We start from the raw sequence: 112,533 nt of genomic DNA on the forward strand, positions 1-112,533 counted from the left end.
ACCGTCCATTTGTTCATCACACGGGCTTGTACCCGTGCAAGACATTGATGACTGCATAGAGGGGCGCCCCTCCTGCATCCAATTAGATCTGAAGACCGTGCTACTGATCTCGTTATAGAGGACTGCCTGGTCATGCATGATATACATATTTAGACTGGATCCCCTATTTTATCTCCTGTAATGGATCTACTGGATCCCGACCACTGTACCACGCGCGAGAAATACTCAAAGGGGTATAACGGGGGGAGTCTCCCACTTATTTACGCACACTCCTGGAGATGGTACGGCTAACGGATGAGCCTCAGGTATTCCGAGAATGCAGATTTTGGTAGATTCTGCACCATAAAAAAGAAAATTGTTTTCTGTTTTGGAGATCCAGACCATTTCGAAAAAACTGCGCGGACAGTTTCTCCCATATCAAGTCGACAGGAGATACGGAGACCTTCATGGAGCAAACGGGCACTGCCTTGTTAGGTTAAACAAGACTAGGGAAGGCCTACTACCCGGTCTGAAGGTAAACCGTACGCATGGATCGCATGGTACGACCGGACACCCCGGTTGTCTTGAATTCCCCGGTCATTACGATCTTGGGATAAGATGACAGGAATGCCCCATCTCCTCAGAGCACGTACCTGGTGCACAGGGTTTGGAGATGGTGGGCCCTCCGTCTATACTCTATAGATCCCTCACGGGAGCCGTCTTGTTTTGGATTCGCACTAACCCACCTTTTCATCTACTGTCAAGGAGATTTACGAGACTCTAGGGAGGTACCTGGTGTGCCTCGACTCCCACATCAATGTCGGGTCACATCCTGCCGCTTGAGTAGAGCTCAGGAGGGTAGCAGACTCAGATAGGGCTGCCGATTTTCTCTAACAGGACACCACATGTTCGGACGGCTGAAGCTAGACCCTTCCTTTTTTCGCTGTATCTGCTCTCTGGAGTCGCCTGTCGTGAACTAAGGTACTTTACGCCTTGCCTGCGCATTGGAGAACGCGATGTTGTATGCGGGACTCCAAGATAAGAAGGGAGGTATCCCTCTATAGGGAGACTTTGGCTTCAATTTCAAACTCACATTCCTGGGTCCCTTGACCTAGGGTCTACTCTGGGAGTTACGTGCCTGGACAGTCAGGGGTACAGGGACCTAAGGGTCTGACTATATTTTACCCTATCTTGTAGGTGGCGTGTATACCAGGAACCCCTACACAAATTTTGACAGGTCGGGCATGGAACAGGATCGTACTATGGGTAATCGGATTATCTCACTCACTCACTACAGCTTCGTGGTTTACAGGTCCCAATCACCATTGGATCCGTACATCTTTCATTCCTAGCCGAGGACATATCTGGATGGAAATCTCCACTCCGCTTTACGCTTCCCATCCCTTTTGAATATTTCTGGAATTCACTACTCCCTGAATAGTCGATCACCGTTTCTCCACACAAGTTCAGTTCGGAACCCTGAATAGACGCCTTTTTGGAGTCTTTACTCTATCTCGAATGAGACATCTCACCGGGTAGACCAGGAGGGAACGAAAGATCCTACTCGATTCTATTGCGATATTGGTGGTGGACTTAGACGCATTCCTTGAGATTGGAGATGAAGAGTTGAGACAGGGTGGCAGTTTTTATCGCGTCCCTAAGTCCGCAAATGACCTTCGATTTTTACTGCTAGAGGAAAATGGCTGATAGGTCAGCTTGCCAGCTCGTGGACCGACTGATAGGAAACAGGTCGCAACGCCACGTACAATGGATCTTTCAGCGGATGGTGTTTTTTTCCGTGTTTGAGATGCTTTGTCGGCTGGCATCTTCTTTGATCAGTCTACTGTCGTTTATCGCAGTTGGAAAGTCCAATTAGGATTACTCTGATATCTCCTGGAATAGGTACCAGCGACACAATCAGCGTTGGATTGGTGGACTGAGCGTTGAAACAGCAAATACGAAGCCTCCTGTCATGTTATAAAATTGTAGATTATGCTAGCTTTAGTGTACCTATAATCTTAATTTTATTAATGACAGGAGGCGAGTATTTCCCACCCATTCTTATCCCTCCCTTGTTTAATTTCATAGTTTAGATTATCAGGTACGTATGCAACTCTGCTTGTTTGTCTCTGCTACCTGTCTATTGTTTCTATATCTGTTTTTCATAGTAGGGCTGGGATATCTGCACATTTAGGTAATTTTGGTTGCTACATTGGGTACCTGCATGTTTGTTCAGAGTACATTTAATTGGATAATCAACCTGTTCGATTCTGTTTTTCTCTCGTTTCAGTTTACAGTCCATCAACACTATCTGATGTGGCAGTTCTTCTCGGAGGATGGACTTCATTGTATCTAGGACTTCGTTTCTCCCCATTATGTTTTTCTGCCTTTTGTTCTGTTTTGTCGCAGCTTGAAAGAGGAAATGATGCATGGGGAGGGGAGTTTTATAGTACCTAACTTTTTTCTGATTGGTTGTTTTTCTGTGCTGCTGTGGAGTTCTAGTAAAGAGAGACTTAAGTAAATACTCGCCTCCTGTCATTAATAAAATTAAGATTATAGGTACACTAAAGCTAGCTTAATCTACAATTGTAATAAAGGGAATAACACTCTCTGCCTAGGTATGTCTCTGCTTTTTATATAGGCCTTCCATGGATCCCAAGACTTTAATGAAAGAAGAAGAAGGTCTAATTATTGATGTTAAGTCATCCATTATAAAGTTTTCTTCAAGTTTTAAGTGGACATCTCTGATAGATGGTGAATCTGTTTTTAGCCAACTGGCGGCTAAACATCTACTTGCTGTCAAGGCAATAAAGTGTAACAGTTTCTGCATATGTCTAGGTAGACCAGTTATAGATTTGGATAATAAAAGTATCCAAGGATTTAGCGCAATGTTTTCTTCTAGTATTGTTAACACCAGGTTTTTTTATTTCTTTACAAAAACTTTCAATTTGTGGGCACTCCCACCTCATATGGAGATATGTCCCTTGTTGTCCACAAGCCCTCCAACAAAGATCAGTCGGATTTTTACCAATTTTATACAGAAAGACAGGGGTTGCGTGCCATTTAAACAGGATTTTAAACATCTGCTCTCAGGGCCGGCCTTAGGGGTGTGCGAAGGGCGGCCGCACAGGGCACCGTGGACAAGGGGGCGCCATGTGGCCGACACAGCTTGCACATGGCCGGGTGACAGCAGAGTAGGGGAGCTAAAATAGGTACCCGGGTGGAGGATTTCATTATTCTCCACCCGGGTATATAAAATTTATTATTTTTTTAATTAAAAATAAATCATGGCAGCGGGGGCGGAGCTTAATGAGCGGGGCTTATCGCGAAGTGGAGGCGGGTCTAATACCTACCCCTGGAAACTGCTGCACGAGAAGAGGGAAGAAGGAAGGAGTCCCTGCTGCCCCAACAACCAACTGCATCTAGTCCTCTTCCAGCCATAATGTGTGTGTGTGTGTGTGTGTGTGTGTGTGACTGCCTGCCTCTGTGTGTGTGTGTGTGACTGCCTGCCTCTGTGTGTGTGTGTGTGAGAGACTGTCTGCCTGCGTGACTGCCTGCGACTGCCTGCCGGTGTGTGTTTGTCTGCCTGTGTGTGTGTCTGTCTGCCTGTGTGTGTGTGTGTGTGTGTGTCTGTCTGCCTGTGTGTGTGTGTGTGTGTGTGTCTGTCTGCCTGTGTGTGTGTGACTGTCTGCCTGTGTGTGTGTGTGTGACTGTCTGCCTGTGTGTGTGTGTGTGACTGTCTGCCTGTGTGTGTGTGTGTGACTGTCTGCCTGTGTGTGTGTGTGTGACTGTCTGCCTGTGTGTGTGTGTGTGACTGTAACTGTGGGTGACTCCAATTGTGTGTGTCGCTGTAGCTGTGCCGTTGTGTGTGCCTGTATGTGTGACTATCTGCCTTTAACTGAGTGTGTGCCAATAAGCGTGCGTGAGTGTCTGCATTCCTGTAACCGAGTGTGTATGACGGTCTGCCGATTACTGAGCGTGTCTGAGTGTCTGCATGTAACGGTTTGTGTGACTGTCTGCCTGTGCATGTTACTGTATACAGGCAACTTGTTGGGGGAGGGGAGGCACCGTGAAGACTATTCGTACAGGGCGCCTAATGGCCTAAGGCTGCTCTTGATAGAGCCCGCATATATAAATTTAAAAACACTTTCACAGTAATTTCCCATAAAAATACTGTTCACCTTTAACTGGTATTCTAACTGAATAAAAAACAAAAAGAAAAATTAAAAGAAACAAAAGTGACAGAGCCTTGGAAAAAAGTGTAAATAGTATATAGATATTTAAATAATTATAGAGCATTATAAATTTTGTAAACACACTGTAAAAATTTTTTTTTAAATTGTGTACCGATTTTGAAAGGATTTGCCGGCAATGTTATCTCTATAACTGTCGAATAATACATGGTACTGGTCCCGACTCCACTCCAGCACAACCTGTAACAGATAGATACATTTGTTTATGTCCCATACTATTTCATAAACATTGCATAACAAATAGCATTTCCTGTATTAATGGCGAAGACAAAGAACATCTACAATCAGAGTTCCTTAGCAGGGAAATGTTACTGAGAAATTTGACTAATACCTTATATAATGCAAACACATGTTGTTTACATAGCCATAACAACATCTTTGCTAAGTGACGTAAGGATGTTAAAGATTTACTCCAAGCACCATGACCACTACAGCAATTTGAAGTGGTCATGGTGCCTGGAGCCTGTATTAGAGGATTTCTCTGCAATAAAAGCTGCACATTTAAAGTTTAATCTCTTTGCTGCTAGAAGTGTAGCTGTGCCTCCAGCAGTGTCCTTGGGAAATTATTACCCAGCCCAGAAGAAGAGTTCCAGGATGACTAATATCACTTGTGCACTCTAGACGTCTGACATCAGTACGCACAGCATTTTCATGACAGTCATAACGGAGGCAAGACCCTACCCCCATGTCGTCATTCCTCCCATAGCAAGGGAGCATCGGGCTGCAGAAGCTGGCCTCACTGTTTTTTGTTGAAGTAACTTTATGGGGAATTCTAAGAACCATAGTAACTTTGCACCACTGCAAATGTTGTGTTGCAGTAAGCACTCAGCACCTGTACATACACTACGTAACTAGGGTGCTGGGCATCCTCTCCTGATATTGCTGCAAACAGTCTGGTTTACAAAAAACAGTTTGAAAGTACACTTTTACAGCATGCTGTAGTGGTTATGGTGGGGTCCTACAGCCTCACCAAATGCATCCGGTGCTGCATTAGCCATGCTTTGTTCTATGGAGACATCTGGCTTCTATTGCTGGAAAAGAGAAGATGCGGTGCAGATGCCTAGGGCACCCAGCTAAGTTGTCAAACTATACTCAAGTAGTTTGACATATTACCGTGGCATAGCTCCAGCAGGATGCAGTGGTTATGTTGTTTGGAGTGTCATTTTACTAAATTATGTAATTAACAGGTTGCGTAATAAAAATAATTAAACATTTTAGAGTCAATTCACTAGACAGCAAATAGAAATGCCTGGAGAAATCTCTAATGAAAAGAACACCACTTACTGCAGACAGTAAATACACTACTAGAGGCTGTTCATTCATTCAGGAACAGTGATGAATTTACAAAATAACTAAAAATGTTAGGTCTATAAAGGAGTGTTTTTTGTTTTGTTTTAAGATCAACATAATTCTCGGTTTCATTTATAAACCCAATTATTTTTAGTTTTATTGTAGCGGGTAAAATGAAAGCTGCAAATTCCATATTAGAATAATACTGAAATAAGAAAGATAAACTAGTAACAAAAGAGAACGGTAATTGAAATCTCTATACCAACCCTACCTATGATAGTTTTATCATATCTTTGCATTCACAGGTATTTCTGAAGAAATATTGCATTGTTAATATATTAACAGTTAATATACAGCATTCTGTTCAGCAAAGTATAACAGAATTCTGAAACTTCCTACATTTGTTTTAACCGTTTCTTCCGTTTATTTGCTGATGATACTTTTGGAGATTAGCTCACACGAGAACTTAAAACAGCCATTTATTTTTCACTAACAAGATATTATAAGTTTCCTGATAGAACACAGGATGCATATCTGTAAACAAATGATTACAGTCACGAGTATAGTGATTAAACTTTGTTTTTAAAGGGAACGTGGTTGGTAGGGATGAGGGTTACAGAATCAGAAAGGGAGGGAGGGTACAAAGTAGGGTAAATACCGGTACAGTTCCAATGGTATCATCTCATAACATACATCTGTACATCAGGCTTTTATGTAAGGTTAAGACAGGCATCGGGGCATACCAGGGGGTTTGGGACCGTCGTCGGCCGCGTCGGTCTCCCGGATGCATGAGCTGTGTGGGTTGGGGAGGGTCAGTCCAAGGGGGAGGGTAGGTCGTGGGGGGATCTGTTAATAGGTAGGTGTTTATAGGGGGTACGGATGCATCGACCGGTTTTCCGGGTCCCCAACCCCATCGGCCCAGGGTGATGTGCCAAATGTTGGGTGGTGAGGGCGTGGTAGTTTCCGGGGTCTCTTCGAAACAGTGAAGCTGCTTGGATGGGGTGGTAGCGGGTCAGTTCAGTTTAGGTGGTTGGATTACGGGTACCGTCTACCAGGGCAGGGTGGTGTCTCCATAGAGGCACGGGTCCCAGATCTTGTGGTATTGTTTGGTGGTCTCGTGTATCTGGGCTGTAAGGCTATCCATGTTAGCGCACTCCTGTATCTTGTGCACAATGATCGTGTGTGTGGGGATGTGTAGTGTGGCCCATACCTCTGCAATTGCTCGGCGTGTAGCCAATTCTATTCTCGCGATTAGTTTGTTCTCTGCTCTGGAGAATGAGTCTATGGGTTTGGACAGTAAGAGCATCCATGGGTCCATTGGGCATGTTCTATCGAACAGTCTAGCGATCAGGGTGGTAATGCTGTGCCATAAGGGCTGCAGTTTGGGGCAGGTCCACCAACAGTGGAGGAAGGTCCCCACTTCACCACATCCCTTCCAACATAGGTTGGATGGGGTTACGGCCATAATGGCTAGTTTGTGGGGTGTAAGGTACCACCTAAATAGCATTTTGTAGGCCTGTTCCTTTTGCATTACGCAGATGGATATAGTGGCTGTGGCATTCCAGATGTCTGACCAGTCGGTGGGGTCGTCTGGTGGGCCCAAGTCTTTTCCCCAGGCCTTTATGTATGGGAGTGTAACTTGTGTTGAATGTGTCGCCAGGGTGGAGTATAAGTTTGAGATTTGGCCCTTTCGTGTCGGGTGTATCATGCAATCTTTTTCAAACTGCGTGAGTGGGGCCGTGCCCGCCTCTTTTATGATGGGTGTGGACACAAAGCTTCTGAGTTGGATATATCTAAAGTGGTCGAATGTGGTTAGTGTATTGTGGTCTGGTAGATCTTCATAGGCTATGATTGTATTGTTAGAGTACAAGTGTCCCAGTCTGGATATGTTTCGCCTTTCAAAGTTGGCAAAGTGTGCAGGGGTCAGTCCTGGGGGGGGGGGGGGGGGGGGGAAGAGTTTATTTCTCCAGATGGGGGTATTTGGGGACAGGAAGGAGGACAGGTCAAACCTGTCTCTCACCTTGTCCCATAGATCTAGTGAGTATGTGATTGCTGGGGCCGTTGGTGGGGGCAGTGGTCTCTGTGACCTGGGTAGCCGCATATATAGTGAGGGATGGTCCCACCCAAAAATCATGTGCTCACGGTCCACCCATCATTTCTGGTTTGGCGGTAGGTGCCATTGTTGTATTTGGGCGAGGTGTGTCGCTGTAAGGTAGTGTGTAAAGCTGGGGAGGCCCAGTCCCCCGGCCTGTTTGGGGACGTAGAGAGTAGCTTTTTGCACCCTCGGTTTGCGTCCGTTCCACACAAAGGAGTCCACCGCCCCCTGGAGGGCCCTGAGGTCCTGCCTGCGAAACGGTATCGGGAGGGTCTGAAACACATATAGAAATCTGGGGAGGAGATTAATTTTAATGTTCTGTTTTTGTTGCATTTAATTTATATCCGCTCAATGTGGAGTAGGTCTGTATTAGAGTTAGTGTGGCTTCTATGGATGTTTCAGGATTTGTCAGCGTTAGCAGAACGTCGTCCGCATATGCTGCCACTGTGAACTCTTCCCCTCGTATCCGTATCCCTTCTATCCCCGGGTCCTCTCGTAGCGCTTGTAGTAGGGGTTCGAGGGAAATCGCAAACAGCAGGGGTGAGAGGGGGCATCCCTGCCGCGTGCCATTGGTAATTGTAAATTATGCAGCCCTAGCCACACCCCCCCTGGCTATGATTGACAGAGCCTGCATGGAAAAAAGAAAAAATGGTTTCACTTTCAAACAGATGTAATTTACCTTAAATAATTGTATCTCAATCTCTAAATTGAACTTTAATCACATACAGGAGGCTCTTGCCGGGTCTAGCAAGCTATTAACATAGCAGGGGATAAGAAAATCTTAATTAAACAGAACTTGCAATAAAGAAAGCCTAAATAGGGCTCTCTTTACAGGAAGTGTTTATGGAAGGCTGTGCAAGTCACATGCAGGGAGGTGTGACTAGGGTTCATAAACCAAGGGATTTAACTCCTAAATGGCAGAGGATTGAGCAGTGAGGCTGCAGGGGCATGTTCTATACACCAAAACTGCTTCATTAAGCTAAAGTTGTTCAGGTGACTATAGTGTCCCTTTAATTTACACAGAGTTTTACTCCGTGAAACAACACTGGATGTCCTCAAGCTGTACATGAAGACATCCAGCGACTTCAAGTTTTCCTTTAATGACCACTGTGCTCATTGTGCCATTAGCCCAGTGTGCCCAGAAAGTGTACCCTTAGATCCACAACTCACAATGCATAGCAACTGTGGTACTTTGTCACAGTGAGCAAAGTCATGTAGACTTTCTCCCCAACGCTACTTGTAAAATTTGCCAGACAGCAAGCTGCATCTCGCCTAAAGTAGTGACAGCCATTTACCAAGTAGTGATAAAAAGTAGCAACAACAATGGAAAAAAGCCCTAAATCAGATTACCAGTATTGCGTGATATAAATGACATATTAATGTGCAGAAAGAGTTTCACAATGAGCAATGTTGGATAAATCAGAAACTGCAGAGGTTTCATGTGAAAAAAACTTAGCTTTTCAAACAGCTTAAAGAAACACGTTACAGTTTACATACAGTCCTTCAGCTAGCTGAATAGCTTTAAGTGTGTAGATACTCTTTTTCTTCCCCCCATTTTATAGCTCAGTAAAAATCTTTACTTTATAAATCGATAATGTAACATCTACCCGGCTGTCAGACAGCTGGGCAGGTTGTCTTCTGTTATTTTTTAGCTCCACTGAGCTAAATGAAGTTGCAGGGGCAAAAGAGGCAGTCTGGTAGGCAGGCAGTATTGAAGAGCTGTGTACAGTAACACAACTCTTATCGTGCACACACACAAGCGCTTAAACCATGCCTCCCAACCATCCCGATTTTGCCGGTACAGTCACGATTTTTTAGGTCCTGTCTCGATGTCCCAACTTTGTTCCCTGGTGTCCGGGTTTTTGGGGACTCCACAGAACTACCGGTATCCCCAAAAAGTGTAGCACAAGTGGATCATTAGACATACTAGCACTACTTAGGGCACTAAAATGGAGCCAGTGACAAAATTGCATCAGTGGCCTGCCCCTTTTACTTGCAATGCCAAAGTTAGGGGGTATGGCTTACACTCCTGAAACTTCTCAACAAGCTGTAGTACAGCAGACTTTGGTAACGAAAAGCTACGGCCCAACTCACAGCTACATCAGAAAGGCTTCTCAGACAAAGTCTGTGTAGAGGGGGAAAGGGGTTATCTACTAAATGGTAAAATATTTCCCTTAATGCAGCATTCCTATAATTCTTCTGCCAAAGCTGTTAAACTGGTCACGTGTTTGTAAACCACACTAAATGGCTTTCTAGAAACGGAATGTAAACAATAATGGCATTTATCCAGTGTTTTGCAACATGCATTTGAACGGTTAACTCTGTGTGGTGAAAGGTCATTGCTATTTCCCTTCAAAACCAGAATCCTGTTTGACTTGCTCACCAATACTTTACATGCACTGTGTACACAGCACTAAATTGCTGCTCATATTTAACACAAAGCACCGTGAACAGCCAGGTCCCAGTCACATTACCTACTGGCAATGAGTAAGCAGTGTTAATTTTGTCTACTAACAACTATTAGTCAGATTTAGTCAACTAAAATTTTGGAGATTTAGTCACCTGACACTAAAACAATTCAGATGACTAAAATACGACTAAAACTAAAATTGATTTTTAGTCAAAAGACTATGACCAAAACTAAATAGAAATTTGCTGCCAAAATGAACATTGCTGGATAAGACTCATGGGGGAGGGAGGAGAGGAAATTAGTCACGGGGGGGTCTGCGGGATAGAGAGAGGGACACGGGGGGGTCTGCGGGATAGAGAGAGGGACACGGGGGGGTCTGCGGGATAGAGAGGGACACGGGGGGTCTGCGGGATAGAGAGAGGGACACGGGGGGGTCTGCGGGATAGAGAGAGGGACACGGGGGGGTCTGCGGGATAGAGAGAGGGACACGGGGGGAGTCTGCGGGATAGAGAGAGGGACACGGGGGGGTCTGCGGGATAGAGAGAGGGACACGGGGGGGTCTGCGGGATAGAGAGAGGGACACGGGGGGGTCTGCGGGATAGAGAGAGGGACACGGGGGGGTCTGCGGGATAGAGAGAGGGACACGGGGGGGTCTGCGGGATAGAGAGAGGGACACGGGGGGGTCTGCGGGATAGAGAGAGGGACACGGGGGGGTCTGCGGGATAGAGAGAGGGACACGGGGGGGTCTGCGGGATAGAGAGAGGGACACGGGGGGTCTGCGGGATAGAGAGAGGGACACGGGGGGTCTGCGGGATAGAGAGAGGGACACGGGGGGGTCTGCGGGATAGAGAGAGGGACACGGGGGGGTCTGCGGGATAGAGAGAGGGACACGGGGGGGTCTGCGGGATAGAGAGAGGGACACGGGGGGGTCTGCGGGATAGAGAGAGGGACACGGGGGGGTCTGCGGGATAGAGAGAGGGACACGGGGGGGTCTGCGGGATAGAGAGAGGGACACGGGGGGGTCTGCGGGATAGAGAGAGGGACACGGGGGGGTCTGCGGGATAGAGAGAGGGACACGGGGGGGTCTGCGGGATAGAGAGAGGGACACGGGGGGGTCTGCGGGATAGAGAGAGAGAGACACGGGGGAGTCTGCGGGATAGAGAGAGAGAGACACGGGGGAGTCTGCGGGATAGAGAGAGAGACACGGGGGAGTCTGCGGGATAGAGAGAGAGAGACACGGGGGAGTCTGCGGGATAGAGAGAGAGAGACACGGGGGAGTCTGCGGGATAGAGAGAGAGACACGGGGGAGTCTGCGGGATAGAGAGAGAGACACGGGGGAGTCTGCGGGATAGAGAGAGAGACACGGGGGAGTCTGCGGGATAGAGAGAGAGACACGGGGGAGTCTGCGGGATAGAGAGAGAGACACGGGGGAGTCTGCGGGATAGAGAGAGAGACACGGGGGAGTCTGCGGGATAGAGAGAGAGACACGGGGGAGTCTGCGGGATAGAGAGAGAGACACGGGGGAGTCTGCGGGATAGAGAGAGAGACACGGGGGAGTCTGCGGGATAGAGAGAGAGACACGGGGGAGTCTGCGGGATAGAGAGAGAGACACGGGGGAGTCTGCGGGATAGAGAGAGAGACACGGGGGAGTCTGCGGGATAGAGAGAGAGACACGGGGGAGTCTGCGGGATAGAGAGAGACACACACGAGGGGGCTGCGGGATAGAGAGAGACACACACGAAGGGGGCTGTGGGATAGAGAGAGAGACACACACACCAGAGGGCTGTGGGATAGAGAGAGAGAGACACACACACCAGGGGGCTGTGGGATAGAGACACACATGAGGGGGCTCCGGGATAGAGAGAGAGACACACATGAGGGGGCTCCGGGATAGAGAGAGAGACACACATGAGGGGGCTCCGGGATAGAGAGAGAGACACACAAGGGGGCTGCGGGATAGAGAGAGAGACACACGAGGGGGCTGCGGGATATCAATGACTGTACAACACAGAGAACTTAAAGCATAAGTAAACACATAATCAACTAATGTTTCCTCTCCAAAAGTACACCAAATCATTTTTTTTCTTTTTGGTAATTTACTTTAATAGCTTCTACAAGGAATAAAGACAAGAACAACCGAATTGCAAAATTTAGGTGAATAATACTAATCTGGACACTTTCTCAAGCTCAGTTACAGCCAGTGCTTGATTATTTTGGCAATTATTTTTTAATGCACTACAGAGTAAGGAATACAAACATGTTCCTTACGCTATAGTGCTCTAAAAAAATTTTTCATGTGTGACCCCCCATGTGCAATAAATAAAAAGTATTTTCTGACCTTTCAACACTTCGCATTGTGCCCCATCTTCTTGGCTGAAATCATCAAGATTGATAATCTCCCCCAATCCAACGCTTCCGCATTGGAAAGCATTGACAGGCAAATCACTGTGCTGCGCCAATCAAATGTTCTCTACTAAGAAAAGCACCCCTAGTAGGACAGCAACTAGGAGTCTTTAACTGGGCAATGAAAACATTGAAAATTCTTACAAAACACACATTGCAGGGTGAAAATGGCAGGGGCACTGCTCCTACACCATGTCGCTAAGATGAAGTGATTTGGGTTCATTTAGCATCCATTTGATTTTTAGTAGATCATATCCCATAAAGTATTTTCTCATATTAATTTGCAGTTATTTTAACCTCAAGACATATATTGTTTACTTATCTACAAGTTGAGGATATGCAATGATGAGCAGTGCAACCATGAGACTGAAGGTATTTCCCCTAACACATACTTCAGTGTTCTATATATCCTTTACTGTATATTACAGTAATAATGAACCCAATATTAAAAAATCCAGATATAGTTCCCAGCCATTCCAACTACTGTAAAATGTAACAAACACAAGCAGATCTGGACATTCATGTCTGAAACTGCCCAGGATTGAAGGGCGGTATATTCCCACGCCGCAGCCACAGTCCATAGATCAGTCTCTCTCCTATTTACTTAAAAAGTTTACTCCAAGCACCAAGATTGTATTCCTAGCACTATAGTTCCATTGCCCCTTCCCCCAATGTCCATCGGCACTGGGTCAGAGCTCCGCCTCCTCCAACAGGGGGCTAATGCGCATGCACGGCGAGCGCATAAGGCCCTCCCCATAGCTACCTCAACGCTTTTCTATAGGGATTTAATGGACGCTGGATTTTTTCATGCAGAGGATGAGACGTCTAGCATCAGTTCGGCAACTAAAAGTCTGGTCAAATTCCGATAGAGCCTCTAGTGGCTGTCTGGTAGACCTCCACTAGAGGCTTAGTGCTGCAATGTAAACATTGCAGTTTCATTAAAACTGCAATGGTTTACATTTAAGGACTACAGGGGACAGGGACAGTGCACCCAGACCACTTCAATGAGCACTGAATGGTCTAGGTGCCTATAGTGTCCCTTTAATGCAGGCATTAGAGCATAACGTTCTAAACGAGATTGAGTCTGGTAAGAAGCAATGTTGCACTCACATATACAATATATATATATATATATATATATATATATATATATATAAATATAAAAACTGTAGCGTTAGTGTGCAATGCACAACAGAGATTGCTTTAACTTGGGAAAGATCCTGTTGAAGGAATTTCTCAGAACTTAATTTGTGTGTGTATAAGACAACAGATCCAAGCCTGCACTTATTGGCTGAGGCAAATAAACATGGTTTTGCTTTGCACTAATCCAGCTTCTCTTGGTGGTTAAGTCCTAATGTGGCAGGTGCCTTCATACTCTATAAATGTTGATATTATTCAAACCGGCTAATTATATAGCCTGGCAATAACAAATACAACCCCTTGGAGAAGTGGTCTGTCCTAAGAACATAATGGGCAAATTAGGGTTTTAACAAGGAACTCTGTGACATAATACTAAACGTGGAGTAATGAACAGATCACATTCAACTGGTTTTTGTGGCAATTGCTTCACTTTTGAACTTGCACAACTGCTGCAAAATAGTGCAGCATTTATTCCTACATGCAACGATATCAGCTAATATTACATAACTTTAACTAAATTAACTAATATTACATAACTTTAACTAAACCAGGGTTTATTGATTTCTGCAACACAGCTTATGACAGGCACAAAAAGCATGGTACTGTGGTGTAACTAACACAGTGACTTGGTATAATGTACCCTGTTCATTATATATATTTAATCCTGGTAGTTTGCTACAACCATACAATGTCGTACAGTGTGTATGTGCTGGTAGCTTGCTAGAATACATGTTGTATTCTACTTATTTCTTAATAGCATGCTGCAATTCGTGTAATATTGTACAAACGGTCTACGGTAGCTTTCCAATTCCCATGTAATACGGTACGCATCGCCTTGATGATATACGTTTGTTATAGTATATCCCATGTCAATATCAGGTGTTGGAAGTTTTGTATACCTCATGCCCTATGGTACAGCTCATGTATCGGGTAGTTAGGGCACACAATAATAAGAGGGTTGGTTTTTTTGGTAGTTTAGTGTAAGGAAAGTAAAAGGTTAACAGCATAAGCTATATCCTTGTAGGAGTTAATTTAGTATTTAAGCAAACCTGAAGGCAGGAAAGTGTTAACTGCAGAGGACATAGCTAGAAGTTACAGTGATGAATTGCCAGAGAGCTCTTTGTAACTTGAGGTAAAGCTGCCTAGTTTCTGGCAACATTGCAAAAAGATTGTGTTTGTGAATACAGTACTGCACTCGGAATAAAATACTACAGTGGGAAAATGCTCCAGATACAGGATAAGCTTTTCAAATGATTACACAATCAATCAAATATATAAATATTTTGATATAGTTTTATACATTTTTTTTTATATTGTAATATTTAGTAAAAAAACAAACATTTTTTTACCGTTTTATAAAAAAAAAATAAAAAAAATTAAATATTTAAAAAAATAAATTAAAAAAAAAAAAAACTGCGAAAATATTACATCAAGGCCAAAACACACTAAAGTAAGAAATTACCCTTGGTTTCTCTAGTAGAATTAAGAGTGTTTCATTTATAATAATAATAAAAAACACAACACACACACACTGCACAACAATAAACTATATAATTCACACTGCTCCAGACAGATGTTTCAGTAACATTGTGTGCAAGACTGAATCATTCTAACCAGTATTCAGCACAATATATATATATATATATATATATATATATATATATATATATATATATATATATATATATATATATATATATGTCCTAGCACTTCACACATGGAAGCAAATTATATATGTATTGGATTGCAAAGATCTAGCATGTCTGTGGACAACTCCCATCATCCTCAGCTAATGCAATGGTGATGAGAGTTGCAGTTCAAGCAGCAGCTGGTGAGGAAGGGATCTGTTACAGCTGGTGGGGGAAACCCTGCAGCTGTGATACCACAACACCTACAATGCTCAGCCAGCCTAAAGGAGTTTGCAGCAGCTGGTGATCTACCTTTCGGCCACCCTTTTTATCTGACAGACAGGAGAAGTAGGGTAAAGGTTACAGACCTCTCCAAACTGCAGGGCGGAGACGATCATCAGGACCATGCCCCCGAAGCAGAGATAGAGCCCATACCTGTGGGACAGGCAGGTATAGGTCTGTCTCTGCACAAGCTTCAGCAGGGAGTTGAACAGCATGGCACGCCGGGCTGCATCCCTCGCCCACCTCTAGCCACCACTGCTGCTACTCCAGCAGCCTGCCTTTGCCAACCAGCCAGCCAAGAGCCGGGTCACGTGAAGCCCACAGAGAGGCTGGCAGTAAGCGCATCCCGGAACTAGACCGGAGCAGCAGAGCGCCGATCGCCCGCAGCAGCCAATCAGCGAAGGAAGGCTCTTTCCACACCTAGTCAAAACGAATGGAAGGCCGATGCCAAAAAAAAACACGATTTCTGTTAGAAGTTCTTGTCCTTTGTAACACTGCTGGAGGAAATGTTACCAGGCACTACAATAACAGTACCTGTTTAGCTCAGACATTTGGATATTATGTTTGTGTTACTTCATGCAGTAATGCCTTGTGCTCCATTAGAAGTGGTTACAGGGGAGGGTACATTTGAGGAAGGGCCCTTGAAGTAGTTTAACAGGGTTATTCACTAAAGTAAGAATTCAAAGAGAATTTAAAATTGAAGGCAAAAGTAGCGGAAATAGAAGCATAGCTGGCTTAATTTTTTAAGGAGAGAGAAGGCGCGCACACAGTCTGACGTGTACATGGCCTTTTTAGGGCCATACATGATAGGAAGTCCCTCTGGTGGCCGTCTGAGTGACGGCCACTGAAGGTATTCCTATTAATCAATGTAAACACTGTATTTTCTCTGAAAATACAGTGTTTACATTAGATTGCCTGCAGGGAGCTATAGATCTCACCTGAACAACTACATTAAGCTGTAGTTGTTCAGGTGACTATAGTGTCCCTTTAATGTTAATTGGTGATGTAATGTGTTCTTCAGCTCTTGTCTTCATTTTTGCATGCTGTTTACTTGTGAAATATGTCAAATATCCCCTTTCTATAACTGTAAAGCACTTTGGAATGTTTTCGCCCTTTATGAATTCTAGTAATAATATTAATTTTACTATTGCCCACTAGAGGGCAAATTTTGCATAGCATGCACTGAACACATACAGTGTTGTTCAATAAAATGTGAATTGTTCTGAACTAACCAGGGAACTCCAAATTTTCGCAAATTAAATCCGACTGGAAAAAAAACGAAGCAAAAAATAGCTCCAAATCAACCGTAGTAAAAACTTGGCTATTTTTGCACTAATCAATTGGGTAATAATAACATTTATTACTATTCAGCTGCCGATTTGGTTAACTCAGAGAGCGTGCGCTGAAAAGCGCTTTGAGTCCCACTGGGAGAAAGGCGCTATATAAATACTAGTTATTATTATTAGTTTTAGTATTTGGATTTAATTTGTGAAAATACAGTTTACTGAATAATCCTGTCTCTTGAATTTAGCGAGTTAAGAATTTTTCCAGATTGTCTTTTTTGTCCAAACAAAATTCTTCTATTCTAGTACCAGGACTTGTTAGCTTAAAGTCACAGTGATAGATTGTACAGGGTGAGGCAAATTTCAGAGTAGGGTTTGAGGAGTCAATAATTCTTTTTTTTATTAATGAACCAATTTTTTATGATATTGCATACAATGAATGCTTAATGTATGGAGATTTCTTTGACTAGGTACGGAAGATGACAATCAATTAAATGAGCTACATTTGCTGCCTCGAAAAGTCTGCAACGGACGGTGCATTTGGTAGGGTGAAATTTATGTTGATTTTCTGTATCACAAGACTTTAGTTCCGTTTATTGTGTTCCTTTAAAACCAAGTTCCTACACTGATTATGTTTTACCACTAGTGGCCTCCCTTGCCTCTAGTTCTGGAAACTCAACTGTAAAGGTTTGATTACTTCAGCTACAAAAGGCTACACCCAACTCACCCCGTGGCCTTTACATTCAGGGCCGGCGCGTCCATAAGGCGGCACAGGCGGCCGCCTTAGGGCGCACTGGCTCCGGGGGCGCAATATTTCAGTGACCGGCAGGAGGGAAGCTCTCCCTCCTGCCAGGCCACCTTCTGGACCCCCGGCACGGCGTGCGGCAGTGCTGTGATCAGACGCGGTGAGTGAGCTCTAATCTCACCGCTCTGCTCCCTCGCGCACTGTCTGCTGATGCCGCGGGAGCCGGAATATGACGTCATATTCCGGCTCCCGCGACATCAACAGACAGCGCGCGAGGGAGCAGAGCGGTGAGATTAGAGCTCCCTCGCCGCGTCTGATCACAGCACTGCCGCACGCTGCCCAGCAGCCCCACTGGACCCCAGGGAATGATTCCTCATCCACACCAGCTCTCTAGGTAGGGAGGCTGGTTGGAAATTTTTTATTTATTAAAATAATTAGTGAGTGTATGTGATGTGTCTGTGTGTGAGTGTCTGTGAGTTAGTGTATGTGTGTCTGTGAGTGAGTGAGTGTATGTGTGTCTGTGTGTGAGTGTGTGTGTCTGTGTGTGAGTGTATGTGTGTCTGTGAGTGAGTGTATGTGTGTATGTGTGAGTGAGTAAGTGTGTATGTGTGTCTGTGAGTGACTGTCTGTGTGTCTGTGAGTGACTGTGTGTGAGTGTATGTGTGTCTGTGTGTGAGTGTATGTGTGTCTGTGAGTGACTGTGTGTCTGTGAGTGTGTGCATGAGTGAGTGTGTGTGTGAGTGTATGTGTGTGTGTCTGTGAGTGATTGTATGAGTGTGTGTGTGTGTGTATATGAGTGTCAGTGTATGTGTGTGTCTGTCAGTGTGTGTTTGTGAGTGTCTGTCAAATCAGTGAGAGTATCTTTGTCATTGACTCTGTGTGTGACTATCAGTGTGTCTGTCAATGAGTGTCAATCAGTGTGTGTGTGTGTCAATGAATGAGTGTGTGTCAGATCAGTGAGTCTGTGTGTTTGTCATTGAGTGTGTGTGACTGTCAGTGTGTATACAACACTGAGTGTAGCGTGGCGGAGCGCAGTACAGGAGCTTCTGTTTCCTGTACCCGGCCAGACTGACTGGAGGTGCTCACTGAGAGAGCACTCCCTGTCAGTCCGGCCAGGTACAGAAAATTGAAGCTTCTGTAGGGGATATCCTCCACTCGGCAATGCTACAAGAAAAGCAGGATTCACACCAGGAAGGGGAGTGCGACCACTAAGGGGGTGGGGGGTGCACCAAGGGACAGGGAGGGGAGGGGAGAGAAACACCAAGGGACAGGGAAAAGAGGGGAGAGGTAAGAAGAACACTAAGGGACAGGGAAGGGAGGGGACTGGTTAAGAGACACATAGGTGAAGATGTTATTTGGGTGGGGGGGGGCGGGGGCGGAAAAATACATCTTCGCCTATGTACCCAAAAATCCTTGCACCGGCCCTGTTTACATTGAAGTTGTTGATTTGCCTGAATGTGTACTTACCTTCTTGGCTTCAAACCTGCTCCATACCAACCTGCTCCAGACTTACCTTCTTGGCTTCAAACCTGCTCCATACCAACATGCTCCAGACTTACCTTATTGGCTTCAAACCTACTCCATACCAACCTGCTCCATACCAACCTGCTCCAGACTTGCCTTAACAACTCTGCATTCCTGCTTTACTTACTAACCTGCTCCATACCAGCCTGAACAACTCTGCATTCCTGCTTGACTTCCAATCTGCACAGTATCAACCTGAACTTTACAACTATCCATCTTTATCCTGCCATCCTGATTTACACCTGCTTAATCCATACAACCTCTCTGCTCTATACCTGCCTGTATAGCACCACTCTGGACTTTGCCTCAAAGTAATATTACATGGTGTTATTTTCCTGCATAAACAATACTCCTTCCAACGTGGGGCTTACTAACTAAAGTTCCTGTAATCCTGCAACCTTATTGTTCTGTTCTATTTTATTTGTCCTAGTTTAACCTATACTTTTATCTTGCTGAAATGCTTTCTGCGTGAAGAATGTCTTCCGTTTCATTTTTTATTTATTTATTTATTTTTTTAAATGCAGATTTAAATTTTAAAAAAATGGCACTTTTATAAATTAACCTTATTACATCCCCCTTACTGTCAATCAGACAAACTGTCCTGTTACTTCCTGGTTATTAAGCTCAGTGGAGCTAAATTCAAGAGGCAGCCATTTGCCTAGAGCACCTGACTCGCAAAGAATGAGCTGCATTTGGCTGCACATGTTCACTAGCCTTGGCTGAGATCACCAATTCCGATAATCTCAGCCAATTACGCAGAGCTTCCATTTGAAAAAGTAAGTAAAATGCCTTTTTTACTCCATGCAGGTGGGGACGGTCACCCTTAAACGTCCAACAGAGCACTATAGCATTAGGAATACATTTGTATTCCTTACGCTATATAGTTTCTATGAGCTGTAGTGGTTCTGGTGCCTACAATGTCCCTTTGATAGGTGAAATATGTATGAACTCTGAACATGAGAAGTATCTGACACTGTTTACAGTGTTTAAATGAACACTCCCACCCCAACTGAAACTTCAGCTTCTTTCGATTCATTGTCTTACCTTCAGGATTGAAACTGATTTTCAATATTTTATCCAATTACGTAATTTTCAAAAAATTGACAGTTCCACTTTAAAGAACACTGTTTGTTAATCCTGCATTATCAATATACATATAAACTTCTTTTTGTTTTGAAGATTGGAGAATAAAAGGAAGGAATTTGTCGCTTCATACGTTTGTTTTGGGCATGATCATAATGCTTCTGTTTGTAACAGTTCAAAATAATAATTGCAAAGTATGAAATATGACTGCCCATATTAAAGAAAGAAATAGAAACACAATGCCACCTAGTGGAGGAATAAGAAACAGTTTCAATGCTTTAAAATAATTGCTTAAGAAGGGAGAGTTTGCAACAAAGATAAGTGTATACAAACGTTGCTTATCTTCACTTATTGGTATTGAAGCCAATATTTTAATGTGATATCCAAATGCACATGAATACTTCGATCTCTCAATTAATTTTCTTAATTTGCCCCTATTTCCATGATTATATTCTTGCACATCAAGCCCATACCAGTGATTCCTAATGAATGTCATACTGAGTCTTGAAACTATTGCATATAACAGCGGTTCCCAAACTGTGTGGCGCGTGATGTGCACACAGGGGTGCCGCAGAATCAACATTACTGCTGAACAGGAGCCCGGTCGGGTGCCACAGTCCCAGGGCTGGCCTTAGGGGTGTTCAAGCTGTGCGGCCGCACATGGTGCCATGGCTTACCACAGCTCACACATGGCCGGTGTCAGGGGAGCAAAAACAGGTACCCAGGTGGAGGATTTCATTATTCTCCACCCCGGTCTAGGAAAAAAAAAATCGAGGCGGCGGGGCTTATCACGAGGTGGTGGTGGGGCTAATACCTTCGCGAAGCCCCTGGTAACTGCTGCACAGGAACTGCATCCACTCCCCCTTCCAGCCATAATGGAAAGAGGTGTGTGTGTGTCTGTAACTGTCTGTCTGTGTGTGTCTGCCTGCCTGCCTGCCTGTGTGTTCGACTGCCTGTGTGTGTGTGTGTGTGTGTGTGTGACTGTCTGTCTGTGTGACTGCCTGCGTGTGTGTGTGTGTGTGTGACTGCCTGTGTGTGTGACTGTCTGACTGCCTGTGTGTGTGACTGTCTGTCTGTGTGACTGCCTGTGTGTGTGTGTGACTGCCTGCATGTGTGGAACTGTCTGTCTCTCAGGGGAGAGTGCTCCCTCGCGCGCCCGCCAGCCCGTCCGCCGGGTGATACCAGGGCCAGCCTCAGGGGGCCCTGAGGTGGCCGGCTCCTGGGCCCCCCAGGAGAAGAGGCTGGCCACACTGGCATACATACCAGGTCACAGGGCGGCTGGGCCCCCTGGTGGGCCGGGCCCGATCGCAGCTGCGACCCCGGTATGTACGCCACTGCTCACTCCCACAGCAGCAGGACTCCAAGCCACCCTCCTGGCACATAAGGTAAGCTGGAGGGAACAGGAGGGTGGCTGGAGGTATTTTACAAAATCACTTGTATGAGTGTGTGTGTGAGTTTGAGTGTGTATGGGTTTGAGTGTGTGTGGGAGAATGTGTGTATGAGTTTGAGTGTGTGAGTATGAATGTTTGTATGAGTGTGTATGTGGGAGAATGTGTGTGTGTGTCAGGGTGTGCATTAATGTGTATATATATATGTCAGTGTGCTTCTATGTCTGCGCACACATCTGTGTATGTGCATCTGTGTGTCAGGGTGTGTGTTTTTATGTCAGTGTGTATCTGTGATATGGTGTGGGAATATATCAATGTTTGTTTGTGTCAGGGTGCACATGTGTATATTTCGGTGTGTATCTATGTGTGTGTATGTGTCGGTGTCTATATGAATTTGTGTATACGTGTCAGTGTATTTATATGCATCTGTGTGTTGATGTGCATGAATATCTGTGTAAGTGTGAATGTATGTATGTGGTAGTGTATGTACATACATCCAAGCAGTCAAACACCAGCACAACATACAGGCCCACTCCGGTAATCTAACACAAATATTACATACAAACACACCCCTGCATTAAAACTAAAAACATATATAAAAACACACCTCTTCACTCAAACACAAATACTTCACACAAATGTACATTTGCATTTAAAAGTGAACATTACTTTCAGACACACCCCTGCAATCAAACGCAAACATTACATTCAAACACACACCTGTATTAAAACACACTAACTATATACAAGCACCCCTTCAAAAACCAACACTGTACATTACTATAGGGTCAGTAAATTCTGCAGCACTGTACAGATATAGAACATAGAAATGTTGACTTGGGGTGCCTTGTAAAAATACTGATATATTAAAGGCGCCTTGAACCTAAAAAGTTTGGGAACCACTGGCATATAATGTAAATTGTAAGATATCTAACACAACTTTTGGTTAACTTATACAGCAACTTTTACTCTCACAACAGTTGTGTGCGTTTATCTTTAAAAGCTGTCAGTGTGATAAATAGAGTACACACAATTGGCAATTATTTTACATGTAAGTTGAAATTTGTCTTTTAAAATTGTCATCAAGTGTCTAAACATAGTATAAACTGAGATTACTTGTGATTTACGATGGCCTATTTAGCTAAATACATACCTGAAGTCTGAGTGCCAAGTTTAAAACGTCCACAATAAATTACAGCACTGTAGGGAAAATACACCTCTTGAAATCAATGAACACAGGCTGGTAAACATCATAGCAATTTGAGTTCACGTCAACTGAAGATCTATCTTTAGTGCACCCTGAACTAAGCAAACAATACTTTAATAACAATATACCTGACTCATAACAGGCCTAGGCAGCTATCACGAACAGTAGCAAGCCACATCACACAGCACCGAATTGTACTTCTGGTACTCCATCCGAGGGGACTGTAAATCCATCCTCCAATGGCCAAATACAATACCAGAATTGGCATCCTTGGACGGTAAAAGTGTATAAATCTTTATTAAAGCAAATTTCTCATGAAAAAAAATGTCTCCCATTTTCTCTCCCTTCCTTTGTCCTCTTTTGGCTATCCTGGCTTTATATAATAATATAAAAATTATAAAGTTCCGTAGGAGGGACGAAACGCATAGACTAACGCACACTTTGTCGGCTGTTTCCTCATTTCCTCTCCATCTCACTGTCTGGTTGCCAAAAGTTTCCCTGTGGATTACTGCAGTCTTTTTTGAAGGTTCCGACCGCGGTGTTGTGAAGAAGGGTATCTCTCACGGGCAGCTCTTATCTGCATATATCTCTCTACGTCCCTGTGTCCAGTTTCCATCATCTGTGTAATTGTAGCGTTACTTACCTTGTCCGGGGGCCGGCCGAGGTCCTCTGTTCCCGGTGCGCTCGGCACGCCGATGACGGCGGGCGCTGAACGCAGAATGTGTCCCACCTAGCTCTGAGAGCGCGCCGCGCGTCACGAGCACGCTCTTAAAGGGGAAGTGGGAGCCGAAAATCAAAACGGTCTCCCATTGGCCCCTGTCACCCCACACTCCCCATACTCTCACATATTGGGGGCGTGGATATGACAGGGGCCAATCAAGAATATTTGCCTCCTTTCTCTCCTATTACTTCTCTTTGCTTTTCCCTCTCACACGTTTTTTCTCTATTCCTTCACACTTACCTTATTTGAAACATCACTTGTTTATTTATATGGAGAGAGCGAATAAGCCACTACTGTCCTTAAATATCCAATTGGAGTGTTGCATAACATACATGCGGCAAGATATTGAGGAAAGCTCCTCTTGCGACAGTATAGAAGCTTATATGTTTGGGACGTAGCAGTCAGGTGGGCCTCTCCCCTAGAGACGATAACTCACCAAAATCTATGGCTTTCTAATAAATTCATAAAGACATGACTCAACATATTGACGTGGTAACCTCACAAACACATAATTAAAGACCGGGGTGGTCACTCTGCTACCTTATGTCTATGTGATCATGTGCCTACCACGACTACTATATTTCTGTATTTGTTCTACTGTTGATTTGCTATTGTAGCTATGCAGAATTCCATGTATGGCTTGCTTTTTTTTCTGTCATGACAAAAATAAAGAATTACACAAAAAAAAAAAGCCCTATGTGACATATTTAGAAGACATTGCTCTCTTTAGTTCTTTGATCTGTTCCTACCAAGTTCTGACTAAATGCCAAACTAACCTTAAAATCCACAGGATGGATTTTTAATTATTACGCTACATTGTCTTCCAGACTTCCAATCTTAGTTTGCTCAATGTGTACAGGTTAATATTTACATTCTTATCTGTTTTTTAACAAAGAACACTTACATCAATGGAATTTTCTTTATCAGGACACTTAAAATATCTTTAAGCGTTTTTTGAGGATTTATGTGTTTTACAACACGCAGAATACTGCAGAATGGTTTAGCTGGTTTATTTGAATTAAGACAGCAAAACTAAGCTCTAAAGCACGTTCATCAATAAATTATGGTTCAATGCTTAAAAAAGCACCATGTGTTTGTTCTAACCTATGTTAACAATCATCTATTTCTCCATATATAGATTATGTGAACGATATCCTAATTACTCTGAGTAACCGATCTCATTTGCTTCTGACACTGGTAGACCTAACTAGATTTTTACCTCTAGTGGGATATAAAGTAAATTTAGCAAAATTCTGTGCAATGATTTGGGTTTGCAAAACAACACCAGTCTTTAAGATATCTAGGAATCCAACTCACAGCTGATCCCAAAGCCTTGGGCCCCCTTAATTATAACTCTCTGATCCACACCCTCAAAGCGGAACTCGCCCGGTGGGACTCCAAATCGAGTTTTTGTATTGGGAGGGTACACGCTATTACAATTAATATTATGCTGAGACTTTGTTTTACTTCCAATCCCTGTCAGTGAGATTGAAGAGGAGAGAGTTAGATGGGATGCAGATGGCGATAAACCAGTTTGTCTGGTACGTAAGTGCCACAAGGTGGTGCGGAAGGTTCAACGTCGCCAAAAAGGACATGGGACTGCCACTCTAATTTATATATGTACTTCGTAATGACGCAATTAGCGCTGGTGTTGCTGTGGTATGCCCACCCTCGATATCCAGACATAGCAGGTAATAAACAACATAACAATGATAATGTACATTTTTCATACCAGGGTTTGGGAAGACAAATACAACAGGAATATGTCTTTTACCTGCATAAACCACAATATGCAAATTAATTAATCTTGCTTTTCAGTTAATGCACATAACTGTTGCAACCAACAGGTGGCGCTGCACATAACTGCTGCATACTCATTCACAACCAGCTGGTGGCACAGCACAGGCCCACAGTCTGATTCTGATCCGAGATTACACTAGACATTCCTCAAATAGAATTACAATACACACCCTGCACCTAGAGTGGGTACAGAGCGCCTTAAACATAAGAGTCATACAGGGACCTACATGAAATGTCAGTGTTATTCTACCAGTGATGCTAGGAAAACCAATACCCAAAAGGCAGCAACGAGGAGCCCCACATTCATTGAAATATTATGTGATGAGGAGCAAGGTACAAAAGGATCCATATCATTGGCTTTTTTAAAAGTATATCATGAAGATTATCCCCTTCTGAGGCCATTTCTGATCTTGAAGAATGAGCACCAAATTTAGAAATGGCAATACCAGCTAAGTCTTAAGCCATTCAAATCCATCTAGCAATCGTAGAGATAGCCAAACAAGGTTTGCAATAGGAATTTAGTAATTGAGAACATGGATTTAATCTCAGAGAAAGCACCCTTTGTTCATAAATCTTTCAACATTGAAACACACAGCGTTTAGGATTATGTGGAAAAGATGGATAGAAAAGATTGTGAAAGGGAAAGAAATTAATTTACATTCCTTGTATGAAGATATTTTGACCACAGAGGATGTTTAAAATGTAAACTCCTCATGAGTCTACAAACAAAAGGATGTTTACCAATATGGACCTGAATCACAAAAGCATGTTGTGCTGAAATGGCTAAACAATATATATACATAAAAGGGACACTATAATCACAAGAACAATTACAGCTTAAAGGGACACTGTAGTCACCCAGACTACTACAGCTCAATGAAGTGGTCTGGGTGTCAGGTCCCTCTAGGGCAGTGATGGCGAACCTATGGCACGTGTACCACAGGTGGCACGCCTGGCCCTCTCTGTGGGCACGCAGCCATGGGTTCACCATCAATGCAGAGTAGGCACCTGCCTGCCCGAAACGGCAGGCGCCTACTCTACTTCCGGGTCGGGAGGCAGGAGGAGGGATCTGTGATGCAGCTTCCCTGTCCTCCCGCGCGATGCTGTGTGGAGCGTTGCCGAGCGTTACCATGGCAATGCTCCACACAGCATCGCGCGGGACGACAGGGGAGATGATTCACAGATCCCTCCCCCTGCAGTGCTTACCACCACTGGACCACCAGGGATGGCTGTGCCGTCCCCCCCCCCCACTTCATTAAAGGTAAGAAGGAGGGGGGGGGGGGATACTGACACACAGCACCCCTACCCCTCCAGCAGTACCCCTTCCCCCCACAGCAGTACCCCTACCCCCCCAGCACCCCTATCCCCCCAGCAGTACCCCTACCACCCAGCAGTACCCCTACCCCCCACACACAGTACCCCTACCCCCCAGCAGTACCCCTTCCCCCCCACAGCAGTATCCCTACCCCCCACAACAGTACCCCTACCCCCAGCACCCCTATCCCCCCAGAATTACCCCTACCCCCCCAGCAGTACCCCTGCCCCCCGCCAGCACCCCTATCCCCCCTGCAGTACCCCTAGCCCCCCCAGAATTACCCCTATCACCCCCAGCAGTACCCCTACCCCCCAGCAGTACCCATACCCCCACCAGCAGTACCCCTTCCCCCCAGCAGTACCCCTACCCCCCAGCAGTACCCCTACCCCCCACACACAGCACCCCTACCCCCCACACACAGTACCCCTGACCCCCCAGCAGTACCCCTACCCCCCAGCAGTACCCCTACCCCCCCACAGCACCCTTACCCCCCACAGCACCTTTACCCCCCCACAGCACCCTTACCCCCGCCCAGCACCCCTACCCCCCACACAGCACCCCTCTCACACACACATTACCCCTCACACACACACACACACAGCACCCCCCCACACACACACAGCACCCCCCTCACACACACACAGCACCCCCCACACACTTACACAGCACCCCTCATACACACACACACAGCAACCCTCATACACACACACACAACACCCCCCCACACACACAGCACCCCCACACACACATGCACCCCACACACACACGCAATTGCCGTGTTGGCACTTTAAGGAAAAAAAATTGCCATGTATTGCGGTTTGGGCACTCGGGCTCAAAAAGGTTCGCCATCACTGCTCTAGGGTTAACCCTGCCTGATGTAAACATAGCAGTTTCTGAGAAACTGCTATGCTTACATCTGGGGTTAAGCCAGCCTCTAGTGGCTGTCTTCCGGACAGCCACTAGAGGTGCATCGGCAATGATTGAGGCATATTATGAAAAATGATTTCCTACGGACACTTTGAATGCGCGTGCGGAAGTGCCGCACATGCTCATTCGGCGCCGGGGACGTCAGACAAGGATGCTGACGTCGGCGGGGGAGGAGAGGTAAGGGAGCCCGGCAGGGGGGAAGGGTGAGTAGCTGAAGGGGTTTTAACCCCTTAAGCGCCGCGGGAGGGGGACCCTGAGGGTGGGGGCACCCTCAGGGTACTATAGTGTCAGGAAAACCAAGCGGTTTTCCTGACACTATAGTGTCCCTTTAATGTAGTTGTTCTGGTGAGTATAATGATTGCCTTCAGGCATTTTCATGCAAACACTGCCTTTTCAGGGAAAAGGCCATGTTTGCATCCCCCCCAGGGACACCTCCAAGTGACCACTCTTTAGATTGCCACTGGAGGGGCTTCCTGGCTCAGGGCTGCACAGTAGGCCGGACTGCCATTCAGCGTCCTCACGCTCTGCATGGAGACGCTGAGTTTTCCTCATAGAGATGCATTGATGCCATAACCATACCCTGCTCGACTGGATTCTCTCCACTTCTCCTGATAGAATCCAGGAGGCAGGTGTTCTTCCTAACAGTTTAAGTCAGGCTTCCCAAACTCTGGCCTTCCAGATGTTGCTAAACTACAACGCCCATGATTCTCAGCCTATCTATTTCATTCATAGAATATTGGGAGTTGTAGTTCAGTAATATCTGGAGGGCCGGAGTTTAAGTGATCACTGCTTAGTGTACTGCGTACCCAAAATAAAGGCTACTAAACCCTCTCCCAAGGTTAAAATCACCAGCTCCTTACATTTTTTTTAATTTTGAATCCTTTCTAAATGACATCAAGAACCTCCCATGGCACAGATTAAACCTTATCCCAGATCTAGACTGTGCAGTTTTTTTCAGTCTGAACTCCTACAAGTTTGGAATTTGCATGCCCCGCTGCATAAGGTGATAGTTAAATGGGGCACATATGAATTGGATCACAGCTGACCTCATCCAAATGTACCAGTTCCGGGATTCAATGTCATTAAAGTTCAAGCGTACTGGCTCTATGAACAATCACTGTGCATATAGACAATGGCAAAATATATGCACAAAACAAACAAAATTGCCAAGGCCCAATATTTCTGTGAAAAATAATATCTCAAACCCTAGAAACTTTTGGAAAATAATAAATTACAAACTCCCCCAATCCACTCCCAACCAGGGGCGGACTGACCGGTCGGGCACTTCGGACATGGTCCGAGGGCCCGGCCGGGAGGGGGGCCCGCCATCAGGGGGCCCGGCCGCCCCTTTAAATGCTGCAGCCGCCTGAGCGCTCTCTTAAGAGCGCTCAGGCGGCTGCAGCTTCTCACCTCCCCTCCCCGTAGCGTGGCCGAGCTGCTCTGCGTCCGCGGTGCCGGCCGGAGTGATAGGAAGGTGCACACACACTGAGTGTGCACCTTCCTGTCAGTCCGGCCGGGTACAGGAAACAGAAACTCCTGTTCCGCGGAACAGGAGTTTCTGTTTCCTGTACCCGGCCGGACTGACAGGAAGGTGCACACTCAGTGTGTGTGCACCTTCCTATCAATCCGGCCGGCCCCGCGGACGCAGAGCAGCTCGGCCACGCTACGGGGAGGGGGTAAAAAGAGAGAGGGAGGGAGGGGGGGAGTTAAAAGAGAGGGGGGGGGGGTAAAAGAGAGAGGGAGGGGGGGTTAAAAGAGAGAGGGGGGGTTTAAAAGAGGGAGGGGGGTTAAAAGAGAGAGGGGGGGTTAAAAGAGAGAGGGAGGGGAGGTTAAAAGAGAGAGGGGGGGTTAAAAGAGAGAGGGAGGGGGGGTTAAAAGAGGGAGGGGGTTGTTAAAAGAGAGAGGGAGGGGAGGTTAAAAGAGAGAGGGGGGGTTAAAAGAGAGAGGGAGGGGGGTAAAAAGAGAGAGGGAGGGGGGTAAGAAGAGAGGGGGTAAGAAGAGAGAGGGAGGTAAGAAGAGAGAGGGAGGGGGGTAAGAGGAGGGAGGGGGGTAAGAAGGGAGGGGGGTAAGAAGGGAGGGGGATAAGAAGAGAGGGGGTAAGAAGAGGGAGGGGGGTAAGAAGAGAGAGAGGGGGTAAGAAGGGAGGGGGGAGTAAGAAGGGGGTAAGAAGAGGGGGAGGGGGGAGTAAAAGAGGAAGGGGGGAGTAAGAAGAGGGGGGAGGGGGGTAAGAAGAGCGGGGAGGGGGTAAGAAGAGGGGGGAGTAAGAAGAGGGGGAGGGGGAGTAAGAAGAGGGGGAGAGTAAGGAGAGGGGGAGTAAGAAGGGGGGTAAGAAGAGAGTGGGAGTAAGAAGGGGGGGAGGGGGGTAAGAAGAGGGGAGAGTAAGAAGAGAGGGGGGAGTAAAGGGGGTAAGATGAGGGGAGGGGGGAGTAAAAAGAGGAAGGGGGAGTAAGAAGAGGGGGGAGGGGGGTAAGAAGAGCGGGGAGGGGGTAAGAAGAGCGGGGAGGGGGTAAGAAGAGGGGGGAGGGGGTAAGAAGAGGGGGGAGTAAGAAGAGGGGGAGAGTAAGGAGAGGGGGAGTAAGAAGGGGGGTAAGAAGAGAGTGGGAGTAAGAAGGGGGTAAGAAGAGGGGGAGGGGGGGTAAGAAGAGGGGGAGGGGGGAGTAAGAGGAGGGCAATTGCCCCCTCCCCTGTCCGCAGGCACCGTGCGGGCAGCCGGCAGGGGAGGGAGGAAGAGAGGACCCAGGAGCTCAGCCTGCAGCTCCTCTGGGTCCTTCTTGCGCGAGCACAGATCGTTGCCGCGGTTACCACGGCAACGTTACGGCTCTTGCGAGAGTAAACTCTAGCCCTGGAGCTACGGGCTAGAGTTCACTCTCAACACTGTGACCACCAGGTATTCCTGGTGGTCGCAGTGGTGAGAGTGAACTTTAGCCCCATAAACACACTGCCCCCACACACCATACACATTCACACACTGCCCCCTCATACACACACACACTGCCCCCACACACACCATACACATTTACACACATTGCCTCACACACACACATACACTGCCCACCCATACACACAGCCCCCCATACTAACATTGCCACACACATACACAGCCCCCTCGTACACACATTGCCCCACACACCCTACACATTCACACACTACACCCCCTCACACACACTGAACCTTTCACACACACTGCACCCCTTACACATTGCACCACTGCTCCTATACCCTTCTACAGCCTCATATCCCAGCAGACCCCAGGTAAGTTGTCAAACTGTTCTTAAACGGTTTGACTACTTACTCTGGGAGGGGGGCCCGGCCCTCCTGGCACCATAACGACTACACAGAGTAGTAGTGGTTATTGTGCATGGATTATTTCTTTAAATAATCTACGAGTGCCCCAGTAGCCAGCAAGCCAGCCAACCCACAGGCCAGCCAGCCCACAGGCTGGCCAGTAGACAGCCAGCCAGCCTACAGGCCACCAGTTAGGCTTAAAGCCAGCAAACCCACAGCCTGCCAACCGCAGCCAGCAAGCCACAGCCTGCCAGCCAGCAAGCCACAGCCTGCCAGCCGCAGCCAGCAAGCCCACAGCCTGCCGGCAGTAGCCAGCAAGCCCACAGCCTGCCAGCAAGCCCACAGCCTGCCAGCCGCAGCCAGTAAGCCCACAGCCTTCCAGCAAGCCCACAGCCTGCCAGCCGCAGCCAGCAAGCCCACAGCCTGCCGGCAGTAGCCAGAAAGCCCACAGCCTGCCAGCAAGCCCACAGCCTGCCAGCCGCAGCCAGTAAGCCCACAGCCTTCCAGCAAGCCCACAGACTGCCAGTCAGCAACAGTAATTAAGGTAAGAGGAGCCAACTTGGCCTAGGTATCAGCTATGTTGTGTTGCTATATTGTGAATAGGAACCAGAGTGTTGGAGAGACCCCCCTCCAGGCCCCATTAGACTCCATTGTAGTCTCTAATGGGACCTGGAGGAAATTCTTTCTAACACTCTCTAAAGGACACTGAGATAGCCTCTGCTAGAATGCTCCCCCCCTCCATGGCCCATTAGCCCTCAATTGTAGTCTCTACTGGGGCCTGGAGGCGACTGTTTCCAGCAGGGACACTGAGATGGCCTCTGTTAGAAAGACCCCCTTCCAAGCCTATTAGACTCCATTGTAGTCTCTAATAGGGCCTGGAGGGGATTCTTTCTAACACACTCTCTAAAGGACACTGAGATAGCCTCTGCTAGAAAGACCCCCCTCCATGGCCCATTGTAGTCTCTACTGGGGCCTTGAAGGGATTATTGCACTTTTGTTCCTTGTGTCTAAAGATTGTGTAGGGTGTGGCTGGAGGCGGTGCATGGAGGCGGGACATGGGTGGCGCTTGCTGCGGAGTATGGGTGGGGCCTGTAAGGGGCCCTTGATTTATTTTGCCCGGGGGCCCTGAGGGTTCTCAGTCCGCCCCTGCTCCCAACCCTCCACTGTCAAAGTGGATAACCAAACCCTGCAACTTCCCTTAGATGTAGCAAATACCTTTAACAATTATTTTGTCGGATGCTCCACTACCCTGATTGCCAAGCTAATAAATGACACGCATCCTGAACTACAAATGTGGATCAGGCCCCACTAAATGTGCAAAGACCCAATATAAACAAGTTCACTTTTAGACCTGTACCTATTAGTGTCATTAAGAAACACCTTATCAATCTAAAAATGAAAAACCAGTCTGGACCTTATCAAACCCCAGCAATGCTGTTGAAGGTCAGAGCACCGGCAATTGCTAAACCTGTCACAACCCTAATTAACGAATCCTTGGTGTCTGGATACATACCCAAACTTTGGAAGACTGCGAGAGTAGTGCCTATCCATAAAAGTGGTGACACTACTTTGGTTTCTAACTATCGCCCAATATCATTGCTCCCAGTAATGTAAAAAATCTTAGAAAAATGCGTCCATATGCAACTATGTTAGTATTACCAACAATCTAACTATCTGACCCCTGATCAATCGTTTTTTTTTCGCCTGAATCACTCCACTGCAACTGCCCTCTTAAAAGTTTGCAATGACTCCAAATTGGCATGGAACAAGAAGACCTAACTGGAGCTATTTTCCTTGATTTTGCAAAGGCCTTTGACACAGTAGACCACAACATTCTACTGCACAAACTAAAAAACTCAGGTATTGGTGATTGTCCGCTAACCTGGTTTCGATCATATGTATCAGATTGCTCACAATATGTGTCTATTTCTGACAGCGACTCCCTCCCTCTCGGCCCCCTACTATTCACATTTTTTAGAAATGATCTGCAAATCCTTAAATGTACACATGTACGCAGAAGACACAGTAATCTATGCAAGCAAATCCGATCTACCGCAGCTTGAGGCTGTGCTCCAACACCAGTTCACAGTGGTAGAAAAGTGGATTGCAAAAAACAAACTCTTCCTAAACACTGACAAAACTGTCACAATGATCTTTGGAACAGTATGTAAATTACACAAATTACACAATTTTCACCTTTCCATCAAAACAAAATCAAATAGCACACTGACCGCAGTCCAATCTTTCAAATACTTGGGTATGTTGTTAGACCCCAATCTATCTTTTGGCCTCCACATAGAAAAACTTGCATCTAAACTTTATCCAAAACTAGGTGCCCTGTGCAGAAACAAATCCTGTCTAAGCCCTAGAGTAAAGGAAAAGATTGTACAGCAAATGCTGATACCAATCATTGATTATGGGGATGTAGTATATGCACCTGCACAGCAAACCCACCTTAATAAACGTAATACATTGTATAACTCGTTCTGACACTTTGTGCTACAATATAATTACATGACCCACCATTGTGACATGCTAAAAGAACTAAACTGGCTGTCGCTGGAATCCAGACTCACCCTTCATCTTTCCAGCCTTGTGTTTAAGACATTTTCTGGGAAGCTCCCACCCTACCTAAGCAGAATGATCACCCTAGCTGTTCCCACCTCCTATAACCTCCAATCCAGTACCAGCACTTTATTTAGTCTACCTCAATACAAAAAGAAAGTGGCTCGATCCTCCTTTTCCTACAGAGCGCCGCAATTATGGAACGACCTCCCGCACACTTTCAAATCTTCCCCAGATCTAAAATCCATTAAGAGATCCCTCTCTACATACCTCACCTGTCGTGGTTGATTATATATTTCCTACCTGTTCTATGTTAAATTTTGTATATATTGTGTATTAATATTGTTTTTGTATTTTATTGTACCCTATTGTATCAATGCAATGCTTTGTGGACCCAGGACATACTTGAAAACAAGAGAAATCTCAATGTATCTTTCCTGGTGAAATATTTCATAACTTAAATAAATAATTCAATGCATCTCTATGAGGAGGTGCTTATTGGCCAAAATGGCGTTTGACATCGCCCCCATTCCCCTATGGGAAAGCATTGGATTGGCTTAAAATCTGCTGATGTCATCAAGGAGTTGGATCGGGGGCGGGGCCAGCGTTGGCGGACCTGTGCAGCGCTGGAAATAACGTGAGTTTAAACATTTTCTAAGGAGGGGCATGCCACCTAAATGATGGTCAGGAACATGTTTGTGTTCCTGACCTTATATTGTTCCTTTAATAGTTCTGTGTGCTTTCCCTTGTTCATAAGAAGCAGATAGAAATTTCATAGCTCTTGGAATAGAGGTATGTAGATCTAGATTCCATGCACCAGATTGACCAAATCTTCCAGGCTGTTCTGTAGGTGATTTTGTTACCTGGAGCCCAGCATTCTAATAAAAGCTCTTAAATATACAATGAAAATTGTATGTGAGAGTCTATTTCCCTGATATTAACCTAACCATAAGATTAAGTTTGTCCTTGATCAACAGGTGAATATCTCCTTTCGGGTCCCTTAAAACATTGTTCCATTGAAACAATATTCAACAAAATTCTATTGTCAACTCCTGTAGATGAAGAAACCACGGTTAGGCTTGCCAAAATGGTGTAATTAACACTATGATCCAGGGGCGGATCCAGAACCTAATTTCGGAAGGGACACTGGTAGATTATTTAAAGAAACAATCCAGGCACAATAACCACTACAACTCTCTGTAGTGGTTATGGTTCCAGGAGTGCTGTGGCAGCCTCCGGGGTAAGTAGTCAAACTGTTTAAGAACAGTTTGACAACTTACCCTGGATCTGCTGGAATAGGAGCTGTAGTAGGGGAACAAAAAAGAGAGAAATCTGTCCTATAGGATATAGATCGCAGCGTATGCAATAGGTAATGAACAGTTAAAAAACCGATACCCGGCTACTCTTTTCTCACTCACACTGCCCACTAGGATTGTATACCCTAGCAAAAAGTTCCATTTTAGGGACCGGTGGTTTGAGCTAAAGATTGGTCGGTGGTACTCTCCATGCTAATACATGGCCTTCCTACTCTCCAATTGAGATATCTTTGGGGACATACTGACTCTATGTAGGACATCGGTACTGTTTTATCTTAACAACTATACGTATACTACTACCGTTACCACGAGATATTTGATATCCCTTACTGTCATCTGCCTCATCTACTGTTGGGTTACTTGTCACTACACCGATCTTAGTTACCGTTGTGGTACTAATTACCAGCATATAGATTAATTGCGGCACTTACAGTACTTGCCAAGTTTTATGACATTAGGGCACCAATAGTAGTTACATGTATTATTTAGTTGTTTTTTGACACACTAATTTTTCCTTTTCGTGTGTGTCTTTGCACTCTCCTCTTTACCTTTTTCGTTAAATTGGTTCTCACCATATTTACCCCATTTTATTAAAGGGTATTTTAACTGTTCATTACCTATTGCATACGCTGCGATCTATATCCTATAGGACAGATTGCTCTCTTTTTTGTTCCAATTCACTATTAGGGTTACCCCCTGCTCTGTCCGTATTATCGATTGGCCACTCCTATTTCTCTTCATTCATTTTTTCCAAGGTTTTAATACCAATTGGCCTCTTTAAAACTAGATTGGGTAACCATACCAACACAAGAACAGTTATTGAATATTAAGCTCTGTACGGCAGCACCCAAATACAAATCTTTTAATGACTGACCTTCTGGACCGTCTAGGGGACCATAACCTAGGCCATGACGAAATAACTAACGTTTTTTCTACGAATCCACTTAACCTTAATGCTGCGATCACTGATGACATTAATACCGCCTTTTTTAACATTCAAAAAACATATCAGGACCAAATTCGAAGCCTCTGGGAATTAACCAGTCTGAAGCAATATTTGGAACAGAAATTGGTTCCCAGTGGACTTCGCCCAGAGATATTACTACCAGATAAAATCCAGACGGACGAGCAGTTAAGCGAATGGAACTCTATCCTACTTGACTGCCCGGCCAGACTAATGGATTTTCTGGTTAGACTGGAATCTATAAATTTTGAAATAATCAACTCCAAACTCAAAAATGACATTGTTGGAATAAAAAACTACAACACTGACGCTCTTTTCATACAAATGGAAAATAAATTACAACAGAACATCAATAATTTCAGACACCATCTAAAAATCAAAAAACACAATAAATTTCAGCGGGACTTCAAGGATTTCAAAAACGGCACAATCTTCAGGCCTTCTACCAAATACTCTAGAAGGCGCAATAACTATCAGGGTTCCTCCTCAGGTGAGACTGATTGGTCCGACCAGGATCAACCTCCACAAAGGAGACGGAGATCACCGTTTAACCGCAACAGTGACCGCTCAAGGGAACCTAGGTCCTCTTCAAACACCAGTAACAAAAGCATACTCAAAAACCCTGATAAGATAGTTTCGTTTCTGGACATCCCAGTATCCACTGATATTGCAAACTCTCAGACTTCTACCAATCCCTCCTCAAACTCTTTTTTAGAACAGGATCAACCGCGACAGCAACGGGGACGCCTGAGAGACAGGGATCGCTGGGGATACAAGAACCAGAACCGTACCCAGAGACAATAGCCTCTAACAAAATCATTAACCTATCAGACTTTCCATTAAATAAACACCACCTATCCCTATTGAATCGGGGACTATCCTTTGTACCCACACCTACCTGCAATAAGTTTACCTGGTCTAAGGACCTTAATCTGTTTGGACGGAAACTAGCCCTGAACATCTTTCACGCCAAAAAGGATCAAGTGATGGCTAACGAAATGGGTCTCTCAGCAGAGGACTACGAACTTTCCAGAACATTGGACACTCTCCTGGTCGAAAGTGATCTCTCAAGACCTCTCACGAGTTTCAAATCAGCAAGTTATTTTACACCAAACTTTGCTGACTCACCACATGTAGACCTTTTCGTCCAGATGTCACTGAAAAAGCTTGATTCCGCTCCGACCCACAATTCCGGTACTAGTAACCTCAGCTTTATGGAACGGCAGGCCCTAAAAGATCTCCAAAAACAGACAGAAATCATTATCAAACCAGCTGACAAAGGTGGAAACACTGTACTGATGAACCGCCCCGACTATATTGAGATGTGCATGTCACATCTTTCCGACCCACTATATTATAGGGCTCTCCCCTCAGACCCAACCAAGATGTTCGCGGATGAGTTAGAGAAACTCCTTAATGAGGCCCTGAGCAGTTCCATCATTAATAAAGATGAATTCCGGTTTCTCCTACCACACAAAAATCCCACCATAGCAACCTTCTAATGTCTACCAAAGGTACACAAGGGCTTGCATCCCCCTCCTGGCAGGCCCATTGTGTCGGGTTATAACTGCCTAACAGAATCTCCCAGTAAATTCATCGAGAGCATTCTTCACCCCATGGTGTTAAAACTACCATCCTTCTTACAGGATACGAAATCCACCCTGCTGATGCTACAGGACTTGACAGTCCCACCGTATACCCAGCTAGCCAGTCTCGATGTTGTTGCTTTATATACTAACATCCCTCATGACAAAGGCCTCAGGGCTTGCAGGTTCTTCTTGGAGAACACTGCCTACAGCAACCTTCAGACGGAGTTTATTCTAACTCTACTTGAATTCATATTAACTTACAATTACTTTGTCTTTAATGGCCAACACTACCTACAGATCTCTGGGACTGCCATGGGGACGGCTTGCGCACCTACCTATGCCAACTTATTTCTGGGATGGTGGGAGCAGTGTATTGTCTCCACACCCCGTTTTGACCACTTCCGTGAATTTGTTTTAAGTTGGCATAGGTATATAGATGACCTCCTAATCATGTGGGCAGGATCCGTCCCCATGTTTCAGGAATTTGTCAAGGACCTGAACGCAAATGACATCAACCTGAAGCTAACTTATGTTATAGACGAAAATGAGCTGGTCTTCTTGGACCTAAAGATCCTGTTGCTTATGGATGGTACTATTGAAACAGAACTATTCAGGAAGGCCACCTCCACAAATAGCCTTCTTCACTGGGACAGCCACCACCCGTTTAAATTGAAGGCCTCGATCCCATACGGCCAGTACCTGCGGGCTAGAAGGAACTGCTCAGTAGACCAAACGTTTCATAAAGAATGTCAAATCCTAAGATCTCGTTTTAAGGAACTAGGCTACCCCAATCGGGTTCTGAAAAAGGCCTTCCATCGGGTTTGCCTGTTGGACAGAGCATCAACCCTATTACCTACTATACGGAGACAAGAATCCAAGGCCCCACGGTGTATCGCTACCTACGATCAAGGTTGGGGACCAATGTCCAAAATTCTGCAAACCAACTGGCCAATACTTCTCCATAACCCTGTACTCTCCAAATTGTTACCAAAGTATCCCTCAATTACAGCACGCCGGCCTTGCAATCTGCAAGATCAACTTGTCCGGAGTCATCTAGCATCCCCTCTGCCAACCACAAACTGGCTCTCAGAGACTAAAGGAACATATAGATGCGGACATTGCAAGGCCTGCCAGTACATTCTACCCTCCAAGTCTACCACCTCCACTCAGACCAATTACACTGTGGAGACCAACGCTCTGGTAAACTGCAGTACTACCAGAATAATATACTTAATTACCTGTAGCTGCGGCACGCAGTACATTGGGAAAACTTTCCAACAATTTAGGCGGAGAATATTACAGCATGTAACATCCATTAACAACAGGGTAACTCCAACCCCGGTGGCTCGGCACATTCAAAACTTTCATGATGGCAAACCTGATAATCTCAAATTCCAAGCAATAGAGAAACTGCTCCCTAACCCTAGAAAGGGCGATTTCAATAAGGCGTTGTTACGCAAAGAGTCCCAGTGGATTTTTTCTTTCAAGACATTATCCCCTCTCGGCTTGAATGAGGAGTTCAACTACACCCCATTCATACACTAAGGTGGTGTATCTATGGGACTATGGCTCCGCCTTGGGGACCTACTTTTACAACAATCCACTAACTTATGCAATTGGAGGGCACCACTATGGATAACTAACCTACCCTTGTTCCCTCTCCCATCGGCATCTATTCCCGATTTGATACTAGACCATCGGGACTCTTTCTGTAAATTGTTGTATTCACCTATCTACATATTGCAGTATTTTTTCATCTTATTCCTAGATTCCAGCCGCACTGAGTGCAGAATTCTGACAATCCATCAACGGGTCCAGACCAGCAGAGTCTGTCTCGTATCATCACCTCTGGGTCTGACCACCAGACTGTATCGTGTGTCACACGAATTATAGTTGACAATTAACAAGGTCCTACCAGCTTATGCCACAATACCAACCAAACTGCCGGTCCAATATCTAATCCCCGAGTAACCTATAATCGTCAAGGCTTTATCAGGATCGTCACTCAACTGTACGATCACTAAGCCTTACCATCATGGACTTACGGCAATAAGCCTTTTGGGCATTCTATCAGTTATTGGTATTGATTGTTTATACTTAATTTAATTTATTTTATTTTCCTTTTTCGTCATACTCTCTTCTTTTGCGTTGACATATTGGGCATTGTACTATCCCCCATGGTCTCAGCGTAATTCTGACCAATTTGCACACCTCCCCAAAGGATAATGTTGATCATGACTTATCTACCGGAGACGTTTACCGTACAGACTCCCATTGCGAATTTCGCAATTAGCACTAGTTTGTGCTCCATGGACCACCGTATTTTGGCCCCTCCTTCTCTTATCTGCAGCAACCAATCAGATTTGTGAGCGGGCTTTTTAAACCTGACGAATCAGGGAAGACTTCTCCCCCTGATGAGCCTCTTTACACAGGCGAAACGCGCGTCGGGCTGAAGTGTGGCACCTATTATCGGTCTCGGGTCTGACACTAACCCGACCACCTCAAGGTTACCCTGACTCCTCGGACATTATTACGAAAATCTCTTGGTTGACCAAAACCTTGTACTCGAGCGATACTTTTATTATTATCCAGCATCCCGGCTTACTACCTCACACATACGGGATGCCTAATTAGGCTCCGGACGAACAGTAACCTTTAGTATCCACTAGGGTACTACTTTCTAATAACAAAATTAATTTTACCTTTGAAAAGGAACTATTAGGGCAAACATTTATTACATACCCTTCCTTCTTCCTTGTCTCCTACCACTTTACTATACCTGGTACCCACGAAGGCACCATTCTACCCTCCCTGTACTAAAACTTTCTGCTTATCATACAGATAGATATACATTTAATAGGGGGCTACTTGGTATCTTCTACTGATTATCAAAACACCAGCCAATTATAGTAAGGTAGTCGAGTAAGGATACTTTTTGTCTCGATTTTACTATCGGGTTACCACCTTGGTTTGTCCGACACCGGCAACCATAGGTCATAACAAGTTAGTCTAAGAAACACGACTAACCTGTGATACTAAAATTTATTTACCCATACAGTTCGCCTAACATCGGCAACCATGGGTAACAACCTCGACCTTTACCTTCATTGACCATAATTTTTATGGGTATGTATGCTTAACCCGGAGGGAGGCACACTGTAATCCGACATTCTTCTAGTCGGTATACGGCTCACCCCCTCCATAAAACCGATACCCGGCTACTCTTTTCTCACTCACACTGCCCACTAGGATTGTATACCCTAGCAAAAAGTTCCATTTTAGGGACCGGTGGTTTGAGCTAAAGATTGGTCGGTGGTACTCTCCATGCTAATACATGGCCTTCCTACTCTCCAATTGAGATATCTTTGGGGACATACTGACTCTATGTAGGACATCGGTACTGTTTTATCTTAACAACTATACGTATACTACTACCGTTACCACGAGATATTTGATATCCCTTACTGTCATCTGCCTCATCTACTGTTGGGTTACTTGTCACTACACCGATCTTAGTTACCGTTGTGGTACTAATTACCAGCATATAGATTAATTGCGGCACTTACAGTACTTGCCAAGTTTTATGACATTAGGGCACCAATAGTAGTTACATGTATTATTTAGTTGTTTTTTGACACACTAATTTTTCCTTTTCGTGTGTGTCTTTGCACTCTCCTCTTTACCTTTTTCGTTAAATTGGTTCTCACCATATTTACCCCATTTTATTAATGGGTATTTTAACTGTTCATTACCTATTGCATACGCTGCGATCTATATCCTATAGGACAGATTTCTCTCTTTTTTGTTCCAATTCACTATTAGGGTTACCCCCTGCTCTGTCCGTATTATCGATTGGCCACTCCTATTTCTCTTCTGTAGTAGGGGAAGGGGCAGTATATATATAGTGTGTATTTGTGTGTGAGGGGAGCAGTGTGTGTGTGGTGCAATGTGTGTGAGTGAGGGGTGCAGTGTGTGTATGGGTGCAATGTGTGTGTAGGTGGGGCAGTATGTGTATGGTAGGCAGTGTGTGTGAGGGGTGTAATGTGTGTGTGTTGTGTGTGTATGGGGGCAGTGTGTGTATGGGAGGCAGTGTGTGGATGGGGGCTGTGTATATGGGAGGCAGTGTGTGAGTGAGGGGTGCATTGTGTGTATGGGAGACACAGTGTGTTTGTGAGGGGTGCAGTGTATGTGTATATGTTGGACAGTGTGTGTATGTGTGAAGCATGCAGTGTGTGTATTGTGGTGCTGTGTGTATGGGGTGTAATGTGTGTGCATGGGAGACAGTGTGTATGTGAGGGGTGCAGTGTGTGTGCATGGGAGGCAGTTTGTGTGCGGGAGGCAGCGTGTGTGAGGGATGCAGTGTGTGTATGGGGCAGGGTGTTTGTATGTGGGACAGAGTGTGTATGTGTGAGGTTACAGTGTTTGTTTGGGGCAGTGTGTGTATGTGTATGGAGTTATTGTGTGTTGGGGGAGAGGGCTGATTTTTTAAAATTAATATCAAATTGGTTAATACCCCCCCTCCCTTCATACCTCTCCTCAGGGAGGGGGATATCGATTGTAAAGCCCTGGTGGTCCAGTGCAGAATCCCTGGTGGCCCAAGTGATGAGAGTGCCTGCAGCTCCTGGAGCTAGAATTTACTCTCGCAAGAACGGAGTGTTGCCATGGTAACCACAGCAATGCTCCGACCTCATTAAGGGAGACCTGGCGAAGCAGCAGGCTTGAGCTCCCGGGTCTCCTCTCCCTCCCCTGCCAGCTGCCAGCGAGGTGCCAACGGGTCGGTGAGGGAGCTGATTTCCCCTCTGGGCCGTAAAGGCACACAGCAGGGCTTGAGCTTGGATGGGCTGGCAAATATTTTCTCGTAGGTGGGCAATTGCCCCGTTCCCCCCGGATCTGTCTCTGCTATCATCCCTTGCTCGCATTCAATTGGAGATAACGCTCTTGGTATCAGAGCAAAAGGAGGGAATGCATAATTTCTTATTGTAGACATATCTTGAAATAAAGCTTCTACACTTCTGTAGACACTAGCTAGTGTCCAGCTAGTGTCCTCTGGGTCTGGACACTAGCTGGAAAACTTTGGGAACTGATCATTTAAATGAGGCGCCAGGGGTAATTGACTCTTTTGCAGGATTATGTGTTTATTCCTGCACAGGTTAATCCACAGTTCTGGTGCAGGACCCGTCACACGAATGTGATGGAGCTCCCGTGCTCTGACTGAATGCCTCGCCCAGTCTGCTTGCCAGCTGCTTCAGCCCCAGTTGCTCAGGAACTCTTGTGCCCGACCAGGTTGCAGCTCTTTTCTTCCAGACAGGTATTCACACCTCTGCCTGTACTGTGATTGGCTCCTGCTTTTATGAGGGCACTTGTGGTTCTCAGGCCTAGTTTTTCTTACTTTGTCCCATGCTACAGGCACCATGCAGCCAGCCAACAGATTTGAGGACTCTGTTGTTGCGATCCCTGAGAAAATTTTAAAACCCACAAAAAAGCCCTAAAGGCCCCCACCCCTGAGCGGTGGGTGGAGGCCCTAAATAAAGAGAGGGGGGGGACCTACTGTCCTCCCCCCCGGCCCCCACCCCTGAGCAGTGGGTGGGGGCCCTAGATAATAATGGTGGGGGGGAACTACCGTCCTCCCCCCCGGCCCCCACCCCTGAGCGGTGGGTGGGGGCCCTTAAAAAACAATAGGGGGGGACCTATTTCCCCCCCGGCCCCCACCCCTGAGCGGTGGGTGGGGGCCCTAAATAAAGAGAGGGGGGAGGACCTACTGTCCTCCCCCCGGCCCCCACCCCTGAGCAGTGGGTGAGGGCCCTACATAATAATGGTGGGGGGGACCTACCGTCCTCCCCCCCGGCCCCCACCCCTGAGCGGTGGGTGGGGGCCCTTAAAAAACAATAAGGGGGGGACCTATTTCCCCCCCCAGTCCCCACCCCTGAGCGGTGGGTGGGGGCCCTAAATAAAGAGAGGGGGGAGGACCTACTGTCCTCCCCCCGGCCCCCATCGCTGAGCAGTGGGTGGGGGCCCTACATAATAATGGTGGGGGGGGACCTACCGTCCTCCCGCCCGGCCCCCACCCCTGAGCGGTGGGTGGGGGCCCTAAATAAAGAGAGGGGGGACCTACTGTCCTCCCCCGGCCCCCACCCCTGAGCAGTGGGTGGGGGCCCTAGATAATAATGGTGGGGGGGACCTACCGTCCTCCCCTCCGGCCCCCACCCCTGAGCGGTGGGTGGGGGCCCTAAAAAAACAATAAGGGGGGGGACCTACTGTCCCCCCCAGCCCCCACCCCTGAGCGGTGGGTGGGGGCCCTAAAAAAACAATAAGGGGGGACCTACTGTCCCCCCCCCGGCCCCCAGCCCCCAGCCCTAAATGAAAATCCCCCCCCAAATCAAGGTGACTAAGCCCCTAGTGACAAGGTCCCAAGCCCCTAGTCACCCCCCTCCCCACCCAAATACAACCTATCCCCTACCTACCCCCCTCACCCTAAAAATAGTGAGGGGGGGAAAAAATAACTAACCTGTAAAAAAAAAAATTAAACTTACCATTTGACGTCTTCTTTTTTCTAAAATCTTCATTTTTCAGCCCCAAAAAGGCCAAATAAAAAGCCATCATACCAGACGAACTTAAAATAAAATAATAAACCAGAGCGCAAAAAAAAAACCCGACAAAAAAGAAAAAACCAGAGCACAAAAAAATTATCCATCTTCACCCATGGAGGGCTCCGCGCAGACTGAGCTACGCAGGGCGGGGGAAGGCTTATAAAGCATTGCCCCGCTCTGCAATTAGGCTAAGAACACTATGATTGGTGGGTTTAAGCCAATCAGAGTGCTCTTTGTCATTTTACACAGCGTGGGAAAGTTCTTTGGAATTTTCCCACGCTGTGTAAAATGACACAGAGCACTGTGATTGGATGGCTTGAAAACCATCCAATCACAGTGCTCTGTGTCATTTTACACAGCGTGGGAAAGTTCTTTGGAATTTGGGTAGTTTGATATACTGTAACTCCTAGATTTTACACGTAATGAACTAGTTCCCACTTATCACACTTAAAGGACCACTATAGGCACCCAGACCAATTCAGCTTGATGAAGTGGTCTGGGTGCCAGGTCCAGCTAGGTTTAACCCTTTTTTCTATAGACATAGCAGTTTCAGAGAAACTGCTATGTTTATAATAGGGTTAATCCAGCCTCTAGTGGCTGTCTCACTGACAGCCGCTAGACGCTTCCACGCTTCTCACTGTGATTTTCACAGTGAGAAGACGCCAGCGTCCATAGGAAAGCATTGTGAATGCTTTCCTATGGACAGGGCTGAATGCGCGCGCGGCTTGTGCCGCGCATGCGCATTCAGCCAAGGAGGAAGAGAGTCCCCGCCCGGCGCTGGAGAAAGAGGTCAATTTAACCCCTTCCACCTTCTAGAGCCTGGCGGGAGACGGGCCCTGAGGGTAGGGGGGACCTAGAGACCCTATAGAGCCAGGAAAACTAGTATGTTTTCTTGGCTCTATAGTGGTCCTTTAACAAATTGTTGACTTGGGGATTCAATTGATCTGCACGTTATGAGCACTTTTACACAATGAGTATTTGTTTGTTGTATGTTCTTGAATCTAATAAAGTATTCATTAAAACATTTTAACTATTGATAAAGATATTCCTCTCAGTTATTTATTCCAATTAAGGGTTTTAAAGATCATAACATTTTTATGTGCTTGTGTTTTTGTTGAGGGGTCATTTCCCTTTTGTGTCACTCAACTCCAAAATCCATGCCTTAATAAAAAAAATGGAAATTACATTTTTGCCATTTCATTGTATTTACCTATTTGTAATAACAAGAAATATGTTTAGATCATGGTTAGACCATAGAAAACCTCTTATGAGGAAGTGAAAGTTTGTTTTTTTTTTGCCTTACTGAGAAAACGAAAGAACCAGTAGGCACAAGATGTCAAACTAACTTTCGTTTCCTTGTCTGGCTTATGCAACAATATCCTTTAAAACCCATTACATAAATGCAGTTATTCTAACTCTTTCCTAATGTGAGCAATTCCCTGTTTCTCTTTACAACTAAACTTTTATTAGTAAGTTGAACTGTCACTTCTCTAATTTTGTCACAAGTCAACAGTTAAGTTGAAGTTAAAGTGGCAATCTAAGTACCATAAACACTACTATAAACATGGTCTGGGCCATGGGTGCCTGGAGGACCCAGGTAAGTGTCAAACCAATCAAAAACTGTTTGTTTCCCAACAGTGGAGCAGCATGAGGGGAGTCCTGGCACCATAACCAGGATTAGATTTACATTTACATCAGTAACATTTACCGTGGTAAAAAAACTGGGGTACTCTCAATTTCAGGGAGACATTATATTTTTACAGCCCTTTTCAGCAGTTTCTCCTCCATACCCCATGCCCCATGTGGCACAGAAATGCTGGTGGCAGAGATATGGCACAGAGAAGCTGGTGTCAGAGAGGTGGCACAAAGATGATTGTGGCAGAAAAATTGCACAGGGAGGCTAAGGGCAGAGAGATGACACAAAGAGGCAAAGTGCAGAGAGATTGCACAGAGTGGCTGGGGGCAGAGCAATGGCACAGAGATGCTGGTGGCAGAGAGGTGGCACAGTGAGGCTAAGGGCAGAGAGATGGCACAAAAAGGCAAAGTGCAGAGAGATTGCACAGAGTGGCAGAGCAATGGCACAGAGATGCTGGTGACAGAGAGGTGGCACAGGGAGGCTTAGGGCAGAGAGATGGCATAGAGTGGCTGGGGCAGGGAGATGGCACAGAGTGGTTGGGGCAGGGAGATGGCACAGTGAGTCTGGAGGCACAGAGATGGCACAGAGAGGCTGATGGCAAAGAGATGACAGAGTGAGGCTAAGGGCAGAGAGATTGCACACAGAGGCTGGGAGCAGAGAGCTGACACTGGCAGGTTGTTTGGGGGCACATGGCACTAGCAGACGTTTTGGAGCCACACGTGGCTCATTGGCATGATATACAAAGTTTAAGAATTTACTGTTCTTTGGCATGATATTCAGGATGTAAGCATTTACTGATTATTTGCATGATATACCAAGTTTATGTATTTATTGCTTCATTGGCACGATATACCTAGTTTATGCATTTATTGCTTTATTGGTATGGTATAACTAGTTTATGTATTTATTGCTTCATTGGCATGATATATCAAGTTTATATAGAATTATCCTGCCGCCCATGTGTTTTTGCCAACCAAGGCATATGTCAATGTGCATGTGTGTGCGCTCATTACTTGGGGGGAGGGGAAGGGGGGATGGAGTCCTGGTCCCAGGCAGCACAATCTCTTGGGCTGACCCTGTGGAGTTGGAAACATATGAAAAGTCGGTTACTAAAATGTTTGATTCCCACTACTGTTCAAACCCTATTGGACAAATGTACTAGAATTCTCCTCAAGGCTTTGACCTTGACTGTCAGGATGTGCCAAAGGGATTCAGGGAAATGGCTCTGTGCGTGGGATGCAGGCAATTATAAACAAGCAAGAAATCAAATTTCAGTAATACTGCATAGCAGTCCAGCCAGAAAATAAAGTAATCTTGAGATAATAAACAAAGTTACCAACACAATTCAGGAAACATTGAATGGATGCTGCGGAATACAAAATCCAAGATAAACTAGCAATCCTCCAAGGTCCAACTCCCAGAGAGAGACTCTCCCCAAAATTGAGAAGGCTTTATTAGTCTAAAGACAAACACAATCTCAAACGTTGCGAAACTGGCACTGACAGCATAGCCTTACTTGTCAGCTAATGTTTATATTAGCAACTGTCACATATTTACGTTCTCCACTTACTTATTGTTTATATACATATTTCCAAAAATGCTAAATGTAGAAAAATAACACAAATTATAGTTAGTTGAGATTTTGTGTTCCTTTATAGCCTCATAATATTCAAAATTTCACACAGTGGCGGATCCAGAGCCTAATCTCGGGAGGGGCACTTGTAGATTATTTAAATAAATAATCCAGGCACAATAACCACTACAGATCAGTGTAGTATTATGGTGCCAGGATCCCATCCCAGAGTAAGTAGTCAAACCGTTTAAGAACAGTTTGACAACTTACCTGGGGTCTGCTGGGATATAGGGCATAGGAGCAGTGGTATGTGTTAGGGGTGAAGTGTGTGTGAAAGGTGCAGTGTGTGTGTGTGTGTGTGTGTGTGTGTGTAAGCGGTGAAGTGTGTGTGCGAGTGCGTGAGGGCGGCAGTGTATGTCAGGGTTGCAGTGTGTGTGTGTTAGGGGGCAGTGTATGTGTGAGAGAGCTGCAGTGTGTGAGGGTGGCAGTGTGTGTGAGAGTTGCTGTGTGTGTGTGATTGGGGCAGTGTGTGTATGGGGGACAGTGTTTGTGGGGCAGTGAGTGTAGTGTGTATGGGGGCAGTGTGTGTGGGGCAGTGTGTGTATGGGTGTGCAGTGTGTGTATGGGGGGCAGTGTGTGTAGTGTGTGTATGGGGGGCAGTGTGTGTATGGGTGTGCAGTGTGTGCATGGGGGGCAGTGTTTGTGGGGCAGAGTGCGCATGGGTGTGCAGTGTGTGTATGGAGGGCAGTGTGTGTATGGGGCAGTGAGTGTATGGGTGTGCAGTGTGTGTATGTGGGCAGTGTTTGTGGGGCAGTGTGTGTATGGGTGTGCAGTTTGTGTATGGGGGCAGTGTGTGTATGGGGCAGTGTTTGTGGGGCAGTGTGTGTAGTGTGTGTATGGCGGCAGTGTTTTTGGGGCAGTGTGTGTATGGGGCAGTGTGTGTAGTGTGTATGGGTGGCAGTGTTTGTGGGGCAGTGTGTGTATGGGGGCAGTGTTTGTGGGGCAGTGTGTGCATGGGTGTGCAGTGTGTGTATGGGGCAGTGTGTGTATGGGGGCAGTGTTTGTGGGGCAGTGTGTGTATGGGGGCAGTGTTTGTGAGGCAGTGTGTGTATGGGGGGCAGTGTTTGTGGGGCAGTGTGTGTAGTGTGTGCATGGGGCAGTGTTTGTGGGACAGTGTGTATATGGGGCAGTGTTTGTGGGGCAGTGTGTGTAGTATGTGTATGGGGGCAGTGTTTGTGGGGCAGTGTGTGTATGGGGGCAGTGTGTGTATGGGTGGCAGTGTTTGTGGGGCAGTGTGTGTATGGGGGCAGTGTTTGTGGGGCAGTGTGTGTATGGGGGCCAGTGTTTGTATGGGTGTGCAGTGTGTGTATGGGGGGCAGTGTGTGTATGGGGGGCAGTGTGTGTATGGGTGTGCAGTGTGTGTATGGGGGCAGTGCTTGTGGGGCAGTGTGTGTATGGGGGCCAGTGTTTGTATGGGTGTGCAGTGTGTTTATGGGGGGCAGTGTGTGTATGGGGGGCAGTGTGTGTATGGGTGTGCAGTGTGTGTATGGGGGCAGTGTTTGTGGGGCAGTGTGTGTATGGGTGTGCAGTGTGTGTATGGGGGCAGTGTTTGTGAGGCAGTGTGTGTATGGGGGCAGTGTTTGTGGGACAGTGTGTGTATGGTGGCAGTGTTTGTGGGGCAGTGTGTGTAGTGTGTGTATGGGGGGCAGTGTTTGTGGGGCAGTGTGTGTATGGGTGGCAGTGTTTGTGGGGCAGTGTGTGTATGGGGGCAGTGTTTGTGGGGCAGTGTGTGTATGGGGGCCAGTGTTTGTATGGGGGAAGGAGGGTGGGGAGGCTTTTTAATAATCTTTTTTTAATTTAATAAAATAAATATACTTTATGTCTTTTCTTAGTCCCTGGTGGTCCGGTGGGGAACCCCTGGTGGTCCCAGTGGTGAGAGTGAACTCTGGCCCGCAGCTCCAGGGCTAGAGTTCACTCTCGCAAGATTTGGAGCGTTGCCATGGTAACCGCGGCAACGTTCCGTGCTCGAGAGAGTGGGACCCAGAGGAGCTGCAGGCTGTGCTCCCGGGTCCTCTCTCCCTCCCTCCCCTGCCGGCTGCCAGCATAGTGCCTGCGGACCAGGGAGGGAGATTTCTGATCTCCCCTCCGGTCTGTGAAGGCACATTGCACGGCTGGCACTTGGATAATGCCAGCCCTGCATTAGCCGGCAGGGGAGAATCTAGGGGAGGGGGGGTGGCAATTGCCCTGTTGCCCTCCTCTTGGATCCGCCACTTATTTCACACCTCTTTATCCTGCGTAATTGATGGGCTATTTTGGGTTTCTGCTAGTATACCTATAATAGAGGACAAAACATAGTGCAAATATTGCTACAAAATTATTTGAAACTTTCAGTGGTTAATATGCACTCACATATTCCAGAAAGGTTAAAGGACCACTCTAGACACCCAGACCACTTCAGCTTAATGAGGTGGTCTGGGTGCCAGGTCCCTCTAGGATTAACCCTTTTTTTAATAAACATAGCAGTTTCAGAGAAACTGCTATGTTTATACTGAGGGTTAATCCAGCCTCCAAAACCTCTAGTGGCTGTCTCATTGACAGCCGCTAGAGGCGCTTGCGTGCTTCTCACTGTGAAAATCACAGTGAGAGCACGCAAGCGTCCATAGGAAAGCATTGTAAATGCTTTCCTATGCGACCGGCTGAATGCGAGCGCGGCTCCTGCCGCGCATGCGCATTCAGCCGATGACGTCGCAAGGAAGAAGGAGAGGAGGAGTAGAGCTCCCCGCCCGGCGCTGGAGAAAGAGGTAAGTTTAACCCCTTCCTCCCCCCAGAGCCCGGCGGGAGTGGGTCCCTGAGGGTGGGGGCACCCTCAGGGCACTCTAGTGCCAGGAAAACGAGTTTGTTTTCCTGGCACTAGAGTGGTCCTTTAAGCGTATTATGGGTGCCTCCCCTCGATGGAAATTGTTTTTTTTTTTCTTTTAATTTTCCCTCCTCAAGTGATAGCCAGAAGATCCAAAAGATAGCAACCAAAAGGAATACTCCAAAGGCAATTTATTCACTTACAAAGGTTTAAGAGGGTGTACAAAATAAAAATCATAAAAACAATATAAGTAAAAGATGCTGGTCCTACGCGTTTCGTCCTTGTACAGAAAGGACTTCCTCAGGGACCTCTTTCAACAATAATCAAATAACAGGTACATAAAGTAAAACAGCATCCTAAAAAGCTAACAATCAAATCATCTTATATAGGGCTAGTCCCTTCAAGTCATTGGTGGAATAGTGGGTGTCTTCTCATCTTCCAGCTCCAATTCGTCAACCTTTTCCTCACTTCAGGTGTAACCGCTTTGCCGAAAATGAGATGCCGGGTTCGTTGAAACATTCTGCCACTTCCGCGTATGTCATACGTTACGCGTGCGTCACCTGGTAAAATTATTCATCACATGATCGTCATGCGTTCCACGCTCGAGGAGAGAAAACATGGCCGTGCGTTCCACAGTGTAATAACGGATTCAAATGTCAATTGATACCTGATAGTTATATACAAATAGCTGAAAGTAGAAGACTATTAAGAAACATATTTTAGTCTTATAAAAGAAGCATAATAGTAATGAAATGTCCTCTAAAAATTAACTTACTGAAACATTGTAACAATGAATGAAAACAACTCCCCATCTAAGTTGGTCATTCATAACATCTATTTTAAGTTTGCAAAAACTAATACTAATATTTAATTATTAATAAATTCATATATTGACAATAACAATTTATAAAGTATTGGCATAACCAGCTAAACCAATAAAGTGACTTAAATATGTTAATTATCTCTTGATTGCAAAACCATGAATGTGAAGTGACATGAATATTTCTTTATATATTCAATTACATATCCATATTGTGTAAGGTGGCATAAGTGATTGTACATTCAATTGATGTTCAATCTAAATTAAAGTGATATAGAATAAATATTATACATCCTAACTGCAGGACCAGTAGTAATATTGAAGTTTTGCAGGAAAGGCAATGTTTTTAGAGCAGGGTTAACACACGGCTAGTGGCTGTCAGGAAGATGGCCACCAGAGGTGTTTCTGCAGCTATAACAGAGTTAAACCGGCACTGTCATTTTATAAAGATAGAATCTTTATGAAAAACTCATATTAAATGCGTTGGAATTCCACTGAAAGTCAAGAGATATACTGAGGCTAAGTAGGGACTACTTTGTCTCAGTATATTTCCTCCGCCTGGATGGACTCTTGGTGGTGGTACCGCCATCTGGAAGTGTCAGAGCAGAAAGGCTTAGGATAGTGCCTTGGTCAGTGTATTGTCTGTTGGTTCGTTGGTCGGTCCAATTGTCCCTTTATAGTTTGTCAATATAGTTTTCCCAAGGTTCCCACGTCTTCATGGAGAACGTCTTCATGGAGCCTCGTATTTAGGCAGTCAGTTTGTCCATAAAGTTGCATTCTTTAATTTTGTTGAGCACCGTGGTTATGGGGGGGGGGGGGGTGGGTCGTAGCCAGGTTTGGGATAAGGCCCGTCTAGCTGCTAGGGTGATTTTGTTAAACAGCAGTTGTTCTGACCTAGACCAGTTGTCAAAGAGTTTTGCCAACAGGAACGCCCATGGGTTTAGTTCGACCGGTCTGTATAGTATCTGGGATGACAGTGTTTGGATGTCTCCACAGAATAATTCGTCTCTGGGGCAGGTCCTAGTCTTTTATACACAGTGCTACTCTATTCAGTTCAGTGATGAAGGAGTTATTTTTTTTATGCCGTGGTTATTGTTGGCATTATCATCATAAACATGTATTCCTGACCCTATAGTGCTAAACCCACCATTTAGTTGGCGTGCCCCCTCTTAGCCCCATATAAAAGTTTAAAACTCCCCTTATTTCCAGCGCAACGCAGGTCCAACGGCACTGGCTCCGGCCCCTTTGTGACATCAGCGAAATGGACGATTTTTAGCCATACGAAAAGCATTGGATTGGCTAAAATCGGCATGGGGGTGGGGCCAAAATGCCATTTTGGACAATCAGGACCTCCTCATATGAGGAAAATTCAGCGTCTCCATGCAGAGCGTGGGGACACTGAACGGCAGGGCTGCTTACTGTGCAGCCCTGAGCCAGGAAGCCCCTCCAGTGGCCATCTAAGGAGTGGTCACTTGGAAGTGTCCCTAGGGGCAATGTAAACATTGCCTTTTCCCTGAAAAGGCAGTGTTTACATGAAAATGCCTGAAGGGAGCTATTATACTCACCAGAACAACTACAATAAGCTGTAGTTGTTCTGGTGACTATAGTGTCCCTTTAATGTTGAATTCTTCGTGTTTGCAAGGATTACTGAAGGAGATCAGCTAACCTACAGGCAATGATACACTCTATACAAATTCGCAGAATAAGACCATTAGCACATGTCAATGCTTACTGGACTTTAGAGTGGTCACTAGACTGGCCAGGCTGAATGCAAAGGCCTTGGAGAGGCGAAAATTACAGACAGTGTAGTCAGGTGGGAGGCGAAGTCTAGAACACCAGAAATACTCAATATCGAATTAAAAAAACAAAAAAAGTCACAAATGTAAAAAACTAGCACTGCTATTTTTGGTATTTTTTTTCCACTTACAGGCTTCCTTGAGAAAGGCAGCAGGAGTGTTGCTGAAACGTTGGGCGATTGGTGACTCGTGTTCTGTCCTAGTAGGCTTGTTTAGTGGTGGTAATTATACTTGTATTCGTGCCTCTTTTTGTTAGTTTTAATTTCATTTATTTTTTTGTATATTTGTTTATTGGTATATCTAATAATGGATTTATAAGTATATTATACTTGTTAGTGTATTAGTGTGCATCCGTACCTTGTTGAATATATAAAGGTTTCTCACTTAAACATGTTTCCACATACATTGCAATATCATACTATTTCAGTCACAAACAGGGATTGCAAAATAGTTACATTTCACTTTGGATCTACTTTTATCTACTGTTTGCAGTATTTCACAACCAATTATACAGCTTTTAGAGAGTTCGGATTACATAGAAATGGAAACAGATAAGTTATCTGTAAGTGTATCTTTCATGATACATACAAGTTTGTTTAAAATTACTACAGAAAATTTCTTCTATACATTGCGCTATGAGCATTGATAGTAAATTTACTGATTTTATCATAAATGTATCACCTCCGCAATACATGAGTAACAGGGGAGAGCAGTAAAACCATCTGAGGAAGTAAAACCATTCCTTTGCTTTCCATCACAGCAACTACAGCTTGTGTACTTTAGTGACTGTAATTACTCACATGTTATCCCTGTCCTATTCCTGTCAATAGTTAAACTCAATTCTTCTCTGAAATTGATAACATGAACAGCAACAAGCAAGGCGATAAAAGTATTGTTGTCACAATATATCTCCCATGATACCAATCACACAGATTAGTGGATTAAGTGCAGTGTAGTGTCACTGTAAGGGTCCATTCAAGACTTCATATGACTGAAGGTAAAGGTAAGATGCAGGCAATGAATTCACAGCAAAATATGAGCTCTTTTATGAAGCATGGACATGTGAATTGCTTTATTGAAAAATTGACATGTGATTTAACTGAAAGCCGAACTCATAGAGTCAGTTTAGCAGTACGTCTATAAACGTGAATTCCAGAATGTCAATCATTTACTTTCCGTAGTGAAACAGTTGCCACATACTTTTATGCTGTGTGTAAGCCAGTCAGACAGGAGCACGTGACGCCTACTTCCCAAATGTCCTGATTTCGTCAGGGTTTCTTTAATCTGGTGTGCTGTTTGGGGAACCCCGAATGAAACACTAAAAACGAAATAAACTTACTTGTGATGTGCTTGGCCAAAGGTCAGTTCAGATATATAAATATTAAGGTTCTGCATGTCCAACAAGGTAAGTTAATATATAACAAGTCCAGACTCCAGATATGCCATGCTACTGATGAAATACACTAGGGTTTATCCATTAAACACCAATTTGTACGGCATTGACAAACTGATTTGCAAAATTAATGGAAATATAGCTGATTTGACTAAATTGACAGACTCAGCTATAGCTACAACTTGACCGTTTTGCCTAAAAATTGCAATACAGCTTTTAATTTACTGTGATTTGCTGTTTAGTGCATACAGTCTAATGCAGTATATCTTCTAACCTTGCCACCTGTGAATCAGACTGAAGGGTAGTGTCTGAGTGAGGGAATGTCATCTAGCATATACATGCATCATCACTTATCATCACAAAGGTTGGCTTGGTATATTACAGGTGGTGGATGTTGTGTGTTGTACGACGGTGGGTATGTAATGAGGTTGGTGGGTGTACATAACTGGTAGTGAGCATGGCTCAGGATGAGTGTATGTGACTAATCTATGGAACTATTAAAGTAGTTCAAAGAAAACGTTAAGCACCATAACCATTACAGCTAGCTGAAGTGGTTAAAGGGACACAATAGGCACCACTTTATCTCATTGAAGTGGTCTGGGTGCAGTGTCTCTGTCCTCCTTAGCCCTGCAATCTAAAACATAATATTTACATTGCAGTGCTAAGACTGCCTCTAGTGGCTGTCTATCAGACAGTCACCACAGGAGCTTCCTGCTGTTTCACAGAGTTTGACTCAGTGAAACAATGCTGGACGTCCTCACACTTTGCAGGAGAATGTCCAGTGCCCTCAAAATCCCTATAGAAAAGCATTGATTCAATGCTTTTCTATGTGGAAGGCCTAATCCATGGCACGTGCTGCACATGAGCATTAGGTTCCCCCTTGACGGAGATCGAGCCAGTGCTGAGAGACCTCTGGACTGGAATCAGGTTAAAGACAGAAAGGAGGGGGAGAGAGGAACACTTTTGTGTTAGGAATATAACTTTGTATTCCTAACACTATAGTGTTCCTTTAAAGTGAAAGGAGTGTCCTGGCACACTTCCACATTGTAAGTAGTCAACTGTAGTAGTTAAAAAAAGTTTAAACAATGCTTACGTTTTTTTTTGCATAAGAATGGCATTAAAAGGACCTGGTTGACCGCCTCAACTATTAGAAAGAATATGCTTTATTTTCCTAGATAATAATTTGTCAATTATTGGAAGTCTAATTTGACAGCTTCATATTATGAACAGTTACGTTCATAAAATTAATTGAAAAAAATAGAATTTAAATTAACAGTTTGCTTGAGCTTGATCCAGGGACAAACATCCACCTTTTTGCTAAGCATAGTAGCTAAGTTGCATTTTTATCATCTTGAATGTCCTGTCTGTTGGTTTAAAGGGACACCATAGTCACCAGAACAATTGCAGCTTATAATATTTGTTCTTGTGAGAAGAATCATTCCCTTCAGGCTTTTTGCAGTAAACACTGTCTTTTCAGAGAAAATGCAGTGTTTACATTACAGCCTAGTGATAACTTCACTGGCCACTTCTCAGATGGCTACTAAAGGTGCTTCCTGGGTTAGTGCTGCACAGTGTTTAGCACTGCAATTCAGGGTGTTCACCCTCTGCATGGTGAACACACTGAACTTTCCTTATAGAGATGCATTGATTCAATTAATCTCTATGAGGAGATGCTGACTGGCCAGCGCTGTGTTTGGCTTGTGCTGGCTCTGCCCCTGATCTGCCTCCTTGACAGTCTCAGCCAATCCTATGGGAAAGCATTGTGATTGGTTCAGAGAATCACTTCTAATTATGTCAGCCAAGCAGGCAGATCAGGGGCAGAGCCACCAGCAGCAGAACAAAAGTAAGATTGTACAATATTTAGGGAGGCAAGGGGGACCAAAGGGGCTAGATGGTGGGTTTAACACTAAGGGTCAGGAATACATGTTTGTGTTCCTGCCCTATAGTGTTAATTTAATGTCAAACTGTTTAGAACCGGTTAATCTGCCATTAGCACTCTCAGCTTATAAAAGCCAGCTAGTTGGATAAAACTGACACTGATAATGCAGACACGTTACAGGAACACTCAAAGCACCATAACCACGTTGGTTATGCTGCCAGAAGTGCCCTGGCTCCCCCCCCATGTAAGTAGTCAAACTGTCTAACAGTTTGACTTTTTACCTGGGGTCCACCAGACACTGTCCCTTACTTAGCTCATTAGCCGGAAGTGATCAGCCAGTGAGCAGGCCCTGCACTGCAAAGCTTAGCTCAGGACAGATAAATGCTCGTAGCAAAAAATACCTTCCAGCTCGCCATAGTAGAAGAGGTGAGGGTGGAAGCAGCGCCCAGCAGACCCTCAGCTTACGCCCTGGGGGGGTGCCAGGGAACTCTTAGTACTATAACCACTACAGCGTTCATTCGTACTAATCATAGTTTGATAGCCTCTAGACTGTAAGCTTGTTTGAGCAGGGTCCTCATCAACCTATTGTTCCTGTAACATTTTGTAATTGCTTCATTTAATGTTACATTTCTCCCTTTTATAATATCGGAGTCCAGAATAAGTTGGCGCTATATAAATGCTTAAAATAATAATAACATACCTGGTGAGTCGGAAATAAACTTTTTTCTACCTGATTTGAATATTTAGAAGGGAACCGCCACAACTCTGACCTTAAACATGCCACTGTAGTACCTATCTTGAAAAAAAACATCTCTTGACCCATCCTCCCCTTCTAACTATCGTCCCACATCCCGGCTCCCTTTTTGCTCAAAGCTTCTGGAAAGACTTGTCTTTACCCGTATTTCTCACTTCCTCAATTCCAACTCTCTCCTTGAACCTCTTTAATTTGGCTTCTGCCCTCTCCACTCTACTGAGACTGCTCTTATCAAAGTTATTAACGACCTAATCGCAGCTAAATCCAAAGGCCACTACTCCATACTAATTCTTCTTGACCTCTCTGCTGCCTTTGACACCATTGATCATGCTCTCCTTCTTCAAACTCTTCAATTACTCGGTCTCTGTGACTCTGTCCTCTCGTGGTTTTCCTCTTATCTCTCCCAACGCTTATTCAGTGTCTTCTTTTCTAATGATACCTACCTCCTCCCCTCATCCTGTCTCGGTTGGAGTCCCTCAAGGCCCTGTCCTTGGTCCCCTTCTATTTTCTCTTTATACTGCCTCTCTTGGCAAACTTATTACCTCATTCGGATTCCACTACCACCTGTACGCTGATGACACCCAGATATATCTCTCCTCCCCGGACCTCTCCCCTGCCGTCCTGCAACGTGTCACTGCTTGCCTTTCTTCCATCTCTGACTGGATGTCCTCCTGCTTTCTGAAACTCAGTCTCTCTAAAACTGAGCTTCTTGTCTTTCCTCCTCCTAATACTGACCCTCCTCTCTTGCTCTCCCTTCAAGTTAGTGGTATCCACATAAGTCCATCCTTGCAAGCGCGCTGTCCTCACCTTTGAGCCTCACATCCCGTATGTTGCAAATCCTGTAGATTCCATCTTAAAAACATAGCCCCAATCCGCCCTTTTCTTACACAAGATGCTACCAATGAGCTTGTCCATGCTCTAGCAATTTCCCGCATGGATTATTGTAACCCTCTCCTAATTGGTCTTCCCAAAAGCCGTATTGCCCCACTACAGTCTGTAATGAATGCTAGTCGGTCCTTTCACACCTCACCCCTCTGTCAGTCCTTACATTGGCTTCCTGTATCCTATAGGAGTCAATTTAAAGTGCTAACTCACACCTATAAAGCACTGAACAACTCTAGCCCCTCATATATCTCCTCACAGATCCATAGGTATGCCCCTTCTCGGTCTCTCTGCTCTGCCTGTGACCTTCTCCTGTCTAGACGCTTGCAGGACTTCTCGCAGGCAGCTCCTTTCCTATGGAATAGCCTGCCTACCGCCATCATACTCTCCCCTAGTCTTCAATAGTTTAGGAAGTGCCTTAAAACCCATCTCTTTAGGAAAGCTTATGGCCTCCCAGAGTAACCTCTACCTCACATACCTGTCTCTTGCTCTCTCCTAAATGGCAGCACTCTACTCTCTCCTCCAACTCTGCTTCACTCCCACCTTATTTGATTGCTATTTTCTGTCCTATTGTGTTTTATACCCCACCTCCTATAGACTGTAAGCTCGTTTAAGCACGGTTCTCTTCAACCTATCGTTCCTGTAAGTTTTCTTGTAATTGTCCTATTTATAGTTAAATCCCCCCTCTCATAATATTGTAAAGCGCTACGGAATCTGTCTATATAAATGGCAATAATAATAATAATAATAATAACATGGCCAGTCCCTGATACTTTGGTCGGCAAGGAATTATCCTAATGGGCCAATACCAGCCTGTAAAGCATTTAGATTGCCAGTCAGCATACCGTGCTAAAACCCACACAAAGGCCCCTGCACAAATCTTACACGTAGTCTCACTCCTACACCACTCCACTCACAGCTATCCCAGAATTCGTCCTGCTGCTTTTCATAAGCAAAACAACGGAACTCTGAGGCTGCATCTCACAAAATCTGTAAGTTTGAGATTAAGGGATCTGTAAAATTCAGACCCTCGGGCCCATTCTAGCCATCTCATGCATGCAGGGCCGCCATCAGGGGGTGACATTCTGGTTGTCACGGTCCTGACGGTCCTGGGGGGCCCGGACTGCTCTGGCAGTCCCGGCCCCCACTTTCCCTCTCTGCACACATAGATAACGAATATCGCTATTTATGTGTGCAGCCGCTGGCCCCCGGCTCCATGTTACCGCAGAGGGGGCCCAGCACACTGCCTCTACTCTTCCCCTCTCTTCTAATAACTCTTGCGAAAGTTATTGGAAGAAATGAACTAAATGTGAAGAAGCAGTGTGCTGGGCCCCCCTCTGCAGTAACAGGGAGCCGGGAGGCCACACCATGCCACCGGACCACCAGGGAATGGAATCTCCCCCCTCCCTGGAAACAGGTAAGAAGCAGGGAAGGGGGAATAACATTTAATTAATTTAATATAAAATTAATGTGAAAATGCCCCTTCCCCCCCCCCGATTGCACATTTACACACACACTGCATACACTAATACAACACACACTGCATACACTAATACAACACACACTCTGCATACAACAATACAACACACACACTGCATACACTAATACAACACACACTGCATACACTAATACAACACACACACTGCATACACTAATACTAAAATATGACCATATTTGTTTTAGATCACATTTCTGCATCCTTTTGATCCCACCCCCTAACCTCCCTTTCCAGCACCCTCTAAATGTTTTAGCGCTCTTTACACACCTCTATCATTTTCTGACCCCTCTCTACTTCAGATTCCTTTACCCATTTAGATGTTTTTCACAAATTTCAGACAACCGAATGGGTAAAATAATCTGAAGCACAGAGGGATCAGAAAATTAATTTGCTTCCAAGTCCCACTGCCCAATTCATATTGAAGTCGAAGGGCAAGCAAAGTCAGGGAAACAAACGCTAGTTCTGAGGCAGGCAATAAAACAACCAAGCACTGATTGAAAGCTGTGTGCTACTTATAAAGGGGTTTCTTAATCACATAACCTGGTCTCACCCGTAGGAGAGATTACCAAAGGTCAATATAAATAACTGTGGGACTCAGCGCCATCTTGGCTACACCATCGTCTTTGCTCTGCCTCCAACCCCCCACCGACCTGTTCCCCCACGGCCACCATCTTGTAAGGACGGAACTGGCTGCAGATCTTGTAGAAGATGCCGACCAGGGTGCAGGAGGCACAGGCACCATGGGCGCCACTGGCCTATCTCCAGGGCGGGTGAGTATGGGCGGTGTTTGTCATATTTACATCCCCAATCTGTCCACTTCAGACATTTCTCTTTAAACTCATTCTATCCTTTCCCTTGACTGTACAAGTTCATAGAAGAGAACTTCGATGAAAAATTAATGCACTTCGTTCCTGAAAATATATAAGAATACTCAAAATGTTAATATGAGCTGGATTATATATTTTTTTAAGCTTTTTGGGTGCAGATCAGTAAAACAGTTACTGGTCATGTATAGGAAACTAAAAGAAGCTTGGAAATCCCAGCTGTGGCTTTGGGGCGATTTATCAAAGTAAGGTTTCTGTTCTAAAACGCTAAAAATGAGGCAATCGTAATGGAAACCAGTGAAACCAGCGGACTCCTTCCATTGGTGACTCCTCCCCTTTTACATTTTTGCCCCACTTTTTCAAACAGAACACTCTTGAGAATTATCCAGGTTTCCTAGGAACAAAGAGAATATTTGAAGCAAAAGTAAAATACAGAGGTCATGATTTCCCCCCCCCCTATCCTCCGTGTATTAACATGTATTTATTTTGCATTCTGTAATGCAATATCTCAATATCCATTAAACAATGAAGTCCTCTTCAAGCAGAAGTGCCCCTTTAAAGACCCTCGACTCAAATCATACTACTCCACGTCTCTTTGTCCACATCAGATCTTGGGTCCCATTTAAGACCTGTCTCCATTATATTCCCCAATGCCAACTTAAAGCAGCACTGTCATGACAACGTACCTTTCTTCTATTGTTTCCTCTTTTCATCCTCTTTCAGGATCTGTTCTTCTTTTGTTTATTTCTGGTCTAGTTCTAAGACATAAGATAAAGTAAGAACTTCTTTGTCTTATGTATTTTTCCTACGCTTGACTTTCTTTGACCAAAGGAGGAGCTTAAGTCCACTCCATTTCCTGTGTCAAGGAGAAGGGTGAGTTCTTTCTCTGACACAGGAAATGGATCTGTCTTGAGCTCCTCCTTTGGTCAAAGAAAGTCAAGCGTAGGAAAAATACATAAGACAAAGTAGTCCCTACTTTGTCTTATGTATTAAAACTAGATCAGAAACAAAGAAAAGAAGAACAGATTCTGAGAGAGAGGAAGAGAAGAGGAGAAAGGTAAGTTCGGAGTGACAGGGCCTCTTTAAATGGATTCTATAGTGCCATCTGGGCACCGGAGTTTGAGGACCCCTGCTCTAGGGATTCTGATGACGGTGGAAGCCTTTATACATACCAAAAGTCTAAGCACCCGGAAGTCTCTAGTGCAGTGGTCAGCAACCTATGGCACGTGTGCCAGGTGCACACACTTACACTGTACACACATAGTCACCACTGATAATCCACATCTATGCATACCACCCCACAAACAGCCTTTCACATGCAATAACACAAACAGTTCCACACATACACACACACCAAACACATGTGAACTATAATCCACACACACAATTACACAAGCAGCCACCATACATAGCCCATATTCATAGGTATCATACAAAACAGTATAGTGTATACAGGGGTACCCAATTAATGTTTGCTGTGGAACCCTTTAACATTTTGTATTAACATCGTGGAACCCCCCCCACACACACACCTCGGAAAAAAAAATTGCGACGTTTTTTGTATGTGCCGGTGTGTATATCTGTGCTTGTATGTGCCAATGTGTGTATCTGTGTGTGTATATCTGACACACAGATACACACACACACACTGGCACATAGTGGCACACAGATACACACTGACACACACCTTGACACACTGTGTTTCTGTGTGTGTGTGTGTATGAATCTATCTGTGTGTCAAGGTGTGTGTATCTGTGTTTCAAAGTGTGTGTATCTGTGTTTGTATGTGTCTGTATATCAAGGTGTGTGTGTGTATGTGTTTGTGTGTGCCAGTGTGTATGAATCTAAAACACACAGATACACACACACACACTGGCAGATAGTGGCACACAGATACACACACTGACACAGATACACACACCTTGACATACAGTGTGTATCTGTGTGTGTGTGTATCTGTGTGTCAAAGTGTGTGTATGTTTCAAATTGTGTGTATCTGTGTTTATATGTGTGGATGTGTGTCAAGGTGTGTATATTTGTTTGTATGCGCCAGTGTGTGTATCTCTGTGTCAGTGTGTATCTGTGTGTGAGTGTGTGTATATGTATCTGACAGATATACACACACACACTGGCACATAGTGGCACACAGATACACACTGACACACAGATACACACACTCAGATACACAGTGACACACACATCTTGACTCACACATACACACACACTCAGATACACACAGTGACATATACACACGGGCACCCACAGATACACACTGGCACATACACACACTGACACACTCAGATACACACACACTCACACACACACACACACACACACACAGGCACATACAAACACACAGATACACACACTGACACACTCAGACACACATGCTCTTTGACAGACATACATACACTCACACTGACAAACACACAGGGCCGGTGCAAGGTTTTTTGCCGCCCTAGGCAAAAAAAATTTGGCCGCCCCCCCCTCACCCCCCATGTGACATCACAATGCCCCGCCCATATGCTATGCCATATGGGCCAACGGCAGTCTTCACAAAGTGTCTTTTATCTGAAAAGACAGTGTGTTTACATTAAAAAGCCTACAGGTACAGGTTATAGACACCAGAACCACTACATTATGCTGTAGTGCTTCTGGTGACTATAGTATCCATTTAATGTGAGGTAAATTAGAAATTAGTGCCACTAATAATATATTGGATTGCCTACTTACCACCAGATGAGGACAAGAGGCTGATGATGGGCTCAGTCTGGCTCCACAGGTCTGGTGTAGAAGAGGCTCTCTGGAGACTGTTTTTAACAGTGCTCACAACAATTAACGAACAGGAAGCAGCTCCATTTTTTAGGGCCCCTTACACAGCTCAAGGTCTGGGCCCCCAGAGCTTGACCGTGAGTATGCCTACAATGCCCACCCATAAATCCACCTACATGGCCCATCCATGAGTTGGGGATGTTTTATGTGTGCAATTTGTGTAAGGGATGTAGTGTGTTTATAGGGGATGCAGTGTGTGTTTGCGTATAAGGAATGCATTGTATGTTTCTGTGTGTGTGTGTGTGTGTGTGTAAGGGGTGCAAAGTTTGTTTCTGTGTATGTAATGTAGTTTCTGTGTCTTAGAGAATGAGTGTTTGTGTGAACGTAAGGGATGCATTGTGTGTTTCGGGTGTGTCTGTGTGTGAGTAGGAATGCATTGTATGTTTCTGTGTGTGTGTGTGTGTGTATGTGGGGGGGATGCATTGTGTATGTGTGTAGTGTAAAAGAGAGGGTTTGTGGGGTAGGATAAGGACTGAGAGGGGAGCAGCGCTTTATTTATTTATTTTTAAAATTCATAGTGCTCTCCCCTCCGGTCAATTATTGATTTCCCTTCCCTTCTGTCCCTCCATGTTCTCCCCTTCTGTCCCTTAGTGCTCTCCCTTGGCCCCCTGTCTCTCTGCAGTTCCCCCTTGGTGGTCTTCTCACTCCCAGCTCCCCCCCCCCCCCTTAGTGGTCCTCCCTCTCCCAAACCCCTTAGTGGTCCTCCCTCTCCCAAACCCCTTAGTAGACCTTCCCCTACTCCACCCCACCCCCTTAGTGGTAATCTCCCCCCCCCCTCAGTGGTCATTATCCTCTCCCTCTCCCCCTTAGTGGTCCTTACCCTCCTCCCCTCTCCTTAGTGGTCCTCCCTCCTTACCCTCCTTTGGTGGTCTTTCCCCCCTTAGTGGTCCTCCCTCTCCCAAACCCCTAGTGGACCTCCCCTCCTCCTCCCTCAGTGGTCCTTACCTCCCCACCCCCGTTCCCCCTGTGTTCCTTCACCCCCTCCCCTAGTGGTCCTTACTACCCCCTCCGCTCCCCTTGTGGTCCTTACCTTCCCCTCCCCTAGTGGTCCTTACCTTCCCCTCCCCTAGTGGTCCTTCCTCCCCCCTCCCCTAGTGGTCCTTCCTCCCCCCCCTCCCCTAGTGGTCCTTCCTCCCCCCCTCCCCTAGTGGTCCTTACCTTCCCCTCCCCTAGTGGTCCTTACCTTCCTCCCCTAGTGGTCCTTACCCCCCCCCCTTAGTGGTCCTTATCCCCCTCCTCCCCTAGTGGTCCTTATACCCCCTCTCTCCCCCCTAGTGGTCCTTATCTCCCCTCCTCCCCTAGTGGTCCTTATACCCCCTCTCTCCCCCCTAGTGGTCCTTATCTCCCCTCCTCCCCTAGTGGTCCTTATACCCCCTCTCTCCCCCCTAGTTGTCCTTATACCACCCTCCCTCCCACCCCTAGTGGTCCTTATCCCCCTCCCTCCCACCCCTAGTGGTCCTTTCCCCCCCCCCTCCCTCCCACCCCTAGTGGTCCTTATCCCCCCCTCCCTCCCACCCCTAGTGGTCCTTATCCCCCCCTCACTCCCACCCCTAGTGGTCCTTATCCCCTTCCCTCCCACCCCTAGTGGTCCTTACCCCCCCCCTTAGTGGTCCTTATCCCCCCTCCTCCCCTAGTGGTCCTTATACCCCCTCTCTCCCCCTAGTGGTCCTTATCTCCCCTCCTCCCCTAGTGGTCCTTATCTCCCCTCCTCCCCTAGTGGTCCTTAAACCCCCTCTCTCCCCCCTAGTGGTCCTTATACCCCCTCTCTCCCCCCTAGTGGTGCTTATATCCCCCTCCCTCCCCTAGTGGTCCTTATCCCCCCTCCTCCCCTAGTGGTCCTTATACCCCCTCTCTCCCCCTAGTGGTCCTTATCTCCCCTCCTCCCCTAGTGGTCCTTATCTCCCCTCCTCCCCTAGTGGTCCTTAAACCCCCTCTCTCCCCCCTAGTGGTCCTTATACCCCCTCTCTCCCCCCTAGTGGTGCTTATATCCCCCTCCCTCCCCTAGTGGTCCTTATCCCCCCTCCTCCCCTAGTGGTCCTTATACCCCCTCTCTCCCCCTAGTGGTCCTTATACCCCCTCTCTCCCCCCTAGTGGTCCTTATCTCCCCTCCTCCCCTAGTGGTCCTTATACCCCCTCTCTCCCCCCTAGTGGTCCTTATAGCCCCCCCACCCCTAGTGGTCCTTTCCGCCCCCCTCCCTCCCACCCCTAGTGGTCCTTTCCCCCCCCTCCCTCCCACCCCTAGTGGTCCTTTTCCCCCCCTCCCCCCAACCCCTAGTGGTCCTTTTCCCCCCTCCCCCCAACCCCTAGTGGTCCTTATCTCCCCACCCCTAGTGGTCCTTTCCCCCCCCCCCCCTCCCTCCCACCCCTAGTGGTCCTTTTCCCCCCTCCCTCCCACCCCTAGTGGTCCTTTCCCCCCCCCCTCCCTCCCACCCCTAGTGGTCCTTTTCCCCCCCTCCCTCCCACCCCTAGTGGTCCTTACCCTCCCCTCCTGCCTTTGTAGCGTGGCCGGGCGGCGCGGAACGCGGGACAGGAACCTTTGTTTCCTGTACCCGGCCGCCGGCGGACTGAAGGGAAGCGCTCACTGAGTGAGCACTTCCTGTCATTCCGCCGGCGGCCAGGTACAGGAAACAAAGGTTCCTGTCCCGCGTTCCGCGCCGCCCGGCCACGCTACATGGAGAGACCGGCAGGAGGGAGCGCTCTGCGCTTCCCTCCTGCCGGTCACTCAAACCCGGCCGCCCTCCATGCTGCAGTGCTGCGCCGCCTGAGGCTTGCAAGAGCGCTCAGACGGCGCAGCATGAGGAGCGACACCGGGTGCAGGGATCCGGCGCCCCCTGGTAAGTTGCGCCCTAGGCGGCTGCCTAGGTCGCCTTACAGGTGGCGCCGGCCCTGCAAACACACATACTCTTTTACAGACGCACATACAAACACATATACACTCTCACTGACAAACACATAAACTCTCACACACTCACTGACAAGCACACATATACTCTTTGACAGACATACAAACTTCCTAACAGACAAACATACCATTTTATTTTTTAAATTTTACTCCACACAGCATCCCTACCTTTAGGAGTGCTGGCATGGAGTCCCTGGGGTCGGGTGGGGCTGCTGAGCGGCTGGCGTGCGGGCAGCAAGGGAGCAGTGATCTCCCTGCTCAGCTCCACCTCAGCGCGCCTCTTATTGATGCCGGAGCCGGAGTGACATCATATTCCGGCTCCGGCATCACTGCTGTGCGCGTGAGGGAGCTGAGCAGGGAGATCACTACTCCCTCGCTGCCCGCGGCCATTTTATTTTTTAAACTTTTGGCGGAACACCAATTGGGAAACGCTGGTGTAATATAACAGTCCACATACACACAAATACAATGCTACAAAGCAACTATAGCACCCATAAATATCACAAGCAGAATACGGCAACATACACACCTCAATTTATAAAAATAGGACCGGCACGCCAAGGGACTGCAAAATCTTGTTTTGGCACAGTACTACTAAAAGTAGTAGGCAGCCACTATTAAAAAAAAAAGTAGACAGCCTTAGAGGGGGAGTTAACCCTGCAAGGTAATTATTGCAGTTTCTGAGAAATTACCACTGTAGGGTTAAGGGACATGGGACATTACACCCAGACCATTTCAATGAGCTGAAGTGGTCTGGGTGCCTACAGTGTCCCTTTAAGTTGCCTCATATGGGGACATACTAAAAGGAATGACATATTGGAATGCCCATAGACTTTTACAAGGCAGTGGAATGCCCAACCCTCATAGGTAATATGGCTGCTATGGAAATATAGTTTTGTAGTATCTCAAGTGTCATTGTCAAGTTCATGGTTTATAATTATAATAAAAGCTTGTTTTCTTCACCATATGGGGGGGAAATAGATATTTGTCTACTATTTCGATTTTTCTAGTGGCAAAACACAAGATATAAAGTGATAAAAACATATACCAAACAAGGACTGGAGAGAGGAGACTAACTAGTCTGAGTTTATGAACATGTAGTAGAAGTCAGTCAGGGCAGGGTAAATCATTTCTACAGTGATCTTTTACTTTAGGAGCATCTCAAGTCCTGGAACACAATACTGAAACTTCCCTCTGCTGTTTCAGTTTGAGAGGAGGCGTGCCCAGTCAAATGCCAGTACCAGCAGTTTATAGTCAAAGCAGTGGCTGAATCTAACTGTGACTGTGTGAGGCTGCTGGAAAAAAAAAAGGGGAAGTGTATGGGGGGGAGAAGAAGAAAAGGGTTTTAGGTGAATATGAAACTGCATACAGGAGAGTCACGTGAAAGAGGATTTGTTATTAAAAAGCTGAAGGAAGAGACTTGTGATATTCAGTTAAAGTGTTTCATTTATCTGGTGTTCTGTGAGTTCCACAGCCACTTCCTCCAGTGCTGACAGGCTGCTGCTGCTGGCTACAGGGAAGGATCCCAGATGGGTCTCTGTTGCATGTCAGGAGTGGCCTTTTTGCCATCTCTACTGGTCATCTGGTCCTCTGCTGCATTTATTATCTCCTATGTTATCTCTGTGCTGGAGGGACACGTGGAGCCCTTTGTCCCCTATATAAGGTAAGGCACTTTGTCATTTCACATCCGTTTCTCAGTACATTTCACACGAGGAAGCTGTAAAACATGATTTAAAATGTCAAGGGGTTGTCTGCATAAAATCTGATACAATACACATTTGTAATGCATTATACAGGTAATGCAATAAAATATATATATATATATATATATATATATATATATATATATATATATATGTCTCAGAAAGGTTAAAAACAAACTAAGTCAACTAGGTTAGAAATCTGCAAAGTGCACTGCTTAGACTTAGAGGTTCTGCCTGCAGCTGCAGAGGATTCTGGGATAAGTAGTTTTATCCTCAAGAAGTCAATCTTCACGTAGGAGCTGGCGAATGAACAGATATTGGTCATACCATCATTGCTATCAGTTTTAATAAATATATATATATATATGTTTTTTTTTATAAAATAGTATTTATTTATTTATTTATTTTGTAACACGTCTTGAAGAAGTAGGCGCAAACACGTGTAAAAAATACGTTATGGAGAGAGTGTATCTGTTTCAGAGAGTGCTATTTGCCGTCTTTTTATTTTTCATTTCATGTTGAATAATCATTTAAATGAAAGTACTGTTTTATTTATGTGATATTACATTTTTCATTCTACATGTGATTTTACATTATTTTGTGACTGCAATTTTTGTTACGTTGTTTGGTGATGTAATCGTGAAACCCATCATATTCTTCTGTTCAGTTCTTCTGTTGAATTTTTTTTTTTTAATGTTTGGAAATATAGGAAAAGGTTTTAATTGAATGAAAGATTCACATTGAGATGATTTATAGTTCAGCTACAATAGCTTGCCGCAGCAGGTACGAACCATACCACTTTAAATACTTCAAAAGTATACGAACCATCCCACGTTGAGTACTTTAAGAGTATATGAACCATCCCACGTTGAGTACTTCAAGAGTATACAAAACCATCCTACATTGAGTACTTTAAGAGTATATGAACCATCTCAAGTTGAGTACTTCAAGAGTATACAAACCATCCCACGTTGAGTACTTTAAGAGTATACAAACCATCCCACGTTGAGTATTTCAAGAGTATACAAACCATCCCACGTTGAGTACTTAAAGAGTATATGAACAATCCCACGTTGAGTACTTCAAGAGTATACGTACCATCCCACGTTGAGTATTTTAAGAGTATACGAAACCATCCCATGTTGAGTACTTTAAGAGTATACAAACCATCCCACATTGAGTACTTTAAGAGTATATGAAACCATCCTACGTTGAGTATTTCAAGAGTATATGAAACCATCCCACGTTGAGTACTTTAGAGTATACAAACCATCCTACATTGAGTACTTTAAGAGTATGCAAACCATCTCAAGTTGAGTACTTCAAGAGTATACAAACCATCCCACGTTGAGTACTTTAACAGTATACAAACCATCCCACGTTGAGTACTTTAAGAGTATACAAACCATCCCACGTTGAGTATTTCAAGAGTATACAAACCATTCCACGTTGAGTACTTTAAGAGTATACGAACCATCCCACGTTGAGTACTTAAAGAGTATATGAACAATCCCACGTTGAGTACTTCAAAAGTATACGTACCATCCCACGTTGAGTATTTTAAGAGTATACGAAACCATCCCATGTTGAGTACTTTAAGAGTATACAAACCATCCCACATTGAGTACTTTAAGAGTATATGAAACCATCCTACGTTGAGTATTTCAAGAGTATATGAAACCATCCCACGTTGAGTACTTTAGAGTATACAAACCATCCTACATTGAGTACTTTAAGAGTATGCGAACCATCTCAAGTTGAGTACTTCAAGAGTATACAAACCATCCCACGTTGAGTACTTTAACAGTATACAAACCATCCCACGTTGAGTACTTTAAGAGTATACGAACCATCCCACATTGAGTACTTTAATAGTATACAAACCATCCCACGTTGAGTACTTTAAAAGTATAAGTGTGAGTTGATTATCCTAATGGGATTTCTATATTTGTATAGTTAGCAACATACTTTTTTTAAAAGATTTTTTATGTATTTAGTGAGCGAATGCTAGATTTAGAGTGGTAAAAAAAAGAGAGATAAAACAGAGATTTTCTGTCGGGGGAAAAAAGTAGAGGAAAGATTGATAAAACTATTGTGTTACCAAAAATGCATATATTCAAAATGCAAAAGATGAAAAAACATACAGGTTTTTAAAGGGACACTCAGGGCGCCATAAAAGCTTTATCTCAACGAACGTACCTTTTTTCACACAGTGTTGTGAATAAAGATCTTGTGATTAGCAGCGCACAGTCTGAGGCTTCCTGATTAAAGCCTTGGACCATTGCTGGAAGAAACTAGGCAGAGTGCATGGGCATTGTCCTCACTACTCTGGAGTTAAACCATTAAATGGTTTAACCACTGAAGATAGGATGGATATCTCCTGGCACAATATCAACTACATGGAGATGAAGTTGTTATGGTACTGGAATGGTCCTTTAATTTATTTTATATTATTTTTCAAATCACTATTTACACTATTGAACTTGATCTAGTTTGTATTCTGTGGTCTTTAAACATATGATTTATTACCTAATTTCTGACAGTATGCAAATTGTGTTTAAATTGAGTTTTTGCTTAAATTATGTACCTGCCGACATTAAGGTTCAATGATCTTCTTTTAACCCATATTTAAAGTGGCATCGTAGAATTCACATTAGAAATATTTTCAGTCGGATATCTGTGTTTTGCCTTTCCCCTGGGTAGCCCTAGGCTGAGTATAGGTATAAGTAATGTCATCATTGTACCTTTCTGTATCCATATAACTTGTGTGCATGTCTACCAGCTGAATGATAATCTAAAGCGCTAAATACAGTATGTTTGCTTGTATGTGATTCATTGAATTTCTCCGTTACACTTGTACTTTCTAAGTGGAATCTCAGGTGGAAATATATCAACCAATTATTCCAATATAGGACAAGGCACCTCCTACTTGAGTGTGCAATAATGTGCAAATGGGAAAATCAAGAGCAAACACTCCACATTAATATGTGTACTTGAAGGGACACTATAGTCACCAGAACAACTACAGCTTAATGTAGTGGTTCTGCTGTCTATAGTATGTCTATAGTACGGCAGTGTTTTAATGTAAACACTGCCTTTTTAGAGGCTTAGTAACACCTCTAGTTGCACTCACTCAGACGTAGAATCTGAGTGCTCCCCATAGAAAGGCATTGATTTAATGAATCTCTATGAGGAGATGTTGATTGGCACAGTGTTTTGCCGCGCATGCGCAATAGTCTACCAATGCTTTCCTATGGTGGCGGAGACAGCCACGGGAAAACTGACACGGCGCTGGAAGAAAGGTGGGTTTAAGCACCTTTTACTCCCCTAACATGGGGCCCAGTTGCCTAAATCATGTTTTTTCCGGCTATAGTGTCAGGAATACACGTTTGTATTCCTGACACGATAGTTTTCCTTTAATGCTTCCCTATGAGAAACATCTGACTGAATAAAGTTAATCAGGATTGGAGACTTTATGGTAGGAGGATTGTACTGCAATATGGGGTCATATATATATATATATATATTTTTTTTTTAAAGGGGGACCAATAAAACAACAAAAGCACATCTAATAATAAAAAACAAACAAATAAAATACATTAAAATGAATACATCAAGCACCATAACCACTGAAACCCTCTGTAGTGGTGTTGTTGTCAGTATGGCCCTGGCGCCTTCCCACTGTAACTTACCTGGGTTTGCCTGGTGCTCCTCACTGCCTCCTATGCCCCCCAAACCTCCTGCACTGAGCTAAGTCCGACCAACGAGCTGGTCCTGGCCAGCAGGGCTTAGCGTAGGGAAGCTAATGGAAGCTCTTTGCAGAAGCTTCCATTAGCTTACAGGTAAGTTGTCAAACGGTGCTTACACAGTGTGCCTTCCTACACTGGGAAGGAGTCAGAACACTCCTGACACCATAATTACTACAGCGGGCTGTATTGGTTGTGTTGCTCTAAAGGGAAACTATAATGTGTTGCTCTAAAGGAATACTATATATAGCTTTCCCCTCCGTCGGGGCCCCCCGCCTTCACTCCTCCCCTGCCAACGTCAGCCGGCGGGGGAGACCTAATGCGCCTGTGTGGCAATGGCTGTGCTCGCTTTTGGATTTCCCCATAGGAAAGCATCATTCAGTGCTTTCCTATGGGGATTCCGTGGACTCTTGAACTCCTTATGCATAGCGTGAGGACGGCCAGCATCATTTAGGCAACTGAAAGTTGCCTTTCTACCCAGAAGTCCCTCTAGTTGCTGTCTGGTAGACAGCCACTAGAGGAGTAGTTACCCTAGTAGGTAAGCATTGCAGTTTATTACAAACTGCAATAATTACATGCTCAGGGTTAAGAGTGATGGGACATTGCACCCAGACCACTTCAATGAGCTGAAGTGGTCTGGGTGCATATAGTGGCCCTTTAATTTCCTGTTTGTATAAAGTAGCTTAACGTGTGAGATTAGATTACATTTGTGAAAGAAATCAAAGCTTCACAGAAAGTAGCAAGAATTGCTCCAAAGCTGCAGACTTGTTTGCACTATCATTGAAGCTCATATAGAAACATATCACTGGACAATGTAAGCATTTTATTTATATAATAAGTAATTAAATCTATTATTTCATTCGTTTATAATGTTATATGATTATTATATATGTTTTTACTTATATCTGTTAAAGTTATTCTTTATAGTTTCCAAACGTGTTAACTATGACCACTTGATTGGACACTCCACAGCATGAAAATGGACGGACCTAAACAAGTTGTTAGCAATTCGTGATATTTCCATTTCAGTTATATTATAGGGGGGACAGGGTAGATGTTTTTTTAAGTGTGTAAAGACCTCCCAACTGTACAGATTTCGGTCAGACAGTCCCGATGTCAGGGTCCTACCCCCATCTTGATTTTTGCTTCCTGCTCTCGCCAGCCAGAGCACAGCACCAGCACATCGTTAGACGTACTTGCAATTCGATGAGGGCACTAGGCCCATGCAGAGAGCACTTCAGTAACATTCTCTGATGGTCTGCAGGAGGCTATCAGGCAGTATGGAATGCCTTCATGCCTCCTTTCAAGACAGGCCTGCCTACTAATGGACAACTCCAAGCACCATAACCCAGGCCCTGCTCATTTACTGACATCGCCAGCTGATCACTCTCAGCCATTGAGCTAAACCCTGCACCTCCAGGCACACACACTGACAGACACTCACTGACAGACACACACTCACTGACATACTCACAGACAGACACACACACACACACACACACTCACAGACAGACAGACACACACATACTCACAGACAGTCACACTGACAGACACACTGACAGACACACTGACAGACACACACTGACAGACACACACACATACTCACAGACACACACTGACACACACACACACACACACACACACATATACTCACTCACTAACAGACAGACACACTCACACACTTGCACACACATACTTTTCATTATTGCTCTTTACCTTATGCAGCCGATGTGGGGATCTCCCTGGGGTCCTTTCTGCTCCTCACTGCTCCCTTGCGCTGTTTAGTGATGCCGGGTGCCGGAATATGACGTCATATTCCGGCACCCGGCTTCACTTCAGTCGGCGTGTGCGAGGGAGCAGTGAGGAGGTGGAACAATGAACTCCCTCGCGGTCCTCCTCCCGGCCGGGTAAATGTTAGCAGAGTAGGCACCTGCAATGTGGGGAAAGCAGGTGCTTACTCTGCTATTTCACCAGCATGTACTCGCAGCTCACCGGGCCTCAAAGATGGTCCTTGTGGGCCGCGAGTTTGACATGCTTGCTCTGCAGTGTGCTGCAGTGGTTGTGGTGCTTGGAGTGTTCGTTTAAATTGTGTCAATAGCACTTACATAACTCCAAACGTTGGGAGGTGTATCTGTATTACATGTACGGTAAGTATGAACACTTGTTGGAACACAGAGTGCATTCTAGGGAAATGGCAGTGCTCTAGAATTTTCTAAATGGAACCTTGAGCTACTAAAAGGGGAGTTTAAGTCTTTAGATATTCACTAGAAACTGCAATGGAATGTTCAATACGTCATTAAATCTCCCTAATACAGATTACTGAAAGTTGCTCAGTTTGTGTGGGAGGGAGCATCAAGTTTTAGTTTAAAGTTGAATTATTCCTGCCTGCACTGTTTGGGTGCCAATGTATCCTACTGTCACATCAGTCTGTTTTCTTATCCCTATACCTTTGTGTTAGTCTTTATAGCAGTCCTATATTGTCAATCATTAAGGTCTGTTCAGGAAGTGGGGGTCTGTCTGCAAGGCGCTGTTCCTGCAATATAAGGTCATCAGACTCAACAGATGTGGCTAAATTTAAGGGGCACATTAAGCATTGTAACCCTTACAGGCATTAGTCTCCCTGATTCAGTTTTGCATTAACTGAGTCCCAGCTGAGAGAGACCCCTGGCATTAACAATGCTGGTGACACTTTGCACCACAGAAAGCGATGAAACCCTAAAAAGTCTCCAATTCACTTGCATGCCCCCAGCCTGACCAATCCACAAAGGAGTGATCAGCATTGGACTTGGCATAGAACACTGTTGCTCCCCACTATGTGATGAGAGAGGATAATGAGTGATGTTGTAACATGTGCCCCTCTGGCTGTGAATGGGGTAATCATTCTAGGGCATCTCATAGTCTTCTGACTACAATGGGGTTTTCCCATTTGAAGGAGGCAATTAATACAGGGCAAGGAGACTGGACATCTCATAGTCATCTAACTATGAATGTGTTAATCCATTTCCATTTATCCACTCGTTAGGGACCTAACTTGTTTGTAATGGCCGCCAGGATTTTATTATTAGTATTATTATTATTTTTTATTTTTTATTTTTTTTAAATGTAGAGAGACACAAGACTTTCTGTAGTTACATGCTGTGATAAAGAACTATAAATAAAGTATAATCATTACCTTCAAGCATTTTCATGCAAAAACTGCCTTTTCAGAAAAAAGTCAGTGTTTACAATGTCCCTATGGATACCTCCTGTGGCCACTCCTCAGATGGCCACTGGAGGTGCTTCCTGGGGCAGTGCTGCACAGTAGGCAGCACTGCCGCTCAGCGTCTCCACGCTCTGACCCCATCCCTCCTCCTTGACGATTTCAGCCAATCCAATGCATTCCCAATGGGATGTCACCAAGGAGGCGGATTGAAGGCGGGGCAGTTTAAATGGTGGATTAAACGCTATAGGTTCAGGAATACATGTTTGTGTTCCTGACCCTAAAGTGTTTTTTTAATTTTAGCAGAGCCTATTCGTAAATAAACATGAATATTACTACATAATTAGAAGTAAAGAAGAGATGGGTGGTGAAATAACCAAATAAAAGTGTATAAAACACCCCTAAATAAGTACTGTAACGTGTTTGCTTCATATAAATGTATTGTGTGGAAATGTTATTTTCTGTGCCTTCTTTCGTTTTCTTCGTTTTGCACTGATTTTGGATGAAGAATGTGGAAACAGATTTGTGGTGAAGATAAGACTGTGGTTTAAGTAGAATAAAGATAAACCTACTTTATCTCATTTCAGCGTACATTGATAGACTATATTCATGCGGTTGTTCCTTTTTTTTTTGCATAATTTTATTTGTATCCTTTGAAAAAATTAATGTGAAAAAGTTTTATTTATTTTTCATTTAATTATTTTTTTTGCAGTGCATTTCAAGTTAACAGACATGCGCGAGGTACCCCAAAGGCATTCCTCGTGCTTTTGCGGAAACAATTGTAACAATGGGGTATACTTAGATACTTGCACAAATTTTATATTTGAGTGGTAGGAATAGCATGTTTCAACATTATAGGGAGATATGTTAGTTTGTACTAAACATGAAAAACATCCTATTGTGATATGTAGTTAGCAGAGTAGCAGGCTATGATTCAGTGGTAGTGTGTGAATGTAAAAACTGGGCTAGTCATGTGTTTGGCATTAGGTGGCGTGCTTGAGGTGGAGGTTGCGTGGCATTGCATTTTCAGGATAAAACATTTATCCTGTACCAAACAGGTGATTCCCGTAGTGGTGTGTCTCATGTGGGAGTGAACCTCCCTCGCCTGACTATGTAAGTCGCCTGAAGCCTGATGTGGCAACCTTAAATTAGGGAAAAGCATATGAGCAGGCTACGTTATGTGTAAAAGTCCCCGCCAGTTGCATGCTGTCTAGGGGCAAGCTAGTGGGTATGTGAAAACATATTAATATCAAGCATAGATTAGGAGTACTTGCAGCTAGCAAAAACATTAGAGCTATACGTATAACGAGAGTTCTGTGGAGATCGCCCGTCTCTGCTTAGATAGCTGCAGAAGGGATTAGGCAGAGAGAGTCAGTAGTGCCCCGAGAGTCTGTACTGTTCTGCTGCTCAGGAGCCCCCTTCGGTGCTTGGAAGTGGAGTCTAGGCCTCTGTGTGTAGATTCATCAGTGCTCACCCGATGCCTGCTCTGCTGAGCTGCTGGCGCTGTGTGTGAGTCTCTCGGGTGCTGGAATCATCCGCGTGGCAAGGTTGGTGCCCCCTCGGGGTTCCTTCTCCGGTGGGTCATGGTTGGATTCTTTGGCCGGTTCCGCCCGTCGTTGAGCAGTCTTGCTGCGTTACAGTAGGCTTTGTGAGGTCTCAAGTGCGGGGAGGCGTCTTGTTGGTCGAGGTTCGAAGGAACCGCTGGGTGGTAGGCAGGTCGGATGTACTGACGGGTTCTGTTTTGGAGCAGCTCTCCCATCCGCTTTATTGGATGCTAGCGGTTGCGTTGCCGGGTGGATTCTCTTGGGGCTCGTGGCAGGGTCCCATAGTGTCGGCGCCGGTTCGCAGGACGGATCCAGGGGGCCACTGTTCTCACTGCTTGACGTGAAAAGGTTTTTGGAAAAATAAAAGTTAATAGAGAATAGTATTGGTAATTCAGTTGTACCGACTTAAGTTTTACCAGTATTTCATAATGATTCTAAAAAAAAAAAATCCTATTTTTAAACCGATATAATTTCTATCCATATAGCGGCAAACGAAAATACCTAGACTCTCTTTGAAATGTTTTAAAAAGACCTAGAAAAATTTGTGCAAAGTGCTTTGGGCATGCCTTACAGATTTACACAGTTGGAAGACCTCATCTGGCAATAACCTGACAGGTAGAGAAGAGAGGGAGTCCATCAATGTGATTCATGCAGAACAAGCTCCGGTGTCGGGTTTTTCTCTCCTGCTGCTGCAAAATAATGCCCTGTTTCTGTCATTAGTCGACTGGTCTAAAACTGAGATCAGTGTATCAGTGAGTGGGGGAGGCTAAATTAACTCCCTTAGCTGAGAGGCGTGATCAACAATATAATCTGACAACGTTTATAGTAAGTTTAGAAATGTTTATTTTATACTTTTCAAGGTTTTTCTTTCTTTATTTTGCTTTAAAAGTGCTATATTTTTTTGTTTTTTTTAAATTCTTTATTTTTGTAGTGCATGGTTTAGTTAACAAGCTCACAGTGACATTTTCAAGTGAAAAAAAAAATCAATACAATGAGGTTGAGATCAAGTTTGTCGTGAAATGTCAGCAGTACAGCACTTTTTTTTTATAACATGAAAGAACAATGATGGAAACTATACAGTGCGTATGAGTAATAATAAAACCAGTTTCGTTATAGCGATTACATATCGTAGGCACTGATACTGATTTCCACCAATAATAACAAGCTTAGTCAAATACATATATGGTAAGGTGAAGGTGAAGTGACCCCTAGGTCTCATAGCAGTGCTTATTTCTGCATCGCTTTTGCTTGGGGTTAAAGGTACTTGCATGTCTGAGCCTTGGGTTGTAGGTAGCTTGTTAGTGGGGAGAGGTGTCTAAACATTCACATCAGCTAATATTCCTAAGAGAGTATAGCGTTAGTCTGGCATATAGGAGTTGCTAGCTTTTACGGAGAGGATAGCTATTGCATAGTGGAGCGGGGAATCGCACCGCCAAACGATAGGATCGTGCTAAAACAGGTGTGGATATCATGTTAATTGCTGGCACATAACAATCATAGGGTCATATTAATTATGGGCACCTATTAGTCATTGGTACATATCTATTCTGGGTACATATTAATCAACCATTGGTACATGTCTCACTGGAGGTTGCTCTCTGCATCTTAGTTTGAATTGTCCTGATTGTCTCTGGACTCTGCTCGCATTGCGAGCGACTGCTCTCAGCGCCATTCAGCCGATCCCTCTTGCGGGCGATGCTGGGGGCGTCTCGGCGTGGCATCCTCTGTGCAGTACAGGTGTCAGTTGTTGATTATCAGGTCCCCTCGTCCCGTTTAGTGCGGGAATCACTGCCCAGTGTCCCTGTGCTGCTCCTCCATGCTTGGTTGGGCTGTGTGCCTTCTGGAACTCCGTTTTCTTGGAGCCCCTCCTGGTGTGTGGACGGTGGGACTGATTGTGGTCCTGTCGGGGTCCCTGCCCTGAAGGAGGTTTGTTGCTCCGGACAGTTGCTTGAGACATCTGTTTGCTGCGCAGGGTTGGGCGGCAGCGTTGGTCCTGTGTGCGCTGGGTCTGGTTCGCAGCGGCCATTTTATAAACCTCCTCGTGGGTGCTTTGAGGAGCAGCTGCCTTGTAGTTTCTCAGCATTTTGTTGTGTGCGCCGTTCAAGCTTGTGCCAGAAAGCTTCAAAGATTGCTTCTAGCTTTGCTGAGTAATCTGCTTGTTCAGAGTGGTCATCGGCTGGTTTCTCCGCCCTCTCCTCGGGTTGTTTGGACTCAGCTCTGACGGCAGTCCCAGGGGTACTGCGAGTCTGTTGTGTTGCAGGCTGTGTTGTGGGGGTAATTGTCCCCAGCGAGGACCGGGATATCCCCCACCGGTCCATAGGGAGGGGTAGCAGGGCTATGCTGAATTCTTGTGGGTGAGCATGTCCCACGACGGGGGATCGTCCGCCTCCCCCAGACGCTAGGCCCCGCTCCAGGTTATGCTGAAATGGCCGGCCCAGGCACTCTCGTGAGGTACCGAGTCAAGACAGGCATCCTCCCGTTTCTCGATTGGTCCTGCATCGCACCCTGGGCACCGTGAGCCGCTGTCGGTAATATTTTGGTCGGAAAAAGCTTAATTATGCCTGCTGGTGCTGGAGCTCTCACTAAGTGCGACGGCCATCTTGGCTGTCAGGCCTCCCCGCCCCTCGTTTGTGTTTTTTTTAAAAAGCGTCTTGTTAAAGATATTTAAGTATTTAGAAAAGGGATGTGATAAACAAAGATGGAGAAGGATGAAATCGCCAAAAAAATAGGAAAATAGATAAAATGGGTCTTCTTATACATAATAAAAATAAACATAGAAATAACATGAAATAAACAGAAAATACTATAGCAAATATAATTTTGCTTTTATAACTCAATATAATGCCCATGCTGAAAAGATTAAAAAAGTTCTAAAATAACATTGGTCTCTTATATAAAAAAAAAAAAGAATTGCCTGGGAAAAATAATACCAGCAAAGGACTATTTGTAAATGTCATACTACTTGTAAGTATCAAAGTGGGAAAACAAGTTTAATATAATATAGAATATAAAATGTATGCATTGCTGTAGTACCTACGCGATTTATTTATTTCAGTGTGGTTGCCGGGGAGCACAGTATGTAGGGCAAACTTCCTGTAGACTACATATTAGACTATTGGAACATTTTAATAACATACTAAGTAAAGTAACATAAATAAACATAGTGTGCCACATAGTGTGTGTTTCTTGTTCTTTTAATGTAAATCTTTTTTAAAGTTATAGGAATCGACACAGCCGTGCAATCTCATGGGACCCCAGAGGGATCAAGGACCCTGCAACTGTTCTTTGGAATGAGCAGAAAGGAGTGGTATTTCTTCTGCTCAGACCACACTGCCAATGCCGCAGGCACTCCAGGTTGCGCCGGCCTTGAGTGTAGTACCTGCTGTGGCATCGCCACAGTCACATAGACAAAGGTCCATGCAGTTCATGCAGGTCTCTTCAAGATGTAGCCACATGACATCTGAGGCAGGAAGGGAGCCATGGCCATGCCACAGGGGTAACGGAGAATAAGAAGAATAGTTTCATGGACTAGAAGGCTGTCCGTCACCATTGGTGGGTGTTGTAATGAGGTAATTGGTGAAAGCCAGCCCAGTACCAAGTGAGTCAACAAATACAGTGAGGGAAAAAGGTATTTGATCCTTTGCTGATTTTGAACGTTTCCCCACTGACAAAGAAATTATCAGTCTATAATTTAAATGGTAGGTGTATTTTAACAGTGAGAGGCAGAATAACCAAAAATAAATCCAGAAAAATGCAAGTCAAAAAAGTTATAAATTGATTTGCATGTCAATGAGGGAAATAAGTATTTGATCCTCTATCAATCAGCAAGATTTTTGGCTCCCAGATGTCTTTTATAAGGTAACAAGCTGAGATTAGGAGCACTCTCTTAAAGGGAGTGCTCCTAATCACAGCTCGTTACCTGTATAAAAGACAGCTGCCCACAGAAGCAATCAATCAGATTCCAAACTCTCCACCATGGCCAAGACCAAACAGCTGTCCAAGGATGTCAGGGACAAGATTGTAGACCTACACAAGGCTGGAATGGGCTACAAGACCATCGCCAGGCAACTTGGTGAGAAGGTGACAACAGTTGGTGTGACTATTTGCAAATTAAAGAAACTGTCAGTCTCCCTCGTTCTGGTGGTCCATGCAAGTTCTCTCCTCGTGGAATCAACCCAGAACTACACGGGAGGATCATGTTAATGATCTCAAGGCAGCTGTGAAAGAATGAAATTCTGCAGCGCCCGTAAGGTCCCCCAAGAAAGCACATGTACAGGCCTGTCTGAAGTTTGCCTACTGAACATGTGAATGATTCAGAGGAGAACTGGGTGTTGTGGTCAGATGAGACCAAAATCGAGCTCTTTAGCATCAACTCAACTTGCCGTGTTTGGAGGAGGAGGAATGCTGCCTATGACCCCAAGAACACCATCCCCACTGTCAAACATGGAGGTGGAAACATTTTGCTTTGGGGGTGGTTTTCTGCTAAGGGGACAGGACCACTGCACCGCATCAAAGGGACGATGGACGGGGCAATGTACCGCAAAATCTTGGGTGAGAACATCCTTCCCTCAGCCAAGGCAACAAAGGAGTGGCTCAAGAATAAGCACATTAAAGGACCACTATAGGCACCCAGACGACTTCAGCTTAATGACGTGGTCTGGGTGCCAGGTACATCTAGGGTTAACCCTGCCTGCTGTAAACATAGCAGTTTCAGAGAAACTGCTATGTTTACATTAGGGTTAATCCACCCTCTAGTGGCTGTCTCATTGACAGCCGCTAGAGGCGCTTCCGCGCTTCTCACTGTGATTTTCACTGTGAGAAGACGCCAGCGTTCATAGGAAAGCATTGAGAATGCATGCGCATTCAGCGGATGACGTCGGAAAGAGGAGGAGAGGCCCCAGCACCGAGGGAGCCCGGCGCTGGAGAAAGGTAAGTGTTTAACCCCTTTCTACCCCTAGAGCCTGGCGGCAGTGGGACCCTGAGGGTGGGGGGACCTATTAACACTATAGTGCCAGGAAAACAAGTTTGTTTTCCTGGCACTATAGTGGTCCTTTAAGGTCCTGGAGTGGCCTAGCCAGTCTTCAGACCATAATCCCATATAAAATCTGTGGAGGGAGCTGAAGGTTCGAGTTGCCAAATGTCAGCCTCAAAACCTTAATGACTTGGAGAGGATCTGCAAGTGGAGTGGGACAAAATCCCTCCTGAGATGTGTGCAAACCTGGTGGCCAACTACATGAAACGTCTGACCTCTGTGATTGCCAACAAGGGTTTTGCCACCAAGTACTAAGTCGAAGGGGTCAAATACTTATTTCACTCATTGACATGCAAATCAATTTATAACTTTTTTGACATGCGTTTTTCTTTTGTTTTTTATTTTTTTTATTCTGTCTCTCACTGTAAAACTACATCTACATTAAAATTATAGACTGATCTTTTCTTTGTCAGTTGGCAAACCTTCAAAATCAGCAGGAGATCACCTTCAAAATCAGCAGGGGATAAAATACTTTTTCCCCTCACTGTAACTTTTATTTATTATTCATTACTGTAGTGGGTTGAAGGGAATGGATTGGGTCCTGGTTCAGAGACAGTGGGGGGAACTGGGGGGAGAATAAGTGTCACTACTGCTGTATGTGTGTGTCAGCGTTAAATGTATCTCTGTATGGGTGTGTGTGTGTGTGTATGTATGTGTCAGTATATCTGTGTGTGTGTGTGGCAGTGTATAAGCATATGTGTATACATTCCAACATTGAAACACCAGCACTGCACAGAAAGACACCCCTGCATTCAGACTCCAACACTACACACATTCAAACACACAGACACTTCTCACAAATACAACCCAGTAAGGATGAACAAATGGTAGATCCCCAGCTGGCAAAGCATTGTGGGAGTTGTGCAACAGTTTAGTATCTACATTTTGGATTTGCATTAGAGAGAGTACCAAAAACATTATTGTACCAGGGCCATCTTTACATTACTGAAAAGACTGGGTACCAAACAATTGGTAATAGACTGCAACTTATTTAAAAAGTAGCCCAATGGATTTATATTTTGGGGACTTTAAAAAAATATGTTAAATCTGAATATTGGTCTTGGTGATGGGTCTCCTGATTTATGTTATATGATTTATTCCAATGGTTTGAATATCTATTTTATATATATATATAGATATGCATATATACATATGCAGTTGTGCTCAAAAGTGTGCATACACTTGGATAATTGGTAATATATGTATCAATTTTAAAGAAAACACGAGTGAACAGGCAAAACAGATTTCTTTGATTTTTTATGGAATTCATATTCAACTGTAGGTTATAACCGAATGGCACAATCATAAAACAAAACATGGCAAAAAAAAATAAAAAATGAAATGACGCCTGTTCAAAAGTCTACATACCCTTAGCTCTTACTACTGTGTATTGCCACCCAGTTAGCATCAATGACAGCATACAGTCTTTTGTAATAGTGGTCCATGAGGCCCCTAAATCTTGCAGGTGGTATAGCTGCCCATTTGTCTTGGCAAAATGCCTCCAGGCCATGCAAAGTCTTTGGTCGTCTTGCATGAGCAGCACGTTTGAGATCTCCCCAGAGTGGCTTGATGATATTAAGGTCAGGAGACTGTGATGGCCACTCCAGAACCTTCTTCTTTTTCTGCTGTAACCACTGGAGGGTCAACTTGGCTTTTTCTTTAGAGTCATTGTCACGCTGGAAAATCCAAGAGCATCCCATGGGCAGGCTTTGCGCAGAAGAATGCAAATTGTGTGCCAGTATTTTCTGATAGGATGCTGCATTCATCTTGCCATCAATTTTCACAAGATTCCCCGTACCTTTAGCGCTCACACAGCCCCAAAACACCAGTGAGTTACCATAGTGGGGACGGCATTCTTTTTACTATAGGCCTTGTTGACCCCTCTCCAAACATAGTTCTTATGGTTGTGACCATAAAACTCTCTTTTGGTATCGTCACTCCAAATTACAGTGTGTCAGAAACTCGTGTCATGGTGTTTTTGGGATATTGTAACCCGGCTTTTTTTTGGCATTGGTGCAGTAAAGGCTTCTTTCTGGCAACTCGACCATGCAGCTCATATTTGTTCAAGTATCGTCGCATTGTACTCCTTGAAACAACCACACCATCTTTTTCAGAGCAGCCTGTATTTCTCCTGAGGTGACCTGTGGGTTTTTCTTTGTATCCTGAACAATTCTTCTGGTAGTTATGGCTAAAATCTTTCTTGGTCTACCTGACCTTGGCTTGGTATCAAGAGTTCCCCGAATTTTCCACTTCTTAATAAGGGATTGAACAGTACTGACTGGCATTTTCAAGGCTTTGGATGTCTTTTTATATCCTTTATAAAGTTCTGTTACCTTGTTAGGCAGGTCTTTTGACAGTTCTTTTCTCAGTATCTAGCCTGCTTAGTGCATCCTATCTATATACAGATATTAACTGCAATTTAAAAAGCCACCGGTGTGGGAAATTAACCTTTATTTGCTATTTTAACCTGTGTGTGTCACCTTGTGTGTCTGTAACAAAGCCAAACATTCAAGGGTATGTATGTATGACATCCACTAGCGGTGGATTTAAAACTGTAATGTAAATATTGCAGTTTCCAAAAAAATTTAATGTTTTACATTGCAGGGTTAAAAGGACGGGACCTCTGTAGTGTTCCTTCAAGTTTTTATAGTGTATTGCAGTAACCAATAATTTCTCCAAAGCAGAACTGTAACAATAGGCATTTCCAAAGTGCCTTTGCCACTAGACCCAAATATAAAAATTAGCCTGCTGCCCAGTGGCATAGCTACCACGGTCGCAGCGGTTGCAGCTTTGACCGGGCCTGTCACTCCATGCATGGACCTAGCTGCCCTGTCGACCTTTGTGACCGGTAGGCCAGCATAACTTCAGGACTGCTGCACCGCCAAGGGGCGGAGTCTCCGGTCAACTGGCAGAATGGAAGAGCACAGCACAATTTTCTGTATCCTCTAACTGGTCTGACAGGAAGTGCACGCAGTGAGCACTTCCTGTCAGAGACAGGAGATCCTCCACCACGGTAAAGGTCAGCAGGCATAGGAGGGGAACGTGAGAGACACATCAAGGGGCTGGGGGAAAATGAGACACATAAAGTGGCTTGGGGGGAGAAGGAGACACATGGAGGAGCTGGGATGGGGGAATAAAATGCATGGAAGTGCTGGGGGGAGAATGAGACAAATGGAGACGTTGGGGAAATGAGACACCTGGGGGTAAAGAATTAGACACACGCAGGGTCTGGATTGGAGAATGAGACACATGGGAAGGGGGGGGGGGGGGCAAGGGCAATTTTTGCATCGGGGCCCGGTCGGTGGTTTCTAGTTATGCCTCTTCTGCTGCCCTTTGGCTGTAATAGTTTAATAGTCTCAATAACTATAAAATGTAGTTACTCCATATACACCACATTGTGGATTATAACGCAGACATCTTCTCTCCATTGACTCTGTTAATCTAGTGATATTATGTCTATATCGTTAGTACTACTGCATATTTAAGTAAGTATTCCTGAGTATATGATAGAAGACCTTTTTTTGCTTCATAGGTTCCCTCATGATATTTTTACATATGTTGTTTCCTGCAGATGCATACCTACAGCGTGATCCTGACCACAAAGCGTCTGTCACTCACCAACGTTTGTAGCTGCTTAGCGTGAGAACTGTCATGATTACGCAAAATATATGAAGCGAAATTATAACCTTATTATGATTTGAAATTCATACAGCATGGCATGGTGGTTAGTACTAGATTGTTGTATGAATAAAGAAAGAAAGAAACTATATGTATACCAATCGGGTATTTTTAGCCTCTATTCTTTAATGCACTTTTTGGTTCTGGTTTGGAGTAACTCTAGGTGGCTGCAATGACAATACAGAGGGTCAGACCCAAGCTTGGAGTACAGACTCCAAGTGTTGCATTGTTCATGCCTACTCTGAGCCACCAGGTTCCACCAAGAGCTCCTTCACCAACCTTGTACCTCAACACTGCTCACTTCATAGCCTGAGCTTTCTATGGCTTTCTTCTGGCCACTCTGCCATAAATCCGAACTCTATGTAGCGTATGGCTTATTGTTGTACTATGTACAGATACTCCAGTCTCTTCTGTGGAACTCTGAAGCTCCTCCAGTGTTACCTTAGGTCTCTGTGCTGCCTCTCTGATTAATGCCCTCCTTGCCCGGTCGGTGAGTTTTGGTGGGCAGCCGTCTCTTGGCAGGTTTGCTGTTGTGCCATGTTCTTTCCATTTGGTTATGATAGATTTGATGGTGCTCCTGGGAATCATCAAAGATTTGGATATTTTTATAACCCTGACTTGTACTTCTCAACAACATTGTCCCTTACTTGTTTGGAGAGTTCCTTGGTCTTCTTGGCAGTGTTTGGTTAGTGGTGCCTCTTGCTTAGGTGTTGCAGCCTCTGGGGCCTTTCAAAAAAGGTGTGTATATGTAATGACAGATCATGTGACACTTAGATTGCACACAGGTGCACATCATTTCACTAATTATGTGACTTCAGAAGGTAATTGGTTGCACCAGAGCTTTGTATGGGCTTCAAAACAAAGGGGGTGAATACAGACGCACATGCCAATTTTTTGTTTTCTATTTCTAAAAAAAAAGTTTTAGGTATACATTTTTCTCATTTCACTTCACCAACTTAGACTATTGTATTCTGATCCATCACATAATATTCAGATTAATAAAACATTGAACTTTAGGCTGTAATGTAACAAAATAGGTATACAGTCAAGGGGGGTGAATACTTTTGCAAGGCATTGTATCACTGACCACCAATCCCCCCCAGCACACAGCTGACACCCTGCGAACTCCCATACAGTCCTGGCTGAATGTGGGCTGAGCATGCACGCACTCTCTCCAGTACCAGGCACTCAGAGTTGAGTGATCTCCTGACACCCAGCACTGGACCCGCGAGAGGAGACCCGTCAGCCACGCTCCTCCACCGCCTGCCCGAGCACCCCTGACAGCTCCAAGGGACCGCTCCCACCCGCTGACCTCTCCCGTCTCGTCGCAACTCCCAGCAAGCCGGCTCCAAACTCCGCTGGAAGTAGACACCTTTCTTTGGAGAATGCTTTGGCTTTTGCCACATGGAAGAACGCTTAATACTGTTGTGACGTCATAGTGAAATTGCCTATACCTAATAAACAGTGCTTTCTATTAATTTTATTAATTTTATTTACATTTCGGGAGTGAAATGTTCCTTTAAAGGTAATGATTAGATTTATAGCAAAAACTAGACTTGTGGACAATTCTTTTCACCTGGGACAAATGAATCAAATGCCTCTCGAATCGATATTTCTGGGATTTACATTTCAGATAGATTCATTTGGACGTACATTAACAGGAATTTGATTTATTTCATCAAAGTTGAAAAGGATTTGTGCAGACGTTTGGCAAAAACTCTGCTACAATGGTTGAATTGATGTTTAGTCTGCTTCTGCAAAATCCACTGGTCGGGGACCCAACAAACTTGAAGAATACATTCTAATGATACTTTGCTGTCCGTTACAGGGTTAACCTCCGTCTGGGTCTTCTATGTCTCTAAAACCTTCACATTCAGCTCTTGCACATTCTTTGTCTCCAAACTGAATAAAGATTTACCCAGACGTACTTTAACTGCCGGCTTATTCTCAGTGTTTGCCAATCACAGACATTACACAGTTCATTTGGAACCTATCCAATATTATCTAAATTTTGAATTGTGCAAGATAAAAAGGATGTTCTATCAATGGATGGACTGACTGATGTAAAATAGCGGCTGCTGCTCGGGAGTGTGACTCCCACTAATCTCGAGTAGACCAGGGCTTTACATGTCCTAGTGCCGCCCTTAGGTTAAGATAACCCTAACCCTAAGCACTATGTTTCGAAAGGTCAAGTAATATAAAAGATACATAATGATGATACAAGTACTGGGTGATTTATTGCCATTTAGGAGTTCTAAAGACATCCATAATACACTCAACCTTTACTTTATTGTAATGTCCACAGGATCCTTCTATGGCATTATTAGAATTATTTACACATAATGCACACTTTACCATTGCGTCTGAGTCCTCACACATACAATATATATACATATATATAGAGAGACAGAGCTTGTTTGCGTGTTTTGGGAATAATTGCCAAGGGATTAAAGGACCACTCTAGGCACCCAGACCACTTCAGCTTAATGAAGTGGTCTGGGTGCCAGGTCCTTCTAGGATTAACCCATTTTTTCATAAACATAGCAGTTTCAGAGAAACTGCTATGTTTGTGAATGGGTTAAGCCTTCCCCTATTTCCTCTAGTGGCTGTCTCATTGACAGCCGCTAGAGGCGCTTGCGTGATTCTCACTGTGATTTTCACAGTGAGAGCACGCAAGCGTCCATAGGAAAGCATTATGAATGCTTTCCTATGTGACCGGCTGAATGCGCGCGCAGCTCGTGCCGCGCGTGCGCATTCAGCCGACGGGGAGGAGAAGAGGAGGATCGGAGGAGGAGAGCTCTCCGTCCACCGCTGGAAAAAGGTACGTTTGAAAACCTTTCCCCTTTCCAGAGCCCGGCGGGAGTGGGTCCCTGAGGGTGGGGGCACCCTCAGGTCACTCTAGTGCCAGGAAAACGAGTATGTTTTCCTGGCACTAGAGTGGTTCTTTAATATTATTTTTTTTAATAATAATTTTATTTTGAATTGCTATTAGCAAACATTTCAAAGTAGACTGATTTCCGTTTGTCTTTTTGTAGCAGTTTAATTTACTCTGAGATATGGTGGGTGGAAACAGGATACTGGAATTTCGGTTGTGCAATCTGTGATTTCCCCCCCCCCTCTCGTTCTTGAGCTAATACATCTTATGACTGTATTACATCACCTTTTCACTTCTCAAGATTTCTTTATCGCCTGTATATATATTTTTGTACAGTATATATTTACTGTTATTTCAGCCTTTGACTACCAGAGTTGCACAGTTAGGACATATCTACCAATATTGGAATATAGGACAGGGGTCGGGTTCACCACATCGGGCTTTGGTTCTAAAATACTCATCTAATGACTCAACGCTTTTACTTTGCAGAGCAAGTGCGTATAATGTTCTACCCTTTAGATTGTAAGCTCACGGGCCATCTAGCCAAGCACTTTGTATAAAAGAGCTCCAATGGCTAGATATCTGCTTACGGGCTCTCTCTACCTCTTGTATTAGTCTGTGTATATTGTACGTTTCTCCACTAATTGTACAGCGCTGCGGAGTCTGCTTTATAAATAGCAGTAATAAATAAATAAATAATACAGCACTTTCCTTAGATACATTACGGCAGTGAATAAAACCTGCATAACAGGACAGAAACCCCAAAATGGGACTGTCCTGCTGTTACTGGGACTGCTGGCAGATATTAATTAGGGTGTTTGCCTGTATAAGTTATCTGGTTTTTAAAAGGTTTTGGATGGAGAAGAGTCATTTCTCAATACCTGAAACTTGAGGTTTCCTGCATCACTTTGAGACAACTGCCTCATTCAACAGCTTTATCTTTGAATGGGACAGTTACCTCACTAAGTCAGTAGGCTGAAGAAAACAGGTCAATATGATTGTTTTTATGCAAAGTGTGAGGATGTTCCTATAGACTGTAAACTCGTTTGAGCAGGGCCCTCTTCATCCTATTGTTCCTGTAAGTTTTTGTAATTGTCTCATTTATTGTTAAATCTCCCCCTTTGATAATATTGTACAGCGCTATGGAATATGCTGGCGCTATATAAATACCAGTGATAATAATAATAATGTAATTTCATTTCAGAGTAAAACAATGTTGGGGAGCAGGAAGTGCCTCTAGTCTCTGTCTGGAAGACAGCCATTAGAGTTGGACTTAACCCTGTTACAGTTTCTTTAAAACAGCAATGTTTTACATTGGAGGGTTAAATGGACAGGGGCACTGCACTTAGACCACTTCAATTAGATAAAGTGGTGTGGGTGTCTATAATGTCCTTTTAATTGCTACTAGTGAGTCACCTAATTTGTTTTCTTTCGAAGAGCCTGCCCCTTGCCACCCCTGCCCCCAATTGCACTCCTAAAATTAAAGTGTCCCTCTTGAAAACATTTGAAATGTTGGGAGGTATGTATTTTGCATTACAAAAAAAAAAAAACATATCCCTTTCTTCTATCATTGTTGCACTGTCTTTAAACACATTATTTAGCTACAAAATAAGTAAATTTAAAGAAAGAAGAAAATTGTGATGCAATTTATTATGGCCACCTCCACACTGGAAAATAGAATTTCAACTGAGTAAGCTAAACTTTCTGCGTAAAAGGCCAGGCCTATTGACTCGTCACAATGCATATATACCAAAAAGTAGTTAAAAAAAAAAACCCCAAAAACATGCTTGATCTGAAATAATTACCGTACATCTATCTGCCTTACTGAATTAAAATGATTGGATTTAAAAAAAAAATTTTTTAGGTTATGGTAACAGTTTTAACATCTGTTTTCATAAACTCCTGTCTCATGTACTGAAAAATATCTGATCTGCTAATTTGTGTAGTGAATTTATTGGGTGCTACCACAAACCACAACAAAATTCATTAAAATGTCCGTATTTGTTTTCTAGCGACACGGGCACAACTCCTCCTGAAAGTGGTGTATTTGGATTCATGATAAGTGTGACGGCTGTATTAGGTAGGTGCATTCAGATCAGCATTACACAGATCCCTGTTGCTTTGTGGTTATTCTCTATGGTAATTTGCATAAAACTATGTCTGCTATTTACTGCTCTAGTCTGTATCATATAAGTCAAATTTTACTTTGCTTTGTAGTTTGTTCACTAACTGAAATTCTAATTCTAGGCAAAATGGCCATTATTCCAACTGAGCTAGACAGGTTTTCAAAACAACAAAAAAGATGTGCTAATTAATTTGACATAGTTACATAGCTGAAAAGAGACTTGCGTCCATCAAGGTCATCCTTCCTCACATATGTTTTTGCTGTTGATCCAAAAGAAGGCAAAAAATCTAGTCTGAAGCGCTTCCAATTTTGCAACAAACTAGGAAACAAATCCTTCTTGATCCGAACATAGCAGTCAGAGGTCTCCTTGGATCAAGCAGCTATTACCCCACTAATTAGAATTTCTATCCCTGTATGTTATGTTTTTGCAAGTATTTATCCAATTGCTGTTTAAACATCTGTATAGACTCTGACAAAACCACCTCTTCAGGCAGAGAATTCCATATCCTTATTGCTCTTAATGTAAAAAAACTTTTCTTTGCCTTAGATGAAATCTCCTTTCTTCCAGCCTAAATGCGTGACCTCGTGTCCTATGTATAGCCCTGTTTATGAATAGATTTCCAGATAAAGGTTTGTACTGGTCCCGAATATATTTGTATAATGTTATCATATCCCCTCTCAGGCGCCGTTTTTCCAAACTAAACAGATTTAAATTTTTTAACCTTTCTTCGTAACTAAAATGCTCCATTCCTTTTATCAATTTTGTAGCTCGTCTCTGCACTTTTTCTAGTGCCATGATATCTTTCTTTAGAACAGGTGCCCAAAATTGCACAGCATATTCTAGGTGTGGTCTTACCAGCGATTTATAAAGAGGCAAAATTATATTTTCATCTCGAGAATTTAAGCCCCTATTTATACATGACAAAACCTTACTGGCCTTAGCAACTGCAGCTTGACATTGCATTTTGCTGCCTTATTTGTTGTCTATAACAATTCCCAAATCCTTTTCGTGTGTGGTTATCCCCAGTTCACTACCATTTAGGGTATAAATTCCTCGTGCATTCTTAACCCTGAAGTGCATAACTTTGCATTTCTCTAAATTTCATGTGCCATTTTAGTGCCCAGTCCCCCAATCCATCCAAATCCCTCTGCAGCAAAGCAATATCCTGCTCACATTTTATTACTTTACAAAGTTTTGTGTCATCTGCAAACACTGATACATGGCTTTCAATGCCCATTTCAAGATCATTAAAAATATGTTAAATAGAAGCGGTCCCAAAACAGAACCCTGAGGGACACTACTTACCACTTTTGTCCAGCTTGACATTGTACCATTAATGACAACTCGTTGTACTCTATCCTTAAGCCAATGTTCTACCCAAGAACAAGAAGATTCATCTAGACCAATTTCTTTTAGTTTGAAGGCTAACCTATTGTGAGCAACCGTATCAAATGCCTTGGCAAAATCCAAGTACATCATATCCACTGCAACACCTACATACTTCTACTTACTTCTTCGTAGAATGCAATTAGGTTAGTTTGATATGACCTATGTTTCATAAAACCATGCTGATTATTGCTAATAACAAAGTTCTTCCCAATGAATTCCTGAATATTATCCCTTAATAGCCGTTCAAATATTTTCTCAGTCACAGAAGTTAATTTCATTATATACTTTTGAATCCAGGATTAAGGCCACTTCAACAATATTTTAATCTGTTAAAATATGGTTGAACCCCTCCACACACACATGGTGCAGACTATCTCTACAATAGTATCACCACCCCAAAAGTATCAACCTTTGAGGTGGAGCCAGTGATGTAATCTCGCCAGTGGCCCCTTTACCTCCGTTCCTCTGGCTTCTCAGGGCACAGGAGTTGGGAGGACATGTGTGTAATTGTGTGTGTGATTGCATGTCTTTGTATGTATTTGAGCATGTATTGTGTATCTATGTACGTGACTGTGTGTCAATTTCATCCTGTAAGGCTTATGATTAGTAATATAATAACAATATAGTTACCACCATCCAGAGGGAGGTGCTTAGAGAATAGGAAAGATGGGTGCTGCCTCAATAATTGTCCCATCCCACCCTAGGCTGGGGCCTAATCACCCTAGTGATAAATATGTCACTGTGCAAGAGAAGAAGACACCTAAAGAGAGGGTCCAGGAGACATGAATTAAACTAGTTAAGAACTCTTAATGGCCTCTAAGGAGCAATTAGTTTGTACAATGTAAAAAACAAAAGACTGGTCCATGCGAAGCCACATGTGACCAGGAACCTTTATTTTTTGAGATTGAGATTGAGATTACCTTGACACTTAACAGTGGGACAACGCCAGGGCACTGCAGGCACCATAACCACTTTCATTAAGATAAGTCGTTATGGTGCGTAGAGTGTCACTTTATAAAAACAAAATTGTCGTCCAAATATTAAAAAAGCTGAATTAAAAGTGTTTCCTCTGTTTAAGATGATGTTAATGGTTCATGTTTGAATTCCTTTTTCATACCATAGGTGCTGCTACAATGTACACACGATATTTGATACTACAGAAGCTAAATTCTGCATATGACCTGATGTGGCCGCATGCAAATTTAATATCTCTCATTATTGGGTTAATCGGCTGCCTTGGTATGTGGCTTGTTGCAGCTTTTCAGGTATGTAACCGGAAACTGTTGCTGTTTTTGTAATGAGGAGAACATTTTCATGTTGTTATTTGACAGAGTCCTCAGCAGAACCCACAAAATTGATTGTATGTCTAGGATCTCAATACACTGGAGTGTCTTCATTCACGTCTGTGATGTGCTGCACATTTCCGTGTGAATTTACCTGAACCGTGAAACATCTAAATCTCAAATAGCAGTTAACCAGTTCAGATAAACAGTCATGTTTACATTTGTCAGTTTTAGTGACTGTCAGTCAGAAAATCAATCAGTCGGACAGTCACTAGAGACACTTCCTCCTAGAATGTCTTCATTATTAGCAGTTCATTCTCCCTGTAGAGAAGCATTATCATGAATCTCTTTGAAAAATAATTCTATTGGTGCAGCTTGGCAACATGCATAGCAGGTCCCTCAATACTTCTCTGTTGAGAAGAATTGGATTGGCCCAACACCACCTAGTGAGGATCTCAGAAGAAGATGAATTGGCAGCGAGACTGGGACACTGCTGGATGAGAGGGGAATTTGTAAAAAGGGCCCCAGTGATCTAATGCCACCAGGAAAACCCTAATGTTATAAATGCTTTTTTATATTTATATTGTATAGATTTATAATTTAAAAAGACCCACAACGGTGACATCGCTGCTCGGTGGCTGTGGGCAGGGGCCTGGCAAAGGTGAATTTTACTTACCTGAACCAGTCCCTCGCGGGTAAAGTCATTGTCTTCCTGCTGCTCCTTTTCTGTTCCTGGAGCTTCAGCTGCCAAGAGCCGATGCCAGGCCTGTACTCGTGCACATGTGCAAGAGTAAAACATTGAGGTCTGTGGAGACTGCGGGATCCTCTTTAGAAAAAGCTTAATCTCTCTACCGCGTCACTAGTGGCTTGGTGGTAGCTCGATCTAGTTTTAAGTTTTGTCAGGTGTTGTCCCCAGTGGTGTATCCTGGTTTTGTGCTGCCCTAGGCTTAAATTAACCCCCCAGCCTCCTTACCTTTGGGAATGCTGGGTGGGGGAGGGGGGCGGGGGGGGGGGGGGGGTTCTCCCTCTCCCTGGGGTCTGCTGGGCGGTCAGTCGGGTGGCGCTCGCGATGAAGCACTTTCCCCTGAGCGCTCTGGTCAGCTCCCTCGTGCGCCGCAGAGTGATGCCGGGAGCCGGAATATGACGGCTGTATATTCTAAAAGAGAACATAAAACAGAAATAGTGTAATACAGTTAAGAGTTATATAGATGCGCTGTTAATCACAGAATGGAGGTGTTAAAATTGCTCAAAAGTTGCCTCCCTCGATGGTGATGGGGGGCTATCAACCCTCACCGCGGTCCAAGTATATTGCTTGAAAGCAGGACTCCAGGTGAAAGGTAAAAAAACAGGGGGGGACCTGTTAACTCTATAGTGCCAGAAAAGCGGCTTTGTTTTCCTGGCACTATAGGATCCCTTTAAAGCAGAAAAGTCCCTTTGACTGGGTTGGAATTTTAGTGACAGATACGCTTTAAGTATATTCTATCCCATCTTTGAATTGTTTACTTTAATGTTTTTGCCCTCTTGTATTTACAGGAAAATTTTATTTAAAAACAGATTGCAAATAAATCAAAATTACATCATTACAATACAATGTTGATATGAAATCTTTTTCTAGTAGTGAATCATTGTCAGTAGCTAGAAAGGAATATACACTACACGGGAGATTACTTTTGTGAATCGTAGTGATTTGAAAGTCGAATTGCAAAATTCAGGCCAAAATAACTGATTTGGAATAAAATCTCCGACCCAGCTGAGGTCACAAGCTAGTTATTTTAGCCCTGGTTTTTGAAATCTGGATTTCAGTTCCCAGCGCACTATTCGGAGTGGCCTTGTTCTGCTGCTCTAGACTCGAGTGACAGATGATGACATTTGGCACATGACTGCACCTAACCCCTTAAGGACACATGACATGGTCCTTAAGGGGTTAAACATCGGATGGGAAAACCCAACCATGGATGATTCCTGGAAAGAAATTTCGATTGACCGGTTAGGTTCTGCTTTCCTATGAAAGTTGTGGTCAGTCTTGCTAAACTAGATGATTGCACATTCATGACTTATCTCTAAACAATCTGTACATCACGAGTGTGCGTCCACCTGAATGTAAATTAACATTAGCACTTTCTGTTTGATGAGAACTCTTTATTTGTATTTTTTTCCCCGTGAAGTTTACCACATTATTATGATAGTTCTGCTTTTATTGATGGTTTAAAAAACCAGGAAGAGCATACTAACTTCTTGACCTAAACTAAGTAGACAGTGAGTCAAACAGCACAAACACAATACAGTTACAGGAAATGTGGGAAAGGCCGGATAGATTTACCATCCATGCACCATTAGACACAAAGTGGTTTATTCACTAAACAAGGAATTGTGGGAAATTTGCAAACTAGCCAAAAACTGGCACGCATGTGGATATAAAGATGGAATCCCTTTTAAGGATGGAGTAAGGGGAGCTTGAGAAGAGCTAAAGTGGAAACTTTCTCCAATTTGGCTCTTTTTGCTTAAATTTTACAGATCCCTAAGCAGTTCCCAGTTTCATAAATAATCACTATATTCCTTTTGAAATCCCAGTTTTTAACTCTCGGTTATTGTGCATATTAATAGCTCATTGTATTTTTTGACTTTACAGGCATGCAGATTGTTCTTTCATGCTTATAGCGTATTGCCTGTTATAATTAGCAATGCACGCTTATCTATCTAGTAATATCTCTCTTTTCTCTTCTAGGAAACATCAGTTTTAATTGTCCATGAGGCTGCAGCCCTTGTAACATTCTGTTTCGGAGTCCTGTATATTTTATCACAGTCCATCATTTCTTACAAGTCTTGCCCACAGTGGAACAAAAAGCTCATATGTCATATACGAATGGCAATATCTGTTGTGTCATTTATTGCGATTTTTCCCAGTATCCTTTTTGATGGGCAATATATCATTGGTTATGTCATCAATACACAATTGGAGCAGGGGACATGAGGTCACGCATTTAGACTGGAAGAAAGGAGATTTAGTCTAAAGCAAAGGAAAGGGTTGTTTTTTTTTTTACAGTCAGAACAATAAGGATGTGGAATTTTCTTCCTGAAGAGATGGCTTTATCAGAGTCTATACAGATGTTTAAACAGCAATTGGATAAATACTTGCAAAAACATAATATTCAGGGATATATTTTTTAATTAGTAGGGTAATAGCTTTTGGTCTAAGGAGATATCTGACTTCCATTCTGGGGTCAAGAAGGATTTTTTTTCTAGTTTGTTGCAAAATTGGAAGCGCTTCAAACTGTTTTTTTTGCCTTCTTTTGGATCAACAGCAAAAATAACTGCGAGAAAGGCTGAACTTGATAGAAGTATGTCTCTTTTCAGCCTATGTAACTATGTAAATTAGGATGCCAGCACTGTATCTTGGCAGGGCCCAGGTCCATAGATATAGCATAGTAACTAGCAGGCTAAATGTGTCAATGTTAACTCCTGGGAGCCGTAGTATTTACATCCTTCCGTGTAGACGATCAGGGGATAATGTAGCAAGTAGGCCTTCCTCCATTTTCTTGTGTATATAAAGCCTAATAATCAATTGATAGCTGGTTAGGTAGGAGTTACAGAATATTTCTTCTGTATTCTTCATTCTATCTTTATAACAGGGGGCCAAGTCCTTTTTGTAGTCTTGTCATATTATTGGACTGCGTCAGAATTTCACTTAAATTCAAATACCGTTAATATGGTAGCTTCTTAAAAATATTTTTTTCAAATACTCAAAAGTTAGAATAGCTGTACAAAAACAAACAAACTAGTGATATAAAACAATTAAAAAGAAATGTTAGTAGGCTACATTAAATCCCCTTGTTTTACTTTTTCCCCGCAGTATGTTTCAATACATAAAGTAAAGAGAAATATTTAAGAATATTTTATTAATATTCGCCTTAAATCAGTGTCCTGTGCAATTTTACTATATTTAAAGTATTATTTTTGGTGGGAATATGCAATTTCAAATGGAATTGATGTAAATACCCCTGCTAGAGCAGAAATGTTTTCTATTATGTACTTAGGTCATTTAAAACTTCTACAGGTTTCATGTTTTCATTTTAATAATAAAAACGCCAACCAGAAAACTTTGGGTTCTTAAATTTTATAGTAAATGCTTTTATTATGTCATCACATAGGAATGTGGCATTAACAAACCTTTTCTCGATACAGACATTACATTAACCAATACTTGCTGTAAACGGTCCTATATCTACTACATGAGAAATGTTCTTGGTTCTATAACATTGTACTGACAATCCTGTGAAGATGACGATATATTTCCTTAATATATTTCCAGTGATTATATGTGCATTAAAAGTTGGCAGCTTGAAGCCACGTTGGCAACCATCTGATCAGGTATTATTTGTTGTTTGTTGTGATGATGATATGTCATTGGTTAGATCAGGTGTAGGCAACCTTCAGCACTCCAGATGTTGTGGACTACATCCCCCATGATGCTTTCACACCCATAATGCTGGCAAAGCATCATGGGAGGTGTAGTCCAAAACACCTGGAGTGCCAAAGGTGGCCTATGCCTGGGTTAGATTATGTTGCCGGATGTGAACACCTTTCGATTTTTTTTATTTTATTTTTTTATTCTTTATTTTTGAGTGCAGAGCAAATTACAGGCATAAACACTGACTTATACAACACATGGGATCAGCATAAACAGTTAGTACGGATAGTCAAGAGATGCTGCACTATTTTTTTTTTTTTAAAACAAGTTTGAGACATGAGGGAGGCAAGAAAGTGATATAGAGAAGATTTGCATATTTGCTTAAGCTAAACATACACATCTAATTTCTTTATCAAGGTTAAGTTTATGCTCAGAATACTTGCTAGTTATGAAAGGTTGCTTGATGCATCTAGATAGCAGTAGTTTTACAAACAGGCTAGTGTAGTTTGGTCATATTTGATATTCAGGCTGGGTCTTGTGATGTCGCTTTGATGCTGGTTTCACCACGGCCGTTAGAAGCTACCGGTGCTGCCTCTGTGGGGAGCCGTCGTTGTGGTTTTGCTGAGCCTCCAAGACAGGGGGAGTTCTGTTGCTGTCCGGTGCTTGCTCTGTCCGTTTCATGCGGCAGTGGGTGAGTGTCCACTAGAGCAGGCAGCAAAACACAGTCCAGTCCAGCCCTGCCGCACTCTGAGCAGTTTGCCGGCTTCCCTGGTGTTGCAGCCGTGATGCGGAGTGCTTGTCTCGCTTCCCTGGGCAGGGTCTGAAGGCAGGGGTTACAGTGTCGGCTGAGAGCACTGGGAGTGAGTTGTTTCTCCCCATGTCTTCTGTGCACATGGCATCTGCCATCTTGGGCCTGGCTCTTAGGCCCCACAGCTTCAGTCGCCATATTTTCGTCAGGGCCTCAGGGTGAGGACCGGGATCACCCCCACCGGTCCAGAGGGGGGGGGGGGGGGGAACAGGGCCTCGTTCACGCTCGTTTGGGCCCCAGGTTGGGTTCTGTTGGGCAGGATAGAGGGGCAGCGGCCGTCTGCCCCCCTCACCGCCGGAGTAGGCCTCGATTGGGGCATCCGTGCCCTCTCCTCCAGGGGACTGCAGCTCGGTGAGCCAGCCTCACCCTGGATCCAGTGTCCCTTTAGCTCTGTGGACCGCCGCTGGTGATTGGTTCTGGAGCTGGAAAACCTGAATTCAAAGCATAAAGTTTGATGGCTTGCAGGAGCTCAGCTTGCATGCTGCCATCCAGCTTGGCGGTCCGGCCCCGCCCCCCGAACACCTTTCGATTTAAAGCAGCAAAACAACTTTAACTTAAATGATTAACTTCCAATTAACACATCTGAACAAAAGATTGTTTACCTGACCATTATTAAAACTGGGCACCAAGTGTGTAATGCCAACAAGAACTTTTTATAGGGTTTGTTCTAAGCATAATAAAATGTACTTGTACTTTGTTTGTTTTTATATTTTTTAGGGGAGGTGGAGGGGGTGTTGCGAGTAATCGTTCACAAGATTTAACCCCTTAAGGACACAACTTCTGGAATAAAAGAGAATCATGACAGAATATTTCCGTCATGTGTCCTTAAGAGGTTAAAGCTAATCCAAGCGTTTGTGCTTATAAATCACAGATGCCAACAGACAGCAATATAAGAATATAATAGAAGGATCGGATGAGAACCAGAGAGACTGATTCTAAAACAGATAGGGTGTAGGCTGGTGGGCTAGATATGTTTGTTCAATTTTGCCTGCTACTAGCCTTTTCTAAACATGTCTCTCCATCTCAAATTCTACACACAGCATCCCACAATGCATTGCATGTAGGTCAAAGGAGTTGGCTGGTTGTGGGCAGAGACAGTCACAGCCATTTCAAGCAGATATATTTTTGCTTTTCAGGTGTTGACGAATTTGGTACCAGAAATGAACTGTTAAATAATAAAAAGAAATGCTGTTTGGCTCCCACAATGTAAATATTTTTTGTGGGTTTTATAAAACAGTACGTTACCATGCTTGTTGTGACCGAGTCACTTTAATAGCAAAGAGAACATCGGCAAGGCGGAGGAGAAACGTAGATACTTCTCTTCTATAGCCCCATCATTGGCTTGAGGTCTGCTTTTGGTGGTGGTAAGAGCACAGTGCTGCAGAAATTCTGTTTTAGGTTTAAATGTTCCCTTTAATTACAGTTTTGCAAACTGTATCAGATGGGGTGTGTTTAGAGTTTGTGTTTATTCAAATAAGTTTATTTTTACATAGTTCGCTTATAATAATTTTTACATTGCAACGAATAGCATATTCAAGGATATGATAGATAATACATAGATTAGTTGCTGATGCAAGGAGAAATGTGACTGCCATTTTGGAGTGACGTGATTTATTCCCCATTTTATGTCAAAATTGTAAATCACTACAAATAGTTTCTGGTTATTTTTTGCCACATTTTGGATCAACAGAACAAACAGAGATGTGTGAAAGGTTCAATCTGATGGCCTTGAGTATATTTTCAGCCTCTATTACTATGTAACTATCATTATTTTTTTCATGCAGGGATACTCAAATCATCTAACAAGCGCTATATGTGAGTGGATAGTAGCATTTGGATTTGTAACCTTTTTCCTGACCTTCATCAGAGATTTCCAGGTTAGTACACAGTATGTCTGTTACAATCTGCCATCTTTCAATTATTTTATCACACATCTCTATTTAATACTTAGATAGCTGAAGGGTTCAATTTGCATAATGTCCAGATGGATTGAGTGAATCACTGAGATGATAATTTATGAACAACAACCAGAGAATAGTAGTCACGAAGGAGAACTTGACTTTCAGCTCATTCCCGGCCAAGCAAGGGCAACTTCATTATGGACACAGCAGTTCAACAAAGCTCTGTGTACAAATCTGGCAAATCATCTGCCCCATTGCCTAACAAATGGGAAGGCCTTCAGTACTCCAGATAATTTGGACTACATTATCTGGTTCATGATTTAGTCCACGACATCTGGAGTACCGAAGGTTGCCTACCCCTGGCCATTGGTGGTCAACCCAGTCCCTCAAGGCACACCAACAGTTCAGGATGTATGTATTTCACATTGTTACAGTGGAATACTGGAGAAACAAAAGCTAAATGTTTTTTCTATAATTCTGCTTTTTATCATTGCAGGGTGCCAATGTAACCATTTCAACGGAAATACTTGATGACTACGGCGACTATTAAAAGGATTCTCTTGAGAATTATAGGAGACAAAACTATTTTCTAGTAGTCCTTGCTAGACTAATAAGGACACAAGGACTTGTACACAATTTGCACTTTGGAACAAATGCCAGTTTTGTTTTTTAATGTTTGGTAACGGAATCTGACTTTTTACAATATTTTCATCATGTAATTTTTTTTGTATATTTTTTACTTTTTAACATATGCCAGTTAATGTTTTAAGAATAGAATTTACAATGATAACCATGTTACTGAAAGGGCACTTATTATGGTTTTCAAAATGTTTCTAATAAATTAGATTATTTTTCATTTTTGGAGATGTCAGTCTTTTCAAGAGGAAAGCACAAATTATCGAGCGCTGATGTGTTGACAAACTCATTGATTCACTCTACAGCTACCACGAATCTTACAGCTGGATCGGTCATTTTTACCCTACATGACACTTTTCATTCAACTGTTTTGTTAACTTCACAGTTTGACTACTATATAAAGAAGCATTAACAAGTTACCTATTTGTCATGTTAAAGATAACAAATTAACCACTGTTAACCATTTTAATAGCTTTGGCATGTTTGTGTTTGTTCATGTATAAGATGGCGATAGAACTTTAATTTGATAATATACTATACATACACACATACATAGACACATAAAATACATACAGAGAGACAAAAACACACAAACTTATTATTTACTATTTAGGACAACTAAAGTCTGAAAAAGAGGGAATTAAGTGTGTGGGGAGGGGGGGAACTTATGGCTATAAACATTTGTATACAACTATGTAGCTAAAGAAAAATACATACCTCAGAATAAGCTCATTTATTTGCCATAATTTTCAGACTACCTCATATGCATGGCATTTTTGTCTATTTTTGGTAGTTAAAGCTCATATAGTACAAGGAGAGCATCACTGTTTTAAATCTAGGCATCTAAAATGTTGGATCCTGGGACTGTAAATATAACAAAAATCTACAAAATGTATGATTTTGTAAAAAAAAAAAAAATACCTCATGCTATTATGCTAGCAGGCATTATCATATTTTAAAAATCCTTTTTTCTTTTTAAAAATACTTTATTTAAAGTGAGTCGTACAAAGGAACAACTAACTATAGGAAGAGTAAATAGAGTAAACATTATCTAATAAAATGAGGAAGAAATGAAAAGGTTATCAAACCCATTAAACTGTATTGAATTCACTAACAAGATGTGGAAAAAAGATTGAAATGAAGGAAAGGAGGGGGGATCAAGAAGGGGGAGTACCACCATTGCGAAACTAAACTCCAGAGGCATTAACGTTAAGCTTTAAGCACCAGAACAACTACAGAAATGTTATGGTTCTGGTACAAAAAGAATATCCATGTAGTCTCAGTAATCTGAATACTGCCTTCTATGTAAAAAAATAAATAAAATAAAAACAAACAACATATATATATATATATATATATATATATATATATATATATATAAAGGTATCCTCTAGTGGCTGTCACTCACACTGCCACAAGAGGCACTTCCAGTTGCAGTCCTGCATGAAGTCCCTACTTCTCATAGACATGCATTGAGATGCACAATGAGATGCTGATTGCCACACATCAGCAATAGCCCCCAATGACCGCAGGTCTTCTGCGAGACTTAGTTTACTCCAACAGATGCTTTTTGTGAAGAGCAAAGTAGCTCTAACCAGAGGCGTAAAGAGAATCCACATGGCCCCGATGTGAAAAGTGCCCTGTGACTCTCTAAATAACTATCTAGTCACTTCCTGGCTGTCTCCCAGCCACCACACTCCAGGAAGTGCCGATGATCACTAAAGCCAACTGCGAGGGCAAGTTGAGAAATGGATATCGGTACTCTACACCAAATCCTTACAAGGCATACTACTTTGGAGAAAACCAGGTCTGACACCTATCCCACACTGCCTGAGGCCAATACTGGTCCACCAGTTCAATCCCCTTCTATCCCACATACCTACATCGCAAGTGCAGAATCTGCAATGACATCAGACACTTGTTGATAAAAGCGGAGGTACAGATGGTCACTAACCAGTTAAAGTAAACGAAAAAGACAAATTAGATGTCCGTCGGGGTGTGTTACCTGTACAAGAGACACTAATCCAAATCCAAACCCAACAACACGATCTCACTGTGCTAGTGGAGGTAACAGAAGATAGGGGATGGAAGAAGATTCTAAAAATATCAATATCACTAGATAGCGCATACCTTATCAACAAATCTACGTCAGCATATACTACAGTCCCTAGAGATGTAATTGTCGGGTACCAATCTCATTTGGTTAAGAGCTGGATAATGTGTGTATTGCAAGGGAAGACTCCACTAACCTTCAACTCTCACCAAGTTATCTTCTACAATGATTTCACTCAGTTCACCTTGAAGTGGATAAAGTCTAGGCATCCCATCACCTTGCAGTTGGCTTAAAGTGGAGAAAGTCTATGCATCCCATCACCTTGCAGTTGGCTTAAAGTGGAGAAAGTCTATGCATCCCATCACCTTGCAGTTGGCTTGAAGTGGAGAAAGTCTATGCAAGTCACCTTGCAGTTGGGATCCATGGGGTTGTAATATCGCTGGTCTTCCCCAATAATGTGGTCACTAAAGAAGGGGGCAATTTAGTAGTTCATCCCGCCCACGGAGGCGCTAGCCACCTTGGGCATCACCAAAGTGCAACTGAAAACTAGAGGTCCAACTCACTCATCGGATGTCCAAAAAGTAGTTCCTTTTGTCCCTTGTACAGAAGCAGATGTTGACTAAGAATGCTGGAAAGCTTTCCTACATGGCAATGCCACATTACAGTGTTCTGAGATATTTTTTTAAATATATTTATTTCTATACTTTTTGTTTGCTTTACTTTTAAATCATACTGTGGTTTGGGCATTAGTATTAGATCCCAAGAGATCGTTTTGGTTTTTCTCCACACAGCCTTGCACAAAATGGGTTGTTACATCATTATGCAGCAAAGCAAGAGATATCAGTACCACTTTGGTAATGTAGCTAAAAGAAACATAGCATACGATGCCACCAGCCCAGGTCAAACACATTAACCATACACAATTTATCACATCTCTCAGATGTGTATACTGTCAGTTTTTTGAGCCACATTAAATATGCATGGAAAATTTAAAAGTATATATTTAGTTCATGTTATATAGACTTTGTACAAGATGCATACTAAATGCACATTTGATGTGTAAATTAATGTGTGTGTGTGCGTGCAATACCTCCGTAGGTATGTGAATGCGCTTGTATGCTCTGTGGTACAACTGATTGTTGGTTGTAATGAAGTACAGCAATAAGATTGAGAAAAACTACCTGGAACTAAACCTGAATGTGCATCAAGGGGGGAGATGGGGGTGGGGATGTGGATGTGTGCAAGGACAAGTCCATGTATGTCTGAATGTATATCAATATATATTTTCCATATGTAGGCATGTGCATAATGGATTTTTAGGCAAATTGACCCATGATTAGCTGCAAAGTACTAAGGTGCAGGCCAAAGAAAATATGGTGTTGTTAGCACACAGACAGCTGGTATTAAATCAATGGACATCTCAGCAATATTGCTACTTCCATTTATTGCTCATTTGTGAGTACAAGTACATGAGGTAAGGTACCAGGATGTCCGGTACCAGTCAATGAGCAGATAGATATGGAAAGCTGCAAGTAAAGGTTGCTTGCTAGCAAAGCACATTTTACTCACCTGAAACATACAAAGTTATTCACTAAAGTTAGAATTCAAAATTAATTTCCAATTTTATACCAAAATAGCCAAACTGGAAGCATAGCGGATTAGTGAATTTTTCAAATTTCAGATATTTTGATCTGAAAGGAACACTATAGGCACCTAGACCAGATCATCTCATTGAAGTGGTCTGGGTGCAGTTTCCCTGTCCCCTTAACACTGCATTGGGGAAGGCCTAATTCGCATGTGGCGCTCTGAGAGACATTGGCGCTGGAATCAGATAGGTGAAAAAAGGGCAAGTAACCCTTTATCTGCTGTGAAGGGAGGGGACAGAGAGACACTATAATGTTATGGATACAGTTTTATATTCCGAATACTATAGTGTTCCATTACATTTAGTGAATAACTAATAAATCGACTCTAAACAGGGTGAAATGTAAGGTAAAATAGGACATCTGACATTTACAGTATAATAAATCAAGCCATTCTGCTTGTGTTTCCTGCCTCTAAATGTTTACAGTTGTCATTTAACCCTGAGTGAAAGCAGTTCTGTATGCCAAGGTGTGCAGGGGGTCCCTTTTTGTCTGTGTGCTGTCTGCTTGACATTTACAAGAACTGTGTGTGTTTGGACAAAATAAATATTTCTGTTTTTCAGAAATGTTTTACATTGCCAGACAAAAAGGACAGCATCGACGTACCAAATTTACAATAAGATTTTGTTTGCTTTCTCTCCTGCAACTGTCAACCAAAAAAAAACTAAACTCACATTAAAAACTATTCTAGCAACCTATATGTCTACCCTATTCTTACCTTTTGTGTCGCTTTACTCCGCTCCCTCTGGAATATAAGCTCATTTGAGGACGCTCAACCCCCTCTTTTCCTGAGCATCAGACTCATCTGGTTACCAATACTAGTCTGTTAGTTCACCCATTGTACAGCGCTGTGGAATTTGTTGGCGCTTTATGTCAGACTGTAGCAAGCAACCTTGCAATTCCAGTTTTGCAGCTATAGCATGCTAGCTGCAGTATTCTAGAATCATTTGGAACTCAAAATTGACACATTCTACAAGAGTAAAAGCTTTCCGAGCAATTTTCCGGTAACAAATATACAAACAGTATGTTTTGTTTTATCAGTTTAATAAAAATACATGTTTGCCAACAACAGAAACAGAGGTGCATTAGTGAGAATTGTATTAAAGAGGCATTCGATGCAACATCCCATTTAGTGCCTGGAGTCCCCTAAGGCCTTGCCACTGCTCAGTGTTAACACTGTTAAACTTTAAAGCTTTAACACTCTACTTTGTAGTGCCTTCCATAAAGGGAGCATGTAGACCGACAGTTATAGTGAGAGCCAGTACTTACATGGCACACCTTACAAGCCCATTGACATAGGACAGAGATCTTGAAATCTTTCAAGCAGATCAGAAAATAATAGGTAGTAACGAAAAAGTCTGCATTAGAGAGAAAAATGGTTTGCCCACTTACTGGGGAACTGGGCCAGTGTACTCCTAGCATCATAACCTCCAGTGCTTTATTTAGTGAGTAAATATCCACATAGTAAGGCAACACTGCTTTTTGAAACTTAACATATAAAGAAAAACACCAAAAAAAAACCAAAAAAACAGTTAATGTTCAATAACTCCCTAGGAGCTATGAGAATGGCGTTAGAGGGGTCATGGGCAAGAAAATTGGAGTGCACGTGAAGAAGGGCACATCAGTGGTGCATCTGGCCCTGCACATGTTCAGAGTGACACAAAGTGTTTTGCATGGACAGAATTGGAATGAAATATGGCAGGACTGCTTCTCTGGTTCTGAGACTGTTGGGAGTTGTGTTTTATTCAATTCATGCAGATATTTGCGACCAGTAGCAATAGACGACATTTTACATTAATTTGTTCTTCAATGATGTGGTGCCTGTATAATGGACCAGTCTAGCTTATACAAAAGACTATGGTAGAAAAAAAACCTAAAGAATTTAATCACTAAATGAAGATTCACTGTCAGAGCTTTCATCAGCTGCTGGCTCTCCATCAGGTATTGGAGCGTCTGGGGTCCTGTGAAAAGATATACAGTAATTTAAATGGCTTTGTGCAGAACTTACATCATACAAGATATAAATAGAAAAAGAAAAAAACGACATCTATATTAACCAAAGCTTAGAAGTCTGACAACTACAAAAGCAGGCGTATTCACCAAACTTGACACATACATTGTTAAATAATATTTTAAGACACGTGTAAAATAATGTCCAGAAAATAGGATTCTAAATCACATGAGAAACATTAGCCGCATTCTTTGTCATCATGTAGTGTGTCATGAACCAAATGTAAACACCATTAATGACACTAGTGGTTGAAGTAAACATCTCCCGATTCCCTGAAATGTCCATGTTTTACACTGGCATACAAAGGGACAACATCTAGTTCCCAAAAACACTACATTCAGAAGCAGTGGTTTTGGTGCTTAAAAGATCCAGTTAATAGGGTTGTATAATATTACTATGCCTGTGCTCAAGCATTTAGGGCAGCTGCATGTACTACAAAATACAGCCTCAATGTGCAAACATCACACAAGCATAGTGTAGGGATAACATTTGAATTGCTCTTCTATTTCACAGAATTGGTACAAAAGCATCCATCAACCTCCATGTGCCTCCTATTATAAGAAAACTCATGTCAGTCATGTTTGAGATTCTAAACAAAGTACTGACGTAGCTTTTACCAATGACACTTTGACAAAAAAGACAAACAAAATACTTACTCTAAATAATTAGGATTGAGTCCTTCTGAGATCATCTTATTTCTTATCGCCATGACTGGAACCCCCTGGAAACAGAAAGCATTTAATTAGGGGTTTACATTCTCTAAAATGGCTCAGGTGGACAGCAATCCATCTCAGATTTACAGGTATTATGTTACATGGAAGATCACTTTTTAAAACTTTTTTTCCCCCTCTATTTAATATATTAGACCTGACCAGGCTTTGTGAAGTACCCCACCAGCGCTCCACAATATATTTCATGACAAGTGCTTATATTGTAGGAGCGTTCCGTGGAGCAAATAGACAGCGAGGCAGCTAGTAGCATGCTTCTGTCGTGTCAATATTGAAAATTTTCGATTAGGACTCACCAGTCTGTAAAAAGTAGTGAGTGTAAACACAATATGGCCATAGGGTGAGACTAAATCCTCATACTTTGTACATCACATAAGGGTTTATAAATAGCCTTCAAAGATTGAAGATAAAAATAGTTAAAATGTTTCCGTGTTTGCAGAGCCACATTGGTGTATTATTTAAAACCAATGGTCATTTCAGGCATCAGCAGAAACACTGCTGTTATATATAGCAAATTCTGACACATAGAAAGTTATACTTGGCTTGGTCATGAGAGGGTTATTGGTTTAATTTGGTATTATCCAACAACTCTTCGATTATTTAAAGCACAGCTTACTGTTGAACAGTGGGGAATAGATTGAATAGATGTGCATTAATATTATATCTCCTCAACATCTCCATTACAACCTGGACATCTGTTGTAGATGAGGTGCACCAGGAGGATCGCTGTTTCACATCTGGTTAGGTCATGATGGATGGATTTTAGAGGAAGATTGATGGATTTTAGAGGAAGGTCGATGAGGCTCAGGCCAAGCAGCTCTGGACACAAATATTTGAATTAACAGCATAGATAAGATGACACTACTCTACGGGATAGGACTGATACCAGCACAGTTTTAAGGGCCCCCTTCTTTGATGTTATCTCCAGGCAGGCTGATATTGGCTCGGAGGATGGCAGGACAGCGTGTACTAACTTACGCTCTTTTTAAAATCTTTTCCAGTCGCTTTATGAATTCTGTGCCTTTCTGTGTTCTTTTCTTTATGGATTGTTCTTAGGCTGCCCATGACTTACTAGAGCACAAAACAAAACGACACTAGTCTATGCATTTTGTCTCTATTCATAATGGAGCGTGAGAGAGTCTTTTCTCACATCTGATTTCTTTTTTTTTTTTTTGTCAATCTGTATTTTTATTGAGGCAGATATGAAGGGTACAGAATATAAAAAAGGGAAATGCAAGGGTACTTCACAAGAGATATCGATGAATACTGCGGTATTAGTGTTCCTTACATTTCCGGGCTCTAAGTGCCTCCTTTTATATTTTTATATGACTCTAAACAGCAGCGTAAATTGAACAGACACGCTAAGCAAACAGCAACGTTAACACACTTTTGAAAATAGCATGAGTAAATATACATTTTTAGAATGTTAAACAACCGAGTTAGATGAGTATACTGTCAGTGGAGACTGGAAGATAGTCCTTAAACTGATTCCAGTAATTGTTAGAACCCTCAGAACCCAAACCCTGCATGCTATAATGACACAAAATTACACAGATTCTGAGCGTCAGAATCTGAGAAAAGATGGAATAATAAATGTTGGACAGAACAGCACAGAGATGGCCAACCTGTATCTGAGCTTTCGCATCTGAGCTGTATCTGAATTACATTTGCCATCACACTCAGTCAGACATATGGTTGGTTGGCATCAAAAGAAATGAAGATCAGAAACACCCCAGGTTAAAGTTAAAGTTTACCATCACTACAGTAATGGGTTCTTTCATTTTACTAGGCTTATTTACCAATAGGCCACACTCCTTAATACTTTGCATTCAGAGAAGCAAATTATTATTTAAAATCAAAAACACTTTTCCATTCTACACTGATCACATAAAATATAAAAAAAAAATAAAAAAAATCAAGGGTTACTTCAAGCACCATGATCACTTCATTGATTTGATGTGGCTATGTTGCCTGGTGTATGTATGTGCAGAATTTCACTTTAAAATGTATTTATATTTTTGTGTTATGGGGAGTGGGGGAGCAGACCACCTCAGAATGGCTTACTCCAACCAAAATACCAGAGTTTCATAAAGCCTCCAAGTCAGAACAGTTATTTAGGAGTTATACACTCACTGAAAGTCCAGTTACTTCTCTAAGTTGTTCACATTTTTTTATCAGTTGATATCCTTACCACTTGAACCATCTTGAGATATCTGGCATATCTAGGATCTTTTGCCACAGTGACGACATTTTCTGTTTGCACTTCTTCCTTCTGCAATGGGATCTCCTTCATGGAATTCTGTGTGACCTGGAAACACACATTAAAGGCTGCTGAGAGCATTCACAGGAACAAGATCTGAGGGTGAGTGGAAGGTTAGTTAAGGACAAGTGCAAAGCAGAGGAGTGGATGGAGTAATGTTTTGGCCCTGAGCCAGAGAACACAAGCAATTACTAACCCTTAGTTTAGTTGAGCTTCATGAAACAGCTAGGGAATCAAGTGAGATCTCAGTTGGTTAACACACCCATTGTAGAAACCACACAAAGCAGTAGATTCAATTCTCAGTAACATAAGTGACATTAAGTGGAGGAATATCTATTTCCATTGAAAATGTAAGGTCTCTGGCAAAACGCTAATTATTTTGTTTTTCTTTATTTATTTTAAGATCTGCCTCTATGAACAAAATCTTTATTCCCTTCCATCACGTACACTAAGACTTGCCTGGCTTTTTATCTCAACATTACTGACGCTATGAAATTGAGGCTCCCCAACATCTGCTCTTGAGGCTCCACAGAGGTCATATGTTGAGATTATCATAAATGATGGTTTAACCCCTTAAGGACACATGACATGTGTGACATGTCATGATTCCATTTTATTCCAGAAGTTTGGTCCTTAAGGGGTTAAAGTTGGCCTACTGTTGGCCATGGAGAGATGGACTTTATAACTACTGTTCCATTAAGTATTATTATTATCATCATTATTATATTGTTTTGTAATTGTTGCCGGGTTTCATGGTCAGAAGATGAACAATGGCACTGTTCAACTTTGCTTGATTAAAAAGACTCTGTTGTCCATAAAACATTGGAATGACTGAGTACAGTTAAGGTAGGTATCCATTGTGAGGAAAAAATAAATAAATCACCAGTTGCCAGGTGTACATATCGAATGTTCTTCCCTGGCCATCTTCAAGATGGCTTCTGGTAATGGATACTTGTAGCACCCACCTCCCCATATGGCATTTTCAAACGTATGGAGCGCTGGTAATTTGAAGGAGGGTAGCTACATGCCACCAGACTCCAACATCCTATTTTGGCAGGTATCTTTATTAGATTTTCCTAACGGATTGTTTGGCACTCTATACTGGTAGGAATTTAAGAGTATATATATATATATTATATATATTTATAAATGTGTTCGCTGTCTGGCCAGAACAATAATTAGATGAACTGGAAGTAGTACAATACAGGACTCATGTTTAAAACAACAGAGCTTGTTTAATGGAAATTCTTAATAATAAAAATATATAAAAATAAAATAATAATAATAATAATAATAATACAATTTGTATTTGGTTTTCAAAACTAGATATTTTATTCCTTAAGAGCTGATCTGATTGTCAGTTTGGCTTAACTTATTTTTATTGACTATAAGGTAGCTCAATTAAATAGTTCACCCTTCTACTTGAATTTAAAAATGAATTATAAAAATCAATGACAATACAGTGCTAAGGCATGTCATTTTCAAATGATTAAGATTCAGCTTTTAGATGACCCTATGAATTTACATGCTAGGTTTATTTTCCTAATAGCTCCTCCATTATTAAACATACGCGTTACAGAAAACTAATTATAGTAACAATACTTACATCGGACTGAGGAGAGACAGAGAGTGAGGATTGTGAATCTGCTTGTGTTGGTATATGGCCATTGGGAATGGTATCTGGAGGTACATGTTGTTTTTCCACTTTAACATCCTCAAGGCCGGGTATGGAAGAGAGCTAAAAAAAAATAAAAAAAAATTGTAAATACACAGAAGACAAATTAATGACACATTGAATAAATGGCAATATACTCTGAACACTTTACTGAACAGGACACTTGATGCAGAAGAACATGATAAGAGCAAATTGTAGGTTGTAAGTTTTTTTTTTTTTTTAGTTAAAAGCATTTAGTTTTTTAATTTACTAATGATTTGTTTTATCCCATAAATCCACCCTTCTTCTCCTTCCCTTCCCTTCTAACGTCCTCCGTTTCCCTTTTTGCTCCAAACTTACTGCAATACACAATGTCGTGACTAACTTACATTAAAAGCGGACCACTGAACTACAACTCTTAGAAATGTGTACCAAAGGCCTTCCAACACAGGAAACATCTCCATTTAAGCTGCATTACCATTTATGTGTTCACTGATAATCTAGGTGTTCCAATCGGTCGCCCACTTGTGTGAGGACAGTCCGTCCCAAAATATCAGTATATACAGCATTTCAAACACTGACCCTAATAAAGTTTCAGCAGCTGAGTGAACAGTCAAAATAATTTTTGAGTTCATGTGTAGAAGTTAACCCCTTAAGGACCAAACTTCTGGAATAAAAGGGAATCATGACATGTCCTTAAGGGGTTAAAATCCTAAATAAACAGTAACAACGCACTGCATACAAAGGCTCACAGAAGTACAAAGCACAATTCTTACATTCTACACGTTTTGTACTATCCCATACTTTAACAGCACTAAATTGAAGGACTCCCAGTCTGCACTGATAAACAGTAAAGATATGCCCCTAATAATGTAATTAAAAAACATATCTTAACAAAATCTCTTACAGGAAGTATTTCAAACACAGAGGCTAAAGTTAAAGGGACACTGTAGTCACCAGAACAACCATGTGGTTGTTCTGGTGTATATAGGTCTTTCCCTGCAGGCTTCTTAATGTAAACACTGCCTTTTCGTTAACACCTTTTGACATTAGAAAAAAGAAAAAAAAAAATATTTTAATAAAAAAAGAAATAAAAAAGAAATACACCTTGCAAATCCAGTCAAAGCAATGCTCAATACGTATAATAATGATCAGATATGTACACTGTGCAATAGTCATTAAATAAAAACCGGACTAAATGTTGTATTTAATTCATTGAACAGATATGCCGTGAAAATGGGGTACATATAGCATCCAACTCAAGGATACAAAAGCAACCTAAAAACTGATATACACCAAGACAAGTATATCAATCCACTGCAAATTCTAAGTCACTCGCTTCAAATACATCATATTAGAAAACAGGCTTCCTAGAGGCACCTTTACCAAGAAATATGATGCACTTCAGCATAATCAGAAGTATTACATAATAGTTACTGCAAAAGTGAAGTGATACAAAAAAAATAAATAAAAAAAATCTCCAATTTCTCTTCTCTCATTCCTTTCCTTCCATTAAACCATGCTCTTAAAGGTCAAACACGAAACATATTTCATGCTTCATGCTCACGCCTGCTGACTCCTATTCCACTCCTCATCCAATCAAATGCTTCTCATTTAAAAACATTGAATCCAACGCTTCCCTATGAGAAGCACTGACAGAGCTTTTCGACATTCACATGCAATGCATAAGGAAGTTGAATGTTGAGAAGCATGTTGGACTCTGTACTCATTGTGGAAGCACCATCTAGATTCTAGTGGCTGTCAGTGTAACAGCTACTCGAGGTGCGTTTAGCCGGCAAACGGCAATGTTTTACATTGCAGGAGAAAAACCACCAAGGGCACTGCACACATACACTTCATTGAGATGACGTGTTTTGCATGCCTAAAGAATCCCTCTAAGACACGTTTCACACTCCACAAGAGTGGACATAGTCCTCAAAGTGAAGATTCAATTCTGGATAACATGTAGAATAGAATATTCCGTGTTAACGAATGCAGAACCTGCTCTATGACCTGGGATGCAAAAATCATTGGTATCACAATCATGTTCTCTAAAAGAACTACTGACAGTTGTAAGTATATTGCCCAAAGCCCCAAATCCCCCACCAAATAATGAACTGCACAGAGTTAAAAAATAAAACAAAAACGCTGGTCTAAACTGAGAAGGAAGTATGCAGAGGGGAGGCAGACACGCTCAAGTAAAGCACGTCTGTCATTTCCACAGGAACCAAACCTCCCTGGCTGTCTGACTGAGAGCCAGAGAGTGCTTCAGTAATAAAGAGTACTAATTTCTCATAGTGCTGGATGCTTAATGCTAAACTAGAGTCCCCAGGAGCCCATCCCTTTTGTGCTGCTTGGGTTATTAAGGAAGCATTAGCCAGCACAGTGGTGACTGGATGAGATTGTCAGTTGACCACTTTCTGCCTATCAC

At 43.6% G+C, this 112,533-nt stretch overlaps 3 protein-coding genes across 7 annotated transcripts in view; 1 reads left to right on the forward strand and 2 right to left on the reverse strand.

Moving 5' to 3' along the window:
• The window catches only part of GNPTAB (N-acetylglucosamine-1-phosphate transferase subunits alpha and beta), an 83,704-nt gene extending 67,887 nt beyond the window's left edge, over positions 1 to 15,817 (reverse strand). The window contains exons 1-2 of the mRNA XM_063447195.1: positions 15,567 to 15,817; positions 4,327 to 4,412 (exon numbers count right to left, since the gene is read on the reverse strand). Of these exons, the coding sequence (XP_063303265.1) occupies positions 4,327 to 4,412; positions 15,567 to 15,695 (215 nt within the window). The 5' untranslated portion in view covers positions 15,696 to 15,817. The remainder of the gene's footprint in view (positions 1 to 4,326; positions 4,413 to 15,566) is intronic.
• Positions 15,818 to 52,620: 36,803 nt separating this feature from the next.
• Positions 52,621 to 100,405, forward strand: DRAM1 (DNA damage regulated autophagy modulator 1). 5 transcript variants are annotated; one of them, XM_063447197.1, is made up of 8 exons: positions 87,549 to 87,696; positions 88,052 to 88,280; positions 89,215 to 89,282; positions 91,840 to 91,982; positions 94,726 to 94,903; positions 96,310 to 96,368; positions 99,001 to 99,093; positions 99,614 to 100,405. In XM_063447197.1, the coding sequence occupies exons 3-8, from the start codon at positions 89,258 to 89,260 to the stop codon at positions 99,665 to 99,667; spliced, it is 552 nt and encodes a 183-aa protein (XP_063303267.1). In that variant the 5' UTR covers positions 87,549 to 87,696; positions 88,052 to 88,280; positions 89,215 to 89,257; the 3' UTR covers positions 99,668 to 100,405. The 5 variants fall into 5 exon arrangements, with proteins under 5 accessions (XP_063303269.1, XP_063303270.1, XP_063303266.1 ...); XM_063447199.1 differs by lacking the exons at positions 87,549 to 87,696; positions 88,052 to 88,280 and adding an exon at positions 52,621 to 52,682; XM_063447200.1 differs by lacking the exons at positions 87,549 to 87,696; positions 88,052 to 88,280 and adding an exon at positions 53,844 to 53,866.
• Positions 100,406 to 104,476: 4,071 nt separating this feature from the next.
• The window catches only part of WASHC3 (WASH complex subunit 3), a 19,683-nt gene continuing 11,626 nt past the window's right edge, over positions 104,477 to 112,533 (reverse strand). Inside the window, exons 4-7 of the mRNA XM_063447201.1 lie at positions 110,055 to 110,186; positions 108,380 to 108,496; positions 106,117 to 106,181; positions 104,477 to 105,410 (exon numbers count right to left, since the gene is read on the reverse strand). Of these exons, the coding sequence (XP_063303271.1) occupies positions 105,332 to 105,410; positions 106,117 to 106,181; positions 108,380 to 108,496; positions 110,055 to 110,186 (393 nt within the window). The 3' untranslated portion in view covers positions 104,477 to 105,331. The remainder of the gene's footprint in view (positions 105,411 to 106,116; positions 106,182 to 108,379; positions 108,497 to 110,054; positions 110,187 to 112,533) is intronic.

The sequence above is a fragment of the Pelobates fuscus genome, chromosome 3 (assembly GCF_036172605.1).
Source record: "Pelobates fuscus isolate aPelFus1 chromosome 3, aPelFus1.pri, whole genome shotgun sequence".
NCBI classification, from domain to species: domain Eukaryota; kingdom Metazoa; phylum Chordata; class Amphibia; order Anura; family Pelobatidae; genus Pelobates; species Pelobates fuscus.

Coding starts and splice junctions, on each gene's coding strand:
- DRAM1 (XM_063447196.1), top strand. CDS start 66,955: ATGGGTCTCTGTTGCATGTCAGGAGTGGCCTTTTTGCCATCTCTACTG. Junction 67,089..89,214: donor CCCTTTGTCCCCTATATAAG/GTAAGGCACTTT, acceptor TTTGTTTTCTAG/CGACACGGGCACAACTCCTC. Junction 91,983..94,725: donor GGCTTGTTGCAGCTTTTCAG/GTATGTAACCGG, acceptor TTTCTCTTCTAG/GAAACATCAGTTTTAATTGT.